Source organism: Musca domestica, unplaced genomic scaffold, assembly GCF_030504385.1.
Source record: "Musca domestica strain aabys unplaced genomic scaffold, Musca_domestica.polishedcontigs.V.1.1 77, whole genome shotgun sequence".
Lineage (NCBI taxonomy): Eukaryota > Metazoa > Arthropoda > Insecta > Diptera > Muscidae > Musca > Musca domestica.
Window position 1 is genome coordinate 1,526,118 of NW_026712400.1, and position 111,683 is coordinate 1,637,800.

Here is a 111,683-nt window from a genome sequence, read left to right on the forward strand (position 1 = left end):
TTTTCAATGTGTTTGGCTATGTTTCGTTTTCTGCTGAGAATATACATATACATAGAAATAAAACAATGGTGTGACAATAACTGAAAAATTGCTCGGTATGAGAAAAAACTGCTCGTTTTTCAATGCATTTGGCTCCTACTCTAAGTCATAGGCTGTAGTGCTTGTAAGGACTTTCAAATACGAAATTTGAAAAAAAGTCGTTGAACAATTATTGTCATAGGTTGAAGTATCCATTACGAACTTCAAATTCAAAATTTGAAATAATTTGGGTGAAGAAAGTCGCTAAAATTATCAAAATACCGAATATCGGGATGTATCGCTATATGGCGGCTATACCAAGATGTGGACCCGCACACACAATTTTTTGCCATAAGCTGCAGTACCCATTACGAACTTTAAATACGAAAATTGAAACAATTTCGCTTTATAATGTCTCGAATAACACACACAAAACGTGGACCTGCATAGATATTTTTTTGTCATAGGTTGTAATACCCATTAAGATCGTCCAAAACGAAATTGGAAACAATTCCGGTCTTTAATGTCGTTAAAACCCTCAAAATACCGAATATTAAGAAGTACCGTTATATAGGGGCAATACGAAAAAATGCCCATATGTGCAAAATTTTAGCTTTTTATCTCAAATCGTTCGAAAGATAGTGTGATTACAACAGACAGACGGACATAGCCTAATCGAATGTTATGCTGATTAAGAAGATATACACTTTGTCGGGCCGACATAAGTATTTCGAGGAGTTACAAACGGAATGACAAAGTTGAGCATATTAATATAGTATGGTGGAGGGTATAAAAACACTGATGAGACGCTATTAATACTATCGATAGGTCATCCATTGTTTACCAGCTCTAGTGTGGAAAGTCCCAACCATTTTTGAACAGACCTAACGTCTTTCGTGCATCATTTCACTGGAATTGAATTTCTTACAAACAAATACACACACAAACGAACATAGTTCCCTGTACTAACCCCCATCCCCCAAAATACAGTGAAAGGGTATAGAAAAAGACATTCAGCGAACATGAAATAGATCATATGCTGGCAATACATCTGACGGATTTCGTTCAAAACCATTCAACGTCATATTTGTTGCCGTTTATTTTCCGTTGCCTTTTACATTCTCTGTTATTGATTCTCCTGTTGTTGTTTTTTTTTTTTTTTTCTTTACTTTTCGTTTGTTTGGTTGCTGTTCACTGGCTTTGAGTGTGTCACAAACACGTGCTTAGAACATTGCTAAACAGTGGGCTTTAGGTCATACTGAGATCCACGTGACCATATTTGCGCAATACCAACGTGCGATACACCATCACAAATGCACACACTCATTCTCACTCACTAACTGTAGATCCGAGAAATGCGAATAAATACCAATTTGACGAAATGTGTGACTCTTTATATGGTATGTAGTGTGTGTGTATAGTTTCGTTTGTTGGCTGTTGGAGGGTAGTAGTAGTATCTTTGGAGCTGCTGTGACTGGCATTTTTTGTTTTGTTGTTATTTTTAAATATTGTAGACCATTCCATTCATACCACACAGACCTATCTCACAGAGAGTAATTTCTAGTCTCTAGTGTATGTGTGTGTGTGCCTGTATTTTTGATCGGAAAACAACACAGAACCTCATCTAGGCCTGCTAATTCTGTTCCCTTGCAATAGACCGGCTAAGGGTACGATATATATTGCATTACTGACAGAACAACACTTGGCCATGCTAACACGCCGATGTTCGGTAATTGAATGACTCGCCGTTTAACAGAACTGTATTTTTCCACTCTCATTAACATGAAATTGTTGTCGTTGAATTTCTACACGAACTGCATGCATGCATGCTTGAGGTATATCAGAACTCAAAAATGATTGTGAGATCCATTTTCGCTCTCCCATAATAGCAGAGATAACAATTTTAACATTGCAAGTGAACATGATCGTTGGACGAAATATGTGTTTTTTTTTTTTAAATATTGAAATACAGACTTGGTTCTGGAAAAAAGGATACTACAAGTCTACGAAAAAATACTTAATGGTTCTAATTTAAATTTGAAGAGTAGGAACTTGTGAATTTTGCTACAAGGATTACTGTGAGTTAGATAAGGGGTAGGGTTTTGAAATGCTTGTTCTATAATGTACGACAATAAGTTAAGCTTCATTCCTAATCTTCATATTTGAATTAGTAACCCTATTCCTTCCCCAAATACCAAATTTTGTACCATTTAACACTTTTCGTATTTTTTGGTACATATTTCCAAATCCACCCTCAACAAACAGGGATCCTAATGTCAAATTTTAGATTTCCAATTGTATTCCTTCCCCAAACATTAAATTTTGCACCATTTTGTACTTTTACGTATGTGTTTCCAAAACCACCTCAAAATCTCAATTCTGCTCTTTAAGAGCGATCTTCAAACAAATTTCAGATATCAACCACCATCCAATACCAAATTTTGTACCATTTAGTACTTTTCGTATACTTGTCGAATGCATTTCCACATCCATTTCTTTTGATTAATCCTACCCACCAGCAGTGACCCCTGAAGCTAAATTTCCAGTTCCATCTGTTCACCAAAACTAAATATAGTACCAATTAGTACAGGTCCTACAATAAGTACTTATTTGCAAAACCACCTTCGTTTATCTAACCTACTTCTCAAAAACAAAATTATTATTCCAATTTTCCAGATTATAGCTTAGTCTGTCCTCATAATACCAAATGGTACCACGTTTATTGCTTTTTAGTACTTTAATACATATATAATTCGAATTTCCAAAAAAAGCCATTGATACATCTATCCTATACCCTATTAAGGACCCTTATTCCAAATGTCAGAATTCCACCTCTTTTCGTTTAACTGATATAATGGAATAAGTTTTTAGTACCTTTTGGTACACTTATAGTTCGAATTTCCAAAACCCCCACCTTATCTTACCCTGTCAGCTGCCACTTCCACATTCTGGCTTTAGCTGTTTCACTTTGGCGTTAAAACGGTTAGTCAAATCACTTATTGAAACATTTTCCAAATACATGTTCCGAAATGAATGCAGTGTTCACAAAAAATTGCTGTAACCAGCATGAACCAATTATACATAAAAACTTTGCTATAGGTATATATATAATATATAAATACTATACCTGTGATATTGGGGTGGAGGATTGTGTTATATAAATGTAATGGAGTAATAAAAGATTTTTTCTTGTAATTTTTTTCCAAACGGATGTTGAAAGCACTGAAATTATCTAAATATTTTAGTTTTTCCACAAAAGGACTATTTTTTGGGGAGACCCACAATTTCGACCCACTATGTGATTGCCTAGTTTAAAGTGATGGGCTTAGGTCTTGAAGTCATTATCAGTGAATCAGTGACAGCTGATTATATTGTTTGCAAGCCTACAAAAGCATTTTTTGTGAGAATTTGCCAGAAAAAAAATTACTCGTGACAGAATTCAAGCTATCACGTGTGATTTCTTAATATTTGGCTGGAAGACCACAAGTGGCTATCGTTAGAGCACTCCAGCATTTCAATGTGAAAAAATCTTTTGTGTCTCGTACCATCGCTCGTTAGCGTGATACTGGTAGCGTAGCCCGACGTCAAGGAAGTAGATGGAAGAAAACAGCAACATCAGCAGAAATGGTTCGAAAAGTAAAGAAGCGGCTCGATCGAAACCCGCTTCGCAGTGGCCGAAAATGGCTCATGAGCTGAACATATCGCAACATTCCATTCGGCAAATATTGAAAAATGAGCTGGGGGTAAAGCCGTTGAAATTTCAAAAAGTGCATGATCTTACACCGCAACGGAAAGGAAATATACTCAAAAGAACTAAAGAGTTGCTTCGCTTAGCCGAAAGTGGTGGACTGCTGAATTTGGCTTTCTCCGATGCAAAAACATTTGTTGTCCAGCAGTTTGTAAACAAACAAAATGATCGTTTTTACTTACCAAAGAGGTCAGCTGAAAATGTGCAACTTCGATTGGTCACCATAATTCAAGCGCCGGCCATGGTGATGGTGTGGGCCTCCATAACAGCCGATGGTCGCTCTCCGCCCGTATTAATTGTGGCATCAGAATAAATGCCGAATATTATCGCGAAAATATTCTGGAGGGTGTATGCACGCGACACCCAAGAATGGTTACAAAATAAGATTCCTCGCTTCATTTTCAGCGCAGAATGACCGAATATCGGGGGGTTCCGTTATATGGGGATGTACGATATCGTGTACCTGTATAGACAATTCTCTCTCAGGGGGTAAAATACTCGCAAGGAACTACTTGAGTGGATTTTAAGACAATTCCATTGAAAAATGTGGTTAACATCTTGAAAATACCGAATATCGGGGGGTACAGTTATATCGGGGATATACGATATCGTGGACCCATATAAACCATTCTTTTTTAGGGGGTAAAATGCTCACAAGGGACTCCTTTTGTGGAATTTGAGACAATTCCATTGAAAAATGTGGCTAACATCAAAAAAATGCCGAATACCGGAGGGTATCGTTATATAGGGGCTATACGATATCGTGGACCGATATAGCCCATCTTGGAACTTGACCTGTCTGCAGACAAAATAGAGATCTGTGCAAAATTTTAGCTTCCTATTCGTTTAGACTGTAGCGAGATTACAACAGACGGACGGACGGACAGAAATCGTCTTAGAATTTTACGCTGATCAAGAATATATGTTAAATGATTATTTCGATGAGTTACAAACGGAATGACGAACCTAATATACCCTCCATACTGTATATGGTGGAGGGTATAAAAATGTAAAAACTGTGGCTTTTGACTTTGTTGCCGTTTTTTTAGCTCACCCTCTATAATCATATTGTTACTAATTTTGCTAAGCCAGGCCTCAACTAATTTTTTTTTTGTAAAACCCATTTCCTTTCAAAGGTTTCCATGCACCACAAATTTACCTGTACATAATCCCTAGCGACCACAGCGCGATACTTATCCCTCTATCGTGTATTGGTTTTCCTCAATCCACACACACCCCAAACTATAACGAAATTTGTAAGTAGCGTTAATTGAGTGGACACATCACGTGTATTTAAACTTGTTTGCTGTCAAACATCTATTTTCAGAATTGGCTTTTCACGTTGTTTGTTTGTTAGCTATCTGCATGTCTTGCCAGTACAAAAAAATGAAAAAAAAAAAATACTGGAAGTACAAAAAAATTGCCTACACGTGCGCAACAGCAATACGATAGCAACACCACATCAAAAGCCTGCAAGGTACCATAAAGAAGAGGGAAGGGGGCCGTCTAGGCTGGCGAACAACATCAAACCATAACGTCAATCCGTTGATGAAACCGAGAGTAGTTGTTCTGTATGAATGGACAGATATTTGTTTGTAAATGCTCATACCTCATGCCTTGGCTTAGTACCAGGTATCTGGGTTTAGCTTTTTAACGCCACCCACCCCCCAAACGCCCAACAAACACCAAAACAATTGCGAAATTTTTCCATACCTAATTCTATTTTTAAAATTTTTGTATTATTATTATAGTTTTTGTTTATGACATTTCTTGCCTTTGCCTTAGAAAAGTAAAAAAATGAAATATAAAGCAAAAATTCTGGAGAGAGAGAGAGAGAGAAAGAGAGTGAATACGATTTCACATTCTCAGAACAAAGTAAATAAATATCTGTGCAGCAGCGCTGTTGCCGCTTCAATGGGGAGCCTCGAACAGCACAGTAAATGCCACCCACAGAAAAACAACCCTTCCCTTGCAGGTAAACAATATACTTGTTGGTGTTATTATTGCTGCGGCTGGATGGCTGGCTGGCTGGCTGGCTGTCACTGCTGGTGCGACTCTCGCTTTGGCCACTGCAATTGGCTGCATAGAATTGACGACGACGACGACCCCCTATCGCCGGAACTGCTCACGTTGAATGGGACAGTGCAAATGGCAATGGCTCAAAACTGAAACGACGTATTCGTTTGCCGGTTTTCTGGCATTTGATCGCAATGCTTTAAACGGGCCGGAGAATTCTCAACGTGAAGCGCATCGAACCGATATCTAAATTGAATCTAGCAAAAATATGTTCATAATAATGATAAATCAAGAAAAAAATTGCAACAACCATTTCAAATAAAGCATTTAAAAGCTTCTAAACAAAAACAAAGAGAAAAAAAAACATAAAAGAGGAAAATAAAATCTTGCAATAAAAAATCATAAAATGAAATTATGTGAAAAAGTTCTTGATAAAAAATAAATAAATAAATATTTCTTTTTGTGACTAAAAGCAATGCAAATCGCTTAAAAAAATAAAGAGAAAATCAACACAAATATCCACTTTTAATACTTATATTGAACAAAAAAAAAAAAAAAAAAAAAAAAAAAAAAAAAAAAAACACAAACTTTAAAGAGAAAATCGTACAAAAATCGTTTCCGTTTTCTTTTAGCCATCGGTATGACGGGCTTTCACCAAGTTATTTCCGTTTCCGATTTTACTCACGAATAGATTTCAAAAACACAAACCTTCGTCTTGCGGGATATGTTTTGAAAGCCGTTCTCCCTCGGCACCGTTCAACGTCTTGAAGTTATGGATTTACACTCAAATAATGCTCTATTATATTTGTTAAATGTTTGATAAACAAAAAAAAAATCAGTTTTGTTATTATTTATTGTGTTCTCTTTTCATAAATAAAAAATAATTTTCTCATCTCACAACAAATATGTATATGTTACCCCAAAAATGCATCATTTCCCTAATATGCGTGTTTTGTTTGCAAAATAAAAATACAGTTCTTTATAAGAAATAAATTTTGAAAATTATCAAGTGTTTTATCGAGCATATGTTTTAAATTGAAAAAAATATATATAAGATTTGTATAATTTAAGTAATATTATTAAAATTTCGAAAAAAAAAAAAACGTTTTTATTAAAGAAAAGCAAAACTCAAATATAAATATTTTGAAAATGTGACCCTCTTTCAGTGATTCAACAAATATTTTTTTTTCAAATATTGGCCATATTTTGATTATTATAATTTTTTTTTTTTTTGAAAATCGATTGTAACGTCGCACAGCGTGGTGAAATCACAAAACACGGAGATTAATTGAAAAGTTAAATTCGGAATAAATGTTTTGAAACTATTATTCAACTATTTTAAAACTATTTTCAGTAACGAAAATTTCAAAGTCATACGTTGTTTAGTTTTATTTTAATTATACAGTGGCAAAGTTGAGAAATATTTCACTTTTTCGCAAGAAGAAGGAAAAAATCTGTCTTTGGTTTTTTAAAGTGCAATAATTTTGTTTTTTTTTCTCATCATAAGTGATCATTTTAAAATTGAAACATCGATTACAGATAGTTATCACTATTTTAGAATAAAAAAGTTTAAAAAATAATTATGAAAAAATATTTTAAAAATTAATTCAAAATATGACCATATTTTCTCCATATCCGAAAAGTACATGAGTTTAAAAAAATAATATCGAGAAGGTCTTAAAATTTTAATTTTGTATTTTGGTATGGAATGACATCTTTCATAATCAACCAAAAACTCGTGCCTTTTTTGCCGTTTTTTTTTTTAAATTTAAAAAATGGTGAAAATCGTCAATTGATTTTGCGGTGAATGTACTTTGATTTAGTTCTCTGCTCTGTTTGTTTTTTTCTTTTTGTTCTTTTTAAATCAGTTTCTTTTGTTTTTTTTATAATATTCTAATATATATAAAAATAATTTTGGCTCTTCAAAAATTAGTGGTGAGGTTACCTTTCTCACCCTTAACTTTGACCTGTGATCCAATTTAAAACAAGGAGAGAGATTTAAGAGAACACCATAGTCATAGTTTTTTAAAAATCTGTTACATGTTTTTTTGATACATTCTGGTCTGTTTCAGATATGAAGACTTAATTGTCAGTCAATTTGGAGGATCTAAACCTATGTTATGTGTGGTTTTATATTGGCATTTTTTTATTTTTTTATCAACTGGAAAATGAAAGACCAAATAAGTTTAAGGCAGTTCTGAACTCAAAATGTCATGTTACTCATGAATGGGTTAAAAATTCTGTTCGAAACCTTCAAAACATCGAAAATTAGGAGGTACAGTAATGTGGGGTCTATGAAATATAGTGGAGCAATCTTAAAATTGTTTATCAATGACAGATTATATCTACTCCTAACTCCAAATGTCAAGTTACACATGATTTGCTTTAGAATTATGTACAAAACAATCAAAATACCAAAAAATAGGAAGTAACGCTATGTGGGGGCCTTGCCGAAACGTGGACCGACATGTCCCATTTTTAATACCAAACATATTAAGGATAATATAAATGTCTGAGCAAAGCGATAGAATGCTTCCCTGAATTAATCTCCGTTTTTGGGGATCTCATCCCACTGTGCGTAGGCTCTGTGGCTCGTAGTGCCGTTGAAACCGAATGTTCTCAATATACTTCTCTTCAATTTTTGTGGGCAAAAATTCTTTCAACATGGCCCGTTAACGTAGCGGCCAATACTTTCTCATTTTCGAAGGAAAAAGGCCTCTGAACCAAAATCCGCCCCAAGCGGTTCGTTTTGGGTGACATGATTTTCAAAGAGATGTTGCAATATTTCCCAACGCTGTTCAAGTGTATGTACAACCATATAGCGGGAGGGTAAAACCAATTATCTTTCAATTCAGACATGAGCTAAATTTTACAGTTCACGAAAAAACGTTAGACTGCCGAACCTATGTAGTACAAAAGAAAAATAAATAAATAAAAATATGTCACCTAAGCAAAATTTGTTATGTTTCTAAGTCTAGTCATCCGATTTAAGTACAGAACTTACAATTAAAAAAAGATATTAATGACCATTTTACAACAACAAAATTAATGAAATTAAAAAAATATTAGTTCATTATTTGTCGATTTGAAAAATAAAAATATTTCAAAAATTGAGAGAATTTGTGCAAAGATATAATAACTTACATAAAAAGTGATAAAATTATGCTGCAAATCATAATATTTATTGTTAAAAATAGTCGTACCATCATTTGGCTTCAACATTTATAACATGTCAGAGTAATGATCGCAAACCATCTTTATATAGGAAAGTTTACTGTTCATGTTATGTCAGATCGGTCAGATATTAATCCCCAGATGCAAATTTCATCGGACTATGAAATTTTAAAGTAGAAATAATTGACATATCATCGTTTTATTCGCTTAACTTTGTCCAAGCCCAGTGTTTTTCAAAGATAATCCTGGTAATTGAAGTAGAATATATCACCTTTACATAACGATAACACAAGAAGAACATCGAAGAACCGGCCATTCAATTTGCAACGCCTCGCAATAGGATAAACGTAATATTTTATATCCCTTAAGTCGTGTTCCTCCGTATGTCACACAATAAATGATACCAGCAAGAGCCCGCTAACTTTGTCAGCAAAAAGTCCGCATTAAAATTTTAGATTCGTTCCAACAGTTCGTGTTTGGCCCTTTTTAGAACTCAAAATGCACAATTTTTTTCAGTTTGACAAAAAAAATTTTAGCAAAACTTCATACATTGTACTAAATTTTCGCATTTCCAAGGTTTTATATATTATCCAAATTTTCCTTCTTCGGAAAGAATAATAGGAAAATATTTACATTTTACACTAACAAGTCTTCAAAATCTTTCATGTTGAATTCTACCGAAGAGGACATTAGGAAGACCATTGCACTGTGGATCCATATCCAATTTTACTGTTGAAACTATTTTAACGTCTCCATATGTAAATTGAGGTTACTCAATATCAAATTTCAACTCTGTAATTTCTTCCATATCCATTACTTAGGTATAGTAATATTCATTACTTTTCGTACAATAAAGGTACACATTTCCGAAACCACCTCCATATGTCCAGGTTACACATGAACAGCGACCCTAATACCAAATTTTCGATTTTAAATACTATCTGTTCACCCAATACTAAATTATAACATATCTAGTACTATTTAGTACTTTTCGTACAATTATAATACACATTTCCAAACCCCCCTCTCTATCACAAACCTACTACAAACAGGGACACCAATATAAAATTTCAAAATTTCTGCCGCAATCCGTTCACCTGACTGTTTCAAATGTGTCACCAAACCGTTTCAAATGTGTACTAAACATTTCCAAAACCACCTTCCTATATCAAATTTACTTTCCAACCATGATTTTCATACCACATATCAAGTTTTTAGATCTATCCGTTTACATAATACCAAATGGTACTATTTTAGAAGTTTAGTACCATTTTAGAACTTTTCGTAACCTTAAAGTTTGAAAATTCAAAACCCCTTAGGTACATCTATCCTGACCCTCATTTAAAATTTTGACAAAATATTCAATTTTTAATAAACATACATTCTAGATTAGTCATTCAGTTATTTCACTACTCTTTTATGTATTCAGATAGCTTTGAAATTTTGCACGGGCAGTGAAAACTGTATTGAAAATGGAATGTATCGTAAAAACGGTCCTGATTTTCGGTATCTTGAAAGTTTGGACTCCAATTTACAATCAAATAAGTTGTCATATCCAGTTATATATTGGCAGTTTAACTTCACACAAAAATATTACATTTTGTCCAATTTTTTCACATAACGTCTCTTCCTAACTTTTCGACATTTTGAAGGCTTAGGCCTCCATTTCCAACTAAATCAGCTTAATTTGATATTTCGCCCATTTGGCCATAATTCAAATGTCCACATTTAGGCGTTTCTGAAAAGATCGGCCCAAACAAGTTTCGTCAAATAAATTATATGAAATCAAATGGTCAGATCCGCCTAATTTTATTTACTGTTTATTATTAACTGTTATAATATCGTATCACAGCTCTGAAATGATTCTTCAATTTCAAAAAAGTAGCGGAACTCGCTTAATTTCAAGTGGGGGTACTCCTGCGAGTTAATAGAGTATATGCCACTCGAATGAGCGAGTGTGAGTAAAATTCCCTAGGGCTCTGCAATGCTTGCTCGAATTCAAGTTAAGAGTGACAGCGGCTCTATTCTGGGCGACATAACTCCTGCGAGTGAAAATATTGAGCCGAGAGAGAAAAGTTAGATTTGGCATAAAATTAAACAAATTCCCGCACTGCAAAGACTCATGTCAGATATGATTCTCAGGTGCCGTATTCTGTAACTTTTTAACACCTATACTCTTTGTTTATATAAAAAAAGTATTTGTTTTTTTTTTGTTTTTGTTACAATAATAAAAAAATAATTTTTAAAAACTTTTTAACCTTTTTTCAAAAATTACAAAATTGGCCTCAGAAATAGCAACAATATCTATGGCTTTCTATTAGAAAGACTTTGACTGAGCTTCACATTTCTACAGCATACATTTCGCCAACAACATTCGCTGGAATTTTTTCCGGTTCCCTTGGAATTTGGAAAGAATATTTTTCATTTTTGTAAGAACCCATTCTGCATACGTCCGTGTATATCACTGTACCCAGAACAGTATTTCCAGGCCATTTCGAGGGTGCCCAACTAGCAAACATTTTTATTTTTCTTGTAAAAAAAAAATGTACAAAAAAAATTTTTGTAAAGGCAATCAAATCGGAGGGCGTCCACTCTCAATGTGTCACGACCTACAAGACCCAGTGTTGCAGTTTAAATACATAGACAATCAATACACAATTTGTATGGTAGTGGAACGAGTTGTAAGATTGTAGGTTAAGATAAAAATAGCCTTGAATTCCTTTTTTATTTTTCACATAAAATAATTCAATAAAATAAAAAAACAAAACGGAAGATTCAAAGTAAACGAGAATTTCTTTGATATCTCTTAAAATCCTAAAATACTTCTTTGATAAATCTTACAACTGCTTTCACAAAAAATGTTATATTTTCCTCACTTTTATGCGTCATTGAGATCCTAAATAATATAATAATTGTTGTGTGTAATATCCAAAATTATTCTCGTTTACTTTGTATACCTAAATTAAGAAATATTTTTTCATTTAAAAAAATCCGTTTATTTATTTTTTTTTTTTTTTTTTGTATTATTTTCAAAAATTCAAATATATCATTCAAATCATTGATTATTTATGCAAACAAAACATGTCTATTAGTACACCAAAAAAGTAGCTTTGTTTTAGTTATTTAAAATGAAATTATTTTCATATATAAAAAAAAAAAAAAACAATAAATACTACCCGATCAAACATTGTATCTTTCACTGTCGTACTCAGCAATGCAAACAAACACCAATACACTTATACATACGTACCCATATTGACATTAGCGATTCTAACGAGAAAAGGTATGGCAACGTGATCACTGCAATATCATTAAAGTATGACGCACATATCTCGCCATAGGTGCAAGTGATCGATTAATTAATATGTATATAAATTATTTTTTTTTTTTTTATATAGAAACATATTGTTTTTTAAGTTTAGGTTTTTAATTAGACGAATAGTATTAAATTTGCCAAGCTTTTCTCATTACAAAAAAAAAATATATAGATATCATTCATGATTCCCATCAGACAGGTATATACATACACCTCATAGTTATCTTGTAAAAGTTCATTTTTTGTTATCTATTAAAAATACGAATTCTCAAAACTTATATTAATGTCGCATTTGCAATGAGAGCACCCAAATTTCAGATATTGGAGCGAATTTCCCCCAACCTATTTTTTGTGTATTTCATTAATTTTTTTATGTGTGACACACGGAAGCCGTGAAATTGGAAATAATTTAAAAAAGCCCCATCCACAACCGTCAAATCTCCAATTAAAGTGTTCAGTGAGTTTCTAATCCTAACGAATTCGTTAAATTTCTTTTGTGTCTCCGAATCAGAAAAAAAACTAAACCTCAATTTATTTCAAATTAAAATGCAAAGCTTACGCATGGATTTCTTGCAAGTTCTGTGGCTTTTAAAGAAATACCATTTTCTCGAGTTAAAGGTTCTAAATACCTAAACGGACTGCATGCGATAAACGCTTAACAGCCAAAGCGCCGTAGCCGAAAACAAGTGAGAGTGATAAATATTTGAGTAACCCATTGGAGAAAATTTTCGCCTATATTTACCAAACTAATAACCGGCAAAAAAGAGAGCAGAGTAGGAGGTCCAAACGGTTGGGAGCTCAAGCTCTTAGGCCATCATGGCTTCGGAGGCCTCACAGTGTAGTGGATTTTTCCAGGATCACGGAAACACGGCGGCCCTAAATCAATATTTTCAGCATTTAAATTCCCAGTCATCGGCAACAGTGGGCGGCGGTAATTGTGCCAGTGATAGTGGCAATGAAAGATCGTCGGCGGATAATACTCGCAGCAGTGTCAGCAGCAATGATTCATCAAAGTCATCAACTAATTTGGGTGGCTCTAGAAATAGTGGTGGAAGTACTGGTAGCAGTAGTGGTCAATGGCAAAATATGCCAACGCAACAGCAGCAGCAACAGCAACAACAGCATTTACAGCTACAGCAACAACATCATCAGCAACAACAACAGCATCATCAACAACAACAACAGCAACTTCATCATCAACAGCAGCAGCAACAACAACAGCATCACCATCAACAACAGCAACAGCATTTACATAACCAAAGCCTAGCGCAAAGCCACCAACAGCAACAGCAGCAGCAACAAATACAACACCACCAGCAACAACAACAACATCACCAGCAGCAGCAGCAGCATCAAAACCAACACCATTCCCACAGTCATCATCAACAACTCTCTGCAGCTCTCAGTCAAACCCTACAACAAAACTTAGCTGCCTCGAATCCCAATGCTAACGCCGCCGCTGCAGCCGCCGCCGCAGCAGCGGCTGCCGTTGCCACCAATCCACATTCAATATTCGGTAGTGGTAATTTCCATTACAAGACAAATAATTCCTGGTCCATACCCTCACTATCGTGCTATCAACGACTCTACAATGAAAATGCTCACTATCAGCGTAACTACAACGCCAACAATGGCGTCAATAATTCCGCCGGCAGTGGCGGTAGCAGCAATGGCAGCATTAACAACAACAATAGTTCCAGTAATAACTCCAGCGATACAACTCACGGCGTCACAGTGACACAGTGCAATAACAATGGTGGTGCTGGTTTAAATGGAGGAGGAGGTGGTGGTGGTGTTAGCGGCGGCGTTAACTCTTCTGCCATAAACAGTAGCTGCTCAGCGACATTTGCGGAAGCTTCGGCAGCCGCTGCAGCTGCGAATAATACAGTGCAGCAGGTGGCAAACGCCGTTGCGGCAGCAGTCATTGCCAGCGAACATCATCACATAAACAGTTTAAAGTCCCGTTTTCAGCCATCAAGCTCAGGTAGGCAACACAGTAAATATGGGAAGGAGTAGTATTTCTTAGAAATGTTATAAAGGAAATGTTCGTAGATAATAAGTACTATTATCGTATGATAATAAGTACTCCGAAGTATTCAAAAATTACTATTAAAGATAAAAATGTGATGAGCAATGGTGGCTCATGTGGCCTCCAAAATGTTTGCTGTGTAGATAGTCTCGATCCGCTAACTTTGTTTAGATTTTTTAAGCAAATATGGGTTTATCCTAGAAAAAATACCCCAGAAGCTTGAAAATATCTAGTAATGTAAGGGTTCACCTAGTCATAATATGCTTTTAACAAACTTGAGATCTACGCCTGAGAAGAAGGTTAGAGTTTCTTCTATCTGCCACCCACCGAACAGCATATGTCCTTCTACCTTCTAATTAATAAAAGGAAGCAAGTTCTTCAGATTGCCTGTCGGATGGCAATATATATACCTTGCGAGCGGTTTACAACTGCTACCTCTGAAAGCTTTTTTGACGAGAGCCTTTTTGAGGCGGCAGACATAATAGCTCATAGGTGGTTGGACTATATCATCGATTTGTAGATCAATCGACTGGGAATCACTTCATTCCCCACTATATTATAATGTCCTGGGATCCAACAAAGCTTAATAAATGCACGTCTTTAAAGAAGGGCTTTCTTGCCGTCAAGAATGACTCTCGAGTTAATGGCTCTCGATGCCTTTGGGGATAATCGACATGTATAGTAAAAGTATACTATTCTCTCATATCTTACAATTTCGGCTGCTTTCTTGATTGCAGGAATCGAGACTTACGGTGCCGACCAAGAAAGTACTGCTTATTTAGAGTGTCATATCCGCCATATGGCTAGAGAGGATATATATCATTTGATACGGCCAAAACGTACCTTATCGAAATAACGCTTTTAGATCCTAAGTCTCTTTGAATCAAGTCCGTTTCAGGGCATTTGGAGTCGATCTAGCAATGTCCGTCTGTCTGACTGGTGCGCACAATAAGGTCTGACGTGAATATGGAATATATCGGTCCACTCCTTCTGGTACCTTCCCCCGAAACAGGGTCAACATTTTCAATATCCATGAAGTTCATAAACCGTGAAATTAACATCCAATTCCATTCAGAGATGACACATTTCAATATTTCTATAAACACAAGATCTGTTATAAAGTTGGTTGAGGACAACTGCTTCTGATACCTCCCCCACAAAAGGTCAAAGTTTTAAATAACCAAAATGATTATAAAATTCGAAATAAGCATCGGGTTTTCTTCATATTTAACGCATCCCATTATTTCTACTAACATAAGATCTACTATGAAGATGGGATATATCAGACCACTCCTTCTGGTAAGTCCTCCACAAAAGGTCAAAATTTTGAATACACATTAAGCTCATAACACGCATAATTAATATCCGATTCCATTCAGGCCTGGTACATATCAATATTTCTATCAACAATATATCTGTTATAAAGATGGTAAAGATCGGACCATTTCCTCTGGGCACAAAACGCTCAAAGATAGCGAAAAAAGCATCCAATTCTTTTTAAATTTCACACCCACAAACATTTTTGCTGAGAACTTGAAGTTTCAAATTAAAAATGCAGCAGTTATAAAAGGAGTCTAATCGAAGCGGATAAATCAGAATTCTGAGATAACGAAAAACCACAAAATCAGTCTTGGACAAACACATTTTTAATAAATATATGTTAAAAAAGTAATGAGATGAAGAGATATCGATAGGCACATCAGATGGTCACATTTCACAGAACGCCATTCAATTCCATCTAATACAAAAATTTTGTTTTATTCTACTTTTACCAAAAATGGGTGCCAATATTCCAAAATAATGTTGAAAACCTCCCCGCAAAAAATGCAATTACATTAGGTCTCATTCCTACATGTATTTGCATGAAGGATGAATATATGTGTGCGGAAGTCACAAAAAATGACCATCGGACATAGTTCAATGTATGGTTGTTAGTTTTTATTATTACCATATTGCAATAATTGACAAAATGTATGAAAGCCGAATACTCACACACACACACACACACATACAAACCAAATGCTATTTAGGGCTAACTTTCATTTGCTTAATGTAGAAACTCCTGGTTCGGATTTAGCACAAAGAAGCATCTCTGTAAATAGCTAATGATAAAATTGGCAAGCTGTGAGTGATTTTTTGGAAAAAAAAAAAAAAAACATAAATTAGAATTTGTTGTAAATATCTGCCTTAATCACATTTTCTATGTTCAAAGAAGCTGCAATTAATATAACATCTTTCCTGGACTATGGAATAGAGGTAAGATTCCCATTGCCTTCATAAAGGCTGTTTTAAATTCCAGTTCATTAATTTCATGAATTTGTATAAATGAACTGCTTTTAAGACATTGCCGGCGTTATTGTTTTGCTTCAAAATAGTAATAACATTATTTTTTATGAAAACAAAAATTAATGGAGAGCAAATTTCAATATTTTCTAAGTTTTGAAATTGGCTGCCAACAGTTCCCTTTGCCAAAATTGTTTTCAGTTTTTTTTTTTTTAATTTTATAGAATGAAAGGAAAAAATGTCGGAAATAGCCTCAAATTTTAATATAAATTTAGATTTATTCGACTTGGAGACCTTTGGCACGAATTATGGCCTTCAAACGGCCAATGAAAGCGTCACACGCTGCCCGTATGTTGCTCTGCGGTATCTTGACCCATTCCCGGCAAAACGCTTGCTTGAGGTGATCGACACTGGAATTGAACCTAACAACATTTAAACAAACTTAAATAAAAAAATTCAAATAAACATTTATTTGTTATGATTAATTTAATATGATTAATTTGCAATTTTACCCATGGAGAGAATAAAGAAAAAACTTTCTTTTCATTTGTTTTTTTATTTTTCTTCAAAGAAAAAAAAACCCAAAAATTTAAATAAATATGGCTAAAACAAAGATATGCGCAAAATGCTTAACCTTAGAGACAAAGTCAAAGTTTAACAACAAGACATTAGTATCAAAGACTATGTGACCACGGACCCTAAACTTTGCTCAAGCATAGCTTTACAATGTTGAGCTTTTTGCCATCAAATATCAAATGCTTTAATATGTTGCTGGATACATCACAAAACTATTTTTTTTCAAAATAAGGAAATGAGTGTTCAAAAATATCCGATTACGGCTCAAATCATATAAACTTTTGTTTTCTTTCTCGCTATCATTCCCATTTCTCTGAAAAACAAACGCCCGCAAAAAATTTGTATTTATTTTTACAGCTAAGAAGAATGGAGAAGATATGCAAAACACCTTGCCTGAACCACTTTTAACCAAAATGAAATATTCAAATAAAGTCAGTGAGAAAAATCAAACAGAAAATATAGAAGAAATGAAAATAAAGCAACAAACCCAATATGTACGTATGTATGTATAACGTCGACTTCTCGCCTGTAATCCATTAAAACGTGAATCTTAAAATATCATCAAAACACAGACAGTCATAGTGTTAGCCACTTGGTGATCTAAACTATGCCATGAAAAGCAAAAACTAAAAGTTTCAACAGAAAGTTAAATACTTTCGATTTCGTTTTAAAATAACTATTTGTACTAATGATATGTTAACAATGGTCAGTATAGGGGTAAGAAATTCCCAAATTGCGTGTTTGCATTTCGATTGTACAGCACAGTCTCAAATTGGATCTTTTGAAGAAGAAATGTGAACTAAGTGCAGATCAGGTAGGATACAATTGAATCACGATGTATATTAAGGTACGACAGGCTTTAATACAACTTGAAACGCACAACTCCTTTGCATAGACAAAATGCAAATGCAATGAGGTTAACTGTGAAAGGGAGGATGATCAGAGACCAGTTGAGGGCCTCCTTTATAACTGATTTGCACCAATACAACCTGGATTTTAATATATAGGTCAACCTTTAATGTATAACCCCGCGATCATTCCCAAAGATTGTTTCTATAACTTCCACCGTTTTTAAGTGCTCGAAGTTATAGAAACAATCTTTGAGAATGATCGCGGATCAGCGTAAAACAGTCGGTTTTGCGATGTCCGTCTACTGCAATCACACAATCTTTCGAACGAATTGAGATAGACGGTTAAACTTTTGCACATGTGTGTATTTTGCCAGTATATATTCGGTCCACGATTCCGTATAGCCCCCATACAACAGTACCTACAGATATCTGAAGGTATTGTTTCAAATTTCGTATTTGGAACGTCCACGTCTTCGTATAGCACCAATATAAACTCCTCCCAATATTCGGTATTTTGATAATTTTTGCCACATTTTCCAATTGAAATGTCTGACAATCCACAAAATGAGTTTATTGTAAGTTCTTTTTCCCCTGGAAGATAATCACGATATCGTATAGCCCTCATATAAAGATACACCCCGATATTTGGTATTTTGATGATTTTAGCCACATTTTCCAATGGAAATGTCTGAAAATATACAAAAGGAAGTTATTTGTGGGTACTTTACCCCCAGACATAGATTTGTCTATATATGTGGGTCCACAATATCATATATCCCCCATATATCGGCAACTTCCGATATTCGGTATTTTTAAGATTTTAACAGAATTTTTATGGATTTTATTTTTTTTTTTAATTTCTAATTCGTTCCAAATTTTGCACAGATCATTTGTTTGGCCCAAGGACAAACCCTATTGAAATTGGAGATAATCGGTCAAAATTTAGATATAGCTCCCATATATATCTTCGTCCGATTTGCTTTTTATTGTGCACCAAACGTGTAATATCAGCCCGAATAGTATGGAAATTTGCACGTACAACCAAATTATGCCTAAAAATAAGTATGCCAAATTTGATGGAAATCGGTTCAGATATAGCTATAGCTCCCATATATATTGTTCATCCGATTTGTTATTTTTGTCCTCCGCAGCCGTAATATGCACTCTGCAACAACAATATTTGGGAAAATATATCAAATACAGCTCAGAATTACATTTGCTAAATTTTATCGAGATCGGTTCAGATTTGGATATAGCTCCCATATATAATCTCGTCCAATTTACATTTTATTGTGCACCAAACGTCTAATATTTGCCCAAATCGGATGAAATTTGGCACTTACGATCGAATTGAGTCTAGAAGCTAGTATGTCAAATTTGGTGAAGATCGGTTCAGATATGGCTATAGCTCCCATATATACTGTTCATTAGATTTATCATATTTGTTACCCACAGCCGTAATATGCACTTCGTAACAACGATATTCAGGGAAATATGTAAAATACAGCTCAGAAATATCTTTGCCAAATTTTATCGAGATCGGTTCCGATTTGGATGTAGCTCCCATATATATTTTTAATCCGATTTGAAATTGTGCACTAAATGGGCAATAAAAGTCGGAGTTTAACAGATACAAATGCTTCGGCATATTTAGTCCTATAAACTTTAAATTATAATTGTAATCATATCATGTATGATTTAATTCTCCCATAAAAACTTTTAATTGTTATGCGCATCTCTACTAAATTAGGGTATCAAAAAGTCGGCCCCGCCCGACTTTAAGACTTTCTTTACTGGTTTTATTTAATTTTTATCGCTACCCCAAAGTGGCTGAAAACAGTTTCCCGGTTAAATCTCTTTTTATACAAAGTAATTTCTGATTCTTGTATATACAACTATATTTGATATTTAGTTCTAAAGGACCACAAGTTTTTACAAGATATTTCATTTAAAAACTACTTATAAGAAAGTCCTAACCTGCTTGGCCTAGTGTGTAACAGAGAGCGAGAGAGAGAGAAAGAGGGAGAGAGTGAAACGAAATTTACGCATTCCTATTAATATAATTCTTTAATGGGATGTGATAAACAGGCGTAGTTAACTCTTATGTGGTAAGCAAACATGCAACACTTGCTCCTCAGTCTGTAGTCTAGTTAACGTCTCGTAACCAAACTTAAACATACCACATGTGGCAACCGAAGCTTATATCTAATATATTTATAATGACCTCGAAATTGGACTGCATTAAAATAGGTTCCTTAGTAACATTTATCTCTCTGTCTCTCTCTCTCTCTCTATCTCAGTTGTCACTGAATGCCTCATAAGCTTGCGGATCTGGACAATGTTTTTCTCTAGTTATCCCCTTTTACTCTGCCTGATATTCTATCTGAAATGGTAAAGGGAATCATAAGGTCATTTGTGTTTTAAAATAAAACAAAAATGCAAATTATTTTCTTTTTTCAGTGGGTGTCAAAATCATCAACTTAATTATCATTTTTTTTTTTAGTGGAATAGTTCAGCATGAAAATGATGATCACCGCGATTATTTCCATATTTTAAAATAATTTCTAACTTTGTAAAAAAAATATAAACGAAACGACGTTCACGATGATGCCATCAGTGAAGGTGAAATTCATGGGCGATATTCCATTATTTGTGTAGCTTTAACTGAATGAGTTTTAGAGAAAGAAACGATTATGACATATAGTTTATAAGCGAAAGTGGTTTGGCTTTGTATTAGAGAAAATCTCAAATCATAAGATTATCTATGCAAAACTTTTAAGAATATTGGAAACTTAGTGCCGTAGGTCGTGGCATTAGATTTGAAAAGAAACCATGTGTATGTGAGGAGGGATCAATTTATATATGTATGTGTGTGCGCTAAAAGCAAGGAGATATATAGAAATGATAACTCGTGGACTTATCTAGGAATACTATCAGGGATCAAACATGTTATTTAGACTTATTGAAGCAAATTGCACAACAACCATTAGTTTCAACCACATTCTTCAGATCCTTTCAAAAGATCACTGGATTCTGGGAAAATACGGATTTGGCGGAAAACAAGTAAAAACGCACTTTAGTGGGGCCGGACCGAACTTTTAATACTTTTTCAATGAAAACCGTAATATGAGGCCTATACGAAGACGAGAACCTACATAAGTATTTTTTTTTTTTTTTTTTATTGGCTGTAGTACCGATTCTAAACTTCAAATACGGAATTTAAAACAATTATTGAATAATGTCGATAATATCATAAAAATACCATAAAATTGGGGCTATGCGAAGACGTGGACCTGCACAGGTTGTAGTATCCGTTACGGACTTTAAATACGAAATTTGAAACAATTCCGATCTATAATGTCGCTAAATTCATCAAAATACCGAATATCGGGACGTATCGTTATATGGGGGCTATACGAAGACGTGGACCTGCGCACGCAATTTTTTGACATAGGCTGAAGTACCCAGTACCAACTTTATGTACGAAATTAAGAACAATTCCGGTCTATAATGCCTCTTAAAAACATCAAAATACCGAATATTTGGAGGTATCGCTATATAGGGGCTATATGAAGACGTGGATAGGTTGTGTCATAGGTTGTAGTAACCATTAAGATCTTTCAAAATTTAAAAAGATTTCGGTGAATAATGTCGCTAAAATTATTGAATATTGAGAGTTTACGAACTTAACCTACCTTCTGGCTAAATATACACATGTGTGCATAATTTTATCCTTCTATCACAATTTATTCGAAATATGGCGTGATTACAACACACAGACGTGCATAGTTAAATTGACTTATGTACAGGGTGGGTTAAAAAAAACTGCAACAAAAACTCCATAATTTTTACATTTTTCTTAAATTTTATTGAATGAAAGCAAAAAATGTCGGAAATAGCATTAAATTTTAAAATAAGTTTAGATTTGTTCGAATTGGTCACCTTTGGCACGAATTATGGCCTTCAAACGGCCAATGATACCGTCACACTCTGCCCCAATGTTACTCTGCGGTATTTTGGCCCATTACCGGCAAAGCGCTTGCTTGAGGTGATCGACACCTTTGTATTTTTCAGTGTCAACCTTGCTTTCTAAAATACTCCGGACACAATAGTTCAACGGACTGGTATCCGGAGATTTCGGTGGCCATTGTTCGCTGGAAATGAAGCGAGGAACCTCATTTTTTAACCATTCTTGGGAGGCGCCTGTTGAGTGCGATTGTGCTGAGTCCTGTTGGAAATCCAAGGTCTGTGGCCAAAATATTTGCGTGCCCTAGGCTTTAATACACCCTCCAGAATATTTTCACCATAATTAATTAAATTAATAATTAATACGAGCGGAGAGCGACCATCGGCTGTTATGGCGACCCACACCATCACCGTGGCATTACCACTTTCGGCCAAGCTATGCAACTCTTTAGCTCTTTTGAGCCTATTCTCTTTCTGTTGCGGTGTAAGTTCTTGTACTTTTTAGAATTTAAATGGCTTTACCCCGAGCTGATTTTTTCAATATTTGCCGAATGGAATATTGCGATACGTTCAGCTCACGAGCCATTTTTTGGCCACTGCGAGGCGGGTTTCGATCATACTTTTCGAACCATTTCTGCTGGTGTTGCTATTTTCCGTCCACTTCCTTGACGTAGAGCTACTCTACCAGTATCACGTTAACAAGCGATGGTACGAGATACAAAAGATTTATTCATTTAAAATTTGGAGTGCTCTAACGATAGCCACTTGTGGTTTTCCCGCCAAATATAAAGAAATCACACTACCACGCTTGAATTCCATCACGAATAACTTTTTTTCTGGAAACTGCTCACCAAAATGCTTTAGTACGCTTGTTAACAATATAATAAACTGTCACTGGAATAATTTTAACAGCTGTCGGGCGGGTGGCTTAAAAATGGCAGCAGTATGAAATTGATTGCAGTTTTTTCATCTTACCCTGTGTATACTTCGTTGGGTCCGACAAGAGTATTTCGAAGAGTTACAAACGGAATGACAACGTTAATGTAATGTAAACATATTTTTTAAAAAATTGTCTTTGAAAATATTTATTTTATTTTCTGAAAAATATCTCTAATGAATTTAAAAAAAAAAAACCATATCAAATTATTAGAGTCGAATAAATAATTAATGATTGATTTTCTTTTTGTGTCATTCCAGGTAAGAATAACCAACATCTCTGCATAATGAACATCCGTTCACTATATCTGGCTTTTTCTGTGGCTTTGTCATGTTCTGATCATTGTTTGCGAGCTCCAACATTTTTTTGAATGTCCTTGTGTATGTATCCTATTAACGTTTTCATTTTCAATTCACAATATTTCATATAGATTTCGATTGTGGTAAGTAATTTTTGTTTTATTTTTCGATAAGAATTAAATAAAATCAAAAAAAAAAAAAAAAAAAAAAATACGGAATGAAAACCATGCCTATAAGGTATTACGGATAAAATACGGATATGATATCCATGTGACCGAAATTCCTATTTAAGCCAATGAATTTTATATCACAAATTTACGCCATAAGCTTTATTTTACACTCGAAATTACATTTCAAAACCTAGGTTAAGAATTAAAACAAAAAAATCACTCAAATCAAAAATTAAAATAAAAAGCTTTCATCGCTCATACACACACACACATTCTCATATGCTAACACAACACCAAACCAAGTTTAACTTTCACTCATAATGAAAATGAAAACGCTGCTATAAATAACCCAAAAGAAATTACAACAGCAAAACAGAATGACCAACAACTGAGACAGAGTAAGCAACAACAACAGACATACGAATCTACAGCATAACGTAATAACAAGCCGAGACAATATGCTTCCGCATGCTACTGTGTAACTGATGACTGGCTGTTTGGTTGGCTTGGCTTTGGCTCATTGTCTGTCTGTCTGCCTGCACGTCGGTATCAAAGACTGGATTACAGCGCTAAAAGTTGTTGCAGCTTCAGTCTCAACGAAAGTTTAATTTCATCTAGCGTGCATCTTCTCTGTACATACATACATACATACACATATGTATATACCAATGCTCTGCATGATGATGATGATCATGTGAATGATGATTATAGAGCACTGTAACACCATTATCTTAACTAGTTTTCTGAGTACCCTATCAGTAATGAACTATGGCTTTTTGGGGGTTTCTGAGCCATAGTGAGAGTAAATTCCAATGTTGACGTAAAGCTTTGAAATGCTGATACAGTGTCTAAAAGCAAAACTTATGTAGAGTTGATTCCATGTCAGGGTGGATTTTTTTCTGAATAGGATTCTTATTAGGCGAACAAGATTTCTACAAAGGAAAAAAACATCTGAGAAAAGCCATAAATATATATTTTATTTTAAAGCCAAAACTTTAAAAATTTTCTAACCAGAACAAGCTTGGAAACTCTATAAGTCAAATAACCCAGAAAAGGTTATTTTAAACAAACTAACTAACGGAAGGATAGAAATAATGGTTTCTAAAAAAATATTTATAAAGCAACAGAAACTACGTACCTCTTCATCAAATTCGGAACTTGGACTAACAAAAAAAAAAATCTTTTAATACCCTCCACTTTACGGTAAAGGAAACATTAGACCCCATTATGGCACACAAATACCAATTTTTAGACAAATTCATGGGAAAAACATCAAAATACCGAATATCGGAAAGTACCGTCATATGGAGGCTATACCAAAACGTTTCGCCAAAACAATTTTTCGCCACTGGAGCTAGAACCCATTATGACCAACAATTTTTATACCCTACACCACAAGGTGGTTAGGGTATTATGTCTTTGTGCATTTATTTGTAACAGGCAAAAGGAAACGAGAAAGGTCCATAGTTCCTTTTGATGATCTGCTTAGAATCACTTTCTGAGTCCGTCTGTCCGTTCGTCCGTCCGTCCGTCTGTCCATGTATTTTTGTGAACAAAATGCAGGACGCATTTATTATCCGATTGAGATGAAATTTTCCAAACAACATTTGTTTGGCCCAAGGATGAACCCTATTGAAATTGGAGATAATCGGTAAAAATTTAGATATAGTTCCCATATATATCTTCGTCCGATTTGCCTTTTATTGTGCACCAAACGTGTAATATCAGCCCGAATAGTATGGAATTTTGCACATGCAACCAAATTAGGCCTAAAAATAAGCATGCCAAATTTGATAGAAATCGGTTCAGATATAGCTATAGCTCCCATATATATTGTTCATCCGATTTGTTATTTTTGTCCTCCGCAGCCGTAATATGCACTCTGTAACAACAATATTTGGGGAAATATATCAAATGCAGCTCAGAAATACCTTTGCTAAATTTTATCGAGATCGGTTCAGATTTGGATATAGCTCCCATATATAACTTCGTCCGATTTACCATTTATTGTGCACCAAACGTCTAATATTTGCCCAAATGGGATGGAATTTGGCACATACGACCGAATTGAGTCTAGAAGGTAGTATGCAAAATTTGGTGAAGATCGGTTCAGATATAGCTATAGCTCCCATATATATTGTTCATCCGATTTGTTGTATTTGTTACCCACAGCCGTAATATGCACTCCGTAGAAACGATATTCAGGGAAATATATCAAATACAGCTCAGAAATATCTTTGCCAAGTTTTATCGAGATCGGTTTAGATTTGGATTTAGCTCCCATACATATCTTTATCTGATTTAGAATTAATTTTGCACCAAATGGCCAATACAAGTCCGAATTTAAAAGATACAAATGCTTCGCCGTATTTAGTCCTTTAAATTTTAAATTATAATTATAATCATAAAAACTTTTACTTGTTATGTGGAGCTCAACAAAATTAGCAAAGTGGTGTAGGGTATCATAAAATCGGCCCCGCCCGACTTTAGGACTTTCTTTGCTGGTTTTTAGACAAATCCGTGAAAAAATTTGGTAAAAATTATTTAAAAACCGAATACGGAGGTACCGTTATGTGGTGACTATACCAAAACGTAGACCGTTAATTATTGAATACCAACCACTCTAGACACAATACAAATAATGTGGGCTGTACCATTCACAGTTACGTACGATTCGTAGGATATCCGAAAAAGTACGTTCCACTGATGCCACCAGCGCATAGACCTCGCCAAACTGAAACTTCTTCTGGATGCATTTGTAACTTTTTCAATGTTTCTGGCTGATCTTCACTACAAAACAGCCCTACTGCTTATTTACCTACCCATTGGGTCAAAAACGAGCGGAAAGAAGCGAGCAATGAGCATTCTTAACAGAGCACGCTTTTTATACCCTTCCCATATGGCTACATAGAGTATACAATCATTTGGCCAAAACGTGCCCAATTGAAATAACGGTTTAGACCCTAAGTATCTTTGGGCCAAATCCATTTCAGGACATTAGGAGTCGATCTAGAAGAATCCGTCCGTCCGTCTGTCTGTCTGGCTGGTGCGCACGATAGCTTCCGAAGTTAGTTACCTAATTTGGTTCATACTTGGTACATTGTAATATTATTATCAAACTTACAACGTGTCCTTCTGGCACCTCCCCCTTCAGAGGTCATAATTTTCACAGAAAATAATTCACCATATAGAAAAAGGGAGAATCATTCAATTAAATGCAAACTCTACAAATCCAATTAATTTAATCAGTGCTTATTGCAGTGTAAATATAAAATATGGGCCCACTCCATCAAGTACCTCGCTCACAACGGGTCAAAGTTGAGTCCATTGTCTCCAAATTTCACACATTTCAGTATTTCAGCCAACACAAGATGTAACGTGAAGATGGGATATATCGACCCACTTCTTCTAATACCTCCCCCACAAAGGGTCAACATTTTGAAGCTCATAAAACTCGAAATATGCATCCGAATTCTTTCAAACTCGGCATATCCAAATATTCCTTGCAATACGAGATCTAGTGTGAAGATGGGATATATCGGCTCACTCCTTCTGATGTCTCCTCCACAAAGGCTAAAAGCTTTGTGAAATTATAACTTTAATAAAATGTGAAATAAGAAGTCGATTATCTTCAAATTGCACACATCTCAATATTTTTATTTACACAAGATCTGGGTATAGGATATATCATTTTGAATAATCAAAACGCTATTAAAATGTCAGGCTAGCTTCCAATTCTATTCAAATTACACACATCCTACTATTTCCTACAAAGGGGAACAATTTTCTATTTTTATATCATTTATAACTTGCGAAAATATAGTTAGCAATTCTTTTCAAACTTGGTTTATCTTAACCAGAGATCTGTAGTGGAATTCTCCAATATTTTGAGTTACCGACAAAAATCGGTTAAATTAAAACGCTTATAATTTCGGTAATTAACCAAAATTGTACGTTAGCGACGAAATCAAAGTAGTCACTAAGACCTGGCAATAGATACCAATGTTGTCAACTTTAACTAATTTTTTATATCAAAATTTTTGATTTCAAAGAACTACTTTTGTCGGTAACTTAAAAAATGAGTCAGAGTTAGTGTTTAAGAAACTTCTGAAAATCTCCATATATTTTATATGTATATCCGTCAATTTCTATACAACTTAATTTTTTTTTAATTTTGTAAGGAGTAAAAAATCTATTTGTCTATTTTATTTATTTTATTTTTACTCCTTACAGGCATCTTATTTAAGAGCCGATAATATAGATAGTATTGATATTACAAAATCATATTTTTTGCCAACTAAAATTTAAATTTTCACAACATTACATTTTATTTTCGTCTTTAATTTTGGAAAAAAAATAAATCTAGAAATGGCTTTAGAGAATATAACACTTTTTCAATTCGGAAACTGCAAATGTATATATTCATTGCCTTTGAATAAGTTCTTAATTCTAAAATCTATTATTTCCCCTTTAATAACAATTGATGAAAGCTGTTCTCCCTTTGTCGCCATAAAATATTTTAAAAATTTCCACCCATCGCCATTTTTCAGGCACACAACCACTGTGCCCCGATCACAACGGTGAGTGAGAGTATAAAGAAAGTTGCTATCTGACGTTTAGGTTGCGAGGGAATCAGCTTGCGAAAAGCTTGAACTTGTTGCAGTTCAAGTGAAAGAAAAGAAATGCTCATAGCTGACATGAAAGCTTACTCCCGAAAGTTTTCGACAAGGGCGACAAAATAGCAAGCTCGCTCTTTGACTGGTTGCCTAAGCGCTGTCTGGTCTGACTGACTGACTGGTTGGGAGAAAACTGAAAATACAACAAAACTCAAAATAAAAATATTTATGAAAACAAAAAAGAAATATATGTTTTGGTTTTGTTGCTTGTTGCTGTTGTTGTTGTTGTTACGGCTGCTGTTTTATCTTTCTACGGCGTCACTTAACTCTTTCTCCCAGTTTGGGTGTACGTACGGTGAGAGCGAGAGAATTTTGGGTATAATGCGGTTCTGTTGCTTTATTTTGTTGTTGTTTATAAAGTTTTTTTTTTGTTTTGTCAAGTTGGGTTTTCAAATTCCCTCTGCATAATAAGGTGGTGGGCTATCTGCCTGGCCAAGACTTGTGTATTACAACACACAGAAATATGCAAACAGACATACGAACACGTTGCGCTTCTGTAGTGTGAACCGCCGTTTCTGTTGAACTTTTACGGGATCGAAGAGCTCACTCTGCAAACGTGTGGCAATGGTACCGGTAGTATTAACGGAAATCGGTCGAAATAGTGCAACTTGTTTAACGGGCTTTTAAATAATTTGAAAATTCAAAAAAAAAAAAAAAATAAATAAATAAATAAAAACAGCAAAAAGAAAATTTTTGAAAATTGCAAAATCAATCATTTTGCGTTTGCAGTGGAAATTCAAAAAAAAAAAAAGAAAATAAACAAAAACACACACCCACAAAGCCTTGCAATTGAAGAAAAGAAAATTATGCGACAACGGAACAAGCTTATCTAATAAAAAAATAATGTTTGAGTACATTTAGTCCGATTATAGCTTATACATATCTATATATGGCGAAAGCATAGGTACCTATATAGAAAATAAAAATACACCGAAAAGTGATAGCACCAAGAGATCTCAGTTTTGACAAACAAGAGCAAATTGATATTTCAAACAACAATCAAAATCAACTACATACCTATTTATATACAAACATGTATGTATGTTTGTCTGTATCAAACAACAATTAAAATCAGCAAAGACAAAGCGTGTCTTTTAAAGTGCACAGAATTTGTTCGGAAATCCAAAACCCACAAAATCACAACCACAAATGTCAAAATTGAAATTAACACACATTGTCCAAACCTGATCTAGTTTCGGAATATAAAACAAAATACCTACATTAAAATTCTAAACATTAGAATAAGAGATAAATTTTCAAAAAAAAATTGTAGAATTTTGTGAAACAAGTGCAGGCAAAGAAAAAAATCAAGGTTAAATTTGTTTAAAGAAGTTTGTTCATTAACTATGAGTTAAATTAAGTGAATAATGAAATTAATAAAAAATATCTACAAAATATGAATGACTTTCATTAAAGGAATAAAAGTGTAATTAAAAGATTTATTTTTGGAAGTTCACAAAATTATAAAGAAAAATTAAAAACCAAATAAATGTTAAAATAAATTCAATTTAAAAAAAAAAAAACAAGATTATTCAAAAAAAAAAAAAAAAAAAAAAAAAATTGGTGAACATTTTTAACTACAGTACGAGCTCAATTTTTGCCATCAGCTAACATCAAATCTTGGGATTAAAAAAATGTATTAAATGAAAGGAAATTAAATAAATGAAAAAGCAAAAAAAAATATTTTCAAAAAGGCTCCAAGGATTTAATTGTTATCGTCTATGTCCTTCTCAAACAAGGTCATGGTCGATCTCAGACAAAACCATTATTGTGGGGTATAACCGAAAATAAGATTTTTTTTCAATACTATTATGAAAATATTAAAAAAAGTGAATATGGATATTCGAAAAAACAGGGTGTGTAATTTATTTACACTAAAATGATCTGTGTGGCCATCTGAATTACGGAAACTAGATTTTTTTAATATTTATCTCAAAGCCCCAAATACCATAAAAAGAAAGTTAAAAAAATATAATTTTAAAAATTATAGACAACAAAATAATGAAATAAGTATTGTTTAGCATCTTTTGCGAAAACATTTGAACATTTTTCGAATGGTTGTGAAAACTGATCAACAATAAAAAAATAAGCCCTTAATCAGAATTCCAGATCAATAATGGAAAAATAAGCCCTTAATCAGAGTTACAGATTAACAATGGGAATATAAGCCCATAATCAGAGTTCAGACAATCCATTCTGAGCTGTGGCGTAAACAGAGTGAGGTCCTGAAAGCCCGGACCGCCTCTCAAATTGTTTTCCGTATTTTCTTGCACATTTTACATGGAAATTGTTTTTGGGCTATGTATCTCCCTGGTTCTGGGCAGGTGGAAAACTGTGTGTTAAAAAATATATGTGAGCTTTTCATACCCTACACCACACATGGGTCAGGGTATTATGTCTTTGTGCATCTGTTTGTAACATGGAGACGGAAATAAGATAGTCCCATAATTACTTTTGAGAATCTTCATAGAATCACTTTTTGAGTCGATTTTTGGATATTCGTCTGTACGTCTATCTGTCTATCCGTGTATTTTTGTGAACAAATTACAGGTCGCATTTATTGTTCGATCGATATGAAATTTTACACAAATCATTTGTTTGACCCAAGGGCGAGCTGCATTGAAATTAAAGATAATCGGTCAATACTTAGATATAGCTCCTATGTCCGATTTGTAGATCAAATAGGATGGAATTTGCCACATACGACCAAATTGAGCCTAGTATATCAAATGTGGTGAAAATCGGTTCATATATAACTAAAGTTCTCATATATAATTGTTGGAAAATGGTTAGGCTTTATCCCTTTATTGTTGTTTTTTTTTTAAGCAACGTTTGTTTATTAGTGGATATCGATGGTAATGTTTACCAGTGGGTAAGGCAGGGAATACCTAGGTTTCGGATAGAGCCACCAATCCTCATCAGTTCCCTTGTTTTTTGTCTGGGATATTTTTCGCCAGGAATAAACAGGAAAGTATGTGAAATTTGGTTAAAATCGATTCTGATACAACAATAGGTCCCATATATATGTTTCATCCGATTTTGTATTTAAGTCTCTCGCATTTTTAGCAAAAAAAAAAAAAAAACAAAAATTGACTTCGTGCTGTATGTATAGAAAATGGTTCACCACATAAAATTCTAACAAGAAATACCAAAGTATGCCTAATAAAATAATGGATTTAATTAGCAACATATTTTAAAACCACTTATCTCAAGGAATTTCGGTGAAATTCACCACTAGTACAACGAGTATAACAATTGCAACATTTTTTTTATTAATGTTTTTTTCTTCACAAAGAGTAACTAAAATAGCACAAAAAATACAAATAAATAAATAATTTTAGAAAAAAAAAAAAAAAAAAAACAAAATCACTATAAAATCTGTTTATTATTAATGCTTAACTGATTAAAGTACAAAATATATGTATATACATGTTGAACAGCGGAGCGAACGTGTTTTTGTGAATGAATTTCTATCTGGCCAAAAGTTCTGATGTTTATTTCCGACTTGTTGCTTAACCAGACTTATGCGTGATCTATCAATGAGAATGGATTATCAATTGCCACCGCAATCATTACAGCTGGGCTCGTTGATGAATGGCCCATTGGCAGCAGCGGCAGCTGCACAACACAATGGAGCGCAGCTACAAATATTGCAACTGAATCAGCATCATCACAATCAGCAGCAGTTACAACAGCAACAACAACATCAACAACAAAATATCAATAATCAACAGCAACAACATTTGCTTAATCACATGAACAACAATGTTAACAATAACAGTGGCAACAACAACAGCAGCAATAATGGATCTACCCAACCCTTACCGTCTTTAAGTTCTTTACCTCTGCAAGTAATGCATAACTTGCCACATTTATTGGCTGGCAGCAATGCTGGCGGCATAGCTGGTGGAGGTGGAGGCGGAAATCTTTCCAGTAGTCCCTCCAGTAACGGCAGCAGCCTTAATTTGCTCAATAACAATTTAAATCTTAGCCCCAATAACAACAACAGTAATACATTAAATGCCAACAACACCCACCCAACCAATAATCACAGCAACAATAATGTTGCAACTCACACATTGCTGCGCAACACCATGCAACATGTGGCCAATGCCAATCAGCAGCTGCAACAAACCATAAATAATCTTAGCAATAATTTGGTCTCATCACTGCCGCCAAGTAGTCAGTTGTTGCAACATCATTTGCAACATTTGGCCAATGTCAATAATGCGGTGGTCCAATTGAATGGCAACAACAGTAGCAGTAATAGCTCATCACCGTTGAGTAATGGCAGCAATAACAGTGGCATTAACAATATGTTATTAAATAACAGCGGGAACAATAACAACAACAGCAACAGCAACAATTCCAACACCGCCTCCACCACCACCAACAACAACAACAACAGCAGTAACAATAATTTAGCCCAGCATCTCAGCGATAATGTCGTAGCCCATAATCTGGTCAATGGTTTGGTGGGAGTTTTAAGCAATGTTCAAAATCAGAATGGTAATTTAGCCAACAACAGCAATACTGTGAATAATATCAATAACAACAACAACAACAATACCAATAATGTGAATGCCAACAACAACAACAATAATAATAACAATCCAAATACCCCCAATCTCGAGGATAACAATCGCTGGACACAATTTCAAGTGCAACAGCTGTGGAAACAGCATGCCTCCTATTTGAATGGTATGACAAGTGAAACACAAATATTAATATCTTATTCTTATTTTTTTGTTTTCTTAAATATAACTTCAAATTGTTATTAATATCCTATAAAAAAAATTATAAAAGAATGTGTAAGAAACTCTTAAAACATTTAAAAATCTAAGTAATAAGAAGTCTTATCTGCTGAAATATTATTTCAACAAAAATAAAATATTTGAGCATTTCTTGTAGCAGGAAATGTTTTTACCTTTTCAAAAAGTTTCATATTGGGAGTAATATTCCTGTCCATTAAAAATTCGCTGTTTCCATCTATCCCCAATTTGACCGGCATCCATATTGCAAATGGTTGCTTAAATCTTTGTGCATCAAGGTTTTCTTTGTCATTGGCACTCAATAGGTTAGGCCAATAAATGTATTTAAATTTACTCTCTTTCTCAGATGTTGAAAAATATAATAGAATTGACAATGTGCCTAAGGTGTAATCAAATAGTTCTAAAGCACCAGTTTAAGCTATTACCCATTATGAATTTTCTATTTTCGACTAATAACATAAACCCTTTTCATCCTAAGAAATTCTAATTCGATAAAATCTTCGGCCAAAAAAACTTGAAAACAAATCATAGTTGAATCGGTATAGGTATAGAGGGTATGGAGACCCTTCACCATAGTATGGAGGGTATGTTAAGTTTGTCATTCCGTTTGTAACACCCCACAAAATATGTATATTCTTGATCAGCATAAAATTCTATGTCAATTTATCAATGTCCGTCCGTCTGTGGAAATCACTCTAGCTTCCGAACGAAATGAAGTAGGTTGATAAAATTTTACTCAAATGTTTACTATGTCTGCAGGACTTTTCGTATTGAAAATGGGCCATGTAGGTCTACGTCTTCGTATAGCCCCCATATAACGGTACCTCCCGATATTCGGTATTTTGATAATTTTGAAGTTCGATATTACAGCCTATGACAGAAAATTGCCTTTACATTATAAACTGATTTTTTTTTCAAGTTTCGCATTTCAATATTGTAATAGCTTGCGACAAAAGTTGCCTATGCAGGTCCAAGATTTTAACAGATTTTTAAAGTATTTTATTTTTTTTGAAAATTGTTAAATTTGTACCAATTGGTGGAGGGTATTCAAAGTTCGGCCCGGCCGAACTTACAGCATTTTTACTTGTTTTTAATTTTTTTCTTTTCAAAATTCTTATAGAAAATGTTCGATACTTCATACTGAAATATAAAAGGAAGGTCTTAATCGTTGATATTTAAATTTTTCGGATATAATCTAGTTTTTTTTTAACGGTATTATGATCGTAAAGTACGTTTATATAGAAATGTTTATCCGGTTTAACACTAACACTAACACTTTACTAATCACTATGAATTTTACTATGGAAAATATGCGATAAATTTATTGGGATTTGGCGAAAGTTACTGTATGCAAATGCTCTGTTGGGGGTAAGGCAATACAGAAAAAATACAATACTATATTGACCTGATATTCATTCATATACCCTTATGTTATCCACCAATTCTCAACTCCTTCAGGAGTGGTCCCGACATAAAAGATATCTTTTCTTCATTCATACATAAGCATATTTATTACTTTAACTTTTGATATATGGTTCCTTAATCATTTATAGGTACAGGGTGCGATAAAAAACTGCAACAAAGTCAAACGCCATAATTTTTATTTATTTATTTTTTTTATTTTATTGAAGGAAAGCAAAAAATATGGGAAATAGCATGAAATTTTAGAATTAGTTTAGATTTGTTCCAATTGGTCACCTTTGGCACGAATTATGGCCTTCAAACGGCCAATAAAACCGTCACATCCTGCCCGAATGTTGCTCTGCGGCATTTTTGCCCATTCCCGGTCCAGTAATGGAGGTAATCGACACTTTGGTAAATTTTAGTTCCAACCTTGCTTTCCAAAATACTCCAGAAATGAAGCCTCAGTTTGTAAACATTCTTGGGTGGCGCGTGCTGAGTCCTGTTGGAATGTCCAAGGTCTGCGGCCAAAATGTTTCCGTGACCAAATCTTTATTACACCCTCCAGAATATTTTCGCGGTAATATTCGGTATTTATTCTGATGCCACGGTCGTCATGGAGGCCCACACCATTACCATGGCCAGCGCTTGAGTTCTGGTGGCCAACCGAAGGTGCACATTTTCAGCTGACCTCTTTGGCAAGTAAACACTATCATTTTGTTTGTTTACAAACTGCTGGACAACGAATGTTTTCTCATCGGAGAAAACCAAATTCGACAGTTCACCACATTCGGACAAGCGAAGCAACTCTTAAGTTCTTTTGAGTCTATTTTCTTACTGTTGCGGTGTAAGTTCTTGCACTTTTTGCCGAATGGAACATTGCGATATGTTCAGCTCACGAGTCATTTTTCGGCCACTGCGTCGCGGGTTTCGATCAAGTTGCTTCTTTACTTTTCAAACCATTTCTGTTGATGTTGCTGTTTCCTTTCGTCGTCGGGCTACTCTACCAGTATCACGGTAACGAGCTATGGTACGAAACACAAAATATTTGTTCACATTCTGGAGTGGTCTAACGATAGCCACTTGTGGTTTTCCAGCCAAATATAAAGATATCACACTATCACCCTTGAATGCCATCACGAATAATTTTTTTTTTTTTAGAAAATTCTCTCCTAAATGCTTTCGTACGCTTGTAAACAATATAATGAGCTATCACTGGTATAATTTTAACAACTGTCGGACGAGTGGCTTAGAAATGACATCAATCTGAAATTGGTTGCAGTTTTTACATCTAACCCCGTATGTAGTAGCAATTCTTTGGAGAATTTTCAAAAGAACTTCCCTGCGTTTCAGTTTCTAAAAAAAATAATCAAAATTAGCAAAAAAAAAAAATAATTTATAGAAATTATTGTTGAAAAGACTCTTTTGAACATCACAAATAAAAACAAAAAATCGAAGAAACCTTTTAAGATACCAAAAAAGTCAATAACTTTTGATCGCCTGATGCATAATACCGGGAAGTGTATGACCAAGTAGGAAACAAAAACAACAAAATACCAAAAAACCTTCACCGGCCAGATGTCAAAGTCAAAGACAAAGCTGAAAAAAATGTACTCAAGTAGATTATTTTGTTGTGTAGGAAAAAAAGTAGATGAACTACCCAATTGACAACACTGCAAGGAAAGTGATTCCAGGCGGCAGTGTGGCTGCCTAGCCATCAGACCTTAGTCTTATAATGGGTGGGTTTTTGGTAAAAACCAAAAAAAAAACAAGTAAGCAAAGGCTACAGTCGAGCGGGGCCGACCGTTGAATACCCTACAACACTATAATAAACCATACAGTTTATATAGGCGAAATACTCGACAGAATTCCACAAGATATTGTGACAAATAATAAAAGAAAACCATCAGGTTTCGTTCTCTAATTTTCGAATAATAGCAACTTAAACTAATTTGCTCATTTCCAATTTATTGGTAGATGTTGCACGTAAATGGTCTTCCTAGATCTGGAACCAATATTTCCCAAAGACCTATAACCTCTCAGAAGTGGCAAAAGATTAACATTTATTATTGGTTTTTGACTGAAACGCATCTATATGAGATACAGACATTCTTCAACGAAATAGTCAGAAGTGCGTCTTTCCTGTATTTGTGAATTCTCCAAAAAGTCACTGGAATGGACATTTTCGTATTTTGTCTACAAAAGTTGGCAAACTATTTCGCACATTGAATATTTTTGGATGGCCATCCGAAACTGCTTGGCTTTTGCATTGTGCGGTAACCCCCATTCAAATGTGCGTGAGGATCGGGCGATAATTACGACCTGTCGACAATTTTGCAGTTTTTTGGTCCATTTCAACACCTAAATATATGGCGATCATCTCCAAAAAGAGTAGGCTTCTATTCTAACCCTCATCTTATCCCCATGCAAAATTTCGTAAGGATCGGGCCATAAATGAGATCTGTATATGATATCCTGATATCCTAACTACTTAGTTCTGTTAGCTGTAGAAATATTACCAAATGTTTAATTCAAAATGAAAATATGCCAAAAATATGACAAAATTGAAAAAATATGAGAAAATTTTACAAAATCAATATTTTCATCTTTAGAGAGATATTTTTATGCGATTTTTTTAGACGTTTTTTCTTTCCTGCCAAGAGGCCATTCTGAATTAATGAGAACTGTCGAAATCAGTTCAGCCGTTCTCGACATATAAGAGATCTTTCAAGCATATCTTCTTTGATAGACATATATATCGCACATATTTTGCTATATATCCGATTTGTTGGATGTTAACATCAATGTAAAGGTCAGAAGTAACCTTGTCATGGCTTCGTGATTTCGCCGGGATTTAAAATATTCGCGGTTTAATGAAAAATTTTGATTTTTTTCAACACAAAAGATATGGTCTATTTTACCCGCTACATATTATCCGATGACCACCCAAATTAGTAGGCTTCTTCCCCGCCCTAAACTCTATCTACATGCGAAATTTCGCGTCGATTGGTCTATAATTGCGACCTGTATAGCTACTGCAAAATCCGACATTTTTTCAGTATTTGGTCCATTTCAACCCCTAAACATTTGGCGATCATCTCCAAAAGAAATAGGGTTCTATTCTGGTCCAAGCCCCACCTACATTCTAAATTTCGTGAGGATCGGGCCATAATTGCGACCTGTAGAGTGATTACAAATTAACATGGACAGACGGACAGACGGACGGACGGACATACATAGCTAGATCGACTCAGCTCGGCGAGCTAGGAAGATCCATATATACTTTCCTATGTGGGAAACCAATATTTCGAGGTGTTACATAATTTTTGGCCCAATCAAACTTATAATACCCCCAACACATAGTGTTGTAGGGTATAAAATCAAACTTATAATACCCCCAACACATAGTGTTGTAGGGTATAAAAACACACTTTTCTTTTTTTCCTTTGACTCTCGTCGCCCATACAGCCAAAGAAAGAGTCTAGAAAGAAAACCCTAAAATCAAACTGATTATCAAAGCATGGCAATCACCTTCATGGTGACATTTATCTGGGCGTAAATAAAGACAATAAATGTCACATCAACTACCTCCATGCAGTGACAAAAGTAAATTCAAGGGTTTTCTTTTAGCCAACCAGCCACAATGTTACAATTGCAGCAGCAGGTTTTGTACGTCTCGCAATTGGATCAAATCGTTTGTGTATCTTTTCTTTTTTTTTGTATGTGTGAGTAGTATGTTCATTTCGTTTTGTCTCAATTTTGAGTGCCGAAAAAATTAACAGAGAAAAAAAAAAAAAAAAAACATAAAATTCACATTTCTCCAAAAGCTGCGCCGTCGAAGTCGACGCCATTACTTTAGACAAAAGTAAAACAACTTTCGATTTTATTTTTCATTAATTTCATGTTGAGCGAGTTTTGTTGTTTCTGTTTGTTTTCTTCAACATTTGTTGTCGTTGTTGTTAATTTTTTGGTGGGTAATTTTTAGTTTATTTTATATTTGCCATTTTAATTTCATGACATTTTTATTTGGAGCTTTTTTATTGTCTTGGTAAACTTTTTAGCCAATTTCCGAAATATCGATTTAAATGCACCGCTTCAAGTGATGTTAATTTTGCAATGCCGAAGTATTCTGATTGGTGCTCTCTGCCAGAGCTGCAAGAATGTTAAAGTTTTTTCTACAATAACCAATTTTTTCTTTATGATATCTAAAAAAAATTGCAAAACTAGTAGATTCTTGCAGGTTCTGGAACAGAGCATGGGGTTTATTTTCAGTTAGAAGGGTGTTGGAAATTCTGCATTTAACTACCCTACACTACTTGTAGATGCAGTGGTAAATCTAATGAAATATATTTTTAGTAGCTATCCTTAAATATAAACAGATTTCAAATAAATTGTGCACTGCTGGTTATAGTTCCAAACATTTGGGCGCCATGTGTACCGTTTAGCCTATTAAAAATTAATATAAACAACTAGATTTCCATCACCTCTAGGTTGAAAATAATGGTTATTCTTTCGAAACATTTGAATTAAAAAAATATATTTTCTTATTACCAAGTAATGTGTCGGAAACGTTATCATACCATCAGCCAAACAAAATAAACAGAAAGGAATTCTATCTGTCTGCTGTAATCGTGCTACCTTTGTAAGGAATTGAGATAGAAGGCTAAAGAAGGTGTATTTTGACAGTAGGCAGGCTAACTTCGTAAATGGACCATATCGGTCCACGTCTTCGTATTTACCGGTACCTCCCGATATTCTGTATTTTGATGATATTACCGACAGTATTCACCGGAATTGCTTCAAATTTCGCATTTGAAGTTCGTAATGGGTACTACAACCTATAACGATACGTCTTCGTATTTACCGATACCTCCCGATATTCGGTATTTTGATGATATTACCGACAGTATTCACCGGAATTGCTTCAAATTTCGCATTTGAAGTTCGTAATGGGTACTACAACCTATAACGGAAAATTGTCTGTACAGATGCAAGTCTTCGTATAGCGAGAGTCTTTGTCTTTGTAGTGCACGTCTTCGTATAAGGGTACGTCTCTTTATTCAGTGAAATTGTTTCAAATTTCGTATTTGAAGTTCGGTACTACAGTCTATGACGAAATAAAAAAAAAATAAGATGAAAAAATTACTTATGCAGGACCACGTCTTCGTACAGCCCCTATACGGTTTTTATTTGAGCGATATTTTTCAACGTTTTTTTTTGAAGATATTTAGGTGCCTTCCGAATGGTGGAGGGTATTAAATGTCCTGGCCGAACTTAGCTTCTTTTTTACTTGTTTTAAATTATTTATTGGCTCTTGATGGCAGATTTTTAAGTTCTTACTTCCAACGACAAGTCCATGTCAAAACAAGGCGTTGAAATGCCTTATGAGCCTTTATAACCCCATTTTTTTGGTAATGAGATGTTTTGCACGGATGTCGATTTTGAAGTACTTACTTCCTATGACAAGTCCATTTCAAAACAAGTGCCTTATATGCCTTTATAGCCACATTACTTGGTAATGATATGTTTTTCTCAGATGTATATAATTTTGCCATGTAAGTAAGTTTAATATCGTATTCGCTCAGAATGTTGAACTAAGTTTGAGATTTTCACGATTCTGGAGCGGATAGATGCTCTCCATGCAAAAAGCAATTGTTTATTTGGATTGCCATTTATTTATTTATTTTTTTTTTTTTTGAAGTGCTATGAATTAAATGACAAATTTTTGCTTCAGAATGTTTTAAAAATTCCCCCATTAAATTTTTCAAATATCAATATCTTACTAATTTTTTTTGACACCTATAAACTTTATTTGGTCCTAATTGTTCGAAATTGGAAAATAGGCGACCTTGTTTTTTTTTAATCGATCCTCCATTCACTTTCAACGAGTTATTCAACGTATTTTTCCAAACAATAACAGGGACCATTAATATCAGTTTGAACTTCAACTTAACCCATGATAATCCTACTCAACAAGGAAAGAAAAATAAACAATAGTCTTTGTTGTGGACCTCTTTCACTCGCCGTATCATAAAAAAAGAGATTTTTTGTTCCTTGCCGGGAAAGCCCTCTTTTAGACGCATTGTGCCTTTATTGAAACACTCACACAGCTGAAATGTCTAAATATAAACCTTCTTTTTTTATCAAAATACCATCAAAATTTTCATCAGCTTTTGCCGGAAAAGAGAAGAAGAAGAAGAACAAAAACAACATTTACTTTTAAGTTGGATCAGTTTTACTTTCATTACCCCATCAGACATGACAACTATTTTGGTCAAAACAAAAACAAAAAATCTCTTTACGTTTCAGACGTAATAACCATCAATGTGTTGAGCTGCTGCGCATGCGGCTCAGCACTTCTTGGTGGATTGTTGTGGGCTCTATATTTTTGGTAATGCCGGCATAGCAACCTTCCCAAAAAAAGTAAATTTGTATGTATACATGTAGAAAATGTGCGAGAGCGGACCAGAGTTTGGGGGTGTGGGGGGGATAGTTTTGTTTGCCTTGCCTTGCCGTTGGTCGTCCAACGCTTGAGTGATATGACTGTGAGTGCTTCACAAACTACGTGAAACTTTCACTTTTTCGGCAACGTTTTTTTTTTTTTTTTTTTCATTTTCATGTCGCTCTGTGTGTAATGGTATGTGTGTGTATTTAAATGTTGTTGTTTCCTCTTTCGGTTTGGTACCCAAAAATATATTTATTCATTGAGATGGCATTTGATTTGATATTCAAGATTTGGAGTTGGGTTTTGATTAAAGATGAGGATGCTTCTAAGGGAATTTCTCGCCGTTGATGAGAAATGAAAATGCTCAAATTTTTAGCAGTGATGACAAAGAACACTACTAAAAATTACCAAAATAAGCCTTGTAGAAGAGCCCTAATTTCACGTATTTTGATGTTTTATGTAAACATTAAGCGTTGATATGCTTTTCAGTAGGTAGTTACTGGCGACCGAAATGAACGTAGTAAACCTAATATTTGGTGAAGAGATTTTGTTGCTGGAAAGGTTTATGAAAAGTTATATCACCTTGGAAAGAAGGGTATATGACCTTGTTATTTGGTTTGTAACATCCCTAAATATTCGTCGTAGATCCCATAAAGTATATACATTCCTGGGCCTGCAAGCTAATTTATACAATATTAGATGAGCAGATAACATCGTACAGGGTGATATAAAAAAAAAAACTGCAACAAAGTTAAACGCCATAATTTTTATTTTTTAATTTTATTGAACGAAAGCAAAAATGTCGGAAATAGCATTCAATTTTAGAATACGTTTAGATTTGTTCGAATTGTTCACCTTTGGCACGAATTATGGCCTTCCAACGGCCAATGAAACCGTCGCATGCTGCCCAAATGTTGCTGTGTGGTACCTTGCTTTCCAAAATACTCCATACGCAATAGTCCAACGGATTGGTATCCGGAGATTTTGGTGGTCGTTGCGCGCTGGAAATGAAGCGAGGAACCTCAGTTTGTAACCATTCTTGGGTGGAGCGTGTTGCATGCGATGGTGCTGACTACTGTTGAAATGTCCAAGTCTACGGCCAAAATGTTTGCGTGTCCAAGGCTTTAATAAACTCTCCAGAATATTTTCGCGATAATATTCGGCATTTACTCTGATGCCACGGTCGATAAATACGAGCGGAGAGCGACCATCTGGTGTTATGGCAGCCCACACCATCACCATGACCGGCGCTTGAGTTCTGGTTGCCAATCGAAGGTGCACATTTTCATTTTTCAAACTGCAGGACAACGAATGTTTTCTCATGGGAGAAAACCAAATTCGACAGTTCACCACTTTCGGTCAAGCGAAGCAACTCTTTAGCACTTTTGAGTCTATTTTCTTTCTGATGCGTTGTAAGTTCTTGCACTTTTTGGAATTTCAATGGCTTTACCCCGAGCTCATTTTTCAATATTTGCCGCATGGATATTTGCCGCCCACTTCCTTGACGTCGGGCTACGCTACCGAGCAATAGTACGAGACTCAAAAGATTTATTCGCATTTAAATGCTGGAGTGCTCTAACGATAGCCACTTGTGGTTTTTCCGCCAAATATAAAGAAATCACACTATCATGCTTGAATTCCATTTCCGAATAACTTTTTTTCTGGAAAGTTCTCACCAAAATGTTTTTGTACGCTTGTAAACAATATAATGAGCTGTCACTGGTATAATTTTAACAGCAGTTGGACGAGTGGCTTAGAAATGACAGCAGTCTGATGTTGGTTGCAGTTTTTTCATCTCACCCTGTATGCAAGGGGAAGATGATGAAACGTTATAGCATTAATGCCCAAATGTTTCTAAATATAAGATCCCAATTCTTAGGGAATGACTCCATACCAGAAAACTGAAATGTACATATTGCCCGTCTTTTTCAATAACTTAGTCTAGAGCTCACAACAGGTGTTGGTTGCAGTTTTTTCATCTCACGCTGTATGCAAGGGGAATATGATGAGACGTTATAGCATTTTTTTTGTCAATGCCCAAATTTTTGTAAATATCAGACCCCAATTGTTAAGGAATGACTCCATACCTGAAAACTGAAATCTACAAATTGGCCTTTTTTTCAATAACTTTAGTCTAGAGCTCACAACAGGTCTATTCTGGCCTCTCCAATAGGATATGTGGTGATTTTCGCCCCTCCTTCAACCCAACCGAACCTAAGATATACCGCGAGGAATAAACTTGTTAATTTTCAAAAAATACTTGGAAAAAATGCCCATTTGTTAAAATACTGAATATTAGGCGACACAGTTACGTTAGAGGGCTCTATGAAAACGACAGCCTCTATATTCAATTATCTGCCAGAGAAGACGGTCCCTGCTCCACTCTCCATGGATATGGACCTGCATGGACTTTGTCAGAATGTGAATATGAAAAATGAACATTTTGCAAATGTTACTTCCATTTTCATATACATTTATTAAAACCAAAGAAAGCCCAAATATCTAGTTTACTTAAAAATTTGAAATCGATACAACGTTGCATTCCAAGAAACACCATACACCACAATATATAACTATGGCACTATTACGGGGTGTGGCGATTAAATTCGCACAGATGGCTGTTATCATCCAAACAACTCCAATTTGCAGTAATTTCAAGTCTGGTTGCATGAAAACGCACCATCTTTGACTTAGTTTCGTTAACCCAGTTTTTTTTTTAAACACCAGAAAAAATGTTAACTGAACGCCAAACACCTTTTATATTAGCAAACTAATTAAAAAAGAAAATAAGGAAGTGACCAATATTCTTGTGCAAAAAAAAAAAAAAAAAAAAAAAAAAAAAACAACTGCAACTTAAAATCAAGCAAAGAAAAGTGGATACGCTGCCAAGTGTATAAGTATAATATAATCGCGTCGTACAACAGCGCCACAAAGCTAACGTAATTGTTGAGCCAAAAATGAAAATAGCAACTTTGAAGCCAGTCTGCAAAATGCTATAATGCACGGCATATTAATTGATGTTGTTGTTGTTGTTGCTGTTGTTTTTTGCAAGCAAAGAAGAAAGTAAGAAAATATGTAATTATTTTATAAAATGAAATGTAATAGATAATTTTTTTATGCATTTTACTTTTACCCATAATCAAGCGTTGTGTTTGCTCGCACCAGCCGTTGCGTTAGTGGGTCAGCGTTTTATGACGTAACATATGTAATGGGGAAATTTGTAATAGAAAAAAAATATATTAAATAATATTACTTGCTAGCTGCATTAATTTGTGATATGTGATGTATGTATTATTGATGACCATTTCGTTGCCTAAATGGACAAAATCAATAGGATACCCTGCATGCGGAATTAAACAAGTATTAAATAATCATAACCTAATAAAAAAAGAAATTTAAAGTACAAAACCCGTTTGGTCGAAAACTAGACTTAAAAGCCCTGAATATTTTTCATATATTATATGTAGAATATTCCAAAACTGGGACCTTTATGTACAGCTCGTTGTAAACACGTATTTTACCTTCTGAGAGCATTTTTTTTTTTTTTTCTGTCAGAGGTTGAAGTATCCATTTCAATCTTTAAATACGAAATTTGTAACAATTCCGGTGAATGATGTCTCTAAAATCATCAAAATACCGGATATCGGGAGGTATAGTTATATGGTTGATATACGAAGGCGTGAATCTGAATACGTTATCATTATACCCTCAGCCATATGGCTACAGAGGGTATATATCATTTGATACGGTCAAAACGTGCGTAGTCGAAATAATGGTTTTAGACCCTAGGTCTCTTTGGTCCAAATCCGTTTCAGAACATTTGGAGTCGATCTAGCGATGTCCGTCCGTCTGTCTGTCTGGCTGGTGCGCACGATAATTCTCGAAGGGAAAATGGACAAATTGGTTCACTCCTTCAAGTACCTCCCCCACAAAGGGGTGATGTAAGAGTCCGATTGTCTTCAAATTTCACATATCCCAATCATTTTATTGGCCCAAGGTCTGATGTAAAGATGGAGTATATCGGTCCACTTCTTCTGGTACCTCCCCACAAATGGTCGAAATTTTAAAAATATATATTTTTTGCACAAAAAGGGAAGTAATAATATAATTTTGAAAAACATAACGCTCAAGGAAATCGAAGTAAGAACCAACTCTCTTCAAATTTCACACATACAAGCATTTTTGCTAACACCAGATCTGTTTTGAAGATTTCAATATTTTTATCTGTCATAAATTTATTTATCCATCTGCTATATTAATATTTATATCATATTTATTTAGGTCCGATACGAACTGAACAATCTTGACCAATTCTTTCAAAAGAGGGCTGAGGGTATACATATGTCGGCAAAACCGACCGATACTTTTTTACTTGTTTTATTTCATTTGTATACATTTCTACACCGTTTACTTACAGATGGTTTGCTAACTTTTGGGAAATTAATATACTAAATTACAAATCATTGTGTTGAAAACGTGTCAGAAGTCACCAAAATGGCAAACATAGGGGGGTACTCTTGTATGGGTACGATACCACAACTATAGCTTTAAAATACTCACTTAAAATCGATTAAATATTAAAACTTGCTCTAATTCGAGTGGAAGTACTCCTGTGAGCTAAAAAAGAAAGCGGAGAGGCTTTGTTTTTTAATGAGCATAAAATCCGCTCGAAATCGAGCGGATTCCACTCCTGCCGAGTCTGTACATTTTCTCACCGCTACAAACAATAGCAGAAATTTTTAAGAGCACTCCTCTTCGACAGAGCAGTGTAACATAAAAACCAATTTCCTAAAAAAAGAAAAAAATATGGAAATTGCTCTCTTTGAGTAAATGAGCGAAAAATCGAGCAGTGTCATCGTTTTTGGGTAGAAACTATATTTTCCTCCAAAAACCAGGAATGACAATTTGCAAATGTTTTGGACAAAAATACAATAAGGAAAAGTCAAAAGATGTGATTCCTCACCATATTTAGTAGAGTTACTGGTAACAAATAAACTTTGAGAATTTCTGTGATATAGATCATACCAACCGTAATCGATTTTGAATGCGTATTATGGCTTTAGAGCAGTTATAATTTGAAACCAAAAGAAACTTATTTATGTGAGGTATATTCTACTCTGAATCGACTCCCACTAAATTTGACAGAGGCATTTGTGTCTGAACTGATTTTCACCAAAATCCAAACTTTGAGCTGATATTACACTTTTTAGGCACAATGAACCTAAAATCGGATGTAGATATATATAGGAGCTACATCCAAATTCGAACTGATCTCTATAAAAGTTTAAAGATGTATTTCTGATAGCTGGTCCTAAATATCACAGTTGTGGATTGCATTTTTCGGATGTGAGTGACTTAAGTACAAAATCGAATAAAGATGCTAGCTGTATCCAAATCTGAACCGATCTCCATAAAATTTGGGAAATATATTCCTGAGCTACATTTGATGTATTTTCCCGTATGTCGTTATTATCGAGTGCATATTACGGAAGCGGAGGTCTAAAATAATAAATCATATGAACTGTATATAGGGGAGCTATATATATCTTAACCGATTTTCAGAAAAATTGGAGTACTTATTTCTGGGCTTAATTTGGTCGCATGTGCAAATCCCATCCTATTTGGGCAATTATGGGGCACAGTAAAAAACAGAACGGACGAAGATACATATGGGAGCTATATCTAAAATTTGACCCATTATCACTAATTTCAATAGGAGTTGTTCTTGGACCTAACAAATTCTGCAAATTTTCAACTCGAATTTATGTGAATTCACCACACCTAATATTTTAATTTTGGCACTCAATTATATATATATATATATACTAATAAAAAAAATTTCCTATTGTCGTATGTCGAACTTGGTTGCTAACATATTATTGGCAGATATTTTGGTTTTGATAGATTTTCATCTGGTATTACTATTTTTACTAGATTCACGAGCCTTCTAGATGTAGCGGTTCCTTTAGAGCAAATTTAATATTTCATTATTGTACTAGTACTGTCATTAAAACTCTGCCACTTTAACTCATTACTTGGTAATAAGTCAGATCTTTTTTTTTCCATGTAATTTTTTTTATTATTATACCCTCAGCCAGGCTACAAAGGGACCAAATCCGTTTCAGGCCATTTGGAGTCGATCCAGAGATGTCTATCCGTCTGTCTGACTGGCTGGCTGGCTCGTGCACACGATAACACTAGAAAGTAATATCTGATTTAGTACAAACTGGGTACATCGTAGTATTATGGTCAAACTAAGATCCAGTTCGGAGATGAGCAAAATCGGCCCACTTTTTCTGAAACCTCCCCCATAAACGGGTCGAAATTTTAAATAACTATTATTATAATTACAATCATATATTTAAATAACCGAACATTGACTGCCACTGTCGGCAGTAGTTTACATTACATTTCAATGAATTATTTTGCTAATTTTAAATCAACCTTTTTGCCGAGTTTTTAATACATTATTTGAAAAATCCCGCCACATAACAAAAATTATTGGCATATGAAATAATAACAACAATTGATTTTTTTTAAAAAAAGGCACAAATTTAAACGCATTCACACTAAATATCTGTGAGTGTGTTTCGATTTTTTGTTCAACGTGCTTTGTTTAATTTATTTTCATTTAGTGTTTAATTCAATTAAAAATGCGTAACAGCAAATGAAAGAAAAGCAAAAACAACTACAACAATATAAAATTACAGTAACACAATTTTTAAACCAGCAGCAACAACAACAAAAATGATTGAATTGTAATAAAATAATGTGAATCGAAATAAACTAAGTAACCCAACACAAGGAATTTGTGTGATAACCTGGAATATATCTGAGAGAATGTAGGGACCGTTTCACGCAAATCTATGCTCTTGGCCACAAACGAACAGGTTTAAAATCAAGCAAATACAACGGGGAAAAATAACAAATTTAAGCTCTCCGATTACACTTTCACTGATTTTGCTTGCATAGCCACCACGGTGCAAATTTTATATATGTAAGTACATAATACATAATATTAGGGTGTTGTATTATGTTGACTCGATTCAATGAAAATTTAAAATTAAAACAAAAAAAATATTTATGCGAATATTTATTATCAGAGGTTGAATTCTTGTTCTATGAATATGTAAAATGAGAAATATTTTATTAGCAAATAAAAAAAAAACTTTTCATTTCACATTTTTAGAACTTTTCATTTCACATTTTTATATAACAAGAATTGACCACCAGTAGCTCGATTTTCTAACTAGTTAACGACAATTATCGCTAAATAGCAATTGTTAACAATTTTGTCAAATGTAAGTTATTTTTCTCATAAACATTTTGCTCTTGAAAGTTACAGATTTTTGTCCCCTTAGCCATATGGCTACAGAGGGTATATATCATTTGATACGGTCAAAACGCGCCTCATTGCAATAACGGTTCTAGACTCTATTCCTCTTTAGACCAAATCCGTTACAGAACATTTGGAGTCAATCTAGCGATGTCTGTCCCTCTGTATGACTGCCTGGTGCGCACGATAACTCTCGTAGGAAGTATCCGAGTCGGTCCAAACACGGTACATCATAATATTATTTGATCGTGTTAGGAGATGGCCAATATCGGTCCACTCATTCTGGTACCTCCCCCCACAAAATGTCAACAATTTCCAAGAAATTGATGTACTGCACAGAAAGAGAAAAGATAATTCGATTTTGCTTCGACTTTGCAAATCCTAATATTTTGCATCAGGTGCGAAAATGAACAATATCGGTCCACTTCACCAAGTACCTCCCCCACAAAGGGTCAATATTTTGAATAACTATAACTCTTATAAAATGTTATGTTAGAATCCGATTACATACATCACAATATTTTTATTAACCCAAGGTCTGGTGGGAAGATGGAGTATATCGGTCTACTCCTTCTGGTACCTCCGGCACAAAGGGTCAAAATTTTGGAATATTCATGAAACCCATAAAACACGAAATTAACATACCATTCCATTCAGACTTGGCACATCTCAATATTTCTATCAACACAAGATCTGTTATTAAGATGTTATATATCGGACCATTCCTTCTGGTACCTCGCCCACAAAGTGCCACATTTTGAATATCCATGAAGCTCATAAAACAATAAATTAATGTCCGATTCAATTCAGTACATCTCAAATCTTGTATTTCCATCAACACAAGATCATTTGTAAAGATGGTAGAGATTGGACCATTTCTTCTGTTACCTTCCCCACAAAGTGTCAAAATCTATATCTATAAAAGAGGAAAATGTTTGTATGTTTGTTTGTTTGTTTGTAATTTATGGACTTGAAAACCGCTGAATAGATTTTCTTGAAAATTTCCATATATACTGCAACATTGCCTGAAAGTAACATAGGCTATATACATTTTTGAATTTCCACTTGGAACTAGAGATATAGCATCAGAATCGGAGGTACCTCCCAAAAATTTAGATTTTATGTGCACATATCTATTGATTGGTTGAAGATACAGTCTCCAAATGTGGAATACGTAACGGAATTTGGAACAAAAATAAGTTTGCCAAATTATATTGTAATCGGTTCAGATTTGGATATAGCTCCCATATATATTTTCGACCGATTTCGTTCATTTGATGCCTCAAACACAATATGAATGTTCGATTCCAATGAAATTTGGAATGTGTGACGGGATTTAATCCGAAAATAAATTTGTCAAATTATATTGAAATCGGTTCAGATTTGGATATAGCTCCCATATATATTTTCGGCCGATTTCAAGCATTTGATGCACCAAACACGCTATGTATCCCCAATTTCATTAAAATTTGAAACGTGTGATAGATTTTATCTAAAAAATTGATTTCCCAAATTATATTGAAATCGGTTCAGATTTGGATATAGCTCCCATATACATTTTCGGCAGATTTCATGTATTTGGTGGACCAAACACGATATGTATTTCCAATTGTAATGAAATTTAAAATAAGTAACGGAATTGGGAGCCAAATGAATTTGTCAAATTAAATTGAAATCGGTTCAGATTTGGATACAGCTCCCATATATATCTTCAACCGATTTCGTTTATTTGATGCACCAAACACGATATGTATGTTCGATTTCAATGAAATTGGGAATGTGTGACGGGATTTTGATTAGAAAATAAATTAGTCAAATTATATTAAAATCGGTTCAGATTTGGATATAGCTCCCATATATATTATCGGCCGATTTCACATTTTTGACGCACCAATTTCAATGAAATATGAAAGGTGTGGCGGAGATTGGTGTAAAAGTATTTTTTTAAATTATATTTAAATCGGATCGGATTGGGATATGATTTTAATAAGAACCATTGACCCACAACGCCTTAGGCTAACAAAAAACAACACAACAATTGATTTGAAATACGCTTATTACGGCGAAGTGTGTTGCTATCTCCAATTCACTAATTGCAATAGAAATGGTATTTGCTATGAAATAAATAAATCCGAAGGACAAACCCTTCGTGTATGTATGCCATGTTACTGCTTTTCTAATGGTTTTGGTTATTTACGCATTAAAGTAGTGCAATAATTTTTTTTTTTAACCAACATATATTCGTAAATAAAATTTTGAATGCATATAAAATCAAAAGGGGTAGCGAATCGCACCGGGTTCAGCTAGTATTAAATAAAATCCGAAAAAATCATCCGGAAGTCTTCACTACTTCGCACATCCAATTATTTCTACTAACACAAGATCTGCTGTGAAGATGGGATATATCGGTTTAATCCTTCTGGTAGCTCACCCACAAAGGGTCAACATTTTGAATATCAATGAAGCTCATAAAACGCCAAATGAATATACGATTCCATTCAGTATTGGCACAATTCAATACTTCCGTCAACACAACATCTGTTATAAAGATGGTAAAGATCGGACCATTTCTTCCGGTATGTCGCCAAGTTGGGTTCAAGATTTGGAAAAACAAAACGCTCAACGAAAGCGAAATGATTGGATGCGAAATGATTGATTGCTTCAAATTTCACACATACAATATTCCTGCTAATACAAGATGTGTTGTGAAGATGATATATATCTGCGAACCCCTTGTGCTACCTTAACCCTCAAAGCATCACAATTTTCAATACTTTTATCCATCATAACTTGCGAAACAAATCAGCGATTCTTTACAACTTGCTATATCTAAATATTTCTCTCAACCAGAAACCTGGGATGTACATGGAATTTATGATTTCGCATAAAATTGGATGAATTTGTTCGAGTTTCTTGTATTTTTGTCCATACCAATATTTTTATCTTTATTAGGGGAAGTATGAAAGTGGAATAATTCGTTAGACTATATCTCGAAACTCACGCACATTTTAACATTTTCTAAAAATTGTCGTATATCTCATATAAAGTGAAAGAAGTAGTCGAAATTGACTATATTGGCCCATTCCTTCGGAATCTACTTGTAGTAGAGGGTCAAACATTTGAATAGTCTTCGCAGAAGTCCAAATATATTTAAATAATCGAAAATTTGTTGAGGGTATACATATGTAGGGAAAACCGACTGATACTTTTTAACTTGTTTTTCTTTTTTTTTTTACAAGAAATCGTAGACACCCCACTATAGGTTGATTTGAACAAAATGAATTCATTTTCTTTTCTGAAAATATTTTTTAGAAGGGAAATGTAAAGCTGTTTTTATAATCGAAATATGTTAGCCTTGAAGAAGTAACACCTTCCGCATGTTTAAGAAATTGCGCAAACAAACTGCCCTGGTTTTATTTTCAAAATCTCATTGTTTATTAATTGATAAATGTAATTGTTATTTAGAAAAAAATGTATATGTATTTTTTTTATTTCGTGGACTACCCTAATATACACTGCTATGCATTTTGTGAGTTATATCTTCCTTGCTTCTTTTCGTTCCTTTCCTTTCCATTGCATTGCATTTCTTTTCTGGTTTTGATGTTTGGTTTAATTTTTCTTGCGATTGCGCAACCAATATTATGTGTCCATATATGGTTGCGGCCGTTCAGTTAGTAGGCATTGCGCTTCCATATTAAGTCTAAGGCACAGTAACCAGTCACGAATAAAAGTTGAAAACCTGTGCAAAGACATGTTTTGGTCATAAGACGCTGCAGTTCGTAGTCCATGACAATGTCTATGGGAGAAGCAATGCTAGTTTCTTGCCAAGTGGTGGACTAAAACAAAAATCAATGCACACGTACATACATACACATATGAATAAATATATTCGTATATTAGCAACAAATAGAGTTTGTACTCTTTTGTTTTAAACCCATCAAAATTGTTAAAAAGTGTACGTGTCAGAAATGGCCAAAAAGCTCGGCTAGTTCGGAATTAGTACAAATTATTATTTTTTAAGAGAAAAATTATGGCAAAGACACTAAGACTTTGCTGTTTGTAGTAAATTAAAAACAAACAGAGATTCTCAGGCATAGGAAATCCTGAAGGTGTAGTGGAAATTTCTGTTTCAAGTATATGAAGTTGAACTATCCACTGGGAAACCAAAATGTCAAATTACAAGTGATTTGGTTGGAGATTGCGTCCAAAACTTCCGAAATACCGAAAATAAGGAGATAACCTGTAGCTATAGGTGAACTGATATCGTCTATTTTTTCGAAAATTGTAATCTCTTTCTTTATATCGACGATATAAACTAACTTAGAATTCTATACTGATAAACGAGAAAAAACCAAAGGCGTGGAAGAGAATTGTAATTAATCTACACATACAAAACATATGGCAGTGTTGTTGCTTTGGTATTCTAAATCCATCGGCCCCTATTATACTGTTCACAGCAAACAACATTTGTATGCCCGTAGCCATATGGCTATAGAGGGTACATATCATTTGATACGGTCAAAACGTGCCTCATCGAAATAAAGGTTTTAGACCACAGGTCTCTTTGGACCAAATCCGTTTCAGGACATTTGGATCGAGCGAAGTCCGTCCGTCTGTCTTTCTGGCTCGATGGTGCGCAGTTTAACTCTCGAAGTGAGTATCCGGTTTGGTCCAAACTTGGCACATCGTAATATTATTAACAAACTCGGAAGGATAATCTGATTTTGCTCCAACTTGGCGAATCCCAATATTTGCATCAGTGCTGGGTCAGGTGCGGAAATGAACAATATCGGTCCACTCCATTCAGTACCTTCCCCCCAAAGAGAAAATTTTTTGAATAATTATAACTCATATAAAATATGTTGTAAGAGTCCGATTACTTCTTCAAATTACACACATCACAATATTTTTGTTAACTCCTTCTGGTACCTCTTCCACAAAGGGTCAACATCTTGAATATCTATGAATATCCATTCAGACTTGGCAAATTAGAAATAAACATTCGGTTCTCTTCATATTTCACACATCCCATTATTTATACTAACACTAGATCTGCTGTAAAGATGGGATATATCGTTCCATTCTTTCCGATACCTCCGTCACAAAGGGTCAACATTTTGAATATCCATGTAGCTCATAAAACGAAATTAACATCCGATTCCATTCAGACTTGGTATAACTCAATATTTTCATCAACACAAGATCTATTATAAAGATGGTAGAGATCGAACCATTTCTCCTGGTACCTCTTCCACGTTGGGTTCAATATTTTGAAAAACCAAACGCTCAAAGAAAGCGAAATAAGCATCCAATTCTCTTCAAATTTTACACATCCAAATATTTTTGCTAACGCAAGAAGATGATATATATTTATGAACCTCTTCTGGTACCTCAACCATAAAGAGTCACAATTTCCAATATTTGTATCTCTTATAACATGCGAAACAATTCAGCGATGCTTTACAACTTGCTATATCTAAATATTTCTCTCAACCAGAAACCTGAGATGAATATGAAATTTATGGTTTCACATAAAATTGAATATAAATATTCGATTTTCTTGTAAATTTGCATATTTCAATAAAGTGAAGGACGCAACCTATATAGGTCAAACCTGGCACGTCGGAATATTTTTATCATATGCATTTAAGTCCGATACCAAATGGACAATGTTGGTCCATTCCTTCGGAACCTACTCTATAGAAGGTAAAAAATTTGAATAAGCATACCAGAAGTCAAAATATATGTAAATAATCGAACATTGGCTGAGGTTATGCCTCTGTGGTCAAAACCGAGACTTGATTTATTAGAAATATATATACCTAATGAATACGTCATTTCAATTAGGTTCATGCCAGTTTATAAATATTGTCCCTCCAATATCGCATTTAATTTATATAAAGCTTAAATATTCTTATCAATTTGATGCGGAAAACAATCCTGCTACATATCCAGAATCATGTTGGGTATAATTGCCAACTGATCCAATTTTTTTTTTTTAATTTATGTTCCATTTCAGTTGGAACATTAGTCAAAGAACCGAGTACCCTCAAATTCTAATAATCTACCAACATTGTTGACTAAAAAAATTAGATGAATGTTCCCACATAAAAATACGCCATACAAAATAGATTAAAACACTTTCTTTCAATTCCGCTCAGCATCAAAACAAAAACAAAATATATAACGTAACGTAATATAAAGATTGCTGTTGCTTTTGTTGTTTACCAACAAATGCGGAATAATTGCAACTTCATTTCGTTTTCAATTTCATTCAAAACATTGTTTGTAAAACACAAAAAGAGTGCCAAATGCAAACAATACTATGAGAAAAAACAACAACAATAACAACAACTGTAGACTTAAATAATTATGGCATTACTTGTTGCTATTTTTGTTGTTGTTATGAACCAAAACAATAATAAATCAGAAACTGCATAATAATGCATTGAGCGAATCTCTCAGTGTGTGTGTGCGTGTGTATGTGTGTTGGCATACACATGTTCAGGTTAAAACAAGTTGGCCAAAACACGATGATAATTCACAAGAAATGGTAGTAATAAATACATGTATTCAGAAAGACAGACAGACAGACGGACGGACAGACAGACGGACGGACAGACACACAGTCCGACAATAGCAGCAAAAGAAATGAATGAAAGTGTTACACTTTCCGGGCTTCTTTTTTATTCACACAAACATTTGTTCGCTTTGTTGCGGTTTGCAACTGCAATGTTGTTGGCCGCAATTGCAGTAACAAATGTGGGTAATCGGTTACTGTATGAATACCAGCAGTCGACACAAATAAACATTTAAACTTTTTGACTTCAGGGGAAAACCCCACTTTTTAAATCAGATAAAAATCGACTTTTAAATTGTGATCGTTTACCTCAAGTCGCTTTCGATTTTAGACTCTTTGTTGTGGGACTTAGCCAATAAATCATAAGATCGGTATTTCAACTTTTATTAAAAGAATAGAATATTGCAATAAAATCAGTAAGGCAAAGTCAAAAGTCGGACGGGGCCACATTCACCGAAATTCACTCCATTTGGGCTGATATTAGCCGTTAGTTGTACAATAAACCTGAAATAGGATTAAGAATATATATGGGAGCTACATTTAAATCTTGGCCGTTCTCGATAAAATTTGGCAAATGTATTTCCGAGCTCTATAAGATATCTGGTACCAAATATCATTGTTGTCGAATGGATATTACGAATGTGAGGGACTTACAAACCAAATCAGATGAAACATATATATGGGAACTATAGCTTTATCTGAACCGATTTTTAGACTAAATTTGGTCGGAAATGCCAAAACTCAGGTCATTTGGACTAATATTGACCAATTCGTTCACAATTAACCCGAAATCGGTTGAGGATATATATGTGAGCTATATCCAAATCTGAACCGATCTTGACAAATTTTGATACACTTATTTCAGAGTTGTATCTGATATTTGCTACCAAAGATCATTTTTGTGGAGAGCATATTACGCATGTGAGGAACTTAAAACCCCAAATCGGATGAAACATATACATGGGAGCTATAGCTATATTGTTGAATCGATTTTCTCCAAAATTTGATGTAATTGCTTCAAGACTGAATACCATCGGATGTACCAAATTGTAGGTCATTTGGGCTGATATTGGCCGTTTGGTGCAGAATTAACCTCATATCTGTTGAAGATATATATGGGAGCAATATCTAAATTTTAACCGATTCTCACCAATTTCAAAAGGATTCATCCTTAGGCCAAACAATTATTCTCAAAAGTTCATCTCAATCGGATAATAAATGCGGTCTGCATTTTTTTCACAAAAATACATGGACAGAAGGACGGGTGGACAGACTAAATGACGTGCATAAATCGACACAGAAAGTGATTCTATGAAGGTTCTCAAAAGTAATGATGGGTCTATCTCGCTTTCTTCTCCATGTTACAAACAAATGCACAAAGACATGTCACTTTGTGGCGTAATGTATAAAAAGTGGATTAATCGATCTTCAAAAGGCCATTAGTCGATCAATCGAAAATCGACTACTTATCCTAATGGGGGGTTATGTTATTGTCTCTTCAAAGATTAAATATTTTTATTCTTGATAGAAAAAATTCTTAGTCGATAAAATCACCATTTTCGTATTTGTTAATAGGAACAATTAGTAGAAGTGCAAAAATTTCTCAATCGAATTTAAAGGCTTGAACATGTTCTTGTCGTACATGAACCGAATATCGGTTTTTATTATTTTCCCGCCGTATCCAATAAAATTACTATAATATAATGCCATGGTTGGTTGAACAAAATAGCGAGTAGATTTTTTTCATATTTATTACATAACCCTTGTTTATGCATTGCACTCTAGAGGGGGAAAGGAGAAATGAAAAAACAATAAAAAAACATCAGTGTAATGTAAAAAACCGACACACAAATCAATTTTCACTTGTTGCGCATACGCAGAGTACAGCAACAAATGCTTAGGCCAAATTCAGGCAAAACCACTTTGCATTCAATGGCTGAGTAGCTGGCTGCATTCGTTTCTTTTTCTGCGATACATTGTGCCACCTCTATTTTGCCTTGATATCAAACGAGGCTAAATCTAATCACGTTCGTTGCTATTTTCCTACTATGTTTCCATTATTGTTTGTTGGCGAGATTGCAGTAGTTGGCTTATTTTCTACTGTGTTGTGGTGGGGAGGGGAGAGCAGGGATATTTGTGTGTAACAAAAAAAAATGTAGTCCATTGCACATGTGCAGTGCACAATTGTAACACTCACGCGACCAGCTGCTGCTATGGAATTTACCTTCATCGCTTGCCAATGAAATTGTGTTAGATCTTTCGCAACTTGGTAACGAATGTGATCTGACAGTTCGTTGTAGAGTCCAATGAACTCATTATTTTTTTCTAGGCTATATTGGGAAAATGGAATACATTGGTCTACCATCAGGTACATCATGTTGGGGTTATCTCATCGTGTATTTTGCAGAGTCGGTAATGATAGTATGTTCAGGTTCCAGGTTTCGAAATCTGGAAAAAGATATTAGAAAAATGTTTTTTTCCAAATATCTCCATTTGAAATTAAAACCATTTTCATACCCTACATCACATGGTGGTAAGCGTATTATGTTTTTGTGCAATTGTTTGTAATATGGAGAAGGATGCGAGATAGACCCATAGCTACTTTTGAGGATCTTCATAGAATCACTTTCGATTTATGTCTGTTAGTCCGTCCGTCCGTTTCCAAACAATATTTATTTGACCCAAGGACGAGCTCTATTGAAATTGGTGAGAATCGATTTAAATTTAAATATAGCTCCCATATATATCTTTAAACGATTTCGGATTGGTAGTGCACTAAATGGCCAATATCAATCCAAATTACCTGAACTTCCTACCGAATTCGGTCTAGAAGTATGTACATCAAATTTGGTGAAAATCGATTCAGATATAGTTATGGCTCATCTGATTTGGTGTTTAAGTTGTCACATTCCTAATATGCACCCCACAAGAATGATATTTGGTACCAGATATCAAATAGAGCTCAGAAATACCTCTGTCAAATTGTATTAAGATCGGTTTAGATTTGGATATAGCTCCGATTTATATCTTAAACCGATTTTTGGTAATTGTGCACCAAATGGTCAATATCCACATGAGCTGAATTTTGGCATATCAGTCTTAAAGCAAGTACATCAAATTTGGTGAAAATCGGTTCAGATATAGGGTGAGATAAAAAAAACTGCAACAAAAGGGCTGTTCCAGAACCAGCAAGAATCTCCTAGTTTGGCAATTTTTTTTTCGATATCATAAAGGGAAAATCGGTTATCATAGTAGAAACTTTTACATTCTTGCAATTCTGGAATAGACCAAAAGTCAAATGCCATAATTTTTATTTAATTTTTTTTTTTTTTCAATTTTATTGAATGAAAGCCAAAATTATCAAAAATAGCATCAAATATTAGAATATGTTTACATTTGTTCGAATTGGTTACCTTTGGCACGAATTGTGGCCTTCAAACGGCTAATGAAACCGTCAAACGCCGCCCGAACGCTGTTCTGAGGTATTTTGGCCTATCCCCGGCGAAGCGCTTGCTTGAGGTGATCGACACTTTGGTGTTTTTTAGTGCCAACCTGACTTTCTAAAATACTCCAGACAATAGTCCTACGGATTGGTATCCGGAGATTTTGCTAGCCTTTGTGCACTGGAAATAAAGCAAGGAACTTCATATTGTAAACTTTCTTGGGTGGCGCGAGCTGAGTGCGATGGTGCTGAGTCCTGTTGGAATGTCCAAGGTCTGCGGCCAAAATGTTTGCGTGCCCCATAATATTGGGCATTTATTCTGATGCCATGATCGATTAACACGAGCGGAAAGCGACTACCGGCTGTTATGGCGGCCCACACCACACAATCACCATGGCCGGCGCTTGAGTTCTGCTGGCCAACCGAAGGTGCACATTTTCAGCTGACCTCTTTGACAAATAAACACGATCATTTTGTTTGTTTACAAACTGCTAGACATCGAATGTTTTCTCATCAGAGAAAACCAATTTCGGCAGTTTGCCACTTTCGTCCAAGAGAAGCAACTTTTTAGCTCTTTTGAGTGTATTTTCTTTCTATTGCGTTGTAAGTTCTTGCACTTTTTGGAATTTCAGTGGCTTTACCCCGAGCTCATTTTTCAATATTCGACAAATGGAATATTGCGATATGTTCAGCTCACGAGCCATTTTCGGCCACTGCGACGCGAGTTTCGATCAAGTCGCTTCTTTACTTTTCGAACCATTTCTGCTGATGTTGCTGTTTTCTTCCCTCCACTTCCTTGACGTCGGGCTACGCTACCAGTATCACGGTTGCGTAGCGATGGTTCGAGACACAAAAGATTTATTCACATTTAAATGCTGGAGTACTCTAACGATAGCCACTTGTGGTTTTCCAGGCAAATATAAAGAAATCACACTATCACGCTTGAGTTTCATCACGAATATCTTTTTTTCCGGAAAATTCACACCAAAATGCTTTTGTACGCTTGTAAATAATAAAATGAACGATCACTGCAATAATTTTAACAGCTGTCGGACGAGTGGCTTAGAAATGACAGCAGTCCGAAGTTGGTTGCAGTTTTTTCATCTCACCCTGTAAGTGTTCAATTTGCTGTAATTTTGCCATAACCAAAATTTTTTCCTGTATTAGATGAAGTATTGAAATGGAATACTTCGGTCGACCATCGATATCTGACAGCTAACGCACATTTTAAAAGTTTATAAAAATTATAACATAACTCTTATAAAGTGAAGGAAGTAGTTTATATGGTCCAACCGTCACAATACTTATATCATATTTATTTAGGTCCTATAGGAAATTTACAATATTGGCCCCTTCCTTTGTAGCCATAATAGAAGCCAAAACATATTTAAATAATCAAATATTGGCTAAGGGTATAGGTCGAATAAACCGCCGGGTACTTTTTAAATTGTTTTTTTTTTTGTTCATTTCAAATTCGGGTTAAAATTTGTAAAGTAAGATCAATAAAATGTAGCCACATTTCATTTCTTTGTAAATAGTGAGTGTACATATCCCGAATCCTGCAATTTGTAGAATTTTTATAAAACTGTTACATAAAATGTATAAATTAAAAAAATAAAATTGTCTGTAAAGATTTTATTTCGGTCATAGCAAACATTCCCGTACTCAAAGCCTTAATTTACTGTTACGCTACCTTCTCAAAACATACACTCATCATAAATTATGTTAAGGTAGTCCCACTCCATGTTAGCCACACAAAAAAAAGACGAACTACAATCCAAAATTCCATTATGCTTTCTCAGTTCTGAGGCTATCAATGAAAGTGAAAACGAAACAAAAATCCGAGAAGAGAACAAGTTGAAACAAAGCTCTTGAAAAACCGGTAACACAAAAGCACCAGCAAAGAATCAACCACAACAACACAATAATGCTTATTTTTTATATGCTAAATAAACAAATTATGTAAATTATATTTAATGACCGAAATCAAAATTTACTAAAAGAAAGAAAATTATACAAAAACACAAATACAAAACTTGTCAGATTTTTTTGTTAAATCTGCTGGACGATCTCACTTCGAATTAAAACAATGATATTCAAATGGGAAATTCAGAAAAATGAAATGTACAAAACGACAAAATCTCAGTTTTTATTGTTTTTTTGTTGTTGTTGCTGTGTTGCTTTCTGGCCATAGTGAATTGGCTTTCAACCAATGACCCAATTTTTGATGTGTTAACCGTTTCTTCTCTCATATTCTTCTTCTTCTTGTTCGGCTTAACTGCGCAGTCGTAAAATTCATGTTAAACAACCATTCACTGCTCTCTTCGCATTTCTCTATACCCACCTTATTTTTTTGTTATATATACACTTTTCTGTGGTATACATATATACCTCAGGTAGGCTTTACTTTCTTTTAAGAAATTCCATTTTAGGTAGAAACTAACCAAAGAAATGAAATCACAAAAGAATGGTAAAAAAAGACTGACTGACCCTTTGTCCAAATAAATAAAACTCGAAGTTTGTGGAAATATTGTAATTTGTCATTGTCAAGCAATCGAGTGATTTCAATGCCTGAGGATAAATGTAGACCCAAAGATTTTGGGATTTAGGACACCTATGCCCATTAATAATTTTGGGCACAGATCTACGATTAGATATTTACCTTCAGGTGTAGGTGCATTCTTAATGTATACATTACAGACTTTCTTTCCTAAAAAAATGCTACAATCCGGGCTGCGGTCTTCAGATTTTCAAGCAGTAATCCCGAAAACACTTCTATGGTAAAACCAGTAAAGAAAGTCTTAAAGTCGGGCGGGGCCGACTTTATGATACCCTACACCACTTTGCTAATTTAGTAGAGCTACACATAACAATTAAAAGTTTTTATGGGAGAATTCAATCATACACGCTATGATTATAATTATAACTTAAAGTTCAAAGGACTAAATATGCCGAAGCATTTGTATCTTTAAAATTCGGAATTGTATTGCCCATTTGGATAAAGATATATATGGGAGCTATATCCAAATCTGAACCGATCTCGATAAAATTTGGCAAAGATATTTCTGAGCTGTATTTGATATATTTCCCTGAATATCGTTGTTACGGAGTGCATATTACGGCGGCTGTGGACAAAAATAACAAATCGGATGAACAATATATATGGGAGCTATAGCTATATCTGAACCGATTTCCATCAAATTTGGCATACTAGCTTCTAGACTCAATAGACTCGTAAGTGCCAAATTCCATCCCATTTGGACAAATATTAGACGTTTGGTGCACAATAAAAAGTAAATCCGACGAAGTTATATATGGGAGCTATATCCAAATCTGAACCGATCTCGATAAAATTTAGCAAAGATATTTCTGAGCCGTATTTGATATATTTACTCAAATATTGTTGTTGCAGAGTGCATATTACGGCGGCGGTGGACAAAAATAACAAATCGGATGAACCATATATATGGGAGCTATAGCTATATCTGAACCGATTTCGATCAAATTTGGCATACATATTTTCAGGCCTAATTTGGGTGTATATGCAAAATTCCATACAAATCGGGCTGATATTACACGTTTAGTGCGCAATAAAAGGCAAATCGGACGAAGATATATATGGGAGCTATATCTAAATTTTGACCGATTATTCCCAATTTCAATAGGGTTCGTCCTTGGGCCAAACAAATGATCTGTGCAAAATTTCATCTGGATCGGGCAATAAATGCGACCTGTACTTTGTTTACAAAAATACATGGACAGACGGACAGACGGACGGACAGACGGACGGACAGACGGACGGACAGACGGACGGACAGACGGACGGACGGACGGACGGACATGCATAAATCGACTCAGAATGTGATTCTATGCAGATCATCAAAAGGAACTATGGGTCTATCTCGTTTCCTTCTGCCTGTTACAAACAAATGCACAAAGACATAATACCCTGACCACCTTGTGGTGTAGGGTATAAAAAGAGGCACACTTTTTTCAACCTACATGTAATGCAAAATATAGTTTATTTGCACTACTACTTTATAAATACTTTACTGAGATTGAAGTCGACTAACTAAACTGCTTTATACCCTACACCACACAGTGGTATTATGTCTTTGTGCATTTGTTTGTAACATGGAGAAGGAAGCGAGATAGACCCATATTTACTTTTGAGGATCTTCATAGAATCACTTTCTGTGTTGATTTATGCATGTCAGTCCGTCTGTACATCCGTCCGTCTGTCCATGTATCCTTGTGAACAAAATGCAGGTCACATTTATTATCCGATTGAGATGAAATTTTCCAAACAACATTTGTTTGGCCCAAGGACGAACACAATTGAAATTGGAGATAATCGGTAAAAAATTAGATATAGCTCCCATATATATCTACGTCCGATTTGCCTTTTTTTGTGCATCAAACGTGTAATATCTGCCCGAATAGTATGGAATTGTGCACATATAACCAAATTAGGCCTGCAAATAAATATGCCGAATTTGATCGAAATCGGTTCAGATATAGCTATAGCTGCCATATATATTGTTCATCCGATTTGTTATCTTTGTCCTCCGCAGCCGTAGTATGCACTCTGTGACAACAATATTTTGGGGAAATATATCAAATGAAGCTCAGAAATACCTCTGCTATATTTTATCGATATCGGTTCAGATTTGGATATAGCTCCCATATATAACTTCGTCCTATTTACCTTTTATCTTTTACCTTTAATTGTCGAATTAAAATCATATTTTTGACAATCAATCAATTGTATAAAACCGGATTTAATCGGGTTTCATATTTGAATACCCGGATCAAACATTCGCATAGCTAATTCTCTCTGCCAAGAAAAAATTGCATCCATTTGGTCGGCATAATGGTATTTTAAAGTCAAAATATCTCATCTTATGGCACATCTGCGACGGTGTCGGAAAAAAAAGAAGGAAATGAGATATAAGAACGAAATTTTGAACAAAAATGTTTTAATTCAATTTACAGTTCATTTCAGAAATAGGCATTGTCAGCCCGCCGTTACTCAAAAGTTTGACTCACTGCGAATCTATTCTTTGGAGTCCTTGTTATATTCTCCACTTTTCCAATTTTTATTTTGTTTGTTGCTGGAATTTAAGTTTCAATCCTCCGATTTGTAATTAAACCAGAGCTCCGATTTACTCAGTTTTGCTCACGAGTGAATATTACTCGCAAGCGGGAAAGCTCGTAGGAGTTTTACACAAAGTTTACTCTCCCCCCTAGTCTTTTATATGCAAGCGTAAGTGAGCACTCCTGTTTATAAAACTAAGAGCGGAAGTCAAAATGATCGAAATAGAGTACGAGTCGAGTAGAAAAATTATTTTGTGTTCAGCTTTGTGTGTGTGCGCATATGTAGTAGCATACAAGTTTTATTGTTGTTGGCATCGTTTACAAATGCAAAGAAGAGAACAGTAGCAAAAGAGTATTGCAAAGACTGGTGGCTTTTGAATATAAAAACATAATATGCTCTTTTGGAGGAAATTTGCGACAATACTCGGTTGTTGTTTTCATTTCAATTTCAGTTGTGAGTTTAGAAAATGCATTCACAAAAAAATCTTACATCTATCAATTGGACGCTGAGTCTCAAATTCACAACTTTCGGTATTGAGCAGGATGTGCACTCTTTAAGACAGCATTACTTGGTAATGAGAAAAGTAAAAAAATTGCTTTAAATTTTTTAAAAGAATAAAGCATTATTCTCAACCTACTAATGATGTCGAAGGTCGTTTGTTTGCATTACCTTATAAGGCGTTATGCAACTAATATAGCCCCCACGTTTTTGTTGGGATCAATTAAATGTTTTTTTTTTTCAAAGTAGCAACAGGTGTTAAGTTCGGCTGGGCCGAAACTTTAATACCTTACACCATCTGGAAGGAGCTTTCAAAACTTAAAAAAGGCTATTGAAAAATGCCGGTAAGAATCGAATATCAGGTGTTACCTATGGGGCTATACGAAAACATGAATTTGTATGGACAATTTTCCGTGACAGGAAGTGGGCCAGCTCCAAATTTCGAATCTGAAATAATTCTGTTGAAAAATGTAGCTAAAATCATTAAAATACCGAATTTTGGGAGATACTATTATATGGGGACTATACGAAGCCGTGGAAGTCTGTATAGGACTTTTTTTGTCATAGAAGGTAGTATCCATTACAAACTTAAAATACCAGATTTGAAACAATTCCGGTGAAAAGTGTGACACAAATCATCAAAATACCGAATATCTGGAGGTTAAGTTATGTGGGCCTACACTAAACCGTGAAATTCTACAGACAATTATCTGCCAGCGATGGCGGTCCCTATTGCGAACTCCAAATACCAAGTTTATCAAAATATCGAATTTTGGGAAACTTGGGAACTATACAATGGCGTGGAAAACTGTACACAATTTTTTTCGTTGTCATAGTAGGTAGTACTCCACGTGAACTCCAAATTCGTGATAATTTCTGGGGAAAATGTGACAAAAATCATCAAAATACCGAATATCTGGGGGTACAGTTATATGAGGTCTATACCAAAACTTAAATGTATATGGACAGTTTTATGCAAAGATGCTTCCTATATTGTGGAAACACAAAATACCAATTTGCAGCAAAATCAGTTTGAAATTGTGACTAAAATTCCCCCCAAAAAAGTAAAATCCACCGGTAGTTATACAGGGCCTATACCAACACATGGACATATATTGCCCAATGGGTCCTGTACACCTAAAACACATGTGAGTTGAATTTCATCAACCAAATGAAGCATTTCGTTCAGAAGCTAGAGTTATTTCCATAGACGGACAGAAAGACGGATGGACATCGCTAAGACAACATCGAATTTTATGCTGATCAAAAATAGATAAACTCTGTGCGGACTAAGAATGTATACTTCGAGGTGTTACAAACTTCATATACCCTCCATACTATGGTGAAGTACGTTTTATATGGATTACTCTTAATTGGGAAACTTCGTGGATGCCACCGCTAATAAATGTTAATAGCCTGAAACATTGTCCAAACTTGATCTACACTGTGTATATGAAGCACTTAAATACCATGCTTGACCTTGAACAGAAGTTTAGCACTAATATCTGATGACCCCTTTGCAAGTAAATGTCTTTGTAATTTAAAATGCGTTTTTCTCGAAGCTAAACTCTTTGAGATTATAATAAAACCCTTTTTAAAATATCTTTTATCTTTGTGCATACAAACTCTCCATCTGAATTTCTTACACCAAAAAAAAAAAAAATCCATTCTTTGTTTCGTGATACATTTTGCAGTGAAAGTGTTATTAAAAGTAAAAGTATCAAAACTTTGAGTCATTTTGTTACTGGGTGCTGTGCGTGTTTCCAAAAATTATATGTATATAATATATTCGTTTCTGTTTTGTCTTTGTTTTCATTCTTCATTAATATTTTTTTCGCCATTGACACTCATCATCTAATCCCTATGCCATGCCAGATATAAAGATCATCGTTATCGTCATCATCTTCATCACAATTATCTGTTGCCCAGCATCTTCTGAATCGTTCAATTCATTTAAATCGAATGTCGTTAAGTTTGCTTTTTCTCCCCACCCCACCACCGTTATGTCCGTTTGCGTTTGCCAAAAATGTTTTTAAACAAAAAACACAAAAACAAACATGCGTGCCAATTATTTGTTTTTGTTGTTTCATTTTTCTTTAATTTTTTCCCAATGATTTCTGTTCACTTATCTTTTTTTTCTTGAATTCTTTTGTTTTTCCAGGCAGGAAATCTCCATTTTTGGGGTTCATTTGCAAAACAAACGGTAAATTTTTTTCTGTTATAATTTCTTGTTTGAGTTTCTATTTTTTTTTTGAGTTTTGTTTTTTTTTTTTGTTTATATTTGATTGTTTTTTTGTTAATGCTAGCTTGCATTTTGTTTAAATTTGTTAATGATAAGTGGTTTCTTTGTAATATGCCATGATAATACAATGTAAGGTGTGCTGCTCGGTATTTTAAACAAATTTTTTTTTTCAAATATGTTTTAAATCTATGAAAATAGTGCTATGTTCCAGAACCAGCAAGAACCTACTAGTTTTGCGAATTTTTTTTTCAATACCATAACTGTAAAATCGGGTAGCGTAGTAAAAATGTTTACACATTATTTAGATTGTTAATTCCTTTGAAACGCGTTATTAAGGTGCCGATTTTAGGGTAACAATTCTAAAATCGGGGAAAACAGCCTAAAGCCTCACAAAACGGTAATAGCTGGTGTCGATAATATGTATGGAATTTAGGAAACAAGCTATATCTTAAGCTAGGAAATAGTCACACATATTTATGGACTGCAGATAGCTTCGACGTGCCAGAATATACCACTTTACGATTTTTTTAACTTTATACTACAAACCTGTTCCCGAACTCGAAAAACTAGTTCATGTTTTAGACAGATTTAAGAGAAAATAAGCGAATATGGTTATATTTACCAACTTTTTACATTTGGTCGGGTAAAAAAGAGTATCATCACTGTTAGCTTCTGATGGACTGATATGTTGATCAGAAGCTGATAGGCTGATATGCCATCTAATTTTTACATTTTTAATAGTTTTCCGTTCCCGAATTCCTCCTTTCTCTCTTTCGCTAGTTTTACCATTAAGAGGACACAGCACGTGTCGATTTTTATGCTCTTATCTTATTCTTATACCAATTAGTATTTTTAGCCTCATATCAACTTTTTTTACCTTATTCGGCTCTTTGATGCTTTTCTTCTTCTCAATCCTAGATCAGTGTCGATTCTTTATGATTCTCTTTACTTTTATTAAAACGTGGGTCTAGGTCTGTGAAATACGGTGGCAGCCGTTCTATCGCATTCGCTTTTAAGCGAACTTTCACGCATTGCTTTGTGGAGGAGCTGATTTATTGGATTGAACTAAATTACTATTTTTAAGGACCCTATTTACATGCCTTATTTACATGAATATACGGAAGGAGAACCTAAGGTCCGAATCTTCATTTTCTGATTTTTTTCTTGTAAATTTCAAATGGGAAGCTTAATTTTTGCTTGTCGAGCCCCTTGGAAATGGTTTTAAAATGCATTTCTGCCCAAACGCAACAAATATTGAATGGCAGGGTCTTACTACCGATCGGAGATTTCTCATTGTTCAAAATGTTGATCCTTTGTGGGGGAGGTACTAGAGGCAATGACCTGTTCTATTCATTTTTCATAACAAAGCTTGCGTTGATAAAAATGATATGTGCGAAATTTTATCTTATTTCACAATTTACAATTTATAATTATTCAACATTTTGACCCTTTGTGGGGGAGGTATATGATGGAGTGGGTCGATATTGTCCTTTTTCGCACCTGACCTAGTACAGACAAAAACATTAGGTTTTGTGGAGTTTGCAGAAAATCTAATAACCCTTTCTCTTTCTATGATGTAAATTATTTACTTTGACAATTTTCATCTTTTGTGGGGAAGATACCGGAAGGAGTGAATCAATATAGCCCATCTCCGAACTCGATCTAAGTTTGATAATAATATTACTATGTGGCAAGTTTGGACCAAATCGGATGCTCCCTTCAAGAGTTATAGTGTGTAAAAGCTGTCAAGCCACACAGACAGACGGACACCACTGAATCGGCTGCAAATGTCCTGAAAATGGTGTGGTCCAAAGCGACCTGAAACCGTTATTTCGATGAGGCTCGTTTTGGCCGCATCAAATGATATATATATCTTATTTAGCCAAATGGCTGATAATTAGGAACTGTATGGAAAATCGTCGCTGGGAAAATAAACTGAAACTGAAAAGTAACTAACCCCACAAGAATACCTTAATTCGGGTGCTACCATTATATGGAGGCGATACCAAACCGCCGAGCAATATCTCCTATTTCCAATACCAACAATTCTATGGGTTTCAAATTCGTGCAGGAAAAAATCGAGTATACACAATTTATCGATGTCACTCGAATAAGAGCGAGAATGCTTGCTCGTTTTTGAGCCGCTCGAAATCGAGTACTTTTTTAGTTTTCGTCATACATATGTTGTGTTTATATGTATGTTTATGATAAAACAAAATAGTTTTTTTTCAACTCCATTTCATTCTCAGACTAAACCTTTACCCTAGTTCGAGGAGGAGTGAGCCAGGAATGCTCTCATATATAAAAAAGTGTAAAGAGCAAATTATTGGAAATAGAATCACATTCTGAGTCGATCATTTGTTTGCCCCAAGGACGAACAATATTGAAATTGGAGATAATCGGTCAAAATTTAGATATGGCTCCCATATATATCTTCGTCCGATTTGCTTTTTATTGCGTACCAAACGTGTAATATCAGCCCGAATAGTATGAAATTTTGCACATACAACCAAATTTGGCCTGAAAATAAGTATGCCAAATTTATTTTTCGAGATCGGTTCAGATTTGGATATATCTTCCATATAAAACTTCGACCGATTTACGTTTTATTGTGCACCAAACGTCTAATATTTGTCCAAATGGGATGTAATTTAGCACTTAGGACCGAATTGAGTCTAGAAGCTAGTATGTCAAATTTGGTGAAGATTGGTTCAGATATAGCTATAGCTCCCATATATACTGTTCATCCGATTTGTTATATATGTTACCCACAGCCGTAATATGCACTCCTTAACAACGATATTCAGGGAAATATATCAAATGCAGATCAGAAATATCTTTGCCAAATTTTATTGAAGTCGGTTTAGATTTGGATATAGCTCCCATATATATCTTTATCCGATTTCAAATTAATTGTGCACCAAATGGGCAATACAAGTCCGAATTTAAAAGATACAAATGCATCGGCATATTTAGTCCTTTGAACTTTAAATTATAATTATATATAATTATAATTATGATTATAATTGTAGCGTGTATGTTGAATTCTCCCATTAAAAGGTTTAATTGTTATGCGGAGCTCTACTAAATTAGCAAAGTGGTGTGGGGTATCATAAAGTCGGCCCCGCCCGACTTTAAGACTTTCTTTACTGGTATGAATTGACTTTAAATTCTCCCAGACATTTGTAAGAACTTTCCAAAGTAACAGAAATAGGCGTTTTAAGCTGTAAGCCATGCCCACAACTTAAATTCATTCATCTTCCTGTGGATTATTTTTATTTGGTCTTTCAGTTTTTTTTTACATCAGGGTGACCAGAAGCGTAAATTTTGCTTATATACGTATCCGCTAAGATGAAAATGAGCCTCATGGTGATTAAGGAGGGCTTCAGCGTATGTTACACGCGATTGACGGTCAGCAGCTAATAGCTGATGCTCCATCTGGACTTTGTACAGGCATATCTTCAAATCTTGTACCAAAATTCGCTGTAAATACCGTCGACTGATACCCATTTGCGTGGCATGTCCTCTGGTCGATGTCGTCGGCGCTTCCATGACAACCTCGGAAACAACAGCAATATTCTCTGTAGAACGGATATTCCGGGGTCTGCCACGCCTGGCAGCATCTTGTGTTGTAACAGTCTCTTCACCAGTAGGTGTTTGACGGCCAAGACTTCTGCGACAAAATGCACGTTGTGCCAAAGTCACCCACGGATTATTTGTCAAATAAATAGTCACAAATTTTCTGCGTTCTGTAGCAGTGTAGAGTAATATTGTTTATTAACGTGTATTTAGCATGTGTTTAGTACAAAAATATCGAACTGACATTAGGGGCCAATCGTAGAATTTTTAGCATTTTCTGATAGGAAGATTACTCCTGAGCCACCTTGTAGCTAGGTCACTTTCAGTACATGCAAACCCAATGATATTTAATTGTAGCAATCTTTATACACAATACCATATTATATATACGGTAGAGGGTAAATGTATAAATATTTGCCTAGCTTAAACTCCTACAATTTCATGCGGCTTGAAAGAAAATTAGACCACTAATTCCTTAAAAAAAAAAAAAACAAAAAGTCTTTGTTTGACCACAAATCATTTCACTACAGCAAAACGTGTTGTTTTATTCAAACCCTAAAATGAGACTTCCAAACAAAAATAAAATCCCCCAACAACAACAAGAACAATATTTGACAAAGACTATGCTATAGAATATGCATTTGCATCATTTAGCCAAAAGAATACAAACTTCGTCATAAAACAATGACATAAATCCTCATTTCTTTAAGCTAATGTGTGATACGACAGAAGAAAGAAAGAAAAAACCGTCAACAAGTATTACTTCATATTGAACACGTTCTGGGGCCCCAGAAAGCAAAACCCGTGTTGAGGGAATTCAACGGAAAATAAAACAAAGAAACAACAAAATAATAAAAATTATTATTACTCAACCGGTGGCCTGTCGTCTTTTTTTTTTTTTTTTTTTTGTCTTCAACCATGTTTGCTAGACAAGTTAGTACATAAATTCTGCACAAGTACACGAAGACTGTAATCGTATGCTTGGCCAGCTACACACCAGCAATGAGACACAACGTCTTGCAAAGCGGTCACAAGAAACTGGTAAACATAAATATGTATGACATAAAAACAACATGGCCAAAACAAAAAATTTCGCAATATTTTGCAAAAGAAAGCTTTTCCCATTCACAAACACACACACACACAGGCACTCGCCCATAGAAATGAAGGCAGGTTTTACGTCAAAGTTCGCCACAAAACAAAACAAAAAAAAAATAAAACTAAAACTCCAGCAACATTAACTAATCGCAAGCGCGCAGCACTGCTCCACAGAAGTTGCAGGGGGGGGGGGGGGGGTGCCGAAAGAAAAAAAAATCACAACAGCATAAAATTGAAAGTGAGAGTGAATAAGAAAGCGGAAACTTTCAAAAGATCTTGTGATGCAGATACTGAAATTACATGAAAGCGGGTAGCCAACTACCCAAACAAACCGAACCGATCGACCGAATGAAGGACGGACGTGTGGAACAGTAACTCAGCCAGCAGACAACTCGACGTGACGAGACTTCCTAACTCCAGGGCACACAGAAATATCTCACCAATGATCATTAAGTAAAATAAAATAAAAAAGCGGCATATAACTTAACAGCTTCTGCACCAGGCCTTGTGAACAACCTATTAGAAATGACATTACCATGGATGATGATGATGACGTTCGGTTTGTGAGTGTCAGGAAATCTTTTGGAAAATTCCCGCCTAGAGGCTTTAACTGGTTTCTCGTCATCTATGATTGAAATGTTGTAGTAAAATTTGTTACTTCGTCGGTGTTGATTTGTAATTACTGGAAAAATGTCAATTCCAACAAGAAGTATCTTTTATGGAGTCTTAAAAGACTTTGATGGCATTTCTGCGCTGGAAATGAAGCGAGGAACCTCATTTTGAGTGCTGAGTGCGATGGTGCTGAGTCCTGTTGGAATGTCCAAGGTCTGCGGCCAAAATGTTTGCCCAAGGCTTTAATACGCCCTCCAGAATATTTTCGCGATAATCTTCGGCATTTATTCTGATTCCACGGTCGATTAATACGAGAGGAGAGCGACCATCGGCTGTTATGGCGGCCCACACCATCACCATGGCCGGAAAGTAAACACGATCATATTGTTTGCTTACCAACCGCTGGACAACGAAGCAACTCTTTAGATCTTTTCAGTCTATTTTCGTTCTGTTGCGTTGTAAGTTCTTTCACTTTTTGGAATTTCAATGGCTTTGCCCCGAGCTCATTTTTCAATATTTGCAGCTCACGAGCCATTCTTTGGCCAGTGCGTCGCTGATGTTGCTGTTTTCTTCCGTTCACTTCCCTGACGTCGGGCTACGCTACCAGTATTATGGTAACAATAGTACGGGAGACAAAATGTTCACATTTAAATGCTGGAGTGCTCTAACGATAGCCACTTGTGGTTTTCCAGCCAAATATAAAGACATCACACTATCACGCTTGAATTCCATCACGAATAACTTATTTTCTGGAAAATTCTCACCAAAATGCTATTGTACGCTTGTAAACCATATAATGAGCTGTCACTGGAATAATTTTAACAGCTGTCGGATTAGTGACTTAGAAATGACAGCAGTCTGAAGTTGGTTGCAGTTTTTTCATCTCATCCTGTATATCGAAAGTATAAAAAAATTTTAACCGATCTTTTGTTGTTGCAAAAGTCGCCAGGCTTAATCCCATTGTTGTTGTTTTATAAAACAACATTTTTTTATTAGTGGAGAACGATGGTAATGTTTACCAAGGGGTAAGGTAAACATTACCATCGTTCTCCACTAATAAACAAATGTTGTTTTATAAAAACAACAATAATAGGATTAAGCCTGACGATTTTTGCAAAAACAAAATACTACGGTATCCTAAACAAACATGCCAACACTATTCTAATTTTAACCGATCTAAGTAAAAATGTGGCCAAGATATTTTTGAGCAGTATTTGATGCCCGATATCAAATATCGTTGTTCTGTAGTGCATATTACGCACGTGAGGAACTTAAACACCAAGTCGGATACAACATATACATGAAGCTATAGCTATATCTGAACCAATTTTCTCCAAATTTGATGTACTTGCTCTAGACTGAATTCTGTTGGATGTGCCAACATTCAGTTGATTTGGAATGATATTAGCTATTTAATGAATAATAAACCTGAAATCAGTTGACGATATATATGGAAGCTAAATTTGAACCGATTCTCACCAATTTAAAAGGGGTTCGTCCTTGTGCCAAAAAAAATATTGTTTGGAAAGTTTTATCTCAATCGGATAATAACTGCGACCTGCAGAAGGTTCTCAAAAGTAACTATTGATCTATCTCGCTTCCTTCTCCATGATACAAACAAATGCACAAAGACATAATACCCTTACCACAATGTGGTGTAGGGTATAAAAATTGTGGAAAACTGCGAAGAAAAGGCAACAGATCATATCTGATCTCATGGTCTCAAAAATCATTTGCAGAGCATTTCCTTGTACATTGAATCGATAAAAATCAGGTAAACCCTATAAAAGTGTTGGCAGGCGGGCCAAGTTCGAAGATGGGTTATATCGGTCCACAATATCGAAGATAGTTGTTTATAAAGACCCACGATATCGCATAGCCCCCATATAACGATACCTCCCGATATTCGGTATTTTGTTGATTATAGGTGCGTTATTAACTGAACTTGTTTCAAATTTCGTATTTGAAGCTCGTAATGGTTACTACAACTTATGACGGAAGATTGCTTACGTAGTTCCACGTCTTTATTTAACCCACATATAATGGCACCTCCCTTTATTCGGTATTTTGATGATATAACGACATTTTTTACCGGAATTGTTTAAATGTAAGTTCGTAATGGGTACTACAGCCTATGACAAAAAAATGTGTATGCAGATCTACGTATTCGTATAGCCCCTGTACAACGATATCCCCCGATATTTGGTATTTTGATTAGGGACATTATTCACCGTAATGGTTTTAAATTCCGTACTTGAAGCTCGTAATGGGTACTACAACCTAATGCGGAAAAGTGCCTATGTAGATCCACGTATAACGGCACCTCCCATTTGTTAGCTATTTTGATGATATTATCAACATTTTTTCCTGGAAGTGTTTCAATTTCCGTATTTGAAGCTCGTAATGGGTACTACAGCCTATGATAAAAAAAAAAATACTTACGCAGGACCACGTCTTCGTAAAGCCCTTATAAACGGTGTTCCTTTGAGCATTATTTTCGATGGGTTTTTCTTTGGAATATTAAAATGTCGGCCCGGCTGAACTTATTTGCTTTTTTACTGCGATTTACTGTTCTCAAACACGAAAGCTAGGCAAAATTTGATTTTTTAGAATTGCCATCAAATTCTGACATTTCTACCAATGTTGTTCCGCACACGTATTTTCTGGACGAATTTCTCTGAGCGAAAATTTAAATTTTTTCTCAACAACTAGTTTTACTTTTAAAAAAGTACGGGCACACAACAAGTGTTTAGTAAGTTTAACTACATAGCAGAAGATTAAACCAGCAACATTTTTGTAAATCACTTACTTTCTATCTGTTTTGTAAGTAGTTACTGCTGCCAAAATTTACTTAATACACCCATTATTTGGTAAGCAGTTTTTTTACAGTTTACTTTTTATTCCAACAAAATGGCCTTCAGTTGTAAACACCAACAATACCAAGCAATTGAAAAATCTCTTTTGAAAACATGAAAAGCATTTAAATTTGATCATTAAAAGCTTCATTTCATGTCTTTTGCCGAGATCTGTATGTTGGTATTTGTCTCACGGGACCATTATTGATGGATGATGAATCAGTTGGACAAAAACAAAAAAAGAACAACAAAGCTCAAAAAGACATTTGCGTTAATTTTGCCAGTCTACGGCTGGTGTCGGCTCTTGCATACCTAATGACAAAAAGAATACAACCAACGACTCGTACAGTAACTTGGACATGGAAACACAAGCAAGCAAATGATATTCAGTCAAAGCTTGTACAAAAATTTCACTTTCGCTTTTACAAATGTTGCGGCTGCTTTGGGATGGAGTTTCTTTTTTTCGTTCGTTTTGTTTCGACCTTTCTTTTGGTTGGTTTGCCTTCACGTTTGCTTCTTGATTTGAAATTGTGACTTAATACAGGCTGGAATATTATGTTAGAGTGTAAGATAAACACACACAGAAACACAAACACTTATGCAGGCACATGTACTGTTATGTATATGTGCCGTCATGACAAAAATATTACCATTGCCGGTAATCGTGTAGACTAGCTTCGAATGTATCTTTCTTTACATCAGTCATGCCATGCTTTCTTTACCTCCTCTATCATCCTCGGAAACGTAATGATAAGACCCGAAATCTAACCGGTTTGCTTGTTCCCTGGATTTGAGAAGGTGTGTAAATTTATATTTTTCTTTTCATATCTCTCTTCTTCTCTTTCTTACTCTTTCAAGTATATTTTCCTTTTGTATTTTTCATTTCGTATGCGGAAATAATGTGCAAAAAATTCATGACTTTTGGACTTTGGTGTGTGTGTGTTTCTATATTTTTTTTCTATTCGAGTGCCCAAAAACAACAATATTTGAAATGCTAACATCATCACTGTATTCAAAGGTGTAATGAGAGTTTTTTTCTATTATATTTCATGTAAATAAACAAATAGAGAAAATAAGGAAAATTTTGGGAGATTTTTAGTTGAAATTTTGAAGAAAAATGTTTGAAGTTAGTTTAGAAATAGAAGTGCGATCGGTCGATCATTTCAAATCAATATTTTCACACAAAATCACAGATAAATTGACATAAGATTAAAGGTATTTGAAAATTTAATAATTTGTACAAATTGTTTCTGGAAACTGTTGGATAACACAAAGAGAGAGAGAGAGGGAGGGAGAGAGTAATCTTTGCTATTGTGTCACCAGTGTTGCCAATATTTTTCTGTCTCTCGTCCTCAAAATCAAAAAAACGTTTTCCCCAAATCTCCTCAAATTTGATTCAATTTCCTCAAAAAAAAAAAAAAAAAAAAAAAAAAAAAAAAATCCCCAAACATTAAAAAAAAACGAACAGAACTATTTATTTGAAAAAATATTTGTACATAAAATTCAAATTATAGACTAGTTTATTATTTTTATTTAAAAAAAATCCTCACAAATTCCACATTGTTTTAAAAAGATCCCCACTAAATCCTTAAGTCCCCAACTTGAATTTTTCGTCCCCAATTTGAAAAAAACATCCCCTTTTTGGGGGAAATTCCTCAATACTGGCAACGCTGTGTGTCACTATGAGTTTGAAAATTGAACATTTGAAGATGATGTGGCACCATTTGTAAATTTTAAACACTAATCTAAATACTTTAATTACTTTTCATATATTCAACTTTCTACATTATATTATAGCGTGAAATAATTCATTTTTAACTGTAAAAATTTACATTTCATTTCGGGTTTTTCAAAAATTAGATAGGTATGTGATAGGTACATTTTGTTTTCTTGTCGGATTTTACTTAAGACCAGAGTACACATTATGTTAAAGTCATACGTAAAGCGCGATTTTCTACGTTTATCTTTTGCATTTTTATAGCATACTTTCAGACGCTCCCCCAGAATTTGTAATCTGAAAAGAAATAGCATTATAGCATACAATAAATTAATATAAATATACTAAAAGTAAAAAATAAAATAAAATACAAGTGTATTTTATGGCAATTTATAATATATAGTTTATGAAATACAGCGCAACTTTTAGACTTGGAAATTGTTGGCGTCAACTCCTTAAAGTATGCCATAAAAATAAAATATGAAAAGTCGATTTACAAAGAACTCTAACACCATGTGTGTATTCGGGTCTTAAATTACATTCTATAATTTTTTGTAAAATTTGTCCCTAATAGTGCAAATTTTTCTAGCAGAAGCTATTGAGCAAAATCCCACTTATCTGCACAACAATGCAGATATCTTCAATGTTAGGTAAGCGACTCTGCGGGCCAATATTCTACTAATTTAGCATTTTTTTTTGCTAGGTAAGCAGTCCCATGCACCCGAAACAAACTAACTTTGGAGCTAAACTTGAGAGAGGGAAACCCAAAATGGCTTTCTTTTCTGCTATTTTTTATTTTTGCTAAGAGATGGTGGTGAACACACCAAACTACAGATTAGTTCAACAGGAAAACCAATCCGCTATGATTACAGAATTTATCATATAGACTGCTCAGCATACACTCCTAATTTCTGCTAATAAATCTGTCAAGTAATAAATTATGACATTTGACAGGAAAAAATACTCGTTTATCAGCCAAAAGGAGATAGAAACAAAGTGTTTTGTAAGAAAAAAAAAATAGGAGAAAACAAGGAGATTTTCATGAACATTTGTACGAAACTTTTTCTTTGTCAATTTTGCTATTAACAAGTAAAAAGCAGCTAATACTCTGCTCCATTTAGAAGGAAATTGTAAAATGTAAAAAAATCTATTAAAAAATCTGCAATAATTTCAAAATTCCAAATACCGGGTGTTAAAGTTATATGGAGCTATACTAAAATGTGGACTTAAATGGTCAATTATCTGCCAGATAATGTTCCGCCAAATACCAATTATTGGTAAGAAGTTTTTTTACAGTGTACTGTATAAATGGTCAATTATCTGCCAGAGAAGGTTCCGCCAAGTACCAAATTTGAGATGTTTCTTTTAAAAATGCAGCTTAAATCTTTCAAATACCGAATATCTGGAGGTACAGTCATAAACTTGGACTTATATAGAAAGTTCTATGCAGGGAAGTTTATTACACGCGGGGAACACAAAGTTACATTTGAGGTACAGTCATATGAGGCCTATACCAAAATATGGTACATACCAAAAGTCCAGCTGACATAAAATACAGGGTGAGATGAAAAAATTGCAACCAACTTTAGACTGCTGCCATTTTAAAGTCACTCGTCCGACAGCTGTTAAAATTATTGCAGTGACAGCTCATTACATTGTTTACAAGCGTACAAAAGCATCTTGGTGAGAATTTTCCAGAAAAAAAGATGAAATTCAAGCGTGATAGTGTGATTTCTTTATATTTGGCTGGAAAACAACAAGTGACCATCGTTAGAGAACTCCAGCATTTAAATGTGAATAAATCTTTTATGTCTCGTACCATCACTCGTCGCCTTCGGTTGGCCACCAGAACTCAAGCGCCGGCCATGGTGATGGTGTGAGCCTTCACTTCACAGTCGATGGTCGCACTCCGGTCGTATTAATCGACCGTGGAAAATATTCGAAGGCCATAATTCGTGCCGAAGGTGACAAATTCGAACAAATCTAAACTTATTCTAAAATTTGATGCTATTTCCGACATTTTTTGCTTTCATTTAATAAAATTGAAAAAAAAAGAAAACGTAAAAATGATGGCATTTTACTTTGTTGCAGTTTTTTCATCTCACCTTGTACAATAATGAATTGCTCACTTTGTATTCCGTTTATTTGTATTTTTTACAAAACCCCTGATAAGTGTACACTCAAAAATTCATAAGAGTATTTTTCAAAAACCCGTTAAACTTAGTTACACTTTTCACCAATATTCTCGTTTAACGTTTCATTTCGTAAATTGCGTGTAATTCTCATATTTGTTATTATTAGAAAAAAGTTTATTTATTTTAGTTATCTTCTCTTCTTCTTCTATGGTATCACTATTTTTATATGGGTCTCAATATTTGACCAAGTGTGCGAATTTTGTTCCCTCAAAAGCAGTTGAAATACACAATGTTGTACACAATATAGATAACCTAAGAGAAATGGGTGGTGAGAGGGGTCAGTTAGTGGGCTATCTTCTCAACGATGCAACAACGAATATAAAAACCTTACAAAGTAATTAAAACATTCATATTTGCTTAAAGAACTAATAAACGATAGCGATAGAAAGGAACTAATACAACTGTAAAATGTTCAGTAGTAACACAAAACCGCTTCGAAGAATAAAACAAAGTGCAAAACAAAATGTAAATCGCCAAAGCTTTAAGAACTTGAACATGAACTTGAAATGGAATAGAAACAGGAATAATGAAATTGTATGAACAAGTGTGAAATAAAACAGCAGAAAAAAATGTTTATGGAATAAAGGCCAATGCCACCGAGACAGACAATGACCAAAGTCACAGACGAGTACTGTTGTTGGAAAAAATTGTTTCTGTTTCTAATATTTCCTGCATGAGCTATTTGGAATTAATGTTTGCTTTCCCGTAATGGCTAATCGTTATTTGTGTTCTTTTAATTACAGGTAAATCCACATCGAATAGCAAAGAGGTAATTTGTCCCGATGACAAATACAAAGAAGAAGGTGATCTCTGGAATGTTGAGGCTCAGACCGCATTTTTGGGCCCCAATCTGTGGGAGAAAACTCTGCCCTACGATGCTGATCTTAAGGTAACACAAGTTAGTATCATCACCATCGCTCGCTCTGTAGTGGCTGCGTCAGTGTTTTCTTTTTTCTTAGTCAAAATACATAAACTTATTGTTGTACATATAATTTTTCAGAATAAAATATGGATATGGATGGCGGAACAAAAAGAACAAAAGGTCAACATACCCATATTTTAGGCTCATCATACAGTTGTGGTCATAAAAATAGCAAACAGTTAGAATACAATTTTTTTTTAAGATTTAACACTTGCAAAATAACCATATATCAAATCTGTAAAAATTATTTAGGTCTGTACTTTAAGAAAAAGGCTAAGCCTAAAAATATTGCATCACAATTATTATTATACACTCCACCGTAATATGGAGGGCATATTAAGATTGTCATTTTGTTTCTAACACCTCGAAATATACACACGTTTTAGACCACACAAAGTGTATATATATTCTTGATCAGCATAAAATTCTTAATTCCATCTATCTGTCCGTCTGTGGAAATCACTCTAGCTTCCGAACGAATTGATTTAGGTTGATAACGTATTCGTATAGCCCCCATATAACGGTACCTCCCTAAATTCGATATGTTGATGATTTTCGGGATATTATTCACCGGAATCGTTTCAAATTTCGTATTTGCAGTGCATAACGAGTACTACTACCTGGGACGGAAAATTGTGTCTGCAGGTCCATTTGTTCATTTAGCCCCAATATGACAGTACCTCCCCATATTTTGTATTTTTACGTTTTTGTGACATTATTCACTGGAATTACATATTTCAGGTTTAGTATTTGAATATTGTAATGACCTATGACAAAACTTGTTTATGCAGGTCCAAGACTTCGTACAGACCCCAATATAACTAACTATATTCGGTATTTCTAAGATTTCAGGTTTTTTTTTTAATTTCCAAATGCCTCCAAATGGAGAACGGTATTTATAGTTCGACCCGGCCGAACTTACTGCTTTTTTATAACATTTTAATAACATCGTCATTCGATTCTGGATATTTCGGAGGCTACTCCCGATTTCTTCATTTGAACCACAAGTTTTTAATATTTTGATTTCTTAGTTGGTATTTAAATTTCCAATGCGATACTTTCAAATGTTTTAAAGTGTGGGCAAAACGCAATGATAGTGATTTGACTTTTTATGTTCTAGTGGAATAATAAGTTGCAAATGCGTAGTACAATTATTCAAAAAATACTAAATGGTAATAATTTTGAAGCAATGTTGGTGTCTAGGATGGAGGCATGTGGATTGTTTCGGATATGCGTACTATATATTACTAAATTTTGTATAGGGTGAAGATATAGAGCTAAAATACTGAAATTTCATATTGAGGACACTGTAGGCTTCTAGGTTTACAGACTTTGAAATCGATTTGGACATAAAACATGTATGAGGTCCCTTGGATGTAGGTGTGCAATATTGTCCTCGTTCAACATAAAATGAAAGATTTATCGACATTTTGATTTAAAAAGTAAACATTTTCCTATTTTTTATTCCGAAAAAAAATTTTGGCTCGCATGACAATTTGGCCTTCACTCTATGATCTCAAAATCGATTAACAATAGTAACATTTTAATAAAGTAAAACAAACAAATTAATATATTTGATATTTAAATCATTAATTAAATGAAAATTAAAATAATTAGTTGCTATTTTTATGACCAACATTGTAATCCGATTGTTTGTGAAATCGACTACACACGTACAAACATATACCTATAACAGAAAAAAATTGTTCACTATAAATTTTACTAATTAAAATAATGAAATTTACTCATTAAGAAATTTACACCGCCGACTAATGAAGATATAGACGACTACGGAATGTTCTCACAGCTTAGAGCCCATTGAACATACTCATGCTCACGAATTTAAAGATTAGACAATTTTAATATATATTGTGCTTTGATATTATATGACATATTATATAATTACATAATAATATAATAATAAAAAAAAAAAATAATAACTTTGAAAATTTGCAAACAAACATATGAATTCCTTGAAAGCCTAAATTTGCTCTCGAAAACAGCAAATCGACTAAGAAAGCAAGCCAATGAAGTATGTCTATCTTCGCTGTGAGGGAGAAAACTTCCAATGCATTGTCCATATCTTCATTCATCTATGTTTACAAAATTTAACTATTATTCTTTTGATTTGGAAATTTCTTTTCAAAATTAAAACACAAAACTGTTTTCATAAAATTTTGTATTCCAAATGAGTAAATTTTATTACTCAACCCAAACGAGACATCTCTCTCACACACACACACACAGTGTTCACGTGAAATGTTACTAAAATTGATGCTTTTGTAGTAGTGGCATACCATTGCATTTGTTTCATCGTTATTTTGTGTAAAAACATTTTATCAAAATATAAACACAATCGTCGACATTTTGTTTCTAAAAATGCATTGTAAATAACCTAACGTATTAACAATATATAGTTTTGAAATCAGTCACAACGAATTATTTACTTATTTAAGAAAGAGTAGCTTATTTTTCGAAGAAACCCGAAAAAACAAGATCTTCTTCCAAAAGACATTCCCAAAGAGACTTCTTTTCTGAAAAAAATGTGGTAGAAGACCACATAACTTCTTTTTTCTAGAAGATTAAATGGTCAAGGGCCTTATTTTCAAGACATTAAATGGGCAAACTTTTTAATAGAAGCTTTGTCGTCTTCTCTCATTACAGATTACCGTAACTTCTCTCTGAGAGACTAGGTCAACCGCTTTTTTTTAGAAGAAGAAAGATCATCTTCCAAGGGAGGACAAATGGGTTTCTTCCATACGAGAACAGTTGGTCTGCTCTAAAAGTATTTCTCAATTAAAGACCAAATTATATTTTTCGCTAAAAAATTTCAATATGTTCTTTTAGAGAATGCAACAAGTTCTTTTTACGTGAAATGCCAAATGAGATTCTTCGATTTGGTAATCTAGGGTAGGAAACCAAATTATATTTTTCTAAGGTTATGGGAAGTTAATTGACATGTATTTTCCCTATGGCAACTTATCTCGAAGATCTTCCCGTCTACAAGGTGAGATAAAAAAAAACGGCAACCAATTTCAGACTGCTTTCATTTCTAAGCCACTCGTCCAACAGCTGTTAAAATTATTCCAGTGACAGTTCATTATATTGTTTACTAGCGTACAAAATCATTTTGGTGAAAATGTTCCAGCCCAAAAGTTATTCGTGATGGAATTCAAGCGTGATTGTGTGATTTCCTTACAATTGGCTGGAAAACCACAAGTGGCTATCGTTAGAGCACCCCAGCTTATAAATGTGAATAAATCTTTTGTGTCTCGTACCATCGCTCATTACCGTGATACTGGTAGCGCAGCCCGACGTCAAGGAAGTGAATATAAGAAAACAGCAACATCAGCAGAAATGGTTCGAAAAGTAAAGAAGTGACTTGATAGAAACCTGCGTCGCAGTGGCTGAAAAATGGATGAATACATCGCAATATTCCATTCGGCAAATATTAAAAAAAGAGCTCGGGTCAAAGCCATTGAAATTCCAAAAAGTGCAAGAACTTACACCGCAACAGAAAGAAAATAGACTCACAAAAGCTAAAGAGTTGCTTCGCATGACCGAAAGTGGTAAACTGTCGAATTCGGTTTTCTCCGATCAGAAAACATTCGTTGTCCAGCAGTTTGTAAACAAACAAAATTATCGTGTTTACTTGCTAAAGAGGTCAGCTGAAAATGTGCACCTTCGGTTGGCCACCAGAACTCAAGCCCCTGCCATGGTGATGGTGTGGGCCGTTATGGCGGTAGCCTATGGTAGCTCTTCGCTCGTATTATTCGACCGTGGCATCAGAATAAATGACGAATATTATTGCGAAAATATTCTGAAAGGTGTATTAAAGCCTTAGTCACGCAAATATTCTGGCCTCAGACCTTGGACATTCCAAAAGGACTCGGCACCATCGCACTCAGCATGCGCCACCCAAGAATGGTTACAAAATGAAGTTCACCGCTTCATTTCCAGCACACAAAGCCTTAGGCACGCAAATATTTTGGCCGCAGACCTTGGACATTCCAAAAGGACTCGGCACCATCGCAGTCAGCACGCGTCACCCAAGAATGGTTACAAACTAAGGTTCCTCGCTTCATTTCCAGCGCACAATGACCATCAAAATCTCCGGATACCAATCCGTTGGCCTATTGTGACTGGGGTTTTTTATCTCACCCTGTATAAGTTGTAGTTTTTTTATCTCACTCTGTATAAGTAAGCATTTTTACATGTCTGAACATATGATCAAATTCCAAATTTCACAATAATTTAAATCTGCACAAAATTCAGAAAATTTTTGGAAAAAACTTTGGAAAATTAAGTGAAAAGGTAGTAAGTTCGGCAGGCCTAATTTCAAAAAAAAAAAATATTTAAAAAGTAGTGCTATAATCACAAATATGCCGAATGTAGGAAGTTACCGTTATATTGGAGCCTATACGAAGACGTCGAATTTTGGCCATAGGCCATTACGATAATCAAATACAAAACTTGAAACAACTCCGTTGAATAAATGCGCTAAAATCATTAAAATAACGAATATTGGGGGTTACCGTTACATGGGGGCTATACCGGGACCTGGACCTGCATAGACAATTTTCTGTCATAGGCTCGAGTACCTATTAGAAATTTAAATACGAAGTTTGATACAACTCTCGTGAATAATGTCATCGAAATACCGAATATAGTGAGGTACAGTTATAGCAGGGCTATACGAAGACTTGGACCTGTTTGAAAAATTTTCTGTCGTTGGATGTAGTACCCATTGGAAACTTCAAATTCTAAATTTCAAATATTTCCGGGGTAAAGTATGACATAAATAAGCAAAATACCGAGACTATACCAGAACATAGACCTATATTGACAGTTCTATGCAACGACGTCTCTTATATGATGAGAAAACAGCTGTCAATTTACAGCAAATTTGGGTTAATATTTTGAGTAAAATGGGGGCTATTCAAAACTTTTTAATACCAAAATTCCTGTAGACCTATCACAGATCTGAGTAAAATCTCAACAACCTACTTAATTTCGTTCGAAAGCTAGAATGATTTCCACAGACGGACAGAGGGACAGATTAACCGACATCGACATATACTATGTGGGGTCTAAAATGTATGTTTCGAGGTGTAGGGTATAATAATTGGGTCAAACCGGTATTATTTTTCCTATATGAGGGCTATATAAGTAAAACCTCCGACTTCCTGTGTTTTTTCGCTTCATCCATATTTCCTTATGAAAATTATCAGGTTATTACTACGAGACCGCCTTGATCATATGAAGGGCTTCCATGCATTAGAGCTGATCTTTTCAAAATATTATCAAAATCTCTCAATAAGCAATCAAGACTAGCTAATTTTTCACCTTTAAACTTCTCTTTAGTCCAAAGAAGCTGAAAGCTTTCTGAACGTTTGTAAGAAACTCGAAAGTGCCCTATGCAAGAGGCGAGTCTATATAGAAATACTTTTCATGAAATTTGGAAATCCTTTAATATTTGGATTTCCAAATTTCATGAAAAGAGACAATTCTTTAGAAAATGTGTTGCTACCCCGAATTTTTGGACAGACATAGCCAATTTTCAAACTTAATGTAGCTGCAACTTTTTCTCTCTCTGTGTTTAATGGAGAATTTATACTGATCAAAACTTGAATGGAAGGAACACCCGTAATTATCCTCCGTTTTATTGTGGAGGATATAAAAATACACTTCGATGCTTAAAGGAAATTCCAGAAAAAAAAAAGAAATGCATTTTTGGGATAACCGCATTGATTCTTAAAAATAATTTCTTCTGGCTTGATTTCAAATACCAAAAAGAACTATATATTGAGAAAAGGCATTTATTTAGTTTTTTTTTTTATAATTTTTCACACCATCTGAACAAAGAAAAGTGAACTTGACCACCCATGTTGTATTTGTATAACATCTATTTCACAATCACTTTTATTTGAAAATATATATCTATTTCACACGCAAACATTCAAACATATCCTAAATCGAACATTTTTGCTATGCATTTTCTTTTCGTTTTGGCACAGTATGCCGATTTAGATGAATTTCTGTCGGAGAACAATATACCTGATGGCTTGCCTGGTACCCATTTGGGTCATTCGAGTAGTTTGGGTCATCGTTCAGATTCCCTAAGTCATGCAGCTGGTCTGTCCCTGGGACTCGGACACATAACAACAAAACGTGAACGATCGCCGTCACCGTCAGACTGCATAAGTCCGGATACCTTAAATCCACCATCACCAGCTGAGTCAAGTGAGTACCAACCAACGCAAAAAAAATGAACAAAAAAAGAACAGCAAAAGAAAAGACACCAGGTTACCGCTAGAGTAGATAATGATATTGATCACCCCCCTCCCTTTACTTACTTTTGTTTGGTTTCCTTTCCTTTATTCTTGCCTCAATTACATTTTCAATTAAATCCCTGTAAAATAGTTATTTCTTACTAACATTTCTATGGAACAAAATTTGTAAAATTTTTTTGAATTGAACTACATTTTGGTATGGACACAATAGTAATTAGATTTTTAACAAAAACTAAAAAAAAAACAAATAATAAATTCCATATTTTTTATAATTTCATGACGATTTATTTTGGAGTCCTGCAATGAAAAGTTTATGTTTTATTGCTCTTGTAAAATATCTAATAATTATTTACATAAAATATTTAAAGAGACTATACTGAAATCCATCAAATGCTAAATGTTAAAATTGATGTATAAACTGTTATTGGTTGGAAAATGAAAATTCAGGGCCAGTTTAATTATTTTTCGATTATTTGAAATATTGAAAATAGATAGCTTGAACATTTCTTTGGATAAATACTAAACAAACATGTAGTAAGCTGCATTCCAAGTTTAGAGTGATTTTATTAGGTTAAGGATGAAAATTATTAGGTAATATATGGAAACTTAAATGTTCGCTAGGATTAGTCAGAAAATATAGACATATCATTTCCCACAAAAAAAAATCGTGTGTGTCAGCACTGAAGGTAGACTCGAAATGTGTACAAATTTTAAAGGCCCGATTTGAGTTATATGCAATGTGATTTTTGTACATTTAGACGCTCCCCAGAATTTTGAAACTAAATGAAAGGTAAAAAATATTTTAATAGAATTTCTTTTAATTTTAATATTTCTTTTAAGTTTAAAAATTTGCCTTTGCTGACGATTTCAAGTAGCATTAGCTCTCTCGGCCAAATCTTTTTGTAATGTGTTGCTAGTTATTGGCGTAGCTCAATGATGGGCTACATTCAGGCAAGGCTGAAAATTTTCGGTGCTATTGGTAATTTGGCGTTAGCATTTTAAACCCCGATTATTATGAGACGAGCCTGAATTTGTATACATATATGTATACGCTGTATACACAAAGTTCTTCATTTTTGTATACAAATTCTGAAGACCGCCTAAATGTATGCTATAAAAAGTAATAAAATTAAAAAAATGTTGGAAAAAATGTTATCAATAAAAATTCCGGCCACTAAGAGCCCCAGTAGGGGCTGGAGCCTTCCAAACATTACAGATCGACAGGTCACGCTATATGGGCCTATGTCGAGAGCTTGACCGATATTGAAAAAAAAAACATTCTTAAATGTGTGAATACATGAGCAGCTTGGCGTCATGACCAGACATATTAATGTCAAAGTATAGGGGAAAAACGACGGCAGGATACGTGTGCGGCTCTGGTATTCCTTTATGATATTTCACAAAATATACCATTCGAAAACTTCAAGCTGCCCACACCTTAAGGCGCATTTTAATTCCAAGATACCTAATTGGAATAATTTTGATTGGAAATTCTGGCCAAAACTAAAGAATACAGGAAGTGAGGAAATATCTGGGTTCGGCAGTGAACCTACATTTCAGCAGGAAGGCTGAAGCTTGTAATCTCAGAGAACCTCAAACATCAGGAATCAATTAATTTAGTGGGAAAAATCATTTGAAACCTTCAAAATTGTTAAAATTAGGAGGCAGAAACGTTGTTGACAAAATCGATTGTGCAGGCCATATAAGGCCATTTAAATCGATAGTGCAGGCCATATAAATCTGTGATTGAAGCTTATGCAAATATTGACCGTGTCTGTGACTCAAATGATATTGTGTCGTCCCCAGAGCTCACAAATGCCGAACTAAAGCGGAAATTCCTCTGAAAGTAAGCCTAACAAACGTATACCCTATTTTTCTATATCACTCGAATAAGAGCAAGTATGCTCTTTTCACTTTCCACGTTTCCTATAGTCACGGAGTTACTACTTAGTGGCGCCAAGTAAGATGAAAAAAGGTTTGGCGTGTGCAGATACTATTTCGTGACTTCCAGCGGTTAAAACATCGATAGTTTACAATTATTTACGAATTTAACAAAAATAAGATTTCATTCCATATTAATCCTCACCGTGGTGCAATAGTAGCATACTCGCTTTGCTCTCTGAGCATTGGAAAAAGTACTAATAACAATACAAAAATTAAAAAATAATAAAATTATTTTTTTTTTACTTCCAATAATTGTCGAGGAATTGATTTCCGTGATTATTAGAAGTAACGGTGTGTTCGCTATTTAGTCTCGCTTAAAGCTATGGCAGACATGGTTCATTTCTTCCTGAAGAATATAACTTCCACGATGAGAAAGCGATATCAGCCGCGATGATTTCTATCGCCTAGATGTGACTTCGAAGTCACCTCCGGGATATTTTTTGCTTGCAGGGGGGTTCCTTTTGTTGTTTTTGTACACAAAATCTTTGTTTTTTCTCCTCTTGTCTTATGGAAGCAAGTTTAAGTTTAAATTTACTGAGATTTTTTATCTTTCGTAAACAAAAGAGTGGAGAGTAAACTATCTTGCAAAACTCGAGTACTCCCACTCGCGAGTATTTTTCACTCGCAAGACAAATTGAGTAAAGATTCCCACAAACACGAAATGTTTGCCATTTTCATCCATGCACGCCATATAAAAACTGCGCTTTAAGCAAAATAATTAATTTTTACAGTAACGATCTGGGGTATTACAATCTCAGTTTCCCTACTGAGCAAACCTTAAAAGAGTTTGAATTTCACAGCCTATATTTTTAACGGTTTTTTATACACCACTCAAAAATAGTAAAGGTCCTCAAAGGTTTTTTTTTGGCACTAAAAATGTACCATAACGGTCCGATTTGAGGCATTTGCATGCGATTTGGCCGTAATTGAGTATTTTGGATTCTTAAGGAATAGAACATAAAATGTTCAAAATTATCCATATATATATTTTTTTTTTTCATCAGACCTGAGAAATTCAAAGTAGAGGTGATGGTATTTGGGCAGAAGAGCAAGCCCCCAATTGCAGTTTTAGTTCTCAAGCCATAAATTTCTTTAGGGACTTACGCAAGATTTGGTCCTGGGAGACTGGCCCCGAAATGGTTTCTTTTTTGAATATTTTACAAGGAGGATTCAATATTTTGTTAGTTGGACCACCCCGAAATGGTTTCGAAATTAATTTTTGTGTACTTCGCTGTTTCCAATCTTACACAACATTTAGAAAATGGAACTTGGAACTGTGATCGGCTACGTCAATGGTATCGAAAATATAGAAATATTTTATGTTACAATGTTTTCCAAAATCTGTAATATATAGTTTCGAAATGTAATTTGATATTCCAGGAATTATGTTTTAAAAAATTCGCTGGAAAAAAGTACAATTTACTATTAGAAGAGCACTATTTATATAAACGTTAAAAAACATAGCAGATTTACTATTGTGTCCTCAACAAAATGTTGGATTTTAGAAGAAAACATAAATTCTTGTTGTGGAGGATCTGGAAAGAAAATATATTTTGCCAATTTATTAGAGTTTTTCATTTTGACCTGCGTTGTTATATTTTTCTTTGAATTGTTTTTTTATGTTTTCTTTTGTTTGTTTGGTTTGGTTTTTTTGAAACTCCGATAATTTTAGTTTACAATGGACAGTTTGTGAAACATTGTTAACATTTAGTATTTGATATTCCAGCATTTTCCTTTGCATCATCGGGGCGAGATTTCGATCCGCGCACACGAGCATTTTCTGATGAAGAGCTCAAACCGCAACCCATGATCAAAAAATCACGCAAACAATTTGTTCCAGATGAACTCAAGGATGACAAATACTGGGCACGCCGACGAAAGAACAACATTGCTGCCAAACGTTCACGCGATGCACGCCGTCAAAAGGAAAATCAAATTGCCATGCGGGCGCGATATTTGGAAAAGGAGGTAAGTGGAAATGTCAAGTTAATGAGATTTACTTCTGGAATTCATATTTTTTTTTTTGTTTTGTTTTTATTTTAGAATGCCACATTACACCAAGAGGTGGAACAGCTTAAACAGGAGAACATGGACTTGCGTGCACGTCTCTCTAAATTCCAGGATGTGTAATGCTGATTTTCTTTCTTCATATAAAAACACAAGAAAATAACTATGGTTTACATAAATTATGTATACTAATAACAAAAACCACAACACTTCTTTTCTGTCTGGATTTATAATACCTATACTATTAAAAAAATTAAACGAATAATGATAACAACAGCAACAACAAGAACAAGAAAACTAAATATGTAGTTGAGTAATACAAAAAAAAAAACAAAGAACAACCAAGAAACCAACCAACAACAACAACACCACCTGCGTTTTTTGTTAAAAAAAAAAACAAGTTTTATTGAAATTACAACAAAAATTACAAATTAATATAATAAAATAAAAAAAAATTCAAATCTATACAAGAAACCATGCGATTTTATGTTGTAAAACAAAATCAGAAAGCCTCAGTTGTAATTTTTGTAATTTTTTATGATTTTTCAAGAAATGTAAGATTTTACAAAACTGAATATTTGATTTTAATTCTTAATTTTAGATTATTATCTATAGTTCTCAATGTGTTTGGAAACATTCAAAATGTTAATCTTATGACTTCTTTTTGTTGACCAATTTATCGTTTGTGATTTTACTCGACTTGGAGAAGACATTAAATGCAAAATTTTTTAAATTGGATTTTTCAAAATCTATGGTTTTAATTCAAATTTGTACACATTTGAAATCGGGAAATTTAATGTGTAAATGAATACATTTCTTTGAAAAAATTGTAATAACTAAACACACACACATCTGTCACATATTTAGAGCCACTTAACTACAGAACAAAACAACAAAACTTTCTTAACTTGTATACTTTTTTGTAAATTAGAAAATTTCCTAACTTCTGAGACCCGAAACTGAAATACTTTGTAACCACACTTCTGGCCCTTACCCCAACTATTCCCCAAACATCCCCTATCCCCATCATATAGCTTCTACAAAGCAAAAAAACAAAATAACTCCAAATATCCCACCTTGTACTTTTTCTTCCCCCCCTTACATTTAGTTTTATTTCTAAAATTTTAAAACAACAATAACAACCACTATTTTATTATAATTTGTTTATGTTAAAATTTCTTGTTATAACCTCAAACAACACAATTACACTTATAAGTTTAATTTAAACTGTATACTACTACTACTACTGTTACATGCATACATACATATATGATTATTTTATTTTTCCTCAAAAAAGAAAAAAAAAACGTGCGAAGAAATGTTAATGTTAAATATTTTATTTTAGATTTTTTTCTTTTAATTTTTAATTATTTCTTAATTTTGGTTTGTCGTCTTATAAAGAAAAACTTCAACAACAACAACAATACTTAAAAAGAAAACTACATAGAAAAACAAAATTAAAACAAATACAAAACCTATTTAATAAATGAATTATTAAATATACTATTATAAAAGAAAAAGATCAAGAGCTATACAATATATATATTAATTAAAACAAAAGAACAATAACAAATATCTTAAGAGTATTGGTTTAATTCTTCACATCTTCATACAGCCATTGTGAAAATGAAACATGGTACGTTAGGCTAGGTGACTGGCAGATTTGATAGATATTTTTTTATTTTCCTTGAATATCAGAACAAAACAGACACATAAATAATCCATATTTAAATATGAGAAGAAGTTTTAAGCGAGTGTTATGCTATGGCAAAATCCATATTCCCCAAAGAGACATAAGTAATTATGGCATTTTCGGTTTTAATTTAATTAAAGAAGCAGCAGCATCCAAAGCAGCCTTTTCATTTTTTGTGCCCCTTTTGTTAGTTGATTTGTTTTTTTTTTTTTCAAAAATATGTGAAAACATCTCTAGAAAGGTACACAGAGGAGTCCAAAGGTCAGTTGGCTTATTCAGTAACTTTTTGACGACAGTCAATGTTGTTGTTTTATTGATTTTTCCCCCTTAACAACAAAATTAACAACATTGCCATAACAGTTTTATCAAGTACTGTTATTGGTTTATTGGTTATAAAAACAATAAAAAATTGTACTTGTTAATCCGATCGACAAGAAATTTCAATGTTGAATTTTTTATTTTGAAAATATTAAGCCTTAAAAGCTTTGGAAAGTCCATCTAAAATTGATCTAAAAATTTTCAATTTGGATCAGGCAAAAATGGAACATGTCAAAAATAAAATCTAGTTCCACTTGATTCTTTTAAGGGTGCAAAGGAAGTAACCAACTAACTCACTGTATTATCCGGTTGAAATTATACAACCCCACTCAGCTATAGGAAGAATTATTCACAATAATCTTCTATGGCGTTTTCTTCCTAATGTTCTTCATACCTGGGATTAAGAGTATGTGTACCTTGTCATTTCGCTTGTAACCTCGTTAAGTTTTTTTTTTGGGTTTTTTGTATAAACTTTGAAATTTAATTGTTTATTTTGAAAAAATTAAACCTTGAAAGCTTTCGTAAGTCTATTGAAAATTGATCTACATACCATTATCGTTATCCTGTTTTTGTAAAAAATAATACTTTCACTCGAATCTTTCGTGTTTCATTTTAATTTGGATTTTTCAAATATTTTGGAAGCTCTCGTCCATTCTCAAAAAGCTTTGATATGTCAATGTTTCCATAACCATTAGTTTTTTAATTTTTTTTTTTTATTTTTTCATTAGGAGTTGTGATGGTTGTGGCAACCCCAATAAATTCAAAATTTATAAACAAAAAATTGTAAAATAAAATTGAAAAATGTCGAGAAAACATTTAATGGAAACGGACCAGCAAGGTGCGCCAGGAAAATCTGGATGTGTTGAAATAGTCCATATGTTAATTCCCTAACATACGCATACAATTTTTGCGTGATTCTGTAACAAAGGGCCAATTTCTGTTCAAAACAAAGGTCCTCCTCCTATCGTTTTTTTCTGACATTTTCGTTGGTATTTTTTCGTTAAAAAAACACGCAAGTAGAAGAAAACTAATACAAAAACCCAAAATATATTTTCTTTCGCCAAAATTCCCAATCGAAGGGAAAAAATATTGTTACAATAACAGACTGTAAATAAAAAATAGCAAGAGTAGTTAAAAGTTACCGAATAGGCCCACAGGGCAGAATTTGAATTCCGTCGTTGGTTGACTATTAGATGGCAATACTTTTAAAGTGCGAAACACAAAGCCCAGAATGAAATCCTGATTCCCCATTACCTTTAGGCTTCTTCGTGCAGATTTCTAGAGATTACTACGACTAATTTCGAAAAAATAATTACTTGTTCTCTTGCCTGCATTCAAACCTTTTAATAATATATCTCACAGAAATCAGAACACATTAGAATGTTACCTAAAATTTGACATGCGGTACGAAAATGCTCACCTGAGTCACTAAGTTAACAGTTACGTACGACCTTATTACTCAAATAGGCAAGGACTGAGGTAATTAAATAAAGGTGAGAATACATAAAACGCTTATTAGAATGGCTTAAGTCATCGGCTGGCATCTTCGGAAAACAACAAAGTAGCAAAGGGTAAACATCCAACTAAGTCACCCTAAAACTACTTTGTTCCTCAACGAAGAAGTCAGCCGATGACTTAACAGTACGTTTATATATATGAGGGCTAACCCACTGTGTTTGGATTTAAATTGTCATATCCATTACTTTTATTTCAAATAAATCCTCTCAAAGTAGGTTAACCCTACAAAAAGTTCTAACGTAAACATGGCATAAGCCATTCAAAAAAGCATTTTATGTATTCTCACCTTAAAAATCTATTGTACCAATGTAAAAATCTTCACTTCGAACAATTAACTATGTTTTAATTGTTTATTCAGAATAATTGTTTTTCAGAGTTTTCAATCCCCCAAAAATCAGTAAAACCTAAACAGAATACAAATTAGAAAAATAAATATTTTCAAAATTTGTTAATTGTAAAATTTTGTGATTGAAAATCGTACATTGTTTCGAATGTATGTTTTAATAATAGGAACTAACTTGTATGTAGTACTTTGTTATCCCAGGTTTACACAGTAGTTAAGGCAGTGATTTTCCGGAAGTTAATTATATTTTTCTTTCATATATATTTTATTTCGTAGGTAAAGTAACCGGGTTAACCCAATTAATTGGGAAATCAAAATAAATTAGATTATAGCAAAAAAAAAATTAAATCAATTGTGGGTGATGAATTTTCAGGTTAACCCACGTGGAGATTTATATGTAAACGGTCTATTAGGAACTCTGGCCACTTGCGTTTCCTGGTAAAGCTTTAGGCGTAAAGAAAAGATCTGAACAATTTTTCTACCCACAGTTGTACGACTACAACTAACTAAGACGACAAAACAAGGCCTATATAAGGTCGGCTAAAAATACTAAAATTTAACAATACATTTATTTGTTCTGGAACTTTTGGAATTTGACTTTCTTTCAATTAAAATGTTATGTTTTTGAAGGCAACCTCATTTTTTGAGCTAGCGACAAAAAAAATCTTTAACTTTGAAATTCAAAATTTTGTTTAAAAAAAATCAAGTTAAGGCTGACAACATTGGTATCTATCGGCAGGTCTTAGCGACTACTTTGATTCCATCACTAATTTACCGACAACTTTCGTTAATTACCGAAATTATAAGCGTTTTAATTTTACCAATTTTTTTCGGCAACTCCAAAAATCAAAGAATTCCACTACAGATGGTCTTACTGGCCGACCTTGCATAGGCCTTGAACTTAAATGGCCAATATAGCAGCCAGATTCGAACTGAGAACAAACTATCTTATTCGATTCGATAAAAAAATCGATCGAAATGAATTTTTAAAATGCTCTATTTGGACTTTCTTGAAATTTTGAAATAACTCAAAAAAGTCAAGCCCAACAGGGTCTTCTTTCCCGCTAATTATTCCAAGACATTTTAAGATGCAATTCAATTTTTAATTTAATTTTAATTGTAATTCGCAAAATTTAATTTTAAATTCGAGAAGACTATTTGTTATTCGAAAATTCCCAATAGAATTTCCATTTGTAATTCGAAATATTACAATTGTAATTTGAGATATTCATTTGCTACTCGAAAAATTCCATTTTAAAATTCGAAATATTTCATTTGTAATTCGAATATTTTTTAAGCGAATATTTCATTTGAATTTCGAATCATTTTATTTGTAATTCGAAAAAGCAAATATGAAGCCAATACAAAAATATGTTGTTTCGAATTTCAAATGAAATTTGAATTACAAATGAAATATTTCGAAACTAAAATGAAATTTTACGAATAACGAATGGTATTCTCGAATCGAAAATAAAATGTTGCAAATATCAAATTGAATACAAAAATTACGATATACAAAAGGAATTCTCAAATTTCAAATAAAATTTTTCATATTGCAAATATACAAAAGGAATTCTTGAATTTTAAATAAAATGTTTCGAATTTCATCTGAAAAATTGTAGTTCGAAATCAAAAAAAAAAAAAAAAAAAACATCTCCGATTCTCAAAACAACAATGTAAACAATTTGATTGGCAAAAAAAATTGGAAAATTTTTTAACTAAACATTTTCAATTTGGATCAGCCAAAATTGGAACATGTCAAAAATTATTACAAAAAAAAAAAAGACTAGTTCCACACTTGACTTTCTTGCAAAAAATGTTCTTATAGCTCACATTTATAGCCTGAAATATGACGTCTTTTGAGGGCCTCGGATTTCCAGCCATTAACAAATCTAAAATAGCCATTACCATCATATTGTGGCACAAATGTCTTCAGGCTTATACTGACATAAAATTCTTATTTGTTTTCTATCGCTGGACTTAAAGACTTCAAGGAACGAATGTTGTATCATAATGAGGAATTTAAACCAGAGTCGACCAAAATGAGACCAGACCCAACAGCATGTGTGTGGGAAAAAGAAAATGTTCATGAGAATGTATTAGTGAATTGTTTGTTTGCCCTGTGTGTTATGCTTCTCGCGCCCATTCGTGCCATATGCCTGTGAATATCCAAACAACTTCGTCAACACATTCGTAAAATTACTGACGTTGAATACTTGTTATCTAAAAAAAAATATATAGAAATGGATTTTTTTTTTTTCTCCACTCAAATCAACGATAGTTAAAAATATTTTTTTTGGAAAATATTGCGTCAAAAAAAATTAGATATCCATTTTTTTTTAATATTTGTTGCGTTCCCGTACCTTTCAATGGTGGAAATAGTAAAAGAGAGCACTTTTGCTCTGTGAGAGCAGGAAAATGATCAAATTTGCCAAAATAAACATTTCAGCAAATCCGAAGCTGGCAACCAAGCTACTATTTTTTTTACCATTTTGGGTGTGTTCTCTTTGATTTGCCAGTAAGTTTTTCAAGTAAAAAATTGTAAAACTAGTACAACATAGTTCCATATGGGGGGTCCTGGAACACAGTATATAATAAAATTGTGCATACACAAGGATGTTATAAAAGTTTTTATTTCACCTTTTCAATGAACAAGAATTGATATCCTGGTCGAATCTGATTTAAACTAAACTGAAGCAGCATTTGTTTTAGGTTGTGCGGCAGGAGGGAACATTTGTACACCTATATTTTGTCAGATCAGTTGCCAAATTGTCACTTTATTACTTCTTGCCTACTAAGATCAGTTTTTCAAAATCACTCCTAATTTCAAAATCATTTTATCTGTATTAATTCGATAATTTGGTATAAAGTGCAATTCAGGGAAACATTTATTCTTTTATTTTCAAAATAATTTTTATTTGTCCCCTTCTTTATTTCCTCAGCCAATTGTCTCTTTTTCTTCTAAACAAATACTGCTGTAATTTTTGCCTTTACCCACCACTCCAGCCCAGAAATAACTTCACTTTTCAAGAAAAAAAAACAACAACAATTGCAAGATCCGCTTAAAAACAATAAACTATCAAGGAAAAGAAGAAAGAATACAAAAAAAAATATATATTATATATAAATAAAAATGAAAAAAAAAAACACTCAAACACCGCATAGCAGTGTAGACCTCATTGTAGACTAAATATTGAAAAAAAATAATGCAAAATAAAAAAAAAAAACAAAAAAAAATTGCTAACAACATTTTGAAGCAAAGAAGGCCGAGAAATAAAAACAAGATAATATTATTATTATAATAAAAAAATAATGTACCTTAGTTAAAAAAAAATGCATACAAAATAAAAAAACAATATACAATGTTACTGTTTAATGATTTTTCTAACTTAGTTTACCTCCTTTGAAACAAAACAAAAACAAAATAAAATCATATTCTTTTGTAGTTGACAAAAAAAAAAGAAAACACGAAAAAAAGCCAGAAAAAATTATGCAAAATAAAAGTTTTATTTTTTTATATACATATATATGAAAATACATAGTAGAATTGTTATTAGATGATATAATTAATTAATGAATTCATTAGAATGAATTTAGTTTTCATGCTTTCTTTCTTTTATTCCGGGGAATTCAGTTTCAGTTTTTTGGGGATTTTTTCCCAGACCTCTTCAGTTGTAGAAAGTTTTGCGTTTCATTCTAAAAAAGTAAAAAAAAAAAGAAAACCCAACAAAGAAAATATGGAAAAAATCCGAACAAAACAAAGCAAACCATTAGAACACAACCGCAAGAAGTTATAAAACAAACTAATCACAAGAAATATATATTGTTAAAGAAATGATAATAAAAACAAACAAACAAAAGAAAAAAACAAAAACATCATAATAATTGATTATAAATAAAAGATAACACACATACATACATACATAAAATAATAATTTTCTAAACCTATCCAGAGAAAGAAAACGAATGAAAACAACCACAAGGAGAAGAATGAATAAAAAAAGAAATACTAACAAAGAAGAAAAAAAAAAATGCAAAAAAAAAAACGAAACGACAAAAATTGAAAGATGAAACAAATTCAAGTAGTGTGTAGTAGTGCAAAAACAAAAACGTATTTGTTGTTAGTTTAAATTTTAGAAAAGTTTTATTTTTCATCAAAATATTAATTGTTTTGCTATATTATTATTATTATTATGATTATTATCACTATTATTATTTTTCTATTATTCTAATTCTAATTTTTACTATTCGATTTAGTTGTGAAACATAGAAGTTTTTATTTTATTTTTTTTTTCAAATGAAACTATAGCTATTACAATTAATTATTATTTTGTTTAAATAATTATAAGTAACTATTATTATTTTGTTGAATAGAAAAGCCGAAAAGAAAACAATAAAAACAAATATTGTAATTTGAGACAAAAAAAAAAAAAAAAAAAAAACTACAGTTGTTTTAATAATGTTCTCACAGGAATGTCAAAGGAACAGCGGTAAGGAAATGGGGAAAGTGGGGTGGAATCGATTATTTGGCAATCTGTCATTGTTTGGCATAGATAGCCTATGCTTAATGAAATTTAATTCGAAACCGTATAATACATATTAAAGCTTCATATAATTACCATATATTTTTATACCCTCCACCATACTATGGAGGGTATATTAACTTTGTCATTCCGTTTGTAACTCCTCGAAATACTCATGTCAGACCCAACAAAGTATATATATATTCTTGATCAGCGTAAAATTCTAGCCATGTCCGTCTGTCTGTTGTAATCACGCTATCTTTCGAACGAATTGAGATAGAAGGCTTAAATTTTGCACACGTGCTTATTTTTCCAGCAGGCATGTTAAGTTCGTAAATGGACCAAGTAGGTCCACGTTTTCATATAGCCCCCATATATAAGTACCTCCCGATACTCGGTATTTTGTTGATTTTAGCGACATTATTCACCGGAATTTTTTCAACTTTGGTATTTGAAGTTCGAAATGGATACTACAGCCTATGACAGAAAATTATCTGTGCAGGTCCACGTCATCATATAGCCTCCATACAACGGTACCTCCCGATATTCGGTATTTTGATGATTTTAGCGACATTATTCACCAGAATTGTTGCAAATTTAGTATTTGAGATTCGTAATGGATGCAGGTACAGGTCTTCGTAGAGGCTCCATATATCAGTACCTCCCTAGTGTTCGGTTGGTACAATACCCACCGAAAATTTTTGAGATGTCGTATTTGACGTTCGTAATGGATGATATAGCCTGTGACAGAAAATTGTCTATGCTGGTCGAGGTCTTCGCACAGCTTCGATATTACTGTACCTCCCTATATACTATATTTTGAGGATTTTAGCTATGTTATTCACCATTTATTTCAAATTTCGAATTTGAATATGGTATTGGCTTATGACAAACAAGGCCTATGTAGGTCCACGTCGTATAGACCCCAATATAACGGCTATATTTTTAAAATTTTAACAGAATTTTTTAAGGACTTTATTTTTTGAAAATTTCCAAATTCGTTCCAGATGGTAGAGGGTATTCAAAGTTCGGCCCGGCCAAACTTACTGCTTTTTAACTTGTTTTTTAATGAGTTAGGTATACTAAGTTCAAGACCATTTATGGTGTTGTTGTCTTAAGTTTGTAGCACATAGGTATGATGCTCTGAGACTAACCTGCACAAAATTAATGTCTGAAAAAGAGCTCTGCCGATCAGTTACTTTACTTATTTCACAGGTCGAAATTTATAAAATAAAAGTAAAAAAGCAGTTCGGCCGAACTTTTAATACCCTCCAACGTTTGGAAGAAACTTAAAATTTTTCAAAAAAAAAAAAAAGAAAAGAAAAACAGTAAAGAAAGTCTTAAAGTCGGGCTGGGCCGACTACACCACTCTGCTAATTTAGTAGAGCTCCACATAACAATTAAAAGTTTTTATGGAAGACTTCAATCATGCACGCTATGATTATAATTATAATTTAAAGTTCAAAGGACGAAATATGCCGAAGCATTTGTATCCTTTAAATTCGGCCTTGTATTGCCCATTTTATATATATGGGAGCTATATCCGAATCTAAACCGATCTTGATAAAATTTGGCAAAAATATTTCTGCATTTGATATTTGATATATTCCCCTGATTATCGTTGTTACCGAGTGCATATTACGACTGTGGGTAACAAATATAACAAATCGGATGAACAATATATATGGGAGCTATAGCTACATCTGAATCGATCTTCACCAAATTTGACATAATAGCTTCTAGACTCAATTCGGTCGTATGTGCCAAATTCCATCCAATTTGGGCAAATATTAGACGTTTGATGCACAATATGAAATCGGACGAGGTTATATATGGGTGCTATATCCAAATCTGAACCGATCTCGATAAAATTTAGCAAAGGTATTTCTGAGCTGTATTTGATATATTTCCCCAAGTATTGTTGTTACAGAGTGCATATTACGGCTGCGGAGAACAAAAATAACAAATCGCATGAACAATATATATGGGAGCTATAGCTATATCTGAATCGATTTCGATCAAATTTGGCATACTTATTTTCAGACCTAATTTGGGTGCATCTGCAAAATTACATACTATTTGGGCTGATATTACACGTTTGGTGCACAATTAAAAGGCAAATCGGACGAAGATATATATGGGAGCTATAGCTAAATTTTGACCGATTATCTCCAATTTCAATAGGGTTCGTCTTTGGGCCAATCAAATGTTGTTTGGAAAATTTCATCTTAATCGGATTATAAATGCGACCTACATTTTGTTCACAAGAATACATGGCCATACGGACGGACGGACAGACATGCATAAATCAACTCAGAAAGTGATTCTATGAATAGCCTCAAAAATAACTATGGGTCTATCTCGTTTCCTTTTGCTTGTTACAAACAAATGCACAAAGACAATACCCTTACCACTATGTGGTGTAGGGTATAAAAATAAGCAGTAAAAAAACTAAAAAAGCAGCTAAGTTCGGCCGAGCTTTTATTACCCTCCACCATTTGGAAGAAACTTGAAAAATTTAAAAAAAAACAATTAATAAAAAAATTCCGAAAACTACCATTTAAATAAAAGCCGTCATATGGGGACTATACATAGGCGGAAGTGCCCATTACGAACTTTAAATACGAAATTCGAAACAACTCCGTTGAATAATGTCTCTAATATTATCAAAATACCGAATAAAGTTGCCGTTGTATGGGGGCTATATTAAGAGGTGGATGTGCCGAGACAATTTTCCGTCACAGGTCTTAGTACCCATTTCGAATTTCAAATACGAAATTTGATGCAATTCCGGCGAATAATTTTGCGAATATCTTGGGAATACCAAATATCTCGGGTTAGTGTTATATGGGTGCAATACTAAAACGTAGACCTATATAGATAATTCTCTTCCAGGGGGTAAGTAAAGAGAATTCCTTGTGCGGATTTTAAGCAAATTCCATTGAAAAATGTGGCTAAAATCATCAAAATACCGAATAGCGGGAGGTACAATTGTAGGGGCATATACGATATCGTAGACCTATATAGACAATTATTTTTCGGGGGCTAAAGTAGTCAAGAAGAACTCCTTGTGTAGAATTTCATACAATTCTATGAAAAATATGGTTGAAATCGTCAATATAACCAATAACGGGGGTACCGTTATATGGGGACTATACGATATCATGGAAACATATAGAAAATTCTCTTCCAAAGAGTAAAGTACCCTAAAATAATTCCTTGTGTAGAATTTCAGACAATTCCATTGAAAAAATGTGCCTAAAATCATCAAAATACCGAATATCGGGGTTTACCGTTATTGGGGGCTATACGATATCGTGGACCGATAATCCCATCTTCGAACTTAACCTGCCTGCAGACAAAACACAGGTCTGTGCAAAATTTTAGCTTCCTATCAACAGACGAACAGGGCTAAATCGTCTTATATTTTTACGCTGATCAAGAATATATATACTTGGTTGGGTCTGAAATTATTTTTTCGATGAGTTATAAACGGAATGACGTACATGGTGGATATAACATGTTAAAAAATATAAGTCAGTTTTGTCTACAGATGTATACCCTCACCCATGTTGGATTGTTTAAATAATTTTGACATCTGCTATGATTATTCAAATTATTGACCCTCTAATTGGGTAATTGTTCAAAATCTGCAAGTCCCAATGTTTTTACCACTGACAGGTCAGATGTGAAAAAGTAGCTCCCCCACAAAGGGTCAGCATTTTGAATAGTTATAACTCTAATAAAATCTTAAATAAGAGTCTGATTGTGTTCAAATTTTACACATCCCAACACAAGATCTGGTGTGAATAATCGATCCACTCCTTTTGGTACCTTCCCCTCAATGGGTCGAAATTTTGAATAACCATTAAGCTCGTACTACGCGAAATTAGTATCCGATTCTTTTCAAACTGGGAATATCGCAATATTTCTATAAATATAAGATATGTTTTGAAGATGGATCATGTCGGACAACTACCTCCCCTACAACGGGAAAGGGAGCTATACAAAGGTGTTGATCTGCATGAAAAATTTTGTGTCATAGTGTCATGTGTACGAACTTCAAATATCAACTTTGAAAAGAATTCGGTGAAAACTTTGGCACAAATTATTAAAATACCGAATATCTGGAGGCATAGTTATATGGGGACTATGCCGTAAACTAGGACCTATGTGGAGCACACAAACTGCGAATTTACAGCAAATTTAGGATTAAATTATGAATAAAACAACCAAAAGTCCTTATATATGGTGGTAGAGTATAGTGGATATATCAAAACGTGGACCTATATTTTACCATTTTCAATACCAAATGATCTGCAGACCTAAACACACATCTGAGTCAAATTTTTATCAACCTACTATATTTTGTTTGGAAGTTCAAGTGATAATGGAATGCGCCGAGTTTGAAAGGATTCAGATGCTCGCGTTTTATGATCTTCATGACTACTAAACATTTTGACCCGTTGTGGGGAAGGTACCAGAAGGAGTGAACCGATATATCCCACCTTCACACAAGATCTTGCGTTAGTAAAAATATTGGGATATGTGAAATTTGAAGAGAATCTGATGCATATTTCACAATTTATAAGAGTTATAATTATTCCAAATTTGGAGTCTGTGTGGGGAGGTACTTGATTGAGTGGTTCGATATTATTCATTTTTCATTATGATTTTCAAGGATTGCAATTAAATTATTTTCTTTGAAATTTTTGACTATTTGTGGCGGAGGTACCAGAAGGAGTGGACCGATGTTGCCCATCTCAGAACTCGATCTAAGTTTTAAAATAATATTACAATATTATTTTAATTTCATGTACTAAGTTTGGATCAGATCGAATACTCCCTTCGATAGTTATCGTGCGCACCAGCCAGTCTAGACAGAGAGTCCTATGGCCGTATCAAATGATAAAAACCCTCAGTAGCCACATGACTGAGGGTATAATTAACAAGATATATTGAACCTTGCAAGTGTATAACACTACGAACCAGCAGTGATGGTCATCAGTTTTATGTGAAGATGTTTCGATTTGTTTACTTTCGATATTTTCTAAGCTACCAGACTTTTTTACAATTTTTTTTGGAATATTTAATTGCAATTAAATAAAAATAATATCTATATCAGACTAAGATTAGTTATGAACATAGCTGAGATCGGAAAAATGCTAAATAAATAAGCGATTTTTATCACACCCCAAAAATATTAGATTTTGCTTTAAGAGGGAATATATCGACCTATTCTTAAAGAAATTTAAGAAGTATGTCCGTTTGGTGGTGTAAAGATTTGATAAGCTAACATTCATATGCTGATGGCATATATCCGTCGGTTAATCGAATGACAGTTTTCAGTTATGTTTTTTACTCATTACAGAGCTAAACGCACAATGGATTTGAAAAAAGATTTCTTATTGAAATTAACAAAAGCAACGTTTAAAATTGTAGCATACCTTTAGGCGTTTTTATGAACAGTACTGGGTGTTTCATGCATTTCTAAATTATAAATGCTAACTTCCTCGAAAAATTTAAAAATAATGTAAATACAAGTTTTTATTATTTTTACGTAGTATTAACATCTATACGATATAAAAATATTTTGAAACTAATTATATATTCTTCAACAACCACCACAACGATTTTGATTAAGTCAAATAATGCCATATAAAAACAATTTGTTTGTTGCGCAGTGTACATTTTTTATACGACAATTATCAGCAATGTAGAACAAAGCTAGTCAACAAAATGAAATTTCGTCAATGCTGATAAAAGCCACAACTTTAGCCCCCCAATGTAGTTCATTTCACTGCTTTTATTTTGCTTCATATATCTATAAAAATTGAGATTAGAAAGTAGTTCACATAAATATCTGTGAAATGAATTAATAAATATTATTTACAGCTTCTGAAAGCGAAAAAATTTATTTTGTATATGCAACAATGAATGTATAATAACAAGGTAAAAAGTATCAGTCGGATTTGGCGACAGATGTATACCCTCAGCCAATGTTCGATGATTTAAATATATGTTGACGTCTGTTATGATTTTTCAAATTGTTGAGCCTCAATGGAGTAGGTAATATTGTCCATTTCGTATCAGACCTAAATAAATCTGATACAAATATTTCGACATGCAAGGTCTGGACTATATTAGATAGGTGATAAGTTTTATAATATGTTAAAATGTGCGTGATTTACCTCATATAATCGACCGAAATATTCTATTTTCATATTTCTAATAAAGATAAATATATTGGTATGGGCAAAATTACGAGAAAATCAGTAAGGTTTCTGGTTGAGAGAAATATTTAAATATAGCAGCTTGTAAAGATTCGCTGACTTGTTTCGCAACTTATGACTGATAAAATTATTGAAAATTGTGACTCTTTGTGGGTGAGGTACCGGAGAGGATGCGCAGACACATATCATCTTCACAACAGATGTTGTGTGTGACATTTGAGGAGAGTTGGATGCTCATTTCGCTACCAGAAGAAATGGTCCGATCTCTACCATCTTTACAAGAGATCTTGTGCTGATGTACATTTTAAGATGTCCTAAATCTGAATGAAATCTAATATCAATTTTGCATTTTATATGCTTTGTGGACATTCAAACTTTTGAGTCTAAGTGGGCGGAGGTACCAGACCTATTATCCCATTCTCACAGCAGATCTTGTATTAGTAGAAATAATGGGATGTGTGAAATGTGAAGATAACCGGATGTTTTTTTTTTTTGGAATTTGTGATCGTTTTTATTATTCAAAACTCTGGCCCTTTGTGGTGGAGGTACCACAGGTAATGGTCCGATCTCAGACATGTTTTTTAACAGATCTTGCGTTGAGGGAAATATTGAGATGCGTTTAATCTGAATGGAATCGGATGTTAATTTCGCGTTTTATGAGCTTCATAGATATTCAAAATTTTGACCCTTGGTGGGGGAGGTACAGAAGGAGTGGACCGATATATTCCATCTTCACACCTGACCTAGCACTAGACCGTGCAGTAAATTATTTTCTTTGAAAATGTTGACATTTTGTGTGGGAGGTACCAGAAGTAGTGAACCGATATTGTCCATCTATGAACTAGATTTAAGTTTGACAATGATATTACGATGTACCAAGTTTGATTCAAATCGTGTCGATAGGTATCGTGTGCACCAGCCAACCAGATAGACGGATGGACGGATGCCCTTACTTTAAACGTTCTGAAACGGATTTTGTCCAAACGTTTTGGCCGTATCAAATGATATATACCTTTTATAGCCATATGACTGAGGATATAACCAGTACGGACGGGACGGCCGGAGGTAACAACAAGTTAAAAAGCACTAAGTTCGGCCGTGCCGAACTTTTAATACCCTCCACCATTTGCAACGAATTTGGAAATTTTTAAAAAATAAAATCCTTAAAAAATTCTGTTAAAATTTTAAAAATACCGAATATAGCCGTTATATTGGGGTCTATACGACGTGGACATACATAGGCATTGTTTGTCATAAGCGGTGAATAATGTAGCTATAATCACCAAAATATCGTATATAAGGAGGTGCCGTTAAATTGGAGCTGTGCAAAGACCTGGACCAGCATAGACAATTTTTTGTCACAGGCTGTAGCATCCATTACGAACTTCAAATACCACATTTCAAACAATTTCGGTGGGTATTGTACCTAAAATCGTCAAAATACCGAATATGGGGAGGTACTGATATATGGGGCCTATACGAAGACCTGGACCCGCACAGACAATTTTCTGTCACAGACTGTAGTATTCATTACGAACTTCAAACACCAATTTCGAAACAATTCCGGTGACTAATGTCGCTAAAATCATCAAAATACCGAATATTGGGAGGTACAGTTATATGGGGGCTATACGAAGACGTGGACCTGCACAGACAATTTTCTGCCTTAGGGTGTAGTATCCATTTTGAGCTTCAAGTACCAAATTTGAAACAATTCCCGTGAATAATGTCGTTAAAATCACCAAAATACCGAATATCAGGAGGTACCGTTATATGGGGGCTATACGAAGACATGGACTTGCACAGACAATTTTCTATCTTAGACTGTAGTATTCATTACGAACTTCAAATACCAATTTTCAAACAATTCCGGTGAATAATGTCACTAAAATCATGAAAATACCGAATATAGGGAGGTACTGATATATGGGGGCTATACGAAGACGTGGACCTGCACAGACAATTTTCTGTCTTAGGGTGTAGTATCCATTTTGAACTTCAAATACCAAATTTGAAACAATGCCAGTGAAAAATGTCCCTAAATCATCAAAATACCGAATATAGGGAGGTACCGTTATATGTGGGCTATATGAAAACGTGGACCTACATGACCCATTTACGAACTTAACCTGCCTACTGGAAAAATAAACATGTGTGCAAAATTTTAGCCATCTATCTTAATTCATTCGAAAGATAGCGTGATTACAACAGACAGACAGACAGACGGACAGACAGACAGACAGACAGACGGACATCGCTAAATCGACTTAGAATTTTACGCAGATCAAGAATATATATACTTTGTTGGGCCTGACATGAGTATTTCGAGGAGTTACAAACGGAATGACAAAGTTAATATACCCTCCATAGTATGGTGGAGGGTATAATAAATATATTAATGCATAACCTACTCTTTATTTTATATTTTGCAGAGCTACCAGTAAGAAATATACGTTTGTATTGAGTATTGGGAATTATGCCAACTATAATCGTTGGTTAATGCCTGTTACACCTTTAGAGCGGTTAAATATAGAAAATTGCAACACGTCTGTTAAAAAAATATATACATTGGGAAGTATGGCCATATGGAAGCGCTACTTATATATTATGAACTAAACATACATTTTTGAAGACAATTTCGTTCAAATATTATGATTATTGATTATTCCAAACTTTGAATCTTTCTCGGCGGGGTCTCAGAAAAATATTTTTATTTTTTCTTCAAGATAACAATAACAACAAAGATTCGGCTGGGGCCTAATGGAAAATATTTAGAGAGGCTTATTGCAATATAATTTGTTCGTTTTGTTGCCACTTTTGACTAGATACATAAACATTCAATATGTTATCTTCCATATAGGCATGCTTCTGTAAATATATTAATGCATACACAATTTTGTTTCTGAAAACAAGTGGTCTACCTTGCAAACGCATGCTATCAAACCAAGCTTGTAATGGACATTATATCATACGCTGTTCATTTGTGTTGTTGTTTGTGTACACAGACTTTAAGTGAAATTGTGTGCGTAATACATTTTCACATAAAGTCAGTGTACACAAATAACAACGACATTCCGTCATCGTCGTCGTCATCATCCTCTTCAACACACACATCATGTTGCAGTTGTCAGACTAGAAATATTGAACTTGAGCTTGAAACAGAAACCTGAGCATTGTGATGAATTGTCAGACAACCGCAACCAGTTTCAACGAAACAAGGAAGTAAAGCATGACCAATGAAATGCTGAGGAAAATAATATTCCAACTCAAAATAGTATTGTTTACTTTTTGATTTCCAAATAAACAAAATTAAAAAATTATCAACTTTCATGAAAATATTTATTAAAAAGGTCTCAGTGAGAAGAAAATTACACCAATAATGACGATTTATTTTAAAAATCGGTAATACAACGGAAGGTTTTATTGAAAAATATCCATCAAATATACTGTAATATGATATTTTTGGTTCTCAGGATTTTTCGGATACACCGATTTTTTTGAAACATTCGGTTTCTTAAGAAGAAATTAGTCTCAGGATATTTGAGCTTGAATTGGCTGGGTCTGGCAATCCGTATTTATAAAAATGTTCTTATCACACTTAGATAAAAATTAAATTAATTAATTAGTCAAATGGTACTTCCCTCACAAAGGGTCAAAATTAAAAACAAAAAGTTACAACGTATCAGTCAGGTTCGCCGACAAATGTATAACCTCAGCCAATGTCCGATTATTTAAATATATTTGGACTTCTGTTATGATTGTTCAAATTGTTGACCCTCTATGGAGTGGGTTTTGAAGGAGTGGGCCAATATTACCCATTTCGCCTCGAAAATTTGAAGACAATCGGACTCTTACATTACATTTTAAAAGAGTTATAATTTTTCATTTTGTCCTTCCGTCTGTCCTTCCGTCTATGTATTCTTGTTAACAAAATGCAGGTCGCATTTATTATCCGATTGAGATGAAATTTTGCAAACAATATTTGTTTGGCCCAAGGACGATTGAAATAAGTGATAATCGTATCAGATTTAGATATATTCATATATATCTTCAACAGATTTCGGGTTAATTGTTCACCAAATGGACATATGTTTCATCCAAATTGATATTTAAGTCCCTCACATTCGTAATATGCATTCGACAACAATGATATTTGGTACAATATATCTTATGGAGCCAATTTTTTCCGAGAAAGGCTAAGATTTGGATGTAGCTCCCATATTAGGATATATATATACATCCAAATCCGATTTCAGGTTTATTGTGCAAATTTGGGCTGATATTAACTAAATGGGCTCGACTCCGATATACATTTTTTAATATAATCCTTCTCGAAGTGATATCATGCACTCAATTGCAATTTTATTTGGTATTAAAGTTCAAAAGGTCTTCGTCAAATTTAGTGAAAATCAATACGGAATTGGATATGCCTTCCATGTATTAGTTCCCTCTGAACCCAAACTATAATTGCTCTAAAGCCAAATGTTGTTATGATCTACTTCAAATTAATTATCGGCTCGTATTAGGGTCTGAGCTCGAACCCATAGCTACTATAACAGATCATTGCCTGTATAGGTTCACTTTCTGCCATTTTTCGGTACTCTGACGTATGGTGTAGGGCATAAGGCATTACCATATTCAAATTCGAAACTTGAAATAAACGGCGAATAATGTAGCTAAAATTATCAAAATATTGTATATAGGGAGGTACCGTTATATCGGAGCTGTGCGAAGACCTGGACCAACATAGACAATTTTCTGTCACAGGCTATAGCATCCATTACGAACTTCATATACGACATTTCAAACAATATCGGTCGGTATTGTACCTAAAATCGTCAAAATACCGAATATAGGGAGGTATTGATATATGGGGCCTATACGAAGACCTGGACGTGCATAGACAATTTTCTTTTCCATTACGAACTCTAAATATGTAATTTGAAACAATTCCGGTGAATAATGACGCTAAAATGATCAAAATACCGAATATCGGGAGGTACCGTTATATGGGGACTGTACGAAGACGTGGACCTGCACAGATAATTTTCTGTCTTAAGCTGTAGTATCCTTTTCGAACTTCAAATACCAAATTTGAAACAATTCTGGTGAATAATGTCGCTAAAATCATCAAAATACCGAATATCGGGAGATACCATTATATGGAGGCTATATGAAAACGTGGTCCTACATGGCCCATTTACGAACTTAACCTGCCTACTGGAAAAATAAACATGTTTGCAAAATTTAAGCCTTCTATCTCAATTGGTTCGAAAGATAGTGTGATTACAACCGACAGACGGACATCGCTAGATCGTCTTAGAATTTTACGCTTATCCAGAATATATACTTTGTAGGTTCTATTATGAGTATTTCGAGGAGTTACAAACGGAATGACAAAGTTAATATACTCTTCATAAAAATGAAATGTACTCGTTATCTGTCACTCAAAAAATAGTTTTGTTTCACTGTCAAACATCTCCATTTTTTTCTATTAACCACGAATCGTCGTACAAATGAACAACACTTGCAAATCATTGAGCTTTATTATCATTTTAAGCTAACTTTAATAGTCACATATTTTTGACTCATTTGGTACGTAAGTAAACAGAATTGCTTCTTCAACGATGTGCCATTTTAGCTCGATTTTCGTAAAAGTTTAAAATAATAACTCACACATCGTACGAATCAGCCGTTATTTTGCTGGTTTGCAAAATTCTAACATGAGGGAAATAATTTTGCCAGGACAAATTACAGAGTAAATTTTACTGGATACGTTACAGTACACACCTAATATGTTGTAGCCTGTAGGGTATACAGACGAATTAAAATAACTGTTGATTGTGACAGTCGTTTTTTGCCGGCAAATTCCGCTCGAATGTTGTTAAACGAGACCATAGAAGATATACTGTCGATTTCCACCCACAAAAAAAAACTTTAAATAGAGCGAGAATTGAGCAGCAAATTGAAGCTGTTGGCATTTAACGAATGAATTACTCACGATGATATTTCACAATGACAACATTCACACAAGCCATACCAATGGAGCTGTCTAATAACCAACCAACCGCAATTTGTTTCTCTTTACACAACAGTGACGCACCATCAGCGCGGCACAACATGTAACTGAAGAGTGCTTTCAAAGCTACATTGAGTATAACCAACCAATGTGACGTAACATATTCATACCCACATAAAGCCAAACTCGAGTAAATGGTGTGCTGTGCAATAATTGAACAAAATGTAAAACGCTCTCTAAAATGTATGGCACAGTGTTTTCTGGTTAGCAGCATTCATTTTAGTTCGATCAACTTAAAATTCGATAGCAGTTGAACAGTTGACATTTTCTACTAAAATGTAGTATGATTGCAATACCTTGTAATGAGTTGTCCAGCTCATATGGCCGATCCATCTATTTTTTGAATATACAGGGTGAGATGCAAAAACTGCAATCAACTTCAGACTGCTGTCAGCCTAAGTCACTCGTCCGACAGCTGTTAAAATTATTCCCGTTACAGCTCATTACAAAAGCATTTTAGTGAGAATTTTTCAGAAAAAAGTTATTCGTGATGGAATTTAAGCGTGATAGTGTGATTTCTTTTTATTTGGCTGGAAAACCACAAGTGGAATTTGGGTTTCTCCGATGAGAAAATATTCGTTGTCCAGCAGTTTGTAAAAAAACAAAATGATGGTGCGTACTTACCAAAGAGGTCATCTGAAAATGTGCACCTTCGGTTGGCCACCAGAACTCAAGTGCCGGACATGGTGATGGTGTGGGCCCCCATAACAGCCGATGGTCGCTCTCCGCTCGTATTATTCGACGGACCCATCTGGCAACGTCATAACTTTTGACAGAGACGTCACATCGCTTAATGACATACCGCGTTTGAAGCGTCAGTCCAAGCAGATTTTTACCATGAACCAATACACGCCACGCGAAATAGTTGAAATTTACATTCAACAGAAGAAGTCAATTGTGAAAAAAAATGTAAGAAGTGCGCCTGCTAAGAACACCATTAAGCGTTTATACGAAAAATTTTCGACTGGTAAGGCTCTTTCTAATCCGAAGAGGCCATATAAAAGTTGACCAAGGCGATCGGCCGAGAATATCGCTGCCGTACGAGCCAGTGTTGAGAGGTCCCCAAGAACATCCCAAAAACGCCGTTCTCAGCATTATTCGCATTGATTTGCATTTGTTCCCGTACAAAATTCAATTGACGCAAAGAATGTTGCCTGCGAACAAGCCTCGTCGATTGGAATGGGCCCAAAGGTCCGTCGAATATGGGCAACCCTGTAAATGCCGAGTATTATCTCGAAAATATTCTGGAGGGTGTATTAAAGCCTTGGGCACGCAAACATTTTGGCCGCAGATCTTGGACATTCTACCCACCCAAGAATGGTTACAAAATGAGATTCTTCGAAAAAAATTTCCGGATTCAAATCCAAATTTCCGGATACAAATCCGTTGGATTATTGTGTCTGGAGTATTGTGAAAAGCAAGGTTGGCACTAAAAAATACCAAAGTGTCGATCACCTCAAGCAAGCGCTTCGCCGGGAATGGGCCAAAATACCGCGTAGCAACATTCGGGCATCGTGTGACGGTTTGATTGGTCGTTTAAAGGCGATAATTCGTGCCAAAGGTGACCAATTCGAACAAATCTAAACTTATTCTATTTCCGATATTTTTTGCTTTCATTGAGTAACATTAAAAAGAAAAATTTAAAAATTATGGCGTTTGACTTTCTTGCATTTTTTTTACCTCAGCCTGTGTGGTGGGCAATAACCGTAAAATCGTATGAATATGTATATCGAATGTATATAAAAATCTGAACCAATCTCGATAAATTTTGGCAGAGGTATTTTCGACCTGTATCTAATGTCCTGTATCAAATATCATTGTTGTGGAGTGCATATTACGCATGTGAGGGACTTAAATATCAAATCGGAGTTATAGATATTC

The 111,683-nt window shown here is 34.3% G+C and overlaps 1 protein-coding gene across 9 annotated transcripts; it reads left to right on the plus strand.

Moving 5' to 3' along the window:
* The first annotated feature begins 12,365 nt into the window (after window positions 1-12,365).
* Window positions 12,366-89,994, plus strand: LOC101898335 (putative uncharacterized protein DDB_G0286901). Of its 9 annotated transcripts, XM_059130567.1 has the most exons (7): window positions 12,366-12,729; window positions 12,827-14,256; window positions 65,793-65,834; window positions 78,673-78,827; window positions 84,869-85,094; window positions 88,800-89,056; window positions 89,132-89,994. In XM_059130567.1, the coding sequence occupies exons 2-7, from the start codon at window positions 13,089-13,091 to the stop codon at window positions 89,216-89,218; spliced, it is 1,935 nt and encodes a 644-aa protein (XP_058986550.1). In that variant the 5' UTR covers window positions 12,366-12,729; window positions 12,827-13,088; the 3' UTR covers window positions 89,219-89,994. The 9 variants fall into 9 exon arrangements, with proteins under 9 accessions (XP_058986550.1, XP_058986549.1, XP_058986551.1 ...); XM_059130566.1 differs by lacking the exon at window positions 12,366-12,729 and having other exon boundaries at window positions 12,736-14,256; XM_059130568.1 differs by lacking the exon at window positions 12,366-12,729 and having other exon boundaries at window positions 12,736-14,256; window positions 78,673-78,818.
* Window positions 89,995-111,683: the final 21,689 nt, after the last annotated feature.

Coding starts and splice junctions, on each gene's coding strand:
- LOC101898335 (XM_059130567.1), top strand. CDS start 13,089: ATGGCTTCGGAGGCCTCACAGTGTAGTGGATTTTTCCAGGATCACGGA. Junction 65,835..78,672: donor GTTCATTTGCAAAACAAACG/GTAAATTTTTTT, acceptor TTTTAATTACAG/GTAAATCCACATCGAATAGC. Junction 89,057..89,131: donor CGCGATATTTGGAAAAGGAG/GTAAGTGGAAAT, acceptor TTTTTATTTTAG/AATGCCACATTACACCAAGA.